The 144,179-nt window shown below is 40.6% G+C and overlaps 6 protein-coding genes across 14 annotated transcripts in view; 3 read left to right on the forward strand and 3 right to left on the reverse strand.

The window, feature by feature from the left end:
* The window catches only part of LOC311047989 (aminopeptidase N-like), a gene marked incomplete at its 5' end in the record, with an annotated part of 20,269 nt that extends 11,154 nt beyond the window's left edge, over positions 1-9,115 (forward strand). The window contains 10 exons of the mRNA XM_084060963.1: positions 1-76; positions 927-1,060; positions 2,012-2,067; positions 3,274-3,421; positions 4,120-4,211; positions 5,247-5,357; positions 6,320-6,487; positions 6,775-6,915; positions 8,118-8,199; positions 8,758-9,115. The exon at positions 1-76 is cut by the window's left edge and continues 1 nt beyond it. Of these exons, the coding sequence (XP_083917089.1) occupies positions 1-76; positions 927-1,060; positions 2,012-2,067; positions 3,274-3,421; positions 4,120-4,211; positions 5,247-5,357; positions 6,320-6,487; positions 6,775-6,915; positions 8,118-8,199; positions 8,758-8,916 (1,167 nt within the window). The 3' untranslated portion in view covers positions 8,917-9,115. The remainder of the gene's footprint in view (positions 77-926; positions 1,061-2,011; positions 2,068-3,273; positions 3,422-4,119; positions 4,212-5,246; positions 5,358-6,319; positions 6,488-6,774; positions 6,916-8,117; positions 8,200-8,757) is intronic.
* Positions 9,116-14,042: 4,927 nt separating this feature from the next.
* On the reverse strand, positions 14,043-19,271 carry LOC311047994 (C3a anaphylatoxin chemotactic receptor-like). The gene is made up of 3 exons (XM_084060970.1): positions 19,146-19,271; positions 18,110-18,298; positions 14,043-15,591 (listed from the first exon to the last, which is right to left on the reverse strand). Exons 2-3 carry the CDS (start codon positions 18,227-18,229, stop codon positions 14,704-14,706), a joined length of 1,008 nt encoding a protein of 335 aa, XP_083917096.1. The 5' UTR covers positions 18,230-18,298; positions 19,146-19,271; the 3' UTR covers positions 14,043-14,703.
* A 2,790-nt stretch (positions 19,272-22,061) lies between these two features.
* LOC311047995 (fMet-Leu-Phe receptor-like) lies at positions 22,062-26,016 on the reverse strand. The gene is made up of 3 exons (XM_084060971.1): positions 25,920-26,016; positions 24,965-25,160; positions 22,062-23,928 (listed from the first exon to the last, which is right to left on the reverse strand). Exons 2-3 carry the CDS (start codon positions 25,082-25,084, stop codon positions 23,086-23,088), a joined length of 963 nt encoding a protein of 320 aa, XP_083917097.1. The 5' UTR covers positions 25,085-25,160; positions 25,920-26,016; the 3' UTR covers positions 22,062-23,085.
* A 4,138-nt stretch (positions 26,017-30,154) lies between these two features.
* LOC311047988 (aminopeptidase N-like) lies at positions 30,155-50,658 on the forward strand. 3 transcript variants are annotated; one of them, XM_084060960.1, is made up of 24 exons: positions 30,155-30,396; positions 32,382-32,463; positions 33,939-34,036; positions 35,596-35,700; positions 36,043-36,229; positions 37,263-37,405; positions 37,835-37,971; positions 38,686-38,812; positions 40,103-40,257; positions 40,448-40,561; positions 40,837-40,980; positions 41,644-41,709; positions 41,901-41,966; positions 42,503-42,663; positions 43,429-43,505; positions 43,656-43,786; positions 44,071-44,126; positions 45,674-45,821; positions 46,082-46,173; positions 47,115-47,222; positions 47,747-47,914; positions 48,566-48,706; positions 49,250-49,331; positions 49,849-50,658. In XM_084060960.1, exons 2-24 carry the CDS (start codon positions 32,384-32,386, stop codon positions 50,017-50,019), a joined length of 2,757 nt encoding a protein of 918 aa, XP_083917086.1. In that variant the 5' UTR covers positions 30,155-30,396; positions 32,382-32,383; the 3' UTR covers positions 50,020-50,658. The 3 variants fall into 3 exon arrangements, with proteins under 3 accessions (XP_083917086.1, XP_083917088.1, XP_083917087.1); XM_084060961.1 differs by lacking the exon at positions 30,155-30,396 and adding an exon at positions 31,030-31,110; XM_084060962.1 differs by lacking the exon at positions 32,382-32,463.
* A 9,652-nt stretch (positions 50,659-60,310) lies between these two features.
* On the reverse strand, positions 60,311-95,242 carry sv2bb (synaptic vesicle glycoprotein 2Bb; the record flags this gene model as incomplete). The annotated part of the gene is made up of 14 exons (XM_084060964.1): positions 94,713-95,242; positions 91,903-92,129; positions 81,165-81,345; positions 78,707-78,858; positions 74,812-74,945; positions 73,500-73,589; positions 71,184-71,297; positions 69,259-69,347; positions 68,551-68,626; positions 67,531-67,619; positions 64,994-65,127; positions 61,930-62,130; positions 61,382-61,541; positions 60,311-60,494 (listed from the first exon to the last, which is right to left on the reverse strand). Exons 1-14 carry the CDS (start codon positions 94,952-94,954, stop codon positions 60,311-60,313), a joined length of 2,073 nt encoding a protein of 690 aa, XP_083917090.1. The 5' UTR covers positions 94,955-95,242.
* Positions 95,243-140,064: 44,822 nt separating this feature from the next.
* The window catches only part of LOC311047984 (A-kinase anchoring protein 13), a 213,746-nt gene continuing 209,631 nt past the window's right edge, over positions 140,065-144,179 (forward strand). For all 7 annotated transcript variants that reach the window (XM_084060950.1, XM_084060953.1, XM_084060951.1 and 4 more), the window contains exon 1: positions 140,065-140,377. The gene's annotated coding sequence lies outside the window, so the exon portion shown is untranslated. The remainder of the gene's footprint in view (positions 140,378-144,179) is intronic.

A 144,179-nucleotide genomic window follows, 5' to 3' on the forward strand; every position in this document is an offset into this window, starting at 1 on the left:
TACGAGTGGATTGTCCCAATCAAGTGGATGAAGACAGGAGCCACTCAAACTCCAGTGTGGCTGAATGCCACAGAGAGTAGGTTGAACACAAACTGATGTACTGATTAGAATACAAAGTTATGTTTTGTGGATCTGATGAAACATCATTTTAACATGAGTTTAATTCCACCACTGAGGATCAGCAAAAAACGCTATTGTATATCATTGCTGTTGGGGAGAAACCTTTCATCTCCATATTTCAACTTTCTATGTTTTCTTTTCCATAAATGAATGCCCTATTTTACACTTTGTATGACAGTATCGTTCAAAAATAGCCAATCTGGGGCGTCCGCTGGCCTAGCGGTCCAGGCGCATACCACATACTGTATGCTGGTAATCCAGTTTGATAGCGTGTCGTGGGTTCGACTCCCGTTCCCGACGACTTTTGCTGTATGTCCCCCCCCCCATCTCTCTCCCCGTTTCCTGTCAGCCTACTGTCCTGTCCAAATAAAGGCATAAAAGCCCCAAAAATATCTTTAAAAAAAATAAAATAATAGCCAATCTACAAGCTCACAAAATGATGCATCGCCATGTCGAAAGTCAGTGGTTACGTCTGTTTGTGGGTTTCCTATATTAATATCGCCTAGTGGGTGGACTTCCTGTATATCCGTTTGCCTTCTTCTAGCACACCAGCAGTGCACTTGCTTCCACACTGCACAGATAATAACGCATGCCATGGGAAATCCACTACATTTCCTGCTTGCAACTTTCATATTTACTGTACACTATGTATTTGTACATTATTGCGCAATAATAGCCCTATATAACTACATTATAATTGTAGTGGAGTAAAAGTACAATATGCTCCTCTGAGATGTAGTGGAGTATATGCATGTATATGTTCTTAGGTGAATAAGGAGTAATTTGTCTGGTTGTTTTCTCTACAGATTCATTTGAAGCCATGAAAGTGTCAGGAAGTGACTGGGTTCTGGCCAACCTCAACGTTGTGGGATACTACAGGGTTAACTATGACGCGGAAAACTGGAATAGACTTCTTTTAGCTCTGAACACCAGGCATACGGTATAAAGTCACTGTTTATCAACCAATGTTCCACTGACCACTAGTGGTCCGTGGCACAATTACATGGGAAAATGTTTTAAAATGTTTATAATTGTATACTGTACCTTTTTGTAAAAGAAAATATGTTTAAGTCGATCAAATTTAAGATTTTTTTTATCTAATATGAGTAGGGTGGGGGAAACAACTGTGAATGAATTACTGTTTAAGGCTTGATATACTTTGTTGCACACGGTATCGCACACCAAGGGTAACATTGCTGCGCAACTTAGCCTAAAACTGGCTTTACGATCATCCATGTTAAATATCATTTTTACACTAAAATACAGTTGAAGAAGTTATATTGTTGTGGAGTGGTGGAGAGCTGGTGGTCCGTGAGGATTGTTTGTTGAAACATGCTAGTAGTCCCCAGACCTCAAAAAAAAGTTGAGAACCAATGGTATAAAGCAGGGGTCTTCAACAGGGGGTCCGGGACCCCTAGGGGGTCCTCAGAGTTACTACAGGGGGTCCCCCAAATCTTTGTGATATGATTTTATTTTTTACATTAACCACTTGAACCCTTAACATCCATTTTCTGAGGAGAAAAAAAAATAGCAGATCTACAAGCTCACAACGCCTTGCGCTGCGAGGCGTTGTGAGCTTGTAGATCGGCTATTTTTGGCAAAGAGGTTTAGGTGTAGAGGGGAAAAAAAGAGCAGAAAAAGTTTATCTGAAACACACTTTTATACAATATAGAGGGGGTCCCTTCTTCATCTCTCTGTCAGCTAGGGGGTCCTTGGCCCGAAAAGGTTGAAGACCCCTGGTATAAAGGACAGCTGCCTGGCATTACTATGAGCAATTTTCCTGGCTGTTTGACAGGGAACGTTGATTACAGATAGTATATCATGATGCTGTTGACTTCTGCTTTGGTCTGCCACCATGATGACAATGATGTTCATTGTTGTTGTTCTTCAGGATATTCCACCGATCAACCGAGCTCAGTTAGTGGATGATGCCTTCAATCTGGCCAGGTAAGTAGGCCTACTGCTGATGCTTCAGAGTTAATAGATGATCACTACACATCTAGCAGTGGTGGAGAAAGTATTAAACCATTTTTACTTAAGTAAAAGTATCAATACCGCAATGTAGAAATACTTTGTTACTAGTAGAATCCCCACAGTGCGCTGATGCGGTTGCCAGAATTTGTGAGAGGAATAAGCAACCAGGTCTATGAAAACAAGCACAAAAGAAGCGTCTATAATAGGCTACATGAGCACTTCAAACCTATATATGTCGGCCATTAAACAATGTGCATATTTATATATGTTGGCTATTTGAAAATAGCCGATCTGCAAGCTCACAACCGTTCTATTTACAAGCAACTTTACAGAAAAACAAGCCCAATGTTGCTTATAATAAGCAGACCTGGCAACACTACAGACAGGGAGAGAGGAGAGGTAAGATTGCATAGGGGATGATGGCTAGTGCGGTCTTCTCTTAAAGGCAATGGCATCTGGCACGGTGATTGGTGTTATTATTGTAACGCCCAAACCACACCTATGCATAATGTAATGGATAGTGCAGGTGTTTTGCGGGTAAGGCAGGTGTCCCAAAATAGCTACTTTTGCAGGGAAACGCCCCTTGCACAGTCCTAAATCCCAAATTAGTGGGTTTAGCCTGTTCGGCCCTTTATAGAGCCCCAAATCTCTTCGCCACAAGCTCACAATGCATTGCAGCACATTGTGAGCTTGTAGACCTGCTACATTTGGCTAATGTTCCCCCGCAGAATATGGATGCTGGGGTTAAGTACAACTGTGAGGTTTTGTTGTTGTTGTTTTACTTTCATTTAGAATTTCCATTTATATATTTATACTTCTCCACTACATATGAGAGGCAAATATTATACTTTTGACTCTACAGTTATAATTAATCAGATTTAGTTACATTGAAGATTTAGATTATTAATACAAAACATACGTTAACTGATAAATGAGGATGTATTGTTATAGGTTAAGCTATACTATATAAAAAATATTTGTAAGTAGTGAATATAGAAAATCTGCAAGCTCACAACGTGTCTTGTAGATCTGTTATTTTCAATACTTTTGTGCGACACTCTTGTAAGATGAAGTAGGACGTTAATTTTCAAACAAAACATAGAAAAGTTGAAATATGGAGATACAAGGTTTCTGCCCGACGGCAACGATATTAATTTGCACGGTTTTAAATCCCTGCAGGGCGAAGATGATCCCCACGACCCTGGCCTTAAGCACAACCAAGTACCTCAACAAGGAGAGAGAGTACATGCCCTGGGACTCTGCTCTGGGCAACCTGGACTACTTCCAGCTCATGTTCGACCGCAGTGAGGTTTATGGTCCCATGCAGGTTTGTCATCATCTCTCAGTAAAGCACAAACATTTGGCACAATCTACAGTATAAGGGTTAAAGCCGCTGTCGGGGAGACAACTTGTATCTCGATATTTCATCTTTTAATGTTTTTTTCTTAAATCAGCGCCCTATTTTACAATATCCACAATCTCACACCACATTCCAATTTGCTTTTTATTTTTTTAAAGATTTGGAAATACTTTTAAAATACTTTAATCACATGCCCGAAATAGCAATGCTAGGTTGAAAGTGGTTGAGTTTTATACATTTTGGAACACAGTTATTTTTTTCCTGAAAAGTAATGGTTTTGGATGTACAGTACAGGGTTTACACCCGACAGCAACGATATGTACAGTTCTGTGCTATTTACTGTACATCTGTCTGTTAATCACTTCGCGCTAGTGCAGAAAATGCATGTCGGTATTATGTGTAGCAGCCTACATGTACTGTATGAGTATACAGTATGTGAACATTTTAGTTTGTTTAGAGACTCTGGAAGTTGTGTATACAGATGTTTATATACATGGCACTTGTGTTTTCTTCATTTATATATTTACCATCTTATTTAATGCTGCACAACAATTTGATATACGGTATATATTATTATTTTTTTCAAATGGAAAAAACAAAAATTAATTGAAATATAATTTCCTTTGGTCTCTCTCTGTCTTTCTCTCTTCCCCTCCCTCCTTCAGACGTATCTTAAAAAACAAGTGACTCCTCTGTTTGAACACTACAAAAACATCACTGGCAACTGGAGCCGTGTACCAGAGGGTCATATGGACCAGTGAGTACAGAAAAGCATCATCTCCATCTGCTCCGTTATCAAGAAATCTAGTGTCAGTCAAATCCTCAGTGTTCATTTAACTCTGAGAGTGTGCAAATGTAACCATGTGGACCTACATGTGTACACATTCAAATGGCTAAATTAACATTGGATTTTGCTCTGTATGTTTGAGTTAAACACCTCTTACACAGTGGTAGTTTGATACTGCTGCTATTCTCTGATTCTTGATTATTCCTTGTCTAAATGTGTCGTTTGTTGTATACAGTATGTTTATTATTATTTATTTTTGTATTATTATATTGCTGCTCTTGAGAACCATAGCATCATTTTACTCTTACTCATAAGTAACAATAAAGTAAACGTTCATCTTCTCATTTCAGTTAATACGCCAACTGCCTCTTTTTACACAGTGTGTCGTAACAATCTTCTTTAGACGTCTCATAAACATTCTATATAGCTTAATTTTAGAATATAGAATGTAGTATATCTGCAATATAACTATAGTAATCAAGCTGCTTAACTTGTCTGCTTAAGTTTGTCAATTATTTGTACGAGCTATTGTTTTATTGGATCTTGTTTACTTGATACACTTATTTGTTTTAGCTCTTGCTCATTTGATTTTGCTATTTTTCTAATCTGTTAGAAAGTAGGTAGCTGATATATTGTACTTTACCTTAGCCCTAGGTATACTCTTAGTTGCTTGTTTTAGAAGAGAATGCACTTAAGACTTCTGGTGATTAGTAGTTTTCTTGCCTACCTATGTTGAATGCACTTATTGTAAGCCGCTTTGGATAAAAGCATCTTCTAAATGACTGTAGTGTAATATAACTTTAAATGCATACTCTATTGCTGAGAGTTCTATCCTTCCAAATTGTCACAAACAACTTACTACCTAATTTTAATTGTTGTTTCTCCTCTTTCCTCTCCTCTCCTCTCCTCTCCTCTCCTCTCCTCTCCTCTCCTCTCCTCTCCTCTCCTCTCCTCTCCTCTCCTCTCCTCTCTCCTCTCCTCTCTGACATCACTACCAACTCCCAGATACAACCAGGTGAATGCTCTTGGTTTAGCCTGCAGCACGGGCATTGAGGAATGCCAGAGTCTGGTCACAGGATGGTACAAAGCATGGATGGCCAACCCTAATAACAACATGTGAGTATATTCATCCATCTACAAGTATTTGACTTCAGAATAGGGATCATGGGACGATGTGAAAGTTACATGTCACGATTATTGTGTCAAAAATCATTGCGATTAACGATATTATCGCGATAATCAAAATATGCTTAAAACTTAAAATGCCACTTTTGTTAAACCACTTGAACCCCCAGCATCCCTATTCTGGGAACGTTCACCAAAAATAGCCGATTTTTTTGCTCACAAGCTCACAATGTGTCATATTGTGGCCATTTTAAAACATTTTGAACATTTTCATTACTTTTTTTTTATGTCTGAAAATTTGAGGAAAAACATGAAATGATAACATAAACATAAAACAGTAAAAAAAAAAAGAAAAAAGGAAAAAGTGGGGGAAAAAAGGACCCCCAGTTTGACATGCATTAGGCTATGGACCCCCATGTAATGCCATTTATATCTCTGGGACCCCAATTTATATTGTAAAATAAATGTTAATTTAACTCTGAGAGTGTCCAAATGGAACCAAATGGACCCTAATGGGTCCATTTGGTTCCATTTGGACACTCTCAGAGTTACAGACCCATAAGGGTCCATTTGGTTCCTATCCATCATTTAGCTGGGAACCCCCTCAAGTACCCCTGGGGGTCCCCGGACCCCACTTTGAGAACCAATGCTGTATACTACATACAGTACTCTAAGTAATTATACTGTAATGTGTTATATATATTTTATATACATTTTCTATACATTTTATATACATTTTCAATACTGTGTGTGTGTGTGTGTGTGTGTGTGTGTGTGTGTGTGTGTGTGTGTGTGTGTGTGTGTGTGTGTGTGTGTGTGTGTGTGTGTGTGTGTGTGTGTGTGTGTGTGTGTGTGTGTGGAGAAAGTTATAGTTTTTGCTATGTCTTATATCAAATGTAACTAGTAACTACAGGTGTTTAAAGCTTATTCATTAACATAACCCTTCCTCCTAGGATCCATCCAAATCTGCGTTCAACTGTGTACTGCAACGCCATTGCTGCAGGGGGCGCTGAAGAGTGGGAGTTTGGTTGGGCACAGTTCAAGAACGCCCCCATCGCCACTGAAGCTGACAAATTCCGCGCCGCTCTGGCATGCACCAAGCAGCCATGGCTGCTCAACAGGTTAGCACACTTAAGCATAAAAAGCCTTAAGCCCTTTTTTATACATTTGAAAACTTGAAATGGGACATTCTGCACAATGAGTTTACTTTTTTTGTACTTAAATACATTTTGATGCCAATACTTTTGTACTTTTACTCAAGTGCATTTTGAATTCTGGACTTTCACTTGTAACGGAGTATTTCTATATTGCAGTATTGATACTTTTACTTATGTCAAAAATGTGAGTACTTTTTCCACCACTGCTCACAGTGAGTGTACGTCTGATATTGCGCTCGTCTCCTCTCCAGGTACCTGGAGTACACTCTGATGCCAGCCATGATCCGCAAGCAGGATGCCACCTCCACCATTGTGTACATTGCCAACAACGTGGTGGGTCAATCTCTGGCCTGGGACTTTATGAGGGCCCGCTGGTCCTACATCTTCAATGAGTGAGTATAAACATGGTGGTCTAAATGTACTGTACTAACCCCTCCTGCTCTCTCTGCTGGGCTTTTCCTGGTTGGTCCCGCATCACACAGCAAGAGGTCAGTGGGTCTGTAGATCACTGTTTCCCAAACAGTGGGTAGGGGGTCTGGACCCATGTTTGGGTCGCGGACCAATTTTTATGGGTCGTGAGTAAATATCTCCTTTTTTCATTTCCTACATTAAAGGGGTAGTTCACCCCCGAAATCACTTTTTTTTTATCGATTAGTCACCCCATAGAGACTTGAATTCATGGATATTTTTTATTTTAAGGCAATAATTTGATGACCGGCAGCGGTTCCTGTAGGAGACACGGTCTCCTTTTTTTTTTCTTTTTTTTTTTAAGTTTAAAAGTCTTTTCATCAATTAAAAATAATCCAACATTTTTCAAAAGTATTTCATAAATAAAATTGAAAAAATCTAATAATTTCCATAAATACATAAAAAAAAAAGTTTAAGAAGTAGTGAAAATAGCAGATTCACAAGCTCGTAACACGTTGCGAAGCTGAATGAACACAAATCATGCTTTTCCATCTGTACATCCACCCAGTGAATGAAACATAATGAGAAACACGCTCACTTGATTTTATGAACTTAGATACTGTAACTAAAAGATATTAGGTTGGCAGGAGAATGCGTCAAGCACCTGGAACTGCCATGCAGCGAGTAAACTGACACTGTGGGAGCAAACCCAAGTCACAGGTAGGGCGGGGGGGGGGAAGAGGCACACTTCCTCCTACGTAGACACACTGTGGTACGAGCGCGGAACTAACGACACCACAGCGCTAGACAGGAAGCGTGAGAGACTCGGTACCAACTCAGGAGGACAGGTGTATGTAAGAGATCAAACGCAAGGACCAACACAAAAGCTAGATGCATATCTGTAAAAGTTTATGGAAGAGCTTGGCTAAAGAACTGAAAATGTGCACCATCAGTCCATCCAAAACAATTACGCATCCATCCATCTTCAACCGCTTATCCGGAATCGGGTCACGGGGGTAACAGTTCCAACAGAGATTTCCTGACTTCATTCACTCACTCACTCACGAAAATGGATCGGTGACCCACACATGGGTCCCGACCCACTGTTTGGGAAACAGTGCTCTACTTTATTCTGGTCTGTAATGAATGTATTATTGATTACTCGATTGATCTATCTACCATCTAGGTATGGTGGTGGCTCGTTCTCCTTCTCCAACCTCATCAATGGCGTCACCAAGAGGTTTTCTACTGAGTTTGAGCTACAACAGGTTAGTTGATTGAAATCGTTTTGTCGACAATGTTTAGAAGTTACCTCTGCTTTTGATATCTCCCCTCTGTTCATTCATTTTTATGGGCAAATATCAAATGCATGCATTTCCTTTTGCGAAATGTAGACGATGTCTGATATGATTGACATTTATGTTTCACTGCATGTTTATAATATCACAACTATATTAACCACATTAAACCAATTACAATTGTCAAAATGTGTTAAGATTAGAATCGCATTGCAGTCGCAAGTTTGTAGATCAAATATTTTCGCTATTTGTCATGAACAAAGTATACTGTAGGTCTTCACTATGTAAAAAAATGTTTTTACAAATGGAACCCAGCTGTCAGGTGAAAAGAAGTGGGGGTTGACAGTGACAGGGCCACAGTACACATGGGGGAAATTGGCAATGACCAATTTGTGAGAAAATTAAAAACGATAGTAAAAACAAAATAAAAAGTTCAAGCTGGTGTACAGTTAGAATCGTTCATTTCAGTGAATTAGCAGTTCTAGGATAGCACTGATCACTGATTTGTGATCTGTTCTGTTGTGATAGCTGCAACAGTTCAAGGCAGACAACGAGGGCGGGGACGGTTTCGGGTCTGGGACCTTGGCGGTGCAGCAGTCCATTGAGAGAACCAGCGCCAACATTAAATGGCTCACAGAGAACAAAAAGGACGTTCTGGATTGGTTTGTGGCCGAGTCTAAACCATAAGGAGGCCTGACATCAGGTCTGGGTTACAATTTTATTTGACTTCATTGCGGAATGTTTTACACAGCAAAAGCCTGAAGGTTTAAAACTGACCGTTTACGGTTCCATTTTTACATTTTCAGAGGATTTTGCTGTGCATATTTTGTATTGAAAAATCCATGCCTGAAGAGAGGATGAAAGAGTTAATATCTTGTTATAAGGACCCCTGATGTAGATTGTTAATATATTACTCTGGATATACTGTTAAACATAGTATCCTGGGAAGAAATTGTACATAAAATCAATTTTGATACTGCATTATTATTATTATAACTGTGTTTTACATATTTATGTTTCACAGGAATTTACGTTTTGAAAAACTATTGAAAACAAAATCCATTAATAAAACATGGAGCAAATATCAAGCTGTTTATCCATTTCTGAAAGCAGACCTTTTGGAAATATAAGTTATATCTGCCACTAGCTATCCTAAAACAAGGGGTGTAAAGGGGTGTAGCTATCCTTTATTGAAGGGGTGTAAACAATCATACTTATACTTACTCGTATATTTATTATTCAGAATGCTACAAAACGCATACATCTTCTAGTTATGATGTTTGACTTTTTTTCTTAAAGTCATACTGAATCAGAAATTTTGTTCTGCCTTTACTTTCTTGAAAGCTAAATGTTTCTATCACTTAGAAGTGAAGACTATACTGTAAATATGAAGGAACCATGGAACTAGACCACCAAGAAAACAACAGTGAATGGGATATTATACATTCACACTTCTTAATATATTGATACGTTTCCTTTTATTCTTGATTTGCATAATGAACTTATTCTGATTTTTATGTGTATTATTTTTAAAACATAGGCTTAACACATGTTAATATTCTGAGCATTAACCACTTAAACCCTATTGACCGGGTTGCCTGCAGGGCTCTGCATTTGGTCCCCTGCTTTTCCCCTACAACAAAACAAATATTTTGCTGAAAATACAAGATCTACAAGCTCACAACTTGGCTTCTTGTGATGTGTTGCCAGCTTGTAGATCTGCTATTTTTTGACATGCCCAGAATATGGACGATATAGGGTTCATGCGGTTAACCGGATATACTGTATTTGTACACAAACAATCTTATTGATTGTCCAATTTGCACCTCAGTCTGTGCCCACTCCTTCATCAGGAATATTTACATGAATGTCTTGCTTGACTTTCTCTATTTTGTATCACTTTCATAGAACTTTACAACCTTTTGCATTGACACTGCCTGGTGATATCTGTAGACTTTTGAATGCAGTTCACTTTACACAGTGATGGTAATTTCAGAAATGTGGTCTTTATTCTTGTAAATGTATTAAAAAAATTATGTGGATCATTTGTCATGATCATATATGTTTATGAATGTTGCTGGACTCATTGAGCATTAATAGGCTTATTAGATTATATTATGATATAGCTAAAAACTGAAATAACAGATACTTTCCCAATTTTTATATAGATTTTAATATAAACAATTTTATTTAATTAGGGTGGTCATCCCTTGGCCTTATGACAAGGCTTGTGTCAAAGTTGTGTTGTGTTACGTGGAGTTAAGTAATAGGTTTTCTGGTTATTTTTTAAGTTATTCACCTTTTTGCATTAGGCCATGCCCCTTTTGGGCAAATTAGCATAACATTTTAATCAGTTCTTCCTTAGCCTATGTCAAACTTTTCCACAAAGTTAAAGGTGGTGTAAGTGGTGTTTGTTTTTTACTTTTATTCTGATAGTTATCATTGTTAAAGAGCAGGGGTCTCGAAACAGTCTTCAGGCCAAGGACCCCTTAGCTGACAAAGATGAAGCAGGGACACCCTAGTATTCAACAGGGGGTCCGTGACCCCTGGGGGGTCCTCAGAGTCACAAGATATTGTTTATGTCTTTATTTGGACTGAAAATATGCATGAATCTGACATATTTTTAGCGAAGAAAAAATTCTACCCAACACAACCACCCCCACTGGAGGACAGTAGCAAATTTTGAAAACGGTGAATTAAACAATGGAGACCCATTCAAGCAAAAGTGTACATAGTTTAAATTGTACTTTAAAATATGAATGATAATGATTGATAGATAATCCCTAAGAATTATGTAACCGTTTACTTTAGACTGGATTAAGAGCGTCTGCTAAATGCCTAAATTGTTTTGAAAACCATACAGTATTGTACTGCACAGGCTTATGAAACAGTTTTTTTTACTTTATGGGAGAAAACTGAAGACAAAAGATAAAAAAGAAGTATGACTAAGTTACAGAAGTGGTCAATTTTATCACCAACTTCAAGTCATGGCTGGACTGGAAACAAAAGTCAGCGTGGGAATATTAATTACCTCATATTTGTTAATTTTAAAATAACAGTTGTAGTGAAAGCTCATCTGTCAATTAAATAAATACAATAAAATAAATACAAATCAAAGGGCCCCAGCATTGTACTGCACATGGCTTATGAAGCTCTCATATTTTGATACTAGGCCTACTTGCCTTTTTTCACGTTATGGGAGGAAACTGATTACAAAAAGATAAAACAAGAGAGAAGTGACCAGTTACTGGAAGTAACAAAAATGTATCATCAACTTTATGTTGAAATTTGTGGACCAGTAGATCATATCTCACACTTAATATAAACTGTGCTAAATACCAGTAAAAGTGGTTCTCTGGCTGTGTGTGTACGTGCACGTGTCAACTATGTAGAAACAAGATGCGTAGAAGGAAGTATGGCTGGTACAGTATCAATAGTGCAGCAAATGTGTTGCAATTTTCTGACGTATTGACAAACGTGACAGACGCTTGCTCAGCTCTGTTCAGGGTTTTTTATTTATTTAAATTATTTGTGACAACACTAAAACTGCAGACTAGAAGCAAAATGTATGAGCAATGAGCTATTTTAAGCAGTGCGGGGAAGTACTCAAATGTAAAAGTATCAATACTGTAATGAAAAAGTACCGTTACAAGTAAAAGTCCGGAATTCAAAATGTACTTAATTTTTATCCCTACCAAAAGTAAAAGTAAAAGTAAAAAGAACCACCGAAGACAAACAAAGAGGCATCAGATGGACTCTCTTCTCACAATTGGAAGATCTCGACTTTGCAGACGACTTGGCTTTGTTCTCTCACACACACCAGCAGTTGCAAGAGAAAACATGTCGTTTGAACACCTTTGCAAAACAAATAGGTCTGAAGATCAACCAGAAGAAGACAGAGCTGATGATGCTGAACATCCCAAACCCCTCACCAATACAAATAGATGGAATAAACCTACCCACAACAGATCATTTCACATACCTAGGCAGCGTTGTCAGTCATGATGGAGGTGCAGACAAAGACATCACAAGCAGACTCAGCAAGGCCAGAAACACCTTACAGAGGCTTAACAACGTCTGGAAGTCGGCCCAGTACAGCACCAACACCAAGCTGAGACTGTACCAGAGCTGCGTCCTGTCTACCCTGCTATATGGTTCTGAATGTTGGAGAACGACAGAAAATGATCTCCACAAACTGTCAACCTTCCACACCAAAAGCCTACGGAAAATACAGCGATTATTCTGGCCCAAAACCATCTCCAACCAACACCTTCTTAGCCTGTGTAAACAGGACAACATGGCTACCATCCTTATAAGAAGGCGGTGGAAATGGATTGGACATGTTATACGTAGAGAGCAGGACAACATCACCCAAACTGCCCTTCACTGGACACCAGACGGGAAACGTAAGAGAGGCCGACCCAAGAACACCTGGCGTAGGACAGTAGAGGGAGAGCTGAAGAACCTGCATCACACCTGGGGTTCTATAAAGACGCTGGCCCAGAACAGACAGGAGTGGAGATCCTTTGTTGCTGCCCTACATGCCAGCCGGCATAAAGGGCAGTAAGTAAGTAAAAGTAAAAGTACAACATTTTTTGAAAATAGCAGATCTACAAGCTCACAACTCGTCGCATTGTGATGCGTTGTGAGCTCGTAGATCGGCTATTTTCAAATAGCCTAGATGTAAAATAGGGCTAAAGTGGTTAATGTATATTTTATAATGTAATCATTTATATCTGCAAAGTAAGTTTTCAAATAATTATAGTGGAGTAAAAGTACAATATTTGCCTCTGAGATGTAGTGGAGTAGAAGAAAATTGGAATACTCCATTAAAATAGAAGTACCTCAAAATTGTACTTAAGTACAGTAAATGTACTTTTACAACACTGGTTTTAAACTGGCTCGTGACAAGCATGAGCTCTGACTGACCACAGCCACCACTGTGGAGCAGTGGCTCTTACACAGATCATATCCCCTTTTTTCGCCTTTCATTACTCTGGCAGTTGGTACCTCTACAGTCTACATCTCAATGTGTGTATGTTTCTAGATGGAAAAACGACTGTATGTTGCAGTAGCTTCTTGTTCACATTATTTACAAACATTGGCATTGTAACGCATAATCTGCCAACGTCTTTGACTTTATTACCCAAGAATCTCTGCAAGCATGTCCGGCGAGGACGCGCTGTGATTGGCCAGTCTTCGCTTTGACTGGCAGTTCTGCCTTGATGCCTTGGCAAATGCCAGGATGAAACTCATTGTCTCCTCTATACATAGTAATACAGTTATGCCCCTAGTAGGGACCCCCCTGAGTCTACACATTTATGGAAGGATGATTGTTATTGCTCAATGTAACTTTATCATTTTGTGGGACATAATATGCTATATAAATGAATTACATACAAGTTACATAGTGCTGTTTTAACATTGTAATTGGTTGAAGGAGTGGAACAGTGGTAGTAGCCATCTTATCATGGCTATCGACATTAATGCATTTACAGTATCCTGCATCCATTCGGCAGCTGCACTCTATATACAATGATAACCTATTCAATGCTCCGCTTTTGCACCCCGCCATTAATCCCTCATTTGTATTTCTGACATCATTCATTCCAGTTGAATGTACTGTAATCTGGTAGGTGAACGAAACTCCCTTCCCCGGGCATAAGATTAGCATTATTAGTTCCATAAGCACAGTTTCTCATACTATCTCCCTCAGCAGGGTCCATGGAAGACTATAGGGAGGCCGCCTCCAACCTCTGCAGATTTGTACTAGTCATATTGTGTTAACAAATGCTCTACTATACAGATAGTTTGAAATATAATTTTATTGATTCAAATAATTTGTAGCTTTAACTCCCGAAGAGGAAATTCACAGCACAGAAAGATGCACACAGAGATATTAAAATTACAGACAAACAAAGTGGCTGTGCTATGTAAAAACAATAAGTGATGATAACACCCTTGGTTGTCACTGCATGCTCTGTAGCATTGCTTGTATATGGGCTTTCTGGAATCTTCAAATGCAAAAAGCTTTTCCAAGCAGCACTGTTTTCTGGAAATCAAGGCACGGTACGCCCGAGCGAAGCAATAGCTATACTTTTTAAAGTGTCCAGATATTTTGAACAAGCAGCACTTTGAGAAGAAGTGTTGCAAACCTTTAGTTCTCAAACTTTTTCGTGCCAAGGACCCCCAAATTGATATGTATATGGCCATGGACCCCCATCTGAAAGCGTTTTGTGCCAGGGACCCCCAGAATAGAAGATTTGTGTAAAAGAAAAATCAAACACTTTCAAGATTTTCCAAAAATGTTTAAACATAGCAGATGTACAAGCTCACTGTGATCTTGTATATCTGCTATTTTTGAGGACCACTCTTTAAAAGAAAATGACTTTGGGTGGGGCCAGAACTCTTTACAACATAAAAAGAAACTGGGCCACAAATGCAATGAATGGCCAAACTGTGACTGCCTATCCTTCACATTGTTGTTAGACAGTGGGCCTCAATCCTGCTACAGCTGTCATCCCCTGAGAGCGCGTGAGATTGGGTGTATGAGCCCCCATCCACCCCAGCTGTTCTCCCATCCTCATCCTCAGCCAGCGCCCTGCGGAACACCGTAGCTAGGCTATGTCTGCACATCGCCTTCACGTCCACCCCCATGCTGAAGTAGAGCAGTGGGTTCACACAGCTATTGAAGTATGCCAACGCCTTTGCCACCGGTAGCCCGATCTTTACCACAGGACTTTTTTTGTTCCTCATACTGGCCAGCTGTAAGAAGTGGTAGGGAGCCCAGCACAGAAAGAAAGCGATGACCAGCAACGCCAAAATGCGAAGTGGTCGAGATGTGTTTGGGAGGCCTGTGCCTCTGATGCCAATAGCCGTCAGGGTGTAGCAGACAAGGATGACGATGAAAGGCAGCAGGAAGCCACACGAGAAGCGAATGACGCTTAATGCTACCACGACAGCTTTGTCATCGGTGTTGTTTGTCCCTTTCACCACCACGCTACATTTGGTCAAGTTGTCGTTCCCCAGGTACACTTCCCGGTAATGGAAGTATGGAGCACTCAAAATGGATGCCAACAGCCAGATGCAGGCGCTTATCACCCTCGCAGCTATCAAGTTTCGCCGATTCCTGATGAAGATGGGACACCGGACGCACAGCACACGGTCGATGCTGATGACAGCCAGCAGGAAGACAGAGCAGAACATGTTGGTGTACTTGAAGAATCCATTGAACTTGCAGCTGAACACATCGATGGACCAGTGGTGGAAGAAGAGCCACTTGATGAGGGAATTGACACGCGTGAAGCAGAAGATCAGGTCAGCCACAGCCAGGTTCACCAGCCACACGTTGTTCACGGCGGGCTGGAGATGAATGAGAAAGGAGATTAGAATTATAGAGGTGACAACAGGGAGGGAGATGCCGAGATGAGATGAGGAGAGAGAAGATAAGAGGAAGTAGATTTATTCATTAAGCACTTACTTTATTAGCACCACACTTTAAAACCAAACAATGGTAAGAGATCGCAATTGTGTCCAAATGTAGAATGTCTGAATTGTGTTCAAAAATATATTTTTGAAGAAGAAATAAAAACTGCTCTTAAAAAATAATTGTATAGTTAACAATTAACACAAATCATGGTAGCCTACTTTTAAAAACATGTTTAATACTACTACTAGTAACCTGGAATCAAGACTGACTCGCTACGTGTTTTGGAGGCTTCCATTTGAGCCTGATATCCGAACGTCACCTGTTACATAGGCACGTTATTATTGATTATAGTGCTCAATGAATCACAGCAACAAGGGAATTGAGCCAGCGCCGTTCTCTGAATGCGCAGGATAAAGTGTCCACTAAGGGCAGTGAAATAATTATTTCAGCCAAAAGATGGCGATGCACTCTAGGGCAGGGGTTCTCAAACTTTTTTGGCCCAGGTACCCCTTGGAGGGGAGATTTTGTTCCAGGTACCCCCTCATCCTCGCAGCAGCGATAAGCATATACTTACAACCACATGTGTACATTTAGATGCCATTGGAACTATTTGTATTAAACAACGTTTCAATCAAAATCTTTCAGACCCATTTCATAGTCATAAACAGAAACCACTACTACTATATGAATCATGTGCCAATAGTAATTTTATTAAAATAGCTTTTGTGTAAAACCTGACAGAACACTTTTCAAGTAACTGATCTTAATGGTTCAGACTTCAGAAAATGAACACTTCTATAGTCCTAATAAAAACAGACATGTAAAATTACCAGTCTAAAGGTGACTTTTAGTAGGTGCTTCAATTTAAAAATAATAAACTTATTGTTAGGGATATTCGATATTGACTTTTTTGCCAATATCCGATATTCCGATATTGTCCAACTCTTAATTTCCGATTCCGATATCCAGTGGTGGACAGTAACGGAGTAAATGTACTTGAGTACTGTGCTTGAGTACAGATTCTGAGGATCTGTACTTTACTTGAATATTAGATTTTTTTGATACGTATTACTCTTACTTACAGTACATTTTCAAGACAAATATTTTACTTTTACTCAAGTATATTTCTAGGAAGGCTATAAAGTACTGAGTACTTTTAAGCCCACTCCACATCCACAACAATGTTTCGCCATGCATGTTGCAAGGAGTTGCAACATGCAACTACTTGAAACTATTAACCCCAATGGCAGTTGCAAGGAGTTGCATCGATGCATCGGTGTGTGGTTGACCTTAAAACAGTTTTGTTGCAAGGAGTTGCGACTAGTTGCATTGGTGCGGTTTGGCCTTTAGGTTGGCTGTTTTTTTTCTTCCCTAAAATGCAATTGGCTTAACTTCTGCTCTCACACTAGCCGTGTTTCTGGCTTGTTTCTAAAGTATATTTAAAAACAATTACTTTTTTACTCTTACTTGAGTAACATTTTGACTGAGCTACTTTTACTTATAGTGGAGTGAATTTGACCAAGGAGTATCTGTACTCTTACTCAAGTACTGGGTTCGAGTACTTCGTCCACCTCTGCCGATATCAACCGATACCGACATATGCGGTACCATATCTTTTCACCAAAAGTCAACTAATTGTCAGGTAACAACATCACATATCTAATCAAATAAAATAGCTTTAATATCAATGTAATATCTAATAAATATCTAATACATCTAATATGTATACAGTGATGTTGTTAGGTTTTCAATGAAGTGAGTCCCGGGACTCACTGGTGGTCATTTGAATTAGTCCCACTAATCTTAGATTAGATGTTGGCCTATTTGACAGTGCAAAAGCATAATTGCCTCTGATGCCTATAGGGTATAGCGTGGCTCCAGCCCCTGAAATCGCTAGCCTCGCATTCAGGGTCTGGTGATGCTGTAAAAGGCGGAGTTTTCTCGGTTGAAAATCTAACCGGTGGCCCGGCCCGATTGGGTTAATCCAGTAAGAACCAATCGCTAAAGAGTCCCACTTTGGCCACGCACCCATCCCAGAAAGCGGCTGCACTGAGAGGATTTTCAGACTGAATAATGGAGTGAAACGAAATGAAAATTCAGGCTGAGTGTCAGGCTAGAGTATAGCATGACACATTGATGTGTCACAAATTTGACACAAATGATGACGTGCACTCTAGTCTAGGGTATAGCATCAGAAGACTGCACCTTGGTAGAAGACTGGTGTAGTTCATCAGTGACTCGGATGACGTCACTGAAACTCACCTGAGCGTGTCATCAGCTGAGGTGTTTAGCCCCGCCCAGAAAAAATGAAGTTAATTATTAAAGAGCCTGTAAACAGGAAATGCTTTAGGGCTTTTCCTGTTTACAGGCTCTTTAATGATTAACTTCAGTTCATTTCCTTTCCCCAAAAATTCATGAATAGCATTTTTAAAGTGAAGATTTCATATCCACCTTGAGTTTGAAGCTGGCAACCCAGATCACCAAAGAGTTGCCTGTGATTCCCAGAATAACAGTGAGGGTATAAATGACAAAAGTGATGTTGTCTACGATGGCATTGTTGTCCGTCATCATGTCCTGACCCTTCTTACTTGACAGGAGTTTTAAGAGAGGGATGGACGAGTTGGATGATATTCTTTACCCCTGAAGGGAAGAACACCAGTGCGTGATAAGTCAATTAACTCTTACAGTATTTGGCTTACTTCATTCATTTCATTTATACTAAAATATGTCATCCTGTCTACTATGTGCAAGCGTAACAATGTCATTCTAATGCCTTTTTCAGAACACTCCTGACTGAGACACAGCAAGGCAGTATTTGTCTAGCCTGGTAACCCACGCCGGTCGCGGAAATCACATTTCCGCGACCGGGGTGGTTTACCAGGCTAGTGTTCGGCAACTCTAGCCCTTGATCCACAGAATACTGCTGGTTTTCTCTTCAGCTGTTTAATCAGGGTCAAATTCAAACCTAGATTACCATGTGAATGCAGTTAACTACTGTACAGTACTTGGTGGCATAGACAATTAGTAGCAGTCTGGGTGACTGGGGTTAAGGAATTCTACTGAAAGAGACCCATAATGGTTTTAAAGCATTTTTTTTTTCATTGCATCTATATTATTCATTACCATTTAGAAATTACACACCATATATGTATGGACTAATTATGAATTGAACCAGGCACCAGCCACTGTTCACAATAGTTTCCTGTCCCGAACACTATTAGACTTCTCCTTACGGTTAGCACGGTAGAGAGTAGACTGCTTGAAACAAGCTACTTAAGATTTTAAAAGTATTTTTAAGGTATTTTTTAAAAATCTCGCAGTGCAGTGGTGCACATTACAGCTAACAAACACAGATGAAGATGAAGTGTTATTAAAATGCTTACAAAACTGGTTTAGCAATTATAACTTATGTAATATCCAATCTGTTGTACTAATTGGAATTTGCAACAAACACGCTTTCTGCTGATTACACTTACACAGGACTTACCTAGATAGCAATGAACAGAATGCTTGCCTGAAGCTGCAGTTGAGGCAAATGTCATCACCTCAGCTGTGCCGTGGTTATGCAGAAGTACTCCTCGTTTCACTATTTTAATGTTGGACGAATTTCGCAAACGAATGTAGAGACCAAAAGTAAAAAATGCATCTTGCTGACAGAACAGTATGCTGGACGATTCATTTCACTTTGCTGTACTGTGGCATCAGGGGTTGTGCCAAATCATCTGGGCAGGACTTCCCAGCTCGCCTCGGGGCACATACAGTGGTGTAAAGTAACTAAGTAAATGTATTCAAGTAGTATAGTTTTTTACTTTTTACTTTTACTAATAGTCCACTACATCTCAGAGGCAAATGTTGTACTTTTACTCCACTACAATTATTTAAAAACTTTAGTTTCTAGTTACTTTGTAGATTTTGATTCTTATTACAAAACATGCATTAACCACTTCATCCCTATTTTATACATAGGCTATTTTCAAACATTTTAGTACTTTTACTTTTGGTACTTAAAGTATATTTTGAATACTTTTGTACTTTTACTCATGTATATTTGTATTACCAGACTTTTACTTGTATGATAGTGTTTCTAAAAAGAAAAAGAAAAAAGACCATTACTGCATCAAAAGTAATCAACAAACTATACTATAAAAACTGGTCAAACATTGGCCAAATTGTCAAATAATATAAGAAAAAGGCAAACATTTCGAGCCGATCTACAAGCTTGTAGATAGGCTATTTTCACAATATTTATCTGTGGAACCGAGTCAAACTGAATGTAATGCCTCAACTCCTACAATTCCAAGTGCTTGTGTGTGTGTGTGTGTGTGTGTGTGTGTGTGTGTGTGTGTGTGTGTGTGTGTGTGTGTGTGTGTGTGTGTGTGTGTGTGTGTGTGTGTGTGTGTGTGTGTGTGTGTGTGTGTGTGTGTGTGTGTATATATATAGCTGGTGATATGACACAATACATCCTTAGATTACATTTCAGCAGCAGTTGAGCATGCATCATAGAAAACTGATCATTCTCCCTGTTCAGTTTAGTTTTTTTGTTTTTTTTACACCTACAGAGATGTTGGGTTCTTTGCAAGTCATAAGGTTGTGGTTAGTCTGAATGTTGCACATCCGCCATTTCTCTGTGTCAAACATGGCCTACTTAGGCTACTTGACCACATACATGAGATACTTAGGCTACTTGACCACATAGCCTACATACTGTCTGTCCTCCATGTAGTAAGCATGCTCTACAGGCTATGACCACATCCTCTCCTCTCATGCTGTACCCCTCAGACAGAACTGCTAGCTCGAACTAGAACTACGAGGGCAGCAACAATCGATTATCTGTCGATTACTTTGCCGATTCATGGACTAATTTAGAAGTGTTTTTGGAAAACTGTATTTTTATTTCTTCTTTTCATATTTTTATTAACGAATAGACACAAAATTGTAATGTTTTTATAATCAACAAAATCAAGCCTGATTAGCCATAAGTCTTATTTCATGTCTTTGTACAATGGTGTCGTGAAAAGAAATAGCCAAAATAGCTGGTCTACAAGCTCACAAGCAGTTGTGTCACATTGTCAGGGGGCAGTCCATGCCTCTGCTTTAGATCCATCTTGGTGAGTCAATAGGCTCTATGCACAGCAGCCATATTGGGAATGAATTGGGCCCCTTCCTTACTTCCTTCACAGGTGTTACCAATGATACTAATTAAGGCTCTGTTCCATTTAGTGTGGCATAATGGTTTTCTTATTTTCAAGGACCCCCATAACTCTGGGAGTGTACAAATGGAACCAAATGGACCCGTAAGGGTCCATTTGGTTCCATTTGTACACTCTCAGAGTTACACACCCACCATAAGGGGCCATTTGGGAAACAAAATGGAGTGTTTCTAGTGACCAGAACAGAGCCTTCATTAGTATCATTGGTAACACCTGTGAAGGAAGTAAGAAGAGGCCCAATTTCTTTCCAATATGGCTGCTGTGCATAGAGTCTATTGTTTGTTGTTTATTTTAAAAAAGGGAACCGAAAGAAAACATGAAATGACACTTCCAAACCCACATCCAGCACCCCCAACATACACAAGCACAATTTGTCTGCACAAACACATCGAAACATGCAGAATCATGACGCAAAGAGAAACCAACACGCAGAATCATGACGCAAAGAGAAACCAACATGATCAGCGCATGTGGTCGGAACTCTCTTACAGAATTAACACAAAAGCAGAGTCAGGAGCATTAAAGGGATATTTCAATTTTTAAGGCCTTCTAATGCGTGAGGGGGCCGTGATTTTTTCATAACTTTTTTCATTTAATTTGTATACTTGTATTATCTTAAGGTTTATTTTATTTGAAATTGAAATATGCCTTTAACCAATAAAAAACATATATATACATGTAACTGGATATCAAGCCCTGCAGTATATTCTATCATTTTTTTTAAGAGAAGAGGTGCCAGAAACCTTAATACATAAAACAAAACTGGGCCACAAATCGAATGAATGACCAGACTGAGGATTGTCTGGAATATTTATTGATGGCGTCTCTTATTCTGCACAGATTGTATAGGGTGTATATGTTACAGGGAAATTGGCATTCCAGGGAAATTGAAAAAGGAGCGCTCGTTTTCACCCTCCCCCAGGCAATTCTTTAGAACCAACACTAGAAGGCAATGCAAGCCACACTAGACTAGAGCCCCCCTTTTAACTCTATGCCCCCACCACACACACACGCGCACGCACGCATGCACACACACGCGCACACACACACATTCACGCGCCATGCCCTCAATTTGGTTTATTGAAAGCATGACTGAAGATAATCCTATTGTGTTCTGGCTATTAACATTTGTTTTAGTTTATCTACGACACACGTGGATAGTAACCCATGAAAATATCTATTCTCCCCCTATTGGTTTACAACTCGGACGGCGCTGATTCGACTAGCAGACCATCGGCCGGTCGGCGCGGGCACTCGTGCCTGGAGGCGCTCGGGCGCTCCTTCTCGGCCTCAAGCTCTGCTGAGTCGGCGCGCCTCCGTCATGGACAATAACTATTAACACGTGTGCGTGTGAACGCGTGTTCAGCGTTCCCCTAGCGTAGCTTCCTCCTCCTCCTTGCGAGGAGGAGCGTCTCGCGTAAAAAACCCTGTCTCGAAAAGCCCCGCCTCGCGCCGAAGCCCCGCGCCTAAAAACGAACGCTCCTTTTTCAATTTCCCTGGAATGCCAATTTCCCTGTGACATATACATCCGTATACCTTATCCATATTTGTCTTTATTGTGATGTTCTGTTGTGCCGTTTCTGGCGCCTCAATTTCCCCAGCGGTATCAATGAAGATATCTACAGTAACTATCTGTCTGTCTATCTATGAGACTCTTTTTCCTGTTATTAGACACTAGCTTCCGTCCTACCACAACTGTCATCCCTTGTGAGTGCGTGAGATTGGGTATATGATCCCCCATCTACCCCAGCTCCAACTAAAATGACAGATGCTTTCCCAATTTTGAATGGGTTAATACATTGGAACTAGCGTTGAAATATGAGACAATTTGTGTACAGTGTGCAATACTGTATGGTTTGCAAAACAGTAGGGGTCTGGTCCCATATAGGCTATCATGCTGGGCCCTTTTAGTTTGTATTTATTTGATAGACTGATCAGCTGATCTATGTGGTTTTAGAACTTTATTTTTTATAAAAATAAGATTACATGGTAAACCTGTAATTTACATTCCCAGGTTGATTTTTGTTTCCAGTCTGTCCCTGTGTATTGGATACATTGGTAAATAGATATAAAGCCCTATATTCCCCATTGTAAAATACATTTTTGGCAACCCTCTTTAAAAGAAAATGACTCGGGGTGGGGCTGAGAACTCTTTACAACATAAAAAGAAACTGGGCCACAAATGCAATGGATGGCCAAACTGAGACTGCCTATCCTTCACATTGTTGTTAGACAGTGGGCCTCAATCCTGCTACAGCTGTCATCCCCTGAGAGCGCGTGAGATTGGGTGTATGATCTCCCATCCTCATCCTCAGCCAGCGCCCTGCGGAACACCATAGCTAGGCTATGTCTGCACATCGCCCTCACGTCCACCCCCATACAGAAGTAGAGCAGTGGGTTCACACAGCTATTGAAGTATGCCAACGCCTTTGCCACTTGTAGCCCGATCTTTACCGCAACACTTTTTCTGTCCACCATATTAGCCAGCTGTAAGCAGTGGTATGGCGCCCAACACAGGAAGAAAGCGATGACCAGGAATGCCAAAATGCGAAGCGGTCGAGACTTCTTTGGGAGGACTGCGCGTCTGATCCCAATACCCGTCAGGATGTAGCAGACAACGATGACGATGAAAGGCAGCAGGAAGCCACACGAGAAGCGAATTATGTTCAACGCTAGAACGATGGCTTCATCTGTGTTGTTTGACCCTTTCACAACCGCTCTACATTTGGTCACGTTGTTGTTCCCCAGGTACACTTCCCGGTAATGGAAGTATGGAGCACTCATAACGGATGCCAACAGCCAGATGCAGGCGCCTATCACCCTCGCAGCTCGCAAGGTTCTCCGATTCCTGATGAAGATGGGACACCAGACGCACAGCGCACGGTCGATGCTGATGACAGCCAGCAGGAAGACGGAGCAGAACATGTTGGCGTACTTGAAGAATCCATTGAACTTGCAGCTGAGGAGAGAACTTCCCTCGACGAGAGAAAGGGCACGCGTGAAGCAGAAGATCAGGTCAGCCACGGATAGGTTCACCAGCCACACGTTGTTCACTGTGGGCTGGAGATGAATGACAAAGGAGATAGAGAGAATTGTAGAGGAGACAACAGGGAGGGACACTTTAAAACAAACCAGTAGTCAAGGATCACATTGTTTTTCCAATCCATGTAGAATGTTATACATTTGTATCATTCATTTGAAAAAACTATTTTTAGAAAATAATGTAGTTCAGAATAGAGCGAATAGATTGAGACCATTAGCTTGAGAACATTTTATTTATAAAATGTAAATGCAAGTGTGAATATTAATTTTGATCTTGGCGTTCATTAATACATCTATAACAAATCCCCCAGGGGGAAATGGGTGGTGGTGGTGGAAGCAAACAAAGCACCTACAACATCAGTGGCAGGAAGCAATAGAAGAAAGAAACAAACGTTAAGTTCTGCTTGTGGTGAGACGGAGTGCCTCATAGCCTACTTTTCTCCCTACTGTCTGACTCATCACAAGCAGAACTTCGTTTTTATTTTGCTTCCTTGTCTATTGTATTGTCACTGGGACTGAATTATTAACCTATTATTACCACTCCCCCCAAAACAATCATTAAATAGCACTATAAAAGCAGTGGTGGAAGAAGTAGGCCTACTTTTTACTGAAGTAATAGTATCAATACCACAATGTAATAAATACTCTGTTACAAGTTAGAGTCTCATGTGCAGAATGTCCCGTTTCGCAAGTTTCCAAATGTATAAAATCCTTAGAAAATATCAGCTACATGTAGCAACGCGTGGCTTTGCGACACGTTGTGAGGTTGTAGATCAGCTATTTTCAAATAGCCAAAATATATAGGGCTGAAGTGGGTAATGTATGTTTTGTAATAATATTCTAAATCTACAAAGTAACTAGTAATTAACATGTTCAAATAATTGTCGTGGAGTAAAAGTACAATATTTGTCTCTGAGATGTAGTGGAGTAGAAGTAAAAGTATTGAAAATTGAAAATACTCCAGTAAAGTAAAAACACATCAAAATGGTACTTGAGTACAGTACTTGAGTAAATGTACTTTCCACCACTGTTTAAAAGTTAGGATTTCATATACCTTGAGTTTGAAGCTGGCAACCCAGATCACCAAAGAGTTGCCTGTGATTCCCAGAATAACAGTGAGGGTATAAATGACAAAAGTGATTTTGTATACGATGGCATCGATATCCATCATCATGTCCTGACTCCTGACCCTTCTTACTTGACAGGAGTTTTAAGAGAGGGATGGACGAGTCGGATGATATTCTTTACCCCTGAAGGGAAGAACACCAGTGCGTGACAAGTCAATTAACTCTTACAGTATTTGGCTTACTTCATTAATTTCATATATATTAAAATATGTCATCCTGTCTACTATGTGCAAGCGTAACAATGTCATTCTAATGCCTTTTTCAGAACACTCCTGACTGAGACACAGCAAGGCAGTATTTGTCTAGCCTGGTAACCCACGCCGGTCACGGAAATCACATTTCCGCGACCGGGGTGGTTTACCAGGCTAGTGTTCGACAACTCTAGTCCTTGAGCCACAGAATACTGCTGGTTTTCTCTTCAGTTGTTTAATCAGGGTCTAATTCAAACCTAGAATACCATGTGAATGCAGTTAACTACTGTACAGTACTTGGTGGCATAGACAATTAGTAGCAGCCAGTCTGGGTGACTGGGGTTAAGGAATTCTACTGAAAGAGAGACTCTTACCCCATATGGTTTTAAAGCATTTTTTTTTCATTGCATCTATATTATTCATTACCATTTAGAAATTACACATCATATACATGGATGCATTATGGATTGAATCAGGCACCAGCCACTGTTCACTGGCGGACAATAGTTTCCTGTCCTGAACACTATTAGACTCCTTACGGTTAGCACGGTAGAGAGTAGACTGCTTGAAACATGGTGAATAATTGACACGCTACTTAAGATTTTTAAGGTATTTTTTTAAATCTCGCAGTGCAGTGGTGCAAATTACAGCTAACAAACACACCTGCTGATTACACTTACACAGGACTTACCTAGATAGCAATGAACGGAATGCTTGCATGAAGTTGCAGTTGAGGGAAATGTCATCACCTCAGCTGTTCCGCCGTGGTTATGCAGAGGTACTCCTCGTTTCACTGAAGAGAAGAACACCAGTGCATGACATGTTATTTTCTTAATTATTTGGCCTACTATTGGCCACCCTTCTTCAGTGCATGCAAGCTAATTTATAAAAATATGTATATCTCTGCTGTCGGGCAGAAACCAGCTATGTCCAAAATATTAGCTTTTCAGGAAATGAAAAAAACAACACATGCTTTTAGAACAACACAATACTGTCTCATCAAAGTTGGTATGGTGACTTTATACATTGACAGATACTTGAATGTGTCCTAATATTATCGTCACTGACACCAAATACAGCTCAAGTGGAGTTATGAGGTTTTTGACCATTAATGTGGAGATTTGTCATTCTAATCAATGATGGAAAAAACAACTATCTCCAAGGTTGGAGTTGGAGGGAGTTTTTGACAGTTTTGAGGATCCAATGGAGTTAGAAGGCTTAGTCAGAAGCGCTCTTTAATACTTTTCATTGGTTACATTTTTGTAAAATCCACACACAGAGGTAAAGGGTGTTCAATAGCACTGATTTATTAAAATAAATAAATAAAGCTGAAAAATTGAGAGAAAAAAAGCTGGTTTCTACCAGACAGCGAAGATATCTTAGATATGCAAACCTAACAAACCTAACTAAGGCCTTTTTCAGTACATTACTTACTCAGACACAATAGGGCAGTATATTATAATCACTGTAATGCAGTGACCACTTACTACATAGTGACATATAATCACACAAAATGTTATTGTAAAATAATTTATTTCATAATGTATTATGATTTATTATTGTTATAACGCATTGAGTACTTGAGTGTTTATACAGTAACTGTAATTCTACAATGTTATAAGCAGATTATAATATAAATTTAAACTACCTTACAAGTCATACAATGCTTTATAATGTGCTACGATTATTATCAAGCATTATGATTGCTTGTAAATATGCAGTGTCATGAACAGATTATAATCTGCAGGCATACAGTGACTTCATAGAAAGTCTTCATTTTCTTTAATATGTCTATATCATTAGTATTACTAATTAGTAACTGCACACAATATACGTAAAAAATAATGATGAATTGTACCAGACACTGGTCACTGGTGGACAATAGCTTACTGTGCTGAACAAATACCAGACTTTGGTGAAGTTTGATTATAAAATGTTTACAAAGCATGTTTAGCTGTTATAGCTGTTATGCTAAACCCAGTGGTGTAAAGTAACTAAGTACATTTACTCAAGTACTGTACTTAAGTAAAATTTTGAGATATTTTTACTTTACTGGAGTATTTCCAATTTTCAGTACTTTTAATTCTACTCCACTACATCTCAGAGGCAAATATTGTACTTTTACTCCACTACATTTATTTGAAAACTTTAGTTACTAGTTACTTTGCAGATATAAATTATTACATTATAAAACATACATTAACCACTTTAGCCCTATTTTATACCTAGGCTATTTGAAAATAGCCGATCTACAAGCTCACAACGCGTCGCAGCGCGACGCGTTGTGAGCTTGTAGATCTGCTATTTACAAATATTTAGTACTTTTACTTTTGATACTTTAAGTACATTTTGACACCAATACTTTTGAACTTTTACTCAAGTCAATTTTGAATTCTGGACTTTTACTTGTAACAGAGTATTTTTATATTGCAGTATTGGTACTTTTACTTAAGTAAAGAATTTGATTACTTTTTCCACCACTGCTGAACTGCTATACAGATTGAACTGAAGGACTTACCTGAATTAGCCTGACTAATACAGAAATACATAAACTTTGTTTGTGCTGGCAGGTTCGTCAGGTTTCCAGGCTATACTTGAATAGCAATGAATATAGAATGCTTGTATGAAGTTGCCTTTGCAGGAACAATAACGTCACTGTTCTGCATGCAGAATACAGAAGTAATCCTCATTTGACTATTCATGCTGGATTTACTGTAAGCAAACCAATGTAGAAACCAAAAGTAAGTGCTCCTCCTAATGATGATATTCACTGATGACATGACAGTTATTTTCCTGTTCACTAATGACATTATGAATTAACCACTATAAGCCCCTTTCAAATATAGGGAAAATATAAGCTCACAACGCGTCACAGCTTTTTTTACATTGAGCTTCTATTTTCACTATTGTTGATATTTCTTGAAAATGTCTTGACAATCTTTTAAATGTTTGCAAAATGTCTACATTTTAATACAGCAATGCATTGATATTAAAAAGAAGAGAAAATAATGTGCTTTTGAATTATTCTTTAAGTAAAGTAACAGACATCTTTCACTTGTTGAGTAATATTGAGTATCTACTTTGACTTAAGTATCCTACTGGGGTTGAGTATCTGTCAATGTATAAAGTCACCATACCAACTTTGATGAGACAGTATTGTGTTGTTCTAAAAGCAAGTAGTAACTTGAGTCCTTCTAATCTACACTGTAGAAGGTCTCAAGTAGAATCTAGGTTCATGAAAATGACTACATATGTCAACTCCAAACAGCCCCAAAGGCACGATGCCAGCACTATTTGACCCCACTGATTTCCGAAAACAATAGTACAGGTCAGTGTTACAATAGTGATGGTACAGTACATGTCCAATGGGCGTTTGGAGTTTTTCATAAATGTACCACTCACCTGGTCTGTGAAAAGGGGGGCGGACAGTTTCTGGCAAGCAAATGTGTATTGCCGAATACAGTCCGCCTCCTTTAATTTCTGTTTTCAGAATCAATGGGGTCAAATAGTGCTGGCATTGTGTCTTTGGGGCTGTTTGGAGTTGGCATAGCCATTTTCATGAATGTTGAAAGGTCTAAATATACAATTGCCAAATATGTGCATTAAGCCTGCATATAGCCTAGGTCAAGGCCCAATACCAATTCACTCAAGATGAACATATAAAACAATCTGACTATTAGAGGCATAATACTACACGCACGCTCTGTCTGTCATTATATCTATCTATAAATCTATCTTAATCGTTGAATAAAACAATGAGTCTAAACGTCCACTTTCCATAGACGTCAGATTATATTTCATCACTGAGGAAGAGGATTATTTACATCGTATTTAAAACGGATATAAGAAGAGTGGGCACTATAAGGAAGAGTGGGCACTGTAAGCAAAAGTGGGCACTATGAGGAAGAGTGGGCACTATAAGGAAAAGTGGGCACTATGAGGAAGAGTGGTCACTATGAGGAAGAGTGGGCACTATAAGGCAAAGTGGGCACTGTGAGGAAGAGTGGGCACTGTAAGGAAGAGTGGGCACTATAAGGCAAAGTGGGCACTGTGAGGAAGAGTGGGCACTGTAAGGAAGAGTGGGCACTATAAGGAAGATTGGCACCTGGATGTAAAATTTGCTATTTTGTTAAAAATGTTAAAAGTAATAAAGGCTACATGATGTGAACATGCATGGTACATCATTATCAGACTTACATTTACCTCAACTTCTTGTTTATGCCAAAATGATTGGTTACACAGGTTTTGTATCAATTGTAGAAATATTAGACCTTAAATGTCAAAATTAATGTTCAATCATGTTCTAATTATGTATTACGTAACCTTACTTGAGACCGTTTTCCAAATATTAAATCGTTTAACATTTTGGACCAAATAGACAATTTTACATCGAGGTGCCCACTTTTCCTTATAGTGCCCACTTTTTCTGAATGCGAGCCCCCGCGGTGGTCCGGACATTTCTCGGCAGTGGAGTGGATAGATTTCGGTATAACCGGACCCCATGGAACCAGTGCTTTATGTACACCCCACTGTATCGGCAAGCAGCGACCCATGTGTGCGTCGCGGACCCATTTTTATGGGTCGCGAGTAATTATTATTATTTTTTTCCCCCCTACATTTAAAAACAATATTAAAGATTTTTAAAAAGTGTAAAAAACAACAACAACAAAAAATACCTTTTTCCAACCTTCAATTCCAACATTTTTCTAAAGTATTTCATTACAAAATAATAATAGGCTATAATGATTTCCATAAATACATTAAAACAAAAAAGGTTAAGAAGTAGTGAAAATAGCAGAAGCTCACAAGGCCATGCGTGAGCTTGTAGATCGGCTCTTTGGGGTTTTAAGCTCAAAACTAAAGGTTTGGGAACCACATGCTGTGGGCGGGTCTAACGTAGGCTACAGAACAGAAGTCGAGCGGGTCCTGACTTTATTTGTATTGGAAAGAATCGAAAGATCCATCCAGCCGAAGCCGACAAAAAAGTAACTTAATTTGGGTAAAGCTGCCATAAGTAAGGGAGAGCCATGTTTTGCAGCAGCAGCCCCTGAAACAGAAAGTGTGCATGACACTGATCGGGCTGTTATTCGCTCGCCAAAGTTTAGTAAACAAACAACAGTGAGCGTCTAAGGCAAAGCTCTTTGACGTCATTACGCCTGTTACGGACGGTGAGTGTTTATTATTAACATGATGAATAACCCATGCAGTGGTGGAAAGTAACTAAGTACATTTACTCAAGTACTGTTATAAGTACAATTTTGAGGCTATATATATCTTTACTTTACTGGAGTATTTCAAATTCTGTACTTTTACTTCTACTCCACTACATCTCAGAGGCAAATAGCCTATTGTACTTTTTACTCCAATTTGAAAACTTAAGTTACTAGTTACTTTGTAGATTTAGATCAGTGACCACTTCAGCCTTAGCCTGGCTTAGATCAAGACTATCGTAGTATTTTATCGAGTCTGACTTTTACTTTCGTATCTACGAGTCTTAGCGACCACCACCCCAGTTTGTCCTGTCACCAGTAAAGCCCGTATTTCTCCAAACATGTACAAATGCAAAATGTAAGGTGCTTACCCGCTTGCCCCAAATATTAATTAGGTGTCCGGAGTATTCATGCAATGTATTATACCATATATTTCAATAAATAAGTGTTTTAATCCCCTCTGTGGACGATTCTGTCGGAATTCCCAATGGGCGGTAGTGACGGGGCGCATCTGGTGAAAGCCGGAATTACACTCAATGTAAACAGGACGTAAACGAGGGGAGGAAATGGCGTTCGGCCACAGACGGGATTAAAACACTTCTTTATTGAAAAATATGGACTAATACATTGCACAAATACTCCGGAAACCTAGTTAACATACGGGGCAAGCGGGTAAGCACCTTATATTTTGCATGTGAATAATGTGACCTTAACAGCCCAATAAAATGCTGTAGTTAATTCATTACTATCTTTATCTCTTAAAACCTGACCGTCATCAATCTTTTTTTCACCACCCCACAAATACATTGGACTATTACATTGCACAAATACTCCGGACACCTAATTAACATATGGGGCACGCGGGTAAGCAACTTTGTACATTTTTGGAGAAATACGGGCTTTACTTGATTGATTGATTGATGTACTTTATTTAGTAAGACATGAGTAGTACATGACAGTACATAACAGTACAGTACATGGAAGTACAGTGACATTCTAAGGCAAACTGCCACTATTGTAGATCTGCTATTTTCAAAAATATTTACACATTTTACACATTTTATACATTTGAAATTGTGAAATGGGACATTCTGCATAATGAGTACTTTCTACTTTTGGCACTTTAGTACATTTTGAAACCAATACTTTTGTACTTATACTCAAGTCCATGTTTAATTCTGGACTTTTACTTGTAACAGAGTATTTCTACATCGCAGTATTGATACTTTTACTTAAGTAAAAAAATAAAAGAGTAATTTTTCCACCTCTGTGAATAACCCATGTGACCTTCTTAACAGCCCAATAAAATGCTGCCATCGTTAATTCATTACTATCTTTATCTCTTAAAGCCTGACTGTCATCAATCTTTTTTTCACCACCCCAACCCATGGGAGCTATTCTGGCCCAGTAATACATCATCCATTTACATAGCCTACTTTCAATAGTAGTGATGCATGTGGTTGTATAGCCTAGTGTAGAGAGGAGAACATAATAGAGGCACCAGTCAGATTTAGCAGCAATAGTTGAACTTGGCATTTTAGTACAGTTGTCAGTTGACAGACACTTGTAGGCACTTTAGTACAGTTGACAGCAGTTATAGGCATTTTAGGACAGTTGACAGATAGTTATAGACATTTTAGTACAGTTGACAGCAGTTATAGGCATTTTAGTACAGTTGACACAGACACTTATAGACATTTCAGTACAGTTGACAGTTATATTAGGCTATATGAGGTATAGGGTACTACCTAGAGTGAGGCTGTGCTTTCAGTGATGGAAGTTTAGCAAGTGTTTTTTTAGAATATAACTTTTAGTTGGTTTATATTTCATGTTTTAGCTATTTAAACCAAGTGTTTCTTCAGGTGATTGTTTGTGTGCCAGTGAAACGATGGGAAAACGTTGCTGCAATGTTAACAAATGGTCTGTTATCGCTGCCTTTTTAGCCATGGGATCTGTGGCAGTCATTGTTGGCTTGTGGACCGTTGCCCTCACAGGTAGTTTTGTCGTCAAACCTCCATGGCAAAGGTAGGACCTGGCTATTTTTTTTATCAGTACTGCAATGTAGAAATACTCTGTTACAAGTAAAAGTCTGGTAATCAAAACTTGAGTAAAAGGCTACAAAAGTTACAAGTATTGGCATCAAAAATATTCTTCAGTTTATTTATTTCATTAATGGTTGTACATGATTACATTAATTTACTTTTCTTTGTTTTTTCTTTTACTTTTTACGTATTCCATAAATGAAAAGGAGCCCCTATCTACAATTAAAAGTCAACAAATAATAGATGCTCTTTCCAATGGCTACCAACCAGTACGGCATGATTCATCAAAATAAAAAGGAAAAAATGAGAGAACAAAGAATGAGAGAACAAGGAAATAAAACAAAAACAAACGAAAAATGAAAATTAACCATCCAATTCATACTTTATAATTTTCCCCCTTTTAAACACTTTCTTAAATTGAAACATTGTTGTACAACTCCTTGCCTTGAGAATTCCATAACTTTATACATGTAACAGAAATACACATTTGTTTTAATGTTGTCCGAGCAAACAGATGTTTAAAATCATCATCTTCTGTGGTCTTTATCCTCTGAACTAAACTCAAATAACTTCTGCAACTGTTTTGGTAACCCTCTGTTTTTCGCTTTGTACACAACTAATAATGTTCTTAATTCAACTAAATCCATAATTTTCAACAAACCTGATAACATAAAAAGTCTGTAAGTGCTCTGACATCCTCTTTATAATTATAGATAATTCTTAAAGCTCTTTTTTATAACATAACCAAGGGAATGATATTACTCTTATACGTGTTGCCCCACACTTCCAAACAGTAAATAATATATGGTAAAACCAGTGTACAATACAACATCCTCAATATACTCATGTCTAAATCATATTTTAACTTGGTCAAAATAAAAAGACTTGTTATGCTATATGATTTTTCCATATCAATTTGTCGTCTAATATAACCTAAAAAACCTAAATTCGTACACTCTTTCAATATTCACGCCATAGAGATTAACATTTCAACCTTTTTCAGATTAGAGAAAATTATAAACTTCAAATTTAACAATAACTTATTTTTTTTTAAAGTTTAACCATTTCATTTGTAATACCTTCTGCTAAAATTATTAAGTTATCCCCTGAACAAAAAATGTTTGTGTCGTCTGCAAACAAAACAAATGCATTATCTTTGATACGTCACAAAAGCCACTAATATATGTAAAATAAAGAGTTTTTGTTTGAAAACAGAGCCTTGTGGGACCCCCCATTCAAGCTTCATACGTTCAGATTTATAACCCTCCAACTGTGCATATTGTTGCCTGATGTGAAGTTAACCGATTAACTGGTCTACACTAATACTAATACTAATACTAATACTACACCTCTCACACCATATTTATTCAATTTAGAGATTAGTATAGTGTGGTCAATTGTGTCGAAAGCCTTCTTTAAATCAATAAATCCCTGAACACTGTTTGTTTTTTCTTGCAGTCATCGTCTCCCAACTGAATTGGTCCCACATCACTACAATGTGACCTTGTGGCCTCGCCTGACCCCTCACCCCACCAGAGGTGTCAATTATTTCACCGGTGAGGAATCAAAGTCATTTGTTCACTTGTACATTTTAAGAATCACTGGGTTTTCCAGGGGAGAGCGTCATTGATGCCAGTGTCACTAACGCATCATGCGAGTCCACCTGTTCACATCGCCTGTTAAATTAAAAATGGTCTTGTGTTCCTACAATGGTCAAACAAGTGACAACAAACATTCTGTACACTGCAATACAAGTTTGAAATTAAGAGAGGTTACTTTTCTACATTGTTCCAACTCATTTTCCATGGTCTGTTCCGTGGTACAATGCTCCAAAATAGAGAGGTGCTCTGAACAGGTTTTGAAGCACGAACTTGACGCCTCCAGTATGGCTACAGCCAGTGCCGCTTTAGACTCCACAGGGGCTCTACGCAGGATACGGGACACATGCACGCGCGCAATTTCTTTTCGGGTTTCCCGCGGATAAAGTTACTTTTTTTGTTACTTTATTTCGGTTTTAGGGTGACAAGCCAAGCAGTGCTGCGCTGCGCAGCCTGCGCTGATGTGAACGCAGTAATGCACGTTATTTTCTGCTGAAGGGAGGGGGCGGAGAGGGGGCCTCTTTGATCGGCGGGTAGGCGGGGCCCCACGCAACCTGCGTAGTGTGCGTGTAGGGAGAAGCGGCCCTGGCTACAGCCATTGTAAACAAGAGTTTGATGACGCAAGTGTCTGACGCGTTCAGTGTGTCAGGGCCTTAACACAATATTCCTCTATCTTGTCATAACATACTGTATCACAACCATTATGTACGACACGACTGAGAATTTACCCCAGTCACTGTTAGACCAGTGCGTAAGTAAAAGCAGACCAAAGGTTTCTGTTTTAACCACTTTTTCAACACGGGATCCCTACTTTGGGCATGTCATTATAGGCGGAAAAGAAATCAAACATAAAAAAGAATTGCACATACTGTAGCAGATCTACATGTTCACAACACATCGCAATGCAACACGTTGTGAGCTTGTAGATCGTCTAATTTCGCAGAGCGACATCATTGTTCAACAAAGTATAAAGTCGGGATTAAGTGGTTCAAGTAGGAATCAGACCTCTATTGGCTGGGGGATCATCATTGGCTTACTTTTTGTTGGTCCACACATGAATGAAGTATTAATGCTTTTTTAACAGCCCTCTGTGTAAAGACAGCAGTTTTCTCAAAAAACGTATGTCGCTATATCAGTGGTTCTCAAACGTTTTCACGCCAAGAACCCCCAAAATGATATGTATTTGGCTGTAGACCCCCCCATCTCAAAATATTTTGTTCCAAGGACCCCCAGAAGCAAAGATTTGAGTTAAAAGTGTTTGCTTTAAAAATATATATACAGTATGCACACATTTTCACGATTTAAAAAAATATCAGATCTACAAGCTCATAGTGGTGCATGAAGTGACGCGCTGTGAGCTTGTATATCTGCTATTTTTGAATAGCCAACCAATGTGCTATATATATATATATATATATATATATATATATATATATATATATATATATACTGTAGCTAAAATCTAAAACCACACAGTTGCTTTCCCGGTTTTAAAATAACACTTCCATGCTTCACAGGTCATTCTATGGTGGAGTTTGAGTGTGTGGAACCGACCAATCTGATTGTGATCCATTCTAACCGGCTGGACTACAACTACAACACAGTCAGACTCACCGCTAAAGGTACAATACATACAATATACACAACATAATACTGCCTCATCAAAGTTGGTATGGTGACTTTATACATTGTCAGATACTTGAATGTGTCCTTACATTATCATCACTTTACCCAAATACAGCTCAGTGGAGGTTTCTGACCAGTAATGTGGAGATTTTTCCTTCTGACTTCATGATTCTAATCAGTGATGGAAAAACAGCTACTGTATCTCAATTAAAATTTTATATTTTATTTACTGTACATGTGATATTTGTACAATTTGTGTACTACTACTACTACTAATGATAATAATTATAATGATGATTAGTAATGTTGCCGTAGCTCAAATCTTTCTTTCCCTTCAGGTGAAACGTCTGCTCCTGGTATTAGGTCTGAGTCGCTGGAGCCTGCCACTCAGTATCTAGTCCTAGAGTTGAATGGTAAACTGACTAGAGGACAGAAGTACCAACTGTACACTGAGTTCACCGGAGAGCTGGCAGATGACTTGGCTGGTTTGTACCTCAGTGAATATGAAGAAGATGGGGTCAAAAGGTGACGTTATGTTTCTTGAGCGTTAAGGGCCGTCCACACTAATTAGACTGGCTGTCGTTCATCAGATCGCTCTGAAAGCTATATTGTTCACAACTATCGTCGTTATAGCTGTGGTTTGGACTCTTGCTATCCACTTACGCTAGAAAGATTTTTCAAACAATATATTTATAGTTATTGTAATATAGTTAGTTATCGTTCTCGGCGTTGACAGCCCTTTACAGTCACAAGTGTAACTGTTTACCAGGAGCAAAACATTGAAAAGGTTTAGCTAAAGATAGTTTCTAATTAGCTGTTCTCATTTACATAATACAAGAGCTGTAAAAAAAAAATATATATATATATATTTCGCTGTCCCAATATTCATAGAATCGTAGATTCCTATGTGATACTTTAGACTCTGGGCTTAAAATAGAGCTTCGACTATTACAATGTCAAATAATCAAACAAACTGAAATCATTGGCTGAACCCCATGAAACCCATTGGCTGAAAGTAACCCATGAGTAAAATGGTGATGGAAACTCCCAATACATAGTGTAACTGTATACTGTTTGCAAATGTCACAAATGGTGACATTTATTCCTTGTACTAAATGCAGTACAGTAAACATACGCAACTCCGTTCTCAATAAACGTCAACTTGTTTTTCTTCTCACCAGTAAAAATCTAGAAGTAGTTTAAGTGGAAACTGTCTTTACGTCATAAATATGAGAAATATACCTCATAAATATCCTAAATGGAGTTGGCGAATGTGTCTGTACAATTTTTATGGCTGATCGAGACCGTCATTATGGAAATGTGTTGCGTAACAGTCCTTTACAGTATGCAACTTGTTTCTGTACTTTTTATGTTTACAAGTTTAAACATTTAAACTTAAGCTACACTTATTTGGCATTCTGGCTTTTTGGCCTGCAGTTCCTGTCAGTATGCAGATGTTTAGCTGAGAATAGAATTGTCAGTGTACTGTACAGTACATTGATTTCATTTTTATTTGTTGTTAATGTTGTGATATTCATTATGTTTTGATCATTCTCAGGGTTGTTATCACCTCTCAGATGCATCCAACTAATGCAAGAAAGACTTTTCCCTGTTTTGATGAGCCAGCTTTGAAAGCCATTTTCCATATCACTCTCATTCACTCCCCTGGAACTATAGCTCTGTCCAATGGCATGGAGGAAGGTGAGTGGAATGTGCAAAAAACATGCAATGGATGTGTGAAAGAACTTAACCAGCTTTGATATACCGTAATCCAAACGTTAAAAATTCACAGGCACAGTAAGTAACTGTAAGCATATTAGAAGCTACTGCATCTCTGGTATGCAATGCTATTTTAGCCAAACTAATAAGAGAGAAATCCTGTCACTCTCATGCCTGCTTGCAATATGATTTGTTGTTGTGCAACTTCATGCATTTCTGTGAAAGCTATGTAGATTACATATTTGACAATAGAATGCACAAAATATCCCATAGAATGGGATATTTTGTGCATTCAGTCAAATAAGCAGTATATGATCAACAACTGAAAATGCTTGAATAAACAAATTCAAATGATACAATGTATAATTGTTGACAATCGCTAATCTAATTATGTGTTTGCCTTCTATCCAGAGATTGTTAACACAACCATAGAGGGAGTGGCAGTGACACGGACAAGATTTGAGCCTACTGAGAGAATGTCCACTTATTTACTGGCCATCATCGTCTCTGATTATGCCCGCCTCAGCTCTAAAGAAGGAGACATATTGGTAACTCTTCATATATTATGTCCATCTCAGCTCTAGAGAAGGATACATATTGGTAACTCTCATATATTATGCCCACCTCAGCTCTAAAGAAGGAGACATATTGGTAACTCTTTGTTTATTTGGGCACTAATTACCCTGTAGTGCAGTGGTTCTCAACCTTTTCAGGCTGTGACCCCCCAAAATTATAATATTTGAACTGGGGACCCACCACCCTGACAAGCACTTGGAATTGTAGGAGTTGAGGGATTACAATTTGTTTGACTCGGTTCTACAGATAAATAATGTGAAAATAGCAATAACATCTACAAGCTCAAAACACCTCTTTCTTAATATTATTTGACAATGTTTGTCCAGTTCTTATGTATAGTCGGTTGATTACTTTTCATGCAGTAATGGTCTTTTTTATTTTCTTTCTTTCTTTTTTTTCATTAATTAAATTGTCACTTCACTGTCATCCCACACCCAAAAAATCATGTACCAAACCCACAGGTTGAGAACCAATGCTGTAGTGGGCATGATGTCATACCCACATAATAGAGTGAACATAGACGAAGAACATGTATCCAATATGACTAAAAACATGCAAATTTGTGGTATACTCTATAACAGCATGGCTGCGATTATCTTCCAAGACTGAGTTACAGCTGTGCTGATATCAAGTACTGTATAATAGCATGAACTTTGCTTCAATAATACACATGTAACTGTTTACAGATCCGTATCTGGGCTCGGAGGAAGGCCATAGAGGACGGGCAGGGAGACTATGCCCTCAATCTGACTGGACCCATACTGGACTTCTTCCAACAGTATTACAACACCTCCTACCCGCTGTCCAAGTCTGGTGAGGCCTGTTTACCACTTACAACCTGCGCCGTTCCTATTTTGGGCATGTGTGCACGTCATTATACTGTAGATATTGTAGATCTACTATTTTCGCGGCATGACACCATAATTCGAGGACGTTTAAAATAGGTCTTAAAGGACGACTTCACCCATTTTCAACCTATCTTCTTATAATTGTTCCTCACCAATACTCATTATAATATGGTACGATTTTGTCTACTCGGTCTGTGTCTCATATACGGTAGGAGGGCTGTGGACAGTTTGGAAACCCGCCTACCAGTGACATCATCGATGGGGAATCCGAGCTAATATAAACTGCATAAACTACTTTCTATTCCTGGAAAGTTATATGCTATAATAGAAGCCATTGTTCTCACGTTAATACATTTTTTTTTTAAAAACCTGCTTCACGATGATGTCACTGGTAGGCGGGTTTCTGAAGTTTACACAGCCATCCTATGAGACGCAGACAGAGCAGATTATATATTTTTTTTACCATTTTATCATAACCATTAGTGAGGACCAATTATATGAAGATAGGTTGAGAATGGGTGACGTCGTCCTTTACGTAGTTAACCAATTAAACTCCAGCATCCATATGATATTGTGAGCTTGTAGATCGGCTATTTTCAGCAAAGACATTAATGTAGAGCGAAAACAGAAACAACACTAGTATAGAGCCCTGAGGGACTCGGGTCAGCCAAGTATAGGGTTTAATAAGTGGTTAATAGTCCTGCTCATGTGAGGACATCCAGCACCTCTCTGTGTCCTGTTTGACGTGCATCCATTTGATTTATTTTTTACTTCTCCTTCCACCAATGAACACCTGATGATTGATGATTTCACATCAAGCATTTCTATCTACTGTACAGAGGCCATTCAACTGTCAACTATAGGCTCATCCTATTGTAAACTACCATCATTTTGCCCCCCACCCCACCCCAGTGTTTGATTTTGCCAAATGTTTCTCCATCTTTACCTTCTGTTCAAAACAATCATAATAACCTGCTATTACAGCCATATATGCTCAGTTCAACTTGCCCTAGCCCATTAAAACCGGTAAAGCATCTGTGTCATTTTAGATATATATATACACACATTGGTTGGCTATTCAAAAATAGCAGAGATACAAGCTCATATTTAATATAAAATATTTTGAGATGGGGGTCCCTCAAATGTTTTTGAAGGGGGGGGGGGGGGGTCCTTGACGTGAAAAACTGTTAGGATTCAGAAGACATTTGTCGGCCTCAGGTCTTAATGGGCTAGACTATGATTTTATGCCTTACAGATCAGATAGCTCTTCCAGACTTCTATTACGGGGCAATGGAGAACTGGGGTTTGGTCACATACAGGGAAACCAATCTACTCTATGACCCCCTGACCTCCTCCAATCGAAACAAAGAGATCGCTGCCACCATTATTGCTCATGAACTGGCACACATGGTAAGATGATTTCTGATTTGATTTAATAATTATACCTTTCTTATTGTAGTATACATCTCTGTCTGTCTGTCTGTCTGTCTGTCTGTCTATCTGTCTGTCTGTCTGTCTGTCTGTCTGTCTGTCTGTCTGTCTGTCTGTCTGTGTTTTAATTGATTATTTGGCTGGCTGTCGTTACTGTTTCCCTGACCAGTGGTTTGGTAACCTGGTGACTCTGAGGTGGTGGAATGAGGTGTGGCTCAACGAAGGCTTTGCTTCCTATGTTTCCTATCTGGGAGCCGACCATGCTGAACCACAATGGAACGTGGTATGAATTATAGAGGTTTAAACTAAATGTGTGTGTGTGTGTGTGTGTGTGTGTGTGTGTGTGTGTGTGTGTGTGTGTGTGTGTGTGTGTGTGTGTGTGTGTGTGTGTGTGTGTGTGTGTGTGTGTGTGTGTGTGTGTGTGTCTTAGTTTTTCTTCAGTGAAAATCGGCCTCTGTAAAACACTTTAGCTTAGCTAAGTCAAAACACACATACAGTAAAATATCATTGATATAATTTATTTAAATAGACACTGACTAATGCATCTGTTCCATCCAGAAAGACTTGATAGTATTGAATGATGTCCAGAAAGTGTTTGCTGTAGATGCCCTGGCCTCCTCTCACCCCCTATCCTCCAGGGAAGAAGACATTGTCCTGCCACATCAGATCAGTGCGCAGTTTGATACCATCTCATATAGCAAGGTACGAGTAGAACGGAATGTAAATGACAAACAGTTTGATACCATCTCATACAGCAAGGTACGAGTAGAACAGATTATAAATGACATACAGTTTGATACCATCTCATTCATACAGCAAGGTAGAGAACTGATAATAAACTAAGATGATCACCCGAGCATTCCTCACTGCTCATTACCCATAGCCTTATTTATTCATGAAGACAATGAGGAAATAGATACTGTAGATAGACAGATAGATACAGTAGATAGATACCTTTATTGATCCCGCAGGGAAAAACAGTCGCCCAGAGGCAGCATAGCAGTTAAGAGTTACAGAGTTACAGGTAAAGAGTAAGGAAAGAAAGTACTGTCGTATACAGCAATACAAGGCAAGAAAAAGAAAACAAGCAGCGCCATCAAAACAGAACAATATACAATATACAATAGTATATAAGGAAAAACAAACACTGCACTATGCAGAAAAAACCCCCAAGGTTACAGTGTCTCACCGCATCCCGTCCTGCACTATGCACTACTGTGTCATTAAAGTTGTACTATGCATCGACCATTAAGATGATAACCAAATACATTTGGTTACATTTGCAGGCTCAGAATATATATATTTTTATAACTTAACACAAGGGTTTTACTGTGTAACTTTCAGTTCCTTTCTCTTTCTCTTCAGGGTGCAGCAGTGCTGAGGATGTTGTCAGATTTCCTATCAGAACAAGTCTTTGTCCAGGGTCTCAGCGTATGTATTTATGTTAAGTTACTGTATATTATACTGTACTCTACAGTAGTATGTATATTTAGATTTACTGTATATAACAGGAATATGAATGAGGACTTATCACTTCCTGGAAATGAATGATGGTATTATTTCTGCCTCAGTCACCAGTGATCTCATAATAGCATACTGAGATGTGATGCATTCTTCCCCAGAGCTACCTAAATCATTTTGCCTTTGGAAACACAGCAGGCACAGACTTGTGGGACCATCTGCAAATGGTAAGAACATTTGACTTCTCTTGCAAACTAATCCCTACTACTATATTACATTTTCATTTGATTTAATAACCGTTTAAAAAAATAAAAATGACCCAGGGGGCGTGGGTTCAACATCAGGACTTTGGTGCTCTTCAGCTGCGGTTCTCAAACTTTTTCATGTGAAGGACCAGCAAATGAATATGTATTTGGCCATGGACCCCCATCTGAAAATATTGTGTGCTAGGGACACCCTTGAGAGAAGATTTGAGTTGTTACATATTCAAAAGATTTTTTCAATTTGTGTGATTTTTTTCACATGCGTTTTGAGCTTGTAGTTTGGCTATTTTCAAATAGCTGAAGTTTAAAATAGGTTTAAAGTGTTTCAATTATTGCTCAATTTGCTGGGGACCCCCTGGGTTCCCCTCAAAGACCCCTGGGGGTCCCTGAACCCCACTTTGAGAACCACTGCGCTACAGAAGTTGAACACCGAACTTCCCAAATAAGCGGATGAAGCAGCTCTTTTTCAATGGCTATCTGCTGTCATTTGTTCTCCATAGGCGGTAGATGCCAATGGTATGGACCTTCCTGTTGGGGTCAATGATATTATGCAAGGCTGGGTCTCTCAGATGGGCTTCCCTGTGGTCACCATAGATACCTCTAATGGAGCATTATCCCAGAGGCATTTTCTACTGGACCCAAAACCTGATGTCCCATATAAGTACGTTGCATGACTACTTCACAGCAAAAATACAAATCTTGTGTTCACACCGGACGTGAAGTGAATCTTTGCTCTTGCTTGACTCATGCATGCTTAATCGCGTCAATGTTAGCACTTAATGTGCGTCACGCCATGTCATTCTCAGCCAATGCAAATTTGCATCTATCTTTGTCTGGCTATGTCTCGCGTAGCCAGACAACTATTCCACAATCTCCGAATGCTATATAGAGTCTGGAACTACATCTCCCGAAATCCGAGGCAGGAAGCTATCATCTGTTCCTCATTTCCGTTTAGATTTTAAAATATCTTAAAAAAAAAAAAAAAAAAAAATTCTGCTAAGCAGCAAGCTATATATGCTTCGATGATTTTGATTTATATTAGAATACATTTGCGCAACTGTAAAGACGTCACATCCGCTTTATCACTTGATCATTTTCAGAGCTTCCATGCTCCAGACTCTGTGACGAAAGCATTTGAAAATTGTAGGAGGCAACAGTCCGGCTTGCGAGACTTTGCATTTTGATAAAATATCTTTGAGTCTGCTTTTAATGTACACATATTTTGACCAGATCCACATAGACATTCATTTATTCTTCCCTTTACTTATTCCTTTCCTAGCTCCCTCCTTTTTTCTCTTTAGTTACTTTATTCCTACCACTCCTCCATTCACACTTTCCTAATGTACATCATGATAATGAACCCATTGAATCGCACTCTCTCTCAGTCAGTAATCACTCAGACTCACTGACCTTTGTTTGTTTTCAGCAATATGTGGCTGATTCCTATCAGGTGGATGAAGTCAGGAAAGGTTCAGAAAGACATTTGGCTGATGGAGAAGTCAGGTATGAACACACAACCTGTACTGTTGTGGTTCCATAATGTGAGATACATAATGTGTGTGCACATGGAACATAATGCATAATGCATTATCTTTCTATGTTTACAGTACATTGCTCTCTTCACAGTTCACACCATCTTTATCTCTCTTTCAGGGGTAAACAGCGAGATGAGGACTGGTGGTGATTGGGTTCTGGCCAATATCAATGTGACTGGTTATTATAGAGTGAATTATGATCTTGGCAACTGGGAAAGACTCCTCACACAACTCAACACTGACCACCAGGTGCACAATCGTTTCATTTCAAACCATACAGATCAAGAACTATTTGAGATCATCTCCAGACATCAGCTACCCTGTAATGCCATTACGTTTTATTGCATACAATGGGTAATTTCAGACAAGATTAAAAGCAAGTTTAATTGATTCCCATAATTAGTTTCTTCTCCCATGATTTGTTTTCCTGTTGTTCTACACCTACACCCACTGTAAATGATAGGATTATAAGACATGTCTGTTGTCACTAGTGTCCCCACTTCCTGTTTGATCAACAAGATAATGTTTTGCAGGTGATACCAGTGATCAACAGGGCACAACTGGTGGATGATGCTTTCAATCTTGCCAGGTAAATTTCAGTGTCGCTGTCTAACATAATCTGGCCGTGGCGGATGACCACTGTGTTTGCAGTTTAACCCAATTCTACAAATGCCTTCTAAATCAGTAGTTCTCAAACGTTTTCGTAATAAAAAAGGATTCAAGATTTTTCAAAAATAGCAGGTGTACAAGCTTTGTGCCGCACTGAGAGCTTGTATATCTGCTATTTTTGAAAAGCCAATGCTAAAATCTAAAATGACACAGGTGTTTTCCCGGTTTGAATAGGATATATACGCTGGAATTCTCGCCCCCCTCTCAAGTCCAATGTTCAGTTAGAGAGCTGCATTTGACCACTCAAACCCTTATATACTTAGTTGACTGGGGTCCTTCAGGGCTCCATACTTGGTCCGCTCCTCTTTTCCCTGTACACCAAATCTCTTTCTGCCGAATATTCACCCCAGAATGGGGACGGCTAGCGAGGGCTCATGTGGTTTACCACGTGCTAGTAAGAAACAGTAGACAGTATATTAATGCAGTTGTTCTCAGCCTGTGGTTCGGGACCGCCAGGGGGGTCCCCACATGATTTTGGGGGGGTCCCCAGATGACAGTGAAGTGACAATTTAAGGACTTTAAATAAAGGACCTTTTTAATACAATTTAAAAAAGCAAAACAAATACCATCACTGCATCAAAAGTAATCAACAAACTAACTGGTCAAACATTGGCCAAATTGTCGAATAATATAAGATAGAGACAAAGAATATGAAAATAGCCAATCTACAAGCTCACAACGCCTCGCAACGCAACGTGTTGTGAGCTTGTAGATCTGCTATTTTCATTATTTTGGTGGGTCGCAGCTTGAAAAGGTTGAGAACCACTATATTAATGGGCCTGCATGACCAGCATTGACAGCATATAGAACACGAACAGACAAGGTGAATTCCAATTGTACTGCTTGGGGGGCAATCAACTGCACCATGTTAGCTTTATGGACCACTATGCAATGAAAATACTATCAACATTCAACAGGGGTTCTTGGACATATTCGACCCATGATTCAAACTTAAGTCAAATTGTCCAAGGACAGCCTATGGCCCGTTATGGTTACTTAAAACCGGAAAGTAAAAACCATATAAATATACTCCCGCAGACACTTACAGTACTTGACAACTCTGCTTTTTAATCAATGTTTCTGTACGCTATCCTTTGTCAAGACATTCAAACTAACGTCATTGTGAGTCACTTTTATAGCCTTCACCATTGATGAGCAAACCAAACACAATTGGTGTGCTCATAAAGCCCTTCTTTATGAGACATTGATTGATCTCGGCTATTACAGAGCCACGCTGTAAAACAAAAAGACGAAAAAAGAAAAAAAAGGGTCTGTCTGTGTGTCTGTCTATGTGTCTGTCTATTTGCCTGGAGTTAATCTCGCAAACCGCTGGACTGATAAGCGCCACATTTGTTGTGCACGCTGCCAGCTGCCTTAGTCGCCCTCATCACTCAAGTTTCTTCATTGATGATCATGAAAGTAATATGAATTGACATCTCCATCAAAATAATGTGACTGTTCCTCCAGGGCCTCTGTGCTTCACACTACTCTAGCGCTGAGGACTACCCTCTATCTAGATGGAGAAACACAATACATGCCCTGGCAGTCTGCGCTGAACAATATGCACTATTACTACCGAATGTTGGACCGCACTGAAGTCTTCAGGCCTATGCAGGTATAATATCTGTCCTCTCTCTTTCTTAATGTCTCGCTCACTCTGTTTGTGTGTGGGTGTAAGTGCCTGCCTGCATGTCTGCGTGTGTGCGTGCGTGTGTGTGTGTGTGTGTGTGTGTGTGTGTGTGTGTGTGTGTGTGTGTGTGTGTGTGTGTGTGCGTGCGTGTGCGTGCGTGCGTGCGTGTGTGTGTGTATTCGGACATATCTAACCTAATGAAAAGTTCATTGAAGAATAACTAGAACAACATCAAATGTTTCCAGGACTACATGAAGAAGCTGGTCACTCCTCTCTTCCTGCACGTCAAGAACGTGACATCAGAATGGACACAGGTTCCAAGTGGACACACTGACCAGTAGGTGGTCTGGATATACATATTTAACCCAGTGGTTTTCAAACGTTTTCATGTCAAGGGGACCCAGGGACCCCCAGAAGAGAAGATTTGTGTTAAACAATTTCAGTATCGTTAACATTTTTCCAATACTTTTTTTTTTAAATGGCAGGTGTACATGCTCTGTGATGCGCTGTGAGCTTGTATATCTGCATTTTTTTAATAGCCAACGTAAAAAATATGGATAAAGTGGTTAAAATGATTGTGATGCTATATTAACTAATTTAGCTGGGGACCCCCCGATAACCCACCCGACAACCCCTGTGGGTCCCTGGACCCCACTTTGAGAACCACCGCTTTATGGAATGAATAATAAAGAATTAAATAATGAATCAAAGACAGAGATTCACCTACTAAACCTATAACCTCACGTTTGTTTGTTGAAAATATGTCATTCGTCGTCTGATATGTTATTGCTGAGGTCGTTTATGATATTGTTTATGAGGGTAGGGTATTTGAGATTGGAACACAGTCTTACCACTTGGTAATGCTAGCATTTTCTCCCTGACCATTTGAGCCCCACAATCCACCGATGCTTTTAAAAATGACTCAAAACATACCTGTTTAACAAAGCTTTTGCTTAGTCTTTTTTTCCTAGGTCTTTTACACTATGCCTTAATTAGTTTTTAATCAACTTTTTACCCCAAGAAGGGTCTAATGTTGTTGCAGAATGTTTTTTTATTTCTGTCTTGCCCTTGTTTTTAATTGCCATTTTTAAAAACCCTGTAGCACTTTGTGATTTGCAAAAATGTGAAGTGCGTTATAAATAAAACGCATTATTATTAATGTATTATTTTCTCTACTCTACCTCTATGTTTACTGATTAACGAAGGATATACAGTAGGCACCAGTTACATCTTTTGGGAGTCAGTGTGTTGATCATTAATGTCTCTCCCCTACTACAGATACAACCAGGTGAATGCTATTGACATGGCCTGCAAAACAGGAGTGGCAGAATGCCAGAATTTGACCACCACATGGTTCAGACAATGGATGGACACTCATCACAATCCGTTAGTACACCACTCGTATCCTTTCATATCTCTGTCCACACAATACAGTACAGTATGTCTATCTGCCTCGCTGTATGGTGTAAAGTAACTAAGTATATTTACTCAAGTGCTGTACTTACAGTAAGTACAATTTTGAGGTGTTTTTTACTTACATACTACTAGAGTATGTATTTCCAATTTGCAATACTTTTACTTCTACTCCACTACATCTCAAAGGCAAATATTGTACTTTTTACTCCACTACAATTATTTGAAAATTTAAGTTACTAGTTACTTTGTAGATTTGGATTATGAATACAAAACGAACAACCACTTCAGCCCTATATGCTGTACATTGGCTATTTAAAAATAGCCGATCTACATGCTCACAACACACTGTGAGCTTGTAAATCTGCTATTTCAAAAGATTTTTATACATTTGACAACTTGTGAAATGGGACTTTCTACAATAATGAGTAGCCTACTTTTACTTTTGGTACTTTTGAAAATATCTGAGTACTTCTTCCACCACTGTGTGTTGCCAGGATTCATCCCAACCTGCGCTCATCGGTGTACTGCAGTGCCATGGCAGCAGGGGGCGATGCAGAGTGGCAGTTTGGCTGGGCCCAATTTAAGAATGCCACAGTTGCTAGTGAAGCTAGCAAACTGATGCACGCTCTGGCATGTACCAACGACAAGGAACTGTTGAAAAGGTGTGTGTGTGTGTGTGTGTGTGTGTGTGTGTGTGTGTGTGTGTGTGTGTGTGTGTGTGTGTGTGTGTGTGTGTGTGTGTGTGTGTGTGTGTGTGTGTGTGTGTGTGTGTGTGTGTGTGTGTGTGTGTGTGTGTGCTGCTCAGTCTCCGCCATTATAGGCAGTCGATCTATTTGACGGAGAAGGAGTTTCCTGTACCATAATTCTTTCCGGTGTTGGTAACATAGCGAACGGAAGCGTATGTTGACTGTGAATACATTCATGTGTGTTGTTTCACACATCAGAAGCAACTGAACAGTATTTGGGCCCTTGTAATGTATTTTATAAATGTGGACTCAAATGCATGTGTGTGTGCGTGTGTGTTTTTAAAGGGTTAGTTCACCCCCAAAATGACATTTTTTCACCCCATGGAGACTTGAATTCATGGATTGTTTTTTTGTCGCATTCCTAAGCCAATAATTTGATGACCGGCTTCGGTAGGAGACACAAATAGTCGCCTTTGTGTCTCCTACCGGAACGGCTGCCTTCCGGTCCGCTGGTCACCAAATTATTGGCTTAAAGTTTTGACAAAAAAAGTCTCCATGAGGTGACTGATCGATAGATTAGGTGAACTATCCCTTTAATTCGTCACTCTGTCTCTTCTGTCCTTCCAGCTATCTCTCCTTCACCTTAAAGCCAGATATGATCCGGAAGCAGGACGCCACTTCAGTCATCGTCTCCATTGCCGGTAACAGAGAGGGGCAAGATCTGGCCTGGAACTTTGTCAGGGAAAACTGGGAACACATGTTTACAGAGTGAGTATTATACTAACACTGTCAATAGATCAGACAGAATAAAGAGGTGTGTGAGAGAGAAAGAGAGGTGAAGAAATGAGGCTGAGCAAATTGAAAGGAACTGGTTATAGTATTGAATAATAAAGAATTCAATAATTAATTAAAGACAGAGATTTACCTAATAAACATAACCTCACTTGTTTGTTTATTGGGTATTATTCCATGATGAAGGCCAGTAGGCAACTACAGTATGCACAAAAACATATGTTTTCGAAGTTAATAACTCGACTTCTAGGTGTTGTTTCAGATAGTGTACAATAATAGTGGACCTCAAAGTGCTGTTCTGTTGAACTGCGAATATTTCAGGAGCTAAGTCACAATAAATCCCCCCCCCCCAGAGGTTAGGTTAATCACATTGGATGATAAGTGGTGGTGTAAGTAATTTAGTAAGACTGAGACTCTGTGATTCAGTGTCCATTTCATTGCATTTTTACTAGTGGGGTGGTGGACACAGAGGAAATTAAACTGGGGATTTCACCCATGAACCATTTAATTTTGTTTCAGCTATGGAGCGGACTCCTTCAACTTTGCCAACTTGATCAGTGGAGTTACTGAGAGATTCTCTACTGAAGCCGAACTGCAGCAGGTTTGTAGTGGAATAATCAACCTCAGTAACTAACTTAGTATTATGTAGGGTTCCCAAACCTTTCAGGCCCTGACCCCCCAAAATAATCATATTTGAACTGGGGACCCCCCACCTTGACAGGCTCTTGGAATTGTAGGAATTGAGGCGTTACATTTTGTTTGTCTCGGTTCCACAGATAGATATTGTGAAAATAGCTACAAGCTCACAACGCCTCGCAAGAACTTGTAGATCTTTATAATATTTGGCCAATGTTTGAATTTTTTTATAGAATAGTTTGTTGGTTACTTTTGACGTAGTAATGGTCTTATTATTCGTTTATCTTTTTCATTTTAGAGGTATTATAAAGTCCTTAAATTGTCACTTCAGAAATGTGCAGATACCCTGTATACACTTATACTGTCGGTTTGTTTACTGGTGAGTGGGAAAAGAGAACTGGAGGTCAAAATAATTTGGAACAACTGATGTACAAGAATTATCAATTTTCTATTAACTGTACGTCCATGTCTGTGTCCCTTAGCTTAAGGCCTTTGAACAGGAGAACAGTGACTTTGGCTCAGCCACGCTGGCTCTGAAACAGGCCTTTGAGAGGACCTCCGCCAACATCAACTGGCTACAAGAGAACAAACAAGACATCTTGAACTGGTTCAACCAACGCAATATTCACACCCATAGAGAGAGAGAGTTATGACACGCTTTGATCTCGTCGCAAAGCGGGCCGCTAGGGGCTATAGTTCCAAACATTGGAACTTCCTCATTGAGATAGATCGAGCATTTCCACATTCCATTCTTACTATGGGAGTCAACGGTAGTGTCGTCACTCTCATATTAGATCACGCTGACAATATTGTGAGAGAGAGATGAGAACCAAGGTGAGCTCTTGGTAATAGTATAGTACAAAAAAGTAATAGGTTAGTATGATACATTTGATTGATTGAATACTTTATTAATGAGTCCATTGAGTTCCATGGAACAGGTGACGCCGTCTTCAGAGGTTTTCAGCTATTACTTTCAATGGTGTGACGTCACGTTCTCTTTCTATATATATATAAATATAGTTGTCTATGACTATACAGTTTAGGTGCATATAGTTAGTGGTTGTGCACACACAGTACTTGTTGTTTGTCGTGTCTTATGTTTGATTACTGTCTATGTTTAACTTACTACTTGTTTATTATTTTAGGTGAGAACCTCGTATAATGTAAGTACTATACAGGTTTTCTTTTCCTGCTCACCTGCACTTATGTCTGTGTCTTTTAATAATTGTTACCTTACCTTACTGTATGTACTGTTTTTATTGTGCGAATAAATAAAACAAAAACAAAACAAAGGGTGTCTGTCTTTGATGTAGGGTTGCAACATCAGTCCTGTAAAAGTCCTGGACACCTGATCGTTGAGCGATGACTAGTAACTACAAACAAACATACATAAATAGTAGTCATTATAAAGATTGAACATTACCTTCTGATCGATTGATATTGCACTGCATTTATTTTTGTGTCGTTATTCTCTACTGTGCAACATATTATTTTTTAACTTATAGTAGTTAGTTCATTTTTTTGACCTCCCTTTTTCTAACCAATCTAGTCATTATGCCAATTAATTCCTCCCCGCACACATTTCTGTGTTGTCACTGCCGTTGTATCCTACTGGCTCACCTGCCAGTGAGGAGCCCCCACCGGGAGGCCGTAGAGCCTTCGTCCTATTCCTCCCGCCCAACACTCCTTGCTGACAGGTGCCGCCCCAGCCTGTAGGAGTATGTGAAGTGACCAGTAACACCCTCCCCCTGCCCGGCTTCCTTCCCCTGAACACGGGCCAATTGTGTTCGTATAGAGTAGACGCTCGACATAGCCGGATGCACCACTGTGGATATTACTCCTTCAGATTTTATTCAAATTTCACGCACATCGGTACACATGATCTCTATAGTCATGTGATCAAGACGAATCTGTTAGATTTTTTATATTCGATCCTGATTGGCTAAGATTGACATCTAAAGTTTGCAGGAGTGGCCCGTTTTCAACAAAATGCCGCAAATCATGAACGCAGCGTCCGATTGCGGTGAAACTTTGCACACACATGTTATATGTTATAGCGCCACCAGGAGACCGATTTTTGCAAAAAATATATATATACATTACTTCTACAAATGTTTTCCAAACATCACGCAAATCGGTACATATTATCTCTTTAGTCAAGTCATCAAGAGAGATTCGTCCGATCTGTCCACTTTTTCACATTCCAGCCTGATTGGCGAATTTTGAACATTGCTGGCCCACACTAACCTACCTGACCTGGTGGAGACCTGCGCTCCGAGGAGCACTTTTTCTAGTTCACTTCTCGCTTCTGTCAGTGCAACCCACGCATTGTGGTTCATATTTACAGTATGATAAACCAGAGGAATTTCAACAGATAAGAGAAGGTGTTACAACACAGAGCCTAGCAGAGAAGTGATGTGTCACTTCTGCTCTTGAGAAGTGAAAAATCACCCAAAGACATAAAGGTGGAAATGGCTGCATATGGACATTATGATACATTGAATTCCTAGAGGTAGTTTCTGCCCGACAGCAACGATATATAAACATATAAACTAGTAAATAATGTGGACTTCTGGATCCATGGGAACGCTGTGGCTCCAATGTGGATCTGACTTCATGTGACCAGACTGAGACATCAGTCATGATGTCAGTCATCTATGCCAGAGGTTCTCAAACTTTTCAGGCCGCGACCCCTCCCAAAATAATAATAATAATTTTAATAATGTGATCTGATAAATACGTTTGGACGATACGTTTTTTTGGACAAAATGCCTCAAATCATGAACGCAGCATGCGATTTCCGTGAAATTTATTTTAATCTAAATGGACAAAATGCCTCAAATCATGAACGCAGCATGCGATTTCCGTGAAATTTAATTTAATCTAAATGGACAAAATGCCTCAAATCATGAACGCAGCATGCGATTTCCGTGAAATTTAATTTAATCTAAAAAAAAAAAATGTAATTTAATCTAATTTAGCAAGACACATTTTTGAAACAAAATCCCTCAAATCATGAATGCAAGGTCCGGTTGCCTTTAAAGGCCTAAGAAGAAAAGGCACCCTTTTGGCCTATTATAGCGCCACCAGGAGGCCACAATAACCCACCTGACCTGGCGGAGACCTGTGCTCCGTGGAGCACTTTTTCTAGTTTTCTCCTGTGTTATTATTTTTGCATTAAAAATACAATAAAACAATTATTGGCAAAATATATGACTTTATGGGACATATTTGACAAATGTTATGTATACACAGTAGCATTTATATATATATATATATATATATATATATATATATATATATATATATATATATATATATATATATATATATATATATATATAGGTAGCAAGCATTGGCCCTGGTGCTGCAAGATGTTGCTGGACCACGGACCCCCATCTAAAGATATTTTTTGCCAGGGACCCCCGTACCAGATTTGTGTCGTTAAAATATTTCAAAAAATATTCAAAATGAGTCACTTTAAAAAAAAAAAAATACAAGCTCACAACGTGTCGCATAGATCGGTTATTTAAAGTGCTCATGTGGCCTATTAGTTGCTTATTCTTTTGGGTTTGTTTTCATATATGTGGTTGCTTATTTCTCGCAATATCTGGCAACACTGCCTGTGACAACACCATGGACAGCACCTGTGTGAACATTATGCCATCTTGAGACTCCTGGAGGAAACAAACATCACAGTCATCGTTTTTCTCCTGTGTTTTATTTGTTAGCTATAGTTAACTTCAGGAACATAGCAAAAATGCATCTTATAAAACAATTACCATTTTGATTTTTTGTCATTCCGACCATTAAACTGACTTGACTACAGAGGCGTTAACATAGCCTACTGTAGGCACTTCCCTGTTCTGCTTTCCATGCCTTTTTGTGAAAACGGTTTTAAGATGTTGCAAGCCTACTTTCACACCCTGAGCCCCCCAACTCACTTCTAAAATACACGTTTTGATCAAAATGTAAAATAATCCATCGGAGTTTAAAAAATGTTTTAATTATTCCACTGCGCCCTCTGCAGATCTTGTTAATAGAAACATTCCATTGACCGGATCTGTAGAGGGCGCAGTGGAGTAACTAAAATGTTTTCCATCCGGTGGATTGTTTTACATTTTGGTCAAAAAGTATATTTTAGACGTGAGATGGGGGGCTTCGAGTGTTCCCTCTAAGGAAAGTAGGCTTTCAACATCTTAAAACAGTCTTTGTTTTGGTGAGCAGCGAAAGTGGGTGTGCGGGCAACGGCTCGAAAGTACCATAGCGTTAAGGACTCCTTCTAACGCTGTGGACCAGTCAGAGCTAATCTGACTCCATGGGACCCCAAACATCTGTCATCATAACAGAAGAAGAAAAACATCTCTGGTAAGAATAGGCATTTATTTTTATTTTTATTGATTATCATGGGATGTAATCACTGTCAGGCTACAGCCTTGTAGACTATTATCTGCAGGTAGCTGTAGAACACAACTCTCGTAGACGTATTTATGATTCTGACGTTTTCAATCTACGAGAGTTGTAGGGTTCACCCCCCCATGGACACAGGGACTTTCAGCACTATACCCCGTAGACACTCCAGTCCAAACATGTACAAATTGAAAAAAATGGTGCTTACCGCCATGCCACAAATGTTAACTCTTTCTACGGGGTAATAGTTTAATGTAATAATCCATATCTTTCAATAAAGAAGTGTTTTAATGCCGTCTGTGGCCGATTCTGTCGGAAGTTCCCAATGGGCAGTAGTTTCGCGCCCATCTGATGAAAGGTAAACAGGAAGTAAACGAGGGTGAAAAAAATGGCGTTATGTTATGTTATGTTATGTTTTATTTATTTGATATGGACATCACAGTTACATTGGACAAAACCAGATGCATTGTTTACAGTGTATATAGCACGAGTGCTAATTTTCAACACCTGTCCACAGGAAGCTTTTCTAAAATACAGTAATACCAATCTAAAACCCAATCAAGTACAAAAAGGAATAATATATTCGGCCTCAGACGGCATTAAACACTTCTTTATTGAAAGATATCGATTATTACATTAAACTACTACCCCGTAGAAAGACCCCGTTTTCAATGTGTACATGTTTGGAGTGTCTACGGGGTATAGTGCTGAAAGTCCTGGGGGGTGAATAGTGTTCTCAAGTCCAGTACTTGAGTAAATGTACTTAGTTACTTTCCACCACTGGTTTTGTGGATGTCTCTTTCTTTGCTTATTTTAGCAGCCATATGTCATAAACGTTTTCGTTTTTTTTTATGGACAAACAAACAAACAAAGGAAACTCACTGCACTGATGGATTCAGTTTATTTGTTTAATTTGTCACAGCCACAGAAACATACATACAGTAACCAAAACAGAAAAAAGAAAATAAATCAAACCATAAAACATTGTACACAAAATAACCTTCAGCTTTTCCACAAACCGACAGACAAATATAAAAACTAAGGACAAATTATGGCTTTTTATTTATTTGTTTTACATTAATGCCAGACACAGAATACAAAACAAAAAAATAAATAAATAGTTACATGAATTTAAAAAGACACATTGTATTCATAATAAGCCATTTCACTGTTATACAAATGGAGCGGTGTGGTACCAGAATATCAACAAACACACAAACTTTAAGGACATGCTTTGCACTAATAGATCTTGACCTTGATATTCAGCTTCACTTTGGCAATCCAACTCAAATTCAGTTTTAGTGAATACATACAAGCCAAAAAAATGACTACAAATATTTTACGCCTCTGAAATTCTTGCGTGTGGATGACAATCTGGCAGAGAAACACGATTTTCCTCAGACACTCTCTGAGCATCTGAACACAAACGAAAAGAAGTGAACTGTAACCTCTAAACTTTAACACAGTTCAGAGGTCATTTGAGCCTAGCCTGGTAAACCCCTCCCGGACCTGACGACAGGACTCTAAGGATCAAATGAAGTAGGACGAATGTTTAAAGACATAATAATAATAACAATAATAATAATAATAATAATAATAATACAACGTATTGAAAATAATGTGGTGGCTTATGGCAGTGGTTCTCAACCTTTTCAGGCTGTGACCCCCTAAAATAATCATAATTTGAACTAGAGACCCCCCACCCTTACAAGCTCTTGGAATGTAGGGGTTGAGGCATTACATTTTCGGTTCCACAGATCAATATTGTGAAAATAGCAGATCTAGATCAGCTGTAGTTTTTGCCTCTTTCTTATATTATTTGACAATTTAGCCAATGTTTCACCAGTTTTTATAGTATAGTTTGTTGATTACCTTTGATGCAGTAATGGTCTTTTTCTTTTCTTTCTTTTTGAAAGGTCTTAAAAGTCCTTAAATTGTCACTTGACTGTCATCTGGGGACCCCCCAAAATCATGTGGGGACCCCGCTGGGGGTCCTGACCCACAGGTCGAGAACCACTGCCTTATGGTACAGTATAAAAGTAAAGATAAACTAAATTTAAATAATCAACATTGCTTCCACATCGAAGCCATGTCATGAAAATAATGACTGGACGAGAACTGTAAAACGTTGTTATTTTCATGAGTGAGTGCATTTAGCATGTTAGGTATCCAGTCTGCTAAAGAAGCTTGACTTTATTGAGCAGCTGTTTGAATGTTCATTTCAATGGCCACAGATAAATATTATGTGGTAACATCTTGCTCCACGCATTGGTGAAATACTAGACATGGGCAACACATCCAATCAATGAAGATGAGAAAAGCTAGAGCCTGACCGATTTTTCGGATATCGGCCATTATTTGACTTTTTTGACACCATCATTGAATTATTTAGGTTTCCCCCCCAAAATAGTCGTTCTACAAACTTATAATGCGTTGAAGGTGACCTTTTTAGAAATCTTTTGACTAGGGCATAAGTGGTTAAATACAAAATAAAGTTTAGTTGCGTTTAGTTTTTTTTCTACCTATCAAAGTTATTTGTGTTTATTTTTATTTATTTGTTATCTTTTCAAAACATTGATTGGACAAACATACATTGATTATCAGTGCTTGGCATCGGCATCGGACCCAAAAATCTGGCATCAGTAGGGCTCTAGAAAAGCAATATTCCCGTTCTCCATTACCTGAAATAAATTGCCCTTGTGATTGCCATTGCCATTGTACCCTATTAGTACACATTACAAGACATGAAACAGCTTATGACGAATGTGTATCCAACTAAAGTGGTGGTGGTGGTGGTAGCAGTTACTTGAAAGCCAGAGAAGGCTACAATATAGCATCATTTTTCTATATACATATTTTTCGCTCTTACAGTGAGACACAGTGAACATTATCCAGGGACCGGTTTCATATAGAGTAGTAGACCATTGAACTCTACCGATCATAGGTCAGATTTTACCCAAGGCAAAGCAAACTACAGCTGATTATGGTTAAAAGATATGTTATTGAGGTGTCTGTCTCTTCATCTGAACTGTAACAGCAGTGTACAGTAGGTGATACAGATTTAACCCTTTTGTCTTTCTGGGACAGTAAAATATCTTGGTCACTGAGAAATAATTGTCATCATCAAGTGCTTTACCAAGGCTAGTCATTGAACCATGTCTAGTCCTCTCTAAAATGGGATGGGCCTAACTCAGATTCCATGTGTTTTCTTACCAACCATAGGACAAATCTATGTATGCCACAAAGAGTTGGAAACAAATGTTTTTGCTACCTGTGTGAATCCAGCTGTTGATGCATTTGGGAAACGGGTAATGGCTTATTTATACTTTGTCACAAGACAGTGTTGCATGACGAGGAATGCATCATGGAACGTGTCGTAGGCCAAAGTGTAAATCGGGCTTATAAAAGGGGCTATGGTTTTGAAGGAAACCGGTCCAAGATATATTTCAAAACGACACACCATGTTAAAGACACATTGAAACATTAACCCCATAACAGAAAAAAGAACACACAAACATGCAGTCAGTCAGTCAAACCATTTACCGTAAATAAACAGTCACAGCACACACAGACAGGAATGTGCGCATCAGTGATTCTCCAAATGCAGCTGGAGAATTTCCCCATACCTTTATTACTTTATATATATATATTTGTTCTCATAGACGTTCTCATATTTATACAATATAAGGTTTCTTGAACGGAAAACTAAATGTGAAGCCTTTTTGAGGGGATAAAATGGCACATCACAGACACAAGCGTGTGTGAAGTTTTGTTCGAAAGCATACTGTGGAAAGCGTCCTGTGCGCCGTGTAAAAATTATCACCATCCATTAATACACTCAAAGTTGAATTAATCCTCTCAAATCTTAGTGTGTATGTATGGTAAAGTTAAATGTAATAAAAGAGAGAAGGATCACAGACAGTCAGCCTGTGTGTGTGTGTGTGTGTGTGTGTGTGTGTGTGTGTGTGTGTGTGTGTGTGTGTGTGTGTGTGTGTGTGTGTGTGTGTGTGTGTGTGTGTGTGTGTGTGTGTGTGTGTGTGTGTGTGTGTGTGTGTGTGTGTGTGAGACAGAAGGGACAGAACAGCAACAATACATACACAAGCACACTAAGATGACCCAACTGGCAGTGGTGGAAAGTATATTTACTCAAGTACTGTACTTAAGTACAGTTTTGAGGTATTTTTTTACTTTACTGCAGTATTTCCAATTTTCTGTACTTTTACTTACTACTAGTCCACTACATCTCAAATCATTGTATAATCCTATACAATTATTTCAAAACTTTAGTTACTACAGTAGTTACTTTGTAGATTTTGATTATTATCACAAAATATACAGTAACCTTCAGCCATATATACATTTCGGCAATTTGAAAATAGCCGATCTACAAGCTCACAACGCGTTGCAAAAGATTTTTTATACATTTTAGACCTTATGATAACTTGTGAAACAGGACATTCTGCATAATGAGTACTTTTACTTTTGGTACTTTTAAGTATATTGTGATGCCAATACTTTTGTACTTTTGCTCAAGTACATTTTGATTACCGGACTTTAACTTGTAACAGGGCGTTTCTACATCGCAGTATTGATACTTTTACTTAAGTAAAAAGTTTGAGGACTTTTTCCACCACTGCCAACCGGCCGTGATTGTCAGTCTCTTCCACAAGGTGGCACAATTGTGGCATTTTCGATTTCAGGACTGGTTGAGAGGATGAACTGAATGAAACTCACTACAAGTTGATAAAGAGAAAAGGAAAAAGAATAGATGAGATAAATAAAACCAATACATTGAGGATCGAAGGCAATGTATTAGGGCGATAAGATAAAATGATGGAGCTAAACTTGATGTAGAGTTTATGTATAGGATTCTGACTGGAGGACATTTAGATGATACAAATCTTACAACATTGTAGAAAGATTTCTTGGGGTATAATACCCCATTGTCCCCCACAAGTGCAGCATAGGAGGACAGTGTAAACTATTAATCTATTCTAAATGGCAACCTATTGACACAAGCTGCAGATATTACCATTCATGGAAAGATGTTGGTCTCTATTTGCGCAGTATACGCAAATGCACGCAAATTTAACCATTTGAGTGCCTTGTGAGAGGGATTTTACAACTTCAGATCAATTCATATTTCTTGGAACAGATGCATTTAAATGACTTTCTGTTGATTGTCTACACGTTGTGGTAACGGTACGTGTATGTAGTGTATTGTCCTCTGTGACAAACCCATTTTCAATCTGTTCATAATTATTTACAAATGGGCTACTATAACCCAAGGGGTGGTTTGTGGATGCATCCGCATTCTGTGAAAACCTTCGCTGAAAATAGCTGATCGACAAGCTTGTCAATCGGTTATTTTCAGCGAAGCTATTTAATGTAGCGCGAATCCAGTGAAGGAAGACAATAACCATAGAGAGTACAGTGGAAGAGAGAGAGAGAGAGATGCATTATGGGTACAGAGTAGCCTACACTTAAACCGTATTAAGACAATAGCCAAATGACACTGGAGAAAAAAAAGTGAACTCTGGCAAGATACTTAAAACTGTCGAATAAAGTTGACTTGAAACGGAAATACATAACATAAAATGAAATAAGTCGCTGGAGATATATTTGGCGCTTAGTAAATGTGTCAAATGGGGCCCTCTGTACCATAACTGTTTGCAACTTGCAAGGTAGTTGATAAGACTATAGCAAGGGAATGTTATCTGGTCAGGTCTCCATGATGTACAGCAAGTGATTCATTAAAAACGCAGCAGAACCAACTTCAAACAACCAGAAGCAGACATTTGCTATTTATATACACATAATGGTTACGAGACAATTGAACCATTTTTTTGGTCACATCATTTCATGGCCATAGATTTGGACGTGGAAGTCCAACAACAAAGCGTCTGGTATCAAGAGAAAACGAATGATATCTGCTGGCTAAAGTTTACCTGCCTCTTTGACTATTATTTCCATTTAAATTAATGTTCAGAATAAAAGAAAAGTCTGCCAAAGTTTGTTCCCCTGCCACAGTGGTGGGAGAATTGAAAACGGTACCAGGCAGCTTGTTTCACACTGGATTCACACAAGAAAATGAACAACCTATTGGCACAAGCTGCAGATATTACCATTTATGGAAAGATGTTGGTCTCTATTTGTGTACCGTATGTATGTAATACATACATGTATTACATTTACACAGTCTACACACACAAAAAAATAAACGCCATTATGACATCCTTTACGTAAACATTATCCCTTCCCCCCTCTCTTGACACCCGCACAAAAATGCTTCAAATACTTGAAATAAAACAAACCAGCTGAATTCTATAATAATAATAATGCTAAGCTAAGCTGCCCATTTTGTACCGTCTGGTCGAGTGCTGGGTGAAGTCAGTTATATGGCATCGTTAATAAGCAGTATTCAAATGTTTGAAACACTTTGCAAGATTGGGGTGTTACTTTCACTGTAGGTCTTAACTGTCTGATCCCACCCGTCCTCCCAACATCCCCCACATGACCTTTATACCATTGACCTCACTGCAGGATTTTCTCTCGGGTGTCGGGCAGCTTGAGCGCCACCAGCCCGCCACAGACCAGGGCGGTGAACGAGAGCAGGATGGGGACGGCTTTGGTGACGCCGACGAAGCTGGCAAAGATGGAGCTGCCCAGCACGGCCGCCAGTTTACATAGAGCATTCAGAACTCCGAATGCAGTGGCCCTGAGAGGGAGAGAGCGGGAAGAGATTCACAAAGGAAGAACATGAGAGAGAGAGGTAACTCTTGTTCAGGAATGTTAAAAGGAGAACTTCTACTGTACTTTATCTGTCGATGTGCAATCATTACTGATGGTCAGTGTAGTCCACTGAACTAAAATACTTATTGCACACTACTGTATATTGATGGAGGAATTTAGAGTTATACTGCCTACAGAGTGCATGTCCCAGAATACATTCTCATTTTCAGAGGCATTATGTTTACGGTCAATAGTATACGGTAGCTGTAGACCGCAGAATGAATGCACAGGAAGCTGAACATCCAAATGTGACTAGGGCTGTCACAATTACAAAATTTACGTTGATGACTAATTGTCAAACTAATAATTGCGATTAACGATTTAATTGTGTTTTTGGCATTGAATCGCAACATTATATGAATACAAATACAATTTCTGTTTGGCCTTTTAGGCGTCGTCATCAAAAATTGCACAGGTTAGATAAAAGAAATAAAAATAGCAGAAATAGCTTTCTCTTTTTTAAGTATAAAAAAAAGACTATGTTGCTATATCAGTGGTGCTCAAACTTTTTCATATCAAGGACCCTCAAAATTATATGCATTTTGCCGCGGATCCCCATCTGAAAATATTTTGTTCCAGGGACCCCCAGAAGCAAAGATTTAAAAATGTTCACTTTAAAAATACAGTATATATATATTCAATGATTTGCACAAATCTTCACGATTTTTGAAGCCAAAGTATAAAATGACACAGGTGCTTTTAATGGGTTAAAGACAAAAGACATGCTTGCCACCGTTCTGACTAATACATGGAAAATACCTTTGAAATTCAGAAACCACAGGACTTTCACAACAAAATCATTGCGTACTGTACCTTTTGGAACATGGGTACAGCTCCACGGTGACCACCTGTATGCCGTTCCAGGCAGCTACGCTCACACCACAGAACAGACACTGCAGGGCAATGATCGCTGACTGACTGAAACCCAGGAATAGGAAGAAGCAGCAGCCTGCTGAAATCAACATGGAGCCACCTGTCGCGTAGGCGGAGAGAGGTAGACAAAGGGAGAGACAGGAAAGTGACTCGACTGTATTACTTGTTTCCCCAGCAAACGACAATGAATAGTTATTTTCATACTGGCTGCACCACATGGCTAATATGCTATATTGTGTGTGATTTTATATAATCATGAACAAAGCATATACTGTAAACATTATAATGAAGCATCAATGAATGCAAACAAACTTGAGTGAGAAAAATGGGAACTCATAACTTAACATGCAGAATCCTTTCACAACCAATCAAAACTAAAACGTCATCTCCCCTGTGCCGATCTCTAAAATAAAGACGGGTGAACTGTTCGTGCGAGACCCACTCAAAGAAACTTTTAACAAACTGAAAATGTTAAAAAAAAGAATCACCTATGATCTTAATCCTGCCGATTTTCTCCATGAAGAGGGCGGAAATGATGTTGCCAGGCAACACCGCCAGGCTCCCCAGGAAACTGACCAAATAAATGAGAACGTCGTTGTCCTCTAGAGTGTCCAGGTGGCAGCCGTGTTTGTTGTGGGTGAAGGAGGAGTTCTCCATCCTACAGTCGATGAATTTCTCCTTCCACAGATCTGCAGAAAAACAATGCAATTAAACGGCACACTCTCTGTGTGAGCGTGCTTTGCTGTGAGTGTACAAATGCATTCGTACACTCAAGAGTTACGGACCTGTAAAGGTCCATGTGGAACTAGGGATGGGACCATATGAAAATTACACTGCGATAATCAAAATATGCTTAAAAATTGAAAATGGCACTTTTGTTAACCACTTGAACCTCCAGCATCCCTATTCCGGGCGGAACGTTCGCCAAAAATATAAGATCTACAAGCGTAGATCTGCTATTTTTGGCAAATCGATTTGTGTAGAGTGAAATAAGAGCGTACCAAATGCGCTTCTCGCAGGTCAGTTTTATCAAGTGTAGAGGGTTTGAGCGGTACTGAATGTGAAGCTCAACAAAAGCTAATTCATCCTAGTGTATGACGGAGAACAATTTTACAATACATTAAAGTCCCTATGATACGATTATTGTGAGCGTTTTTGTCTCCGCCAGGAGACTATGTTTTCGTTCTCGTCCTTCCGTGTGTCCACCAAGCTAACATTGGTCAAGCTTCACGTGACACGTGACAATATGTTGAAAGGGTGTGCTTTGATTGGCTAGCGAGACACATGATGAAATACAGTCCTATAAATAGGTGTATCACTTCAAAAGATCATTTATATCTTTTGAAGTGAGGTAAGACAGGATTAATCAGGAACAGTACTGGCGGAGACCTGTGCTCCGAGGAGCAAATGTTCTAGTATTTATTTATTATTGTCCCATCCCTATTTGGATCCCCATCAAGGACCCTTGAGGGTCTCTGGACCACACTTTAAGAACATATCGGCCTGTGTTGTCATGGCTACTGTACTGAGCGTCCCATAGCCTTTGCGAAACTTCCTGTTTGTAACAGTTGCCCTGGAAAACAAATTATAAAACAATCAGGGAAACGGCTTTTGTTTACGTAAAATAGCTTAGCCTACAAAAACAATTCTTTATTAAATATTATACATTTTGCGAGGGGTGTAAATAGCTTACAGGATTTTCATATGCTTCTGTCTGGTAAACCCTTTTGTTTTGTCTTAGCTTTTATTCAAAGCCCTCATACATTATGCATTGAATAAATGTTATCCACTGTGTAGCATTGTGTTCCCCACATTTATTTTGTCCCCAAATACATCTCTTTTACATAGACATTTTTAGAGGCCACCCATTTCAATTTAAGAAAGTTTGTGTAATCAACAACTTAATAATAATAACCACATAGGGGTGTCACAATAAAGGAAGACAAAAAAAACAATCATTAATAGGGCTGTCGTGATTATGACATTTTACGTGATCAAATAATTGTGATTAACGATTTAATTGTGTTTCTGTCGTTGAACATTGAAACATCCTGAGTAAAAATTACATTTCTGCTTTTAGGCTTCATAAACAAAAAGCTTTACAGGGCAGATATACGAATAACTTACATAATTAATTGAATAACTTTATACTTAAAAATAAAGACATGAATAGTGGAAGTAGCCAATCTACAAGCTTAAAACGTGTCGCACTGTCGAAATGACAGAAAATCTAATTGAATCTGTGACACCCCTAAAACCACAGCAAATTGCTGTTTAGTTATTTTATTTACATGTTTTCACACATGCAAAGAAAGCCACATGCAGATAGTGGAAAGCATAGCACCCTACTGTATGGCCACAGTAGAGCCTACTGTGTATTAGTTGTTACAGTAGAACCAGTACTATTGTATACGCTTACAGTAGGGCCGGTACTACTGTGTATAGTTTACAGCCAGTAGCTGAGCTGCAGGACAATGTACTGTATACAGGGTCCCCACGGTCATGAAATTCCTGGAAATATTTTGAAATAAAAAAAAAAAAAATCCAGTACTGGAAAAGGTTTGAAATTGATCAAACATCATCAAAGGTCCTGGAATTTATCAAGGGTCCTGGAAAAATATTTGGCTATGCATTGTTTTTGGCTATTGATTTTGTTAAAACAAAACATTTTCATAAACATGAATAATATTACACGAAATATGTAACATAAGTAGTTTTTCTCCGAACGGGCTGTGTGACGGCAGCCTAATGTATGTCTCAAACTTTATTTTTGCTACACTGCCTATCTTTGGGCATTCTACATAGGAGTAAGAGACACATTATTGCGCCGAATGATTGTTATATAGGCCTGGAAATTGGGCTAAATATTCTGGAAAAGTTTTGGAAAAGTTTTGGAAATTCATTGCTAAAAATGTGTGGGGACCCTGTGTATATCAAGTATTGTGGCTTTGCAGTCCAGGTTCAATATGCTTTATCAGTGAAACATATGTAGTCAATGACATGTGTGATAAATGTTCTCCAAATGTACATCATGTTTCAGTCATATTGAGCAGGACTTGATAATTGCAAATGCCTGTTTGACCTACCTGATTTGATTTGTGTCCAGATGGTTTAATAAATGAAAAATGAAATGTTTGGCTGTTACTCCTGCGATACAGTCATGGTGCCAAACATGAATCTTAATTCTAAATTCTGTCCTCTTAGCTAATCTAATATTTATCCCTCGATGCCTGGCTTATAACCCCTTGCTCTTAGAAGTGTTGCAGGAGACAGTAGATATAGGTATTTGGTCTGTTCTCAAACAACAAATGTTTGGCTATTATTAACCCACTGACCTGTATGGGTTGATTTTCCACTCTGAATTAACTAACACTCTGGATTTTACTGCTTGCTAGATCTAGCCTCTTAAATACTTGATCTACAAGTACAGATATACAAGCTTGCAGCGTGTCATAATGTGACGTTCATGCAAGCTTGTAGATCAGCTGTTTTCGCTATCCAAGATCGGGACGCCAGGTTGAAGTGGATAAACTTCCTGTACATGACACCTACCTGTGTTGTAGAACTCAGTGGACCGGATGGTGCAGTTCACAAATACTGTGTCTGTTGACCTGATATCCTCAAAATAACAATCTTCAAACAGTGAGTCCTCAAACTTCACTGACCTCATCTCTAGCTTGATGAACCTACAGGGGTGGAATGGCACACACACACACACACACACACACACACACACACACACACACACACACACACACACACACACACACACACACACACACACACACACACACACACACACACACACACACACACACACACACACACACACACACACACACACACACACACACACACACACACACACACCAACACACAAAGATAACATGGAGACTCACTTCTATGGCTTTGACAACCACAGAACCAAAATGGACACGAGGTACTGTACTGTAGCAGCTCTTCCTGATGTATTATGACAACCACCTCGGTTAATTGTAAGATGGCCACAATAGTGTGTTGCTATTGCTAGTGCTGTCATGGAAAGGAGCTTTGTTTTTGTCTGCAGACAGCATTGACGTTGAAGAGCGGGGCAGCCATAGCTGAGTGGGTAGAGGGGCCATATGGTGATCAGAAGGTCACCGATGTCACCCAGCCTGGTGAGCCCTTCCATGTCTACGTTTCGAAGTGTCCTTTATTTACGACACTTAAAAGATGACCTCACCCATTTTCAACCTATCCTCATATAATTGGTCCTCACTAATGCTCATGATAAAATGGTGCAATATTTTCCTACTCAGTCTGTGTCTCATATGGGCTGTGGACACTTCAGAAATCTGCCTACCAGTGACATCGTCAATCCTCCTCTGAGACACAGACCGAGTAGACAAAAATGGTGCCATCTTATAATAAGCATGAGTGAGGACCAATTATATGAAGATAGGTTGAAAATAGGTGAAGTGGTCCTTTAACAGCTCCTTTGCCTGGCCACATTAGCCTGGTCTGGCTTGGGCATACCATATTGTTAAACACGCTGTGGTTGACCATTTTTTAGATATACCGCCAAACAGGTTGCATTCTACAGGAAGGCCCATTACATCCATTTTGAATCTGTGTATTCGGCATAGAAGTTTAATAGTATACAGTGTTGTATACTGTATAGGCTGAGAGTACTGACAGTTGTTGTATTCCAAAGGGGAAGCATTCTTAAACCCACTCAAGGGTTTACCGACTTCACCCACTTGAGAAGTGAATTTAAAAGGATTGTACAGCAAGTGATAATATTTTTGTTAAAATATAATGGCTATATTCTGATAATAACCATTGCTATAAAGTGTTTGTTCAGTAATAGGGGTCCCCACCTCTCCAGCTCTTTAGTAAACTGTAAAATAAATAAAAAAATGAGGAGAGATGGCTCAAAATGTTTGAGATGTTGTCAAAAGTTTAGAACTGGAACACTATAACATTTTAGAAGATACTGTAAATGATGTTTGTGTGGTTCTTTCTCCTGACTGGATACAATTGGTATCTGCAAATGGTACTGTAGCTGAAAATATGTTTTCTGTTAAATGAAGAGCTGGTGTGATGGGAAGACCCCTGTTACTGAACAAACACTCATAGCAATGTTTACTATCAGAATATAGAGCTTTAACTTTTCAACACAAACCTATCACTTACTGTACACTCCCTTTAAGCATTGTATGACTGCATACAATATACTGTAATAGCACCGTATATATAGCATCAGAATGAAGTGATAACATTAAAAACATGAAGCATAAACCACTTTTAAAGGTTTATTTCCTTCAATGTATAGTGAATATAAGTTAATCTGATGCTTATTTTTCTGATAATTACCATATCAGTGAATGATTGCCTATACCACTCAGCTACTTGTAAATGTTTGAGACACAGAGTAGCATGCTGCTGTATGACAACAGAAATGAGAATGCATGATTGATAGGCTTTCAAACTAACACCTGTCTTCACTGTAACACGGTGCTGCTGAGCCTAATAATAAACAGAACGCATACTTGATGATACTTGTTACTGTTAAAGTTAACACTATAAAAACAGGACTGCTTTATGATAATATCTGACTATATCCTAGTTTTTGCAGGTGCAGACAGTCTGTGTGCCCAATACACCTGTCTTTTTGTGGGCTTGTTTTTTTTTTCTCTCCACGATGCTAATAATAGAGAGGACACACGGTTGTGTGTCCCAGAGAATACTGAGAGGTGTGCATGTTTTAAGCACTACAGCACTGCCAGGCACTAAATCATAACTCAGTTCAACTTTAGCCAAACGTCAACTCACAGTATCTGAGATCTTCATTGCAGTGTACAGATCCACGGCTATAAGCCATTCTCAGCCAGAAAGTGAAAACCAGTGCTGCTGCTGTTTTTTTCCACACTCAGTGTTAGATAGATGATAGTATAAGGTAGAAAATCAATAGGCGCAATTCATTTTTCATTCAATCCATAGTGGGGAATGAATGAATTGCGGTTTCTATTTACGTTTAAATTGGAGTGATTGAATTAAAGGCCCTGCAGTGAATCTATATCACATGGCGGTGCTGAGGAGGGGCATACTTGTCTCTGATGTACTCTCCTTCTCTATGGATCTGGTTCTCCAAGGAGAAGTTGAAATGGAAGCCCTCCACTCGCTCTCTGTGGAATATCTGGATAAAGATGTTCAGACAAGACAGAGGGACATGGACAAGCATTAGTAGAACCAACTGTGAGCTTATAGATCGACTATGTTTGGCACACGCCAAACACACACGTTCATGTCATACCACAACGTATAAATCAGGCGTGGTTATCGGCTTTAGTTGCTTTGAATTTAGATGCATGAACTAGTTCACCTTGTTTGGTTGAACTGGTGGCTGGACCTGCGTTATATGGTTAGTTACTGTAGTGTAGGTACAGTAGATGCTGGCAGGTAAGTTAATTTACAGAAGATGATGGAGGGTGTGTACCCAGTACGTCAAGAGAATAGGTCCAGTGGGCACCTAAATCTTGTGGGCACCTCAACGTCAAAGGAGTAGTTCACCCTTATTTTCAGTAAAAGATTTTTTAGTTTTTGACGCAGTCCTAAGCCAATCATTTAATGACCGGCGGAGTCTCAAATTGACTCCGCCGGTCAAATTATTGGCTTAGGAATTATATTAGTGGTTTGAAATAATGTAAAGTATATATGATTTGATTATGTATATCATACTTAAATTGACCCTTCAATTTCTTGTTTATCCCCAAAATGACTGGATATCACAGGTTTTGTAGCGATTTGTAGCATTTATAGAAATATTGGGCCTTAAATGCAATTAAGAAATATATGTACAGTATGTGGCCCCTCATTTGTAAAATAAATGTCAATATAAAATCACATATAATACAAAAGTAATACATATATTTTTAAAAGGTGCCCAGAAATACCAGGTGCCCACTGTTCCAGTTGCCCTTCAGGAAGATGAAGAGCCTTGCTAACTCGGAAGTAGAAATGAAGCAAGCTAATTACAGTAACTTGGTGGCTTGCTGTTTATCTTCCTTGTGAACAGTTGGTGTTTTTCTTTGCTCCATGGCACGGAATGTATTTACCTTTGTATTTACCTTGACTTTGGCCTCATACTCTTCATACTGGAGGTGCCTGACCATGTCAGGGAACCACACAGACAGGCCATAGTAACTGGAACACAGAGGCAGGACGGTTATAATGGAGACAATAAACTGAGCAACTTCACATGTTATACTATGGCCCTCAATTATACTATATATATTGGAGTTGTAAAGTCAACCGAACAACAAAAAATTGCCAGTGAGTGAATATGATGCAAAGCCTTTTCCAACGCATGGTGTTGACAGTAAATCAGGTCTTCTCTTGAGTGCATTTAAAATGTTTTTTTTTTTATGATGCAGGATGATCACAGCATAAACAAAAGCCGGGCGTTTGACGGATAATTAACTAGTGACAAGAAAACAAACCAAAAACACTCAAAACAAACTGAAAACACAGAAACGGTTGAAAAACTGTATGGCTTCCCGTGGCGTTCCCAATCCTTACAGCTGTGCACCTGTGACACCCCCAAATAAGCTGTGACCCGATTCCCCGCCTATGCCCTGGTCAAGCAGTAATATCACAGCACCTTCACAATATCACATAATAAACCACAATCGAATTGGCTACAACAGGAGTCCTTTTGTACCTACTGTCTGAATTTTCATTAATGTATTTGGTTTAATGCACAGTGTTATTGAAAGTACAGACAGTATAGTTACAAAAGAAAAAAAGTACTTTGATAACCCATTGCATAAACTAACCTGAAAGCCATGCAGAACCAGATGATGGCCATGAAGAGAGTAGCAAATCGTAGCTCGGCAGACAGAAGTGACGCAACATTCTTTAATACCTGGGGAAAGATAGGCAGACAAAATAGTTAGATATTGTAACCTATCCTAGTCTCAACTAGCTACTGTAGACAATCAGAATCTGCAAATTTAAGTTGACGATTAATTGTCACACAAATAATTGTGATTAATCGTGTTTTTGGCATTGAACATTGGGAACATACATACAGTATGATAGCCTACAACTTAAAATTTGTGTTTGATTCTTAGGCTTCATAATCACAAATTGCACAGGGCAGATGGGCAAATGTCTTAAATATACAAAGATTAAAACATTGAATTATATACTTTTAATAAATTGTAAAAATAGCGGAAATAGCTGATCTGGGCGTAGATCTGCTATTTCTGCTATTTTTGGAAAACTTGAAAATGTATGAAAATGTTTCAACATGGAAACGATTGACGATTATGCAAAATAATTGCGATCATCTCAAATAATTGCGATTTGGTGATTATGTAATAATTGTGACAGACCTAAATGATCTAAATTCAATGAATGGGATAAAACTGTGTTGAAACAATTTGGTAATTAAAAATAAACTAGAGTAACTAGAATAGTGCAGCATAGCTAAAACATGTTTTCCAAATTCAGTTCTCCCATTTGGGAACATGATATGAAATATAATTCTTTGATCTCAGATTGTAATGTCCACCTCGTTGAATGAGTAATGTGCTTAGTATCTAAATATCACCATAATCCAATATAGGCAAAGGAAAGGAGCAGCCACAAACCACCTTTGTGCTCGAAAGCTGAAACAAAACAAGCTTGTTTCTAAAGACAAAACTCAATTTAATTTTAAGGGTTCTCAGCTACGTGTGCTCTGACATTCATTTTCATTTTCACACATTCATCTCACAAAGCCCCAGCTTTTTAATGTTTTTTGGGGGGTTTTATGACCTCAATTACACCCCAAAAATCTGAACTTTGAACATTGAGTGGATTTTCTGTGGTCTGGGGTTTTCTGAATAATTAGGCTGAAAAGTAATCTGAGCTTGGCCCTTGGGCAGTGAAGTCACAGGCCATTAATCCCGCCCACTCTCCTCCTCGCCCCTCCCCTCCCCTATCCTTTCCTTTGGGGGGGGGGGGGGGGGGGGGGAGAGCAGAGGCGATGATTGACAGGCAAAATCCCTCAACAGCGACACCCGCAGGCAAAGATTTATTCTGTCATTGCAGTTGAAAAGGCTTTAGAAATGTGAGAGAAAAACACCTGCCATGGATCAATGGAGTGGATTTTTTAGTTAAAACTTTTTATACATGTTTGAAGGACCATGACAAAGACTTTTAATGTGTGGTAAAACTGAACGTCATGAAACCTTTAAAAACACATCTCTAAACTCCTCAATGTCTTCAATCAGCACTGTTGAGCTAACCTGGTAAACTCCCATCCCTCCGGAAATCTCAGATTTCCTGTTGTGTTTGCAGTATGACACCCCCTTTAGACCAGTGGTTCTCAACCTTTTCAGTGCCACGACCTCACAAAATAATCATTTTGAACTGGGAACCCTCCCAAATAATCCTTATTTGAACTGGGGACCCCCCAAAATAATCATATTTGAACTGGGGACCCCGCACCCTGACAAGCACTTGGAATGTAGGAGTTGAGACATTACATTTAGTTTGACTCGATAAACATTGTGAAAATAGCTGATCTACAAGCTCACAACGCCTCACAACGGGAGACGTTGTGAGCTTGTAGATCTTGTAGGTCTCTTTTCATTTAATTTTAAAAATATATTTTTAAGGTATTAAAAAGCTCTTAAAAGTCCTTAAATTGTCACTTTACTGTCATCTGGACACCCCCCCCCCCCCAAAAAAAAAACACTGCTATAGTACATACCAGTTTGCAGAGCGTCAGTGAGCGGACAGCCCATCGCTGGACAGCTGTTCCTGTAGCAGTTTGAATCTCTATGAACTCATCCTCTGCTGTCTTAGGAGCCTTAATGTGGGTGACCTGAAATAACACAACATCAACATCACTACTGATAACATGTGGACTTCAAGTGTACATACACGGAGTATAATTATTCACTGACCTGAAATAGTCAAATCAGTTAGATAGTGGACATTAAAAGAATGCTGAAACTAAAGGCCATAAGTAATGTATGTCCATAGACCACAGCACAATCTTTTGGCTCATTTGTAGTGGGTTTATTAGGTGGCACATAAACTACCCTGCATAATAATATCTGCTAATATTGCGGACATTCTCAGGCAGTCGTGTGATGGTGTGGTTATTCACTACTTGGCCTCCTCTAAACACTAAGTGTGTTAGTTTAAGTGATATTTCTTTGTTGAAACAAAACGTTTTTGGTTAAAAAGATATTCTATTATCTATCTGCATTCTGGTATAAACATTGCTATGGAGTGTTTCTTCAGTGACAGGGGTCTCTCCAACTCTCCAGCTCTTTATAGAGTAAATAGAAAATGCATTTTCAGGCGCAGCTAGACACCAATTTCATCCAGGAGAGAACCAATTTATCAGCTTCAATTGTATCGTGCTACACTGCTACAATTTTGTAGTATGTCCCCCTCCCCCCACTTCCAATTTCACTTTTTTTAATCTTTTATCTTGTATGAGGGCTCTCTCCTGATTGGATCAAATTGGTATCCTGCCCAGAAAATGTATTTTTAGCGGCGCTAGTTAGCGGCGCTAGCCGCTCTATACCTTTAGGTATAGAGCGGATATTAGCGGCGCTAGCCGCTCTATACCTTTAGGTATAGAGCGGATATTAGCCCTCTATGCCTGGCTTTTGCGTCAACGTTCTGATTGGTCAGGTGCGCCAACGTTCTGATTGGTCAGGTGCGTCAACGTTCTGATTGGTCAGGTGCGTCAACGTTCTGATTGGTCAGGTGCGCCAAAGTTGTGATTGGTCACTATTCATGACATCACTATGATGTCATGAATATAGAATTCGATGTCTATATAAACGATGACAATGACTTCATCTTATTATTCATTTGGCTAAAGTCTCCGTCTAGGTAAGTTATTTAAAGTTAATATGACGAATAGAAAGAGAAAGATACAAGAACAGATGAAGGGTGAATGTATAGAAAGTCTGAGTTCGGGACCCAGTCATCCGTTATGACAGAATGGTTTGATAGAGACGATCGAGAATCCAAGAGTCCGTTAAGGTTCTGATTGGTCAGGCCCGTCAAGGTTGTGATTTGTCAGGCAAGGGGACTATTCATGACATCACTATGATGTCAAGGTTTATTTTTTATTTCCTCATGTTTTTTTTTGTATATATTTTTATTTGGCTAAAGTCTCCTTCTAGGTAAGTTATTTAAAGTTAGATCCTCAATTTAACTTTATCTGTCGTCGACGCTCTGATTGGTCAGACCCGTCAACAAAGTGATTGGTCAAGCTTCACATGACACATGGCTATAAACACATTATAAACACATATCGATGACATAATGTATTCAAAGGCGCCGCTACCTTCACACAGGGTGTGATTTTTTATTTACTAAAGAGCTGGAGAGACGGTGAGACCTCTGTTACTGAACAAACACTGTAGAAATGGTTACTGTTTGAATAAAGAGCTATTTAACACTTATTTTAGCAAAGATATATCACTTTTAGCACCTTTTAGTATTCATATACAGAGTGAGCCCACAAAGTATGTACATGCATTGGTGTGTGTGGTACACTGCTCAGGCTACTGCCCTGTTATTTTATTTTCTGCCACCAGGAGGCACGAGAACTAATATTCACCAAGCAGCACACACTGATCACGACTCTATTTAATGAAGTGTGATTTGGTACCGACACCATATTCATATTAAACCGATGCAAGAACAATGGTTTCTATGTCAGCGACAGCGTGCTAACTTTCCAGGAAGAGAAAGACAGTAGTTTCTATTAGCTTTGAATCCCCATCAATGATGTCATCGGTAGGTAGGTTACTGAACTGTCCCACAGCCCTCACCTGAGACGCAGAGCGAGTAGACGGAAAAGGTGCCATCTTATAATGAGCATTGGTGAAGACCAATTACTATATCAAGATAAGGTTGAAAATGTGTGACATGCTCCTTTAATGCATGCATATGTTAATATACTTTATATTGAAAAAACGTGTTTCGAGCTTGTAGATCTGCTACTTTAGAATTTGAATCCTGAAATGTAACAGTTTTGGACTGTACATGTACTCACAGTGAAGACTTTCTCCGGCTGTCCTTTGGCCCTCCAGTTGGTGTCGTGCACATTTTTCAGAATCATCCAAGCCTCGTCATGCTTGGCATTCTGCTCCACACACACACGCACACACACACACAAAAGTGAAAAATGTTAATGAACATTTTTTTATGCAGCAATTTTGGCTAAGATTCATGTAATGCTGAGACAGACAAAATGCTGGGAAGACGGTAATAGTATTCCAGATTTGCATGGCACCTAATACATTATCCACCGGTCAGATCATTTTTCAATCTTAAAATGTGTAAAATGTATTAAATATAAAGTAAATTAACAGTAAAGATTGAAATAAATAAAAGTAGTCCACACTAAGTCTGATTCAATATATATATATCGTTGCTGTTGGGCAGAAACCTCATATGTCCAAAACTGTTACTTTTTGGACATAATGCTCTACACACATTGCCTGGTAAACCCTCCCTCCGGAAATCTCATTTCCATTTGATTCCACGAGTGAGTCTGGCATGAAGGCTTGTATGGGCGTATCTAGCGCATTACCAAAAAAACGAGCCTATCAGCGTCAAAGCAAATGTAGAGCGGTTGGCACCGCTAAAATTCAGAGAACCGGCAGGGGCGCGCAGTGATACGCATGTATCCGAATAAGGCAACCTATTTTGGGCATGGCCATCTCAAAAGTCCCTTTGCGTCACATTAGCTCTGGAGGTGGTAAAATGCACTGCAATTGGCTGAAGGGGAACAACGATCATTGGCTGAAGGGGTTGTCAGTCAACGGTATTACTCCCGCCCACATCCACATTGCCACAATGGGCGTTCATGCCAGACTCACTCCTGGAATCAAATGGAAATGAGATTTCCGGAGGGAGGGTTTACCAGGCTACTACACACAGGCATGCACGCCTATATGTGAACGCGGCGCTCTGAGCTTGCAGATCTGCTACTTTTGATGCATTTGTGTGACGCTGTAGTATGATCACAGGATTTACAGGAAAACACTAAAAGTTAGAATGTGGAGACAGCAACGACATATATATATATCTTTTTTCTTATTGATGTAATTTTTTTTTAATCAATCGATGCACCGAAGGCACAGCAGGCATCAATCAGAACACAGTTTTTGCACGAGGAGGAATCAATATGTGTTCCAGGCCACAACAACAGTTTCCTGCCTAACATAGACTGGTGGCAGTGTGAACATGCCTGGTCTTTCACCTCCATGAGGAGGCGAGGGCTCTCAGGCATGAACATGAGGAGTCCCACCATGGGGAGGTGGGACACACTGGCAGTGTAAACACGCGTGGTCGTCTCTCACCTCCAGGAGGAAGCGAGGGCTCTCAGGCATGAACATGAGTCCCACCAGGGAGGCGATGGCGGGGAGCGCTGCTACCAGGACGAACACACGCCAGCTATGGAACTGGAACTCTGTACCCATACTGAAGCCCCAGCCTGGAACAGAAACACACACGCACACACACATGCAGTCAATGCAATCAGTGGTGGAGACAATCAATGGTAGAAAGTAACTAAGTACATTTACTCAAGTACTGTACTTATGTACCATTGTTATGTATTTTTTAGTCTGGGAGTCTTCGGCTTGGATCCTGGACAACAGGGGCGCGGCCACTGAGTTCTGATTCAAATCAGTGAGGTTTGGACATCGATCCAAATTGCACCCCCCCAACCCTGCGCTGTGATTGGCCACCAGTGTACCCCCCTAACCCTGCACCGTGATTGGCCACCATGACTCTATTCAGGACTGTGATTGGCTAGAAACACATGACACATGTGCATAGCCCTATAAATACGCGCGCACACTTAAAAAAAACACATTTATGTTTTTTTTAAGTGAATCACTTCCATCACTGTGATGACCACTGTTAAATAACAACAGTGACATAGTGCTCCAATTCTATATGCTGTGATTGGCTAGTGAGACACATGATGAAATTAATCTAAAACCACTTTGATGTGACACTATTTAACTTAGATGCTGTCCATTTCGTGAGAACAGTAAGAAAGAACTCAAATGACTTTCATAAAGAGTGTTTAAATAAATGTATTTATTTTTTGTGAACCATGATTGGTTGACTGCATTCACACCCTTAGCCCAGTATTGTGATTAGCTAGCAAGACACCGCCCACTTCACACTAGGTGTGATTTTTTTTTACTTTACTGGAGTATTTCCAGTTTTCAATAGGCCTACTTTTTACTTCTATACTCCACTACATCTCAGAGGTAATTATTGTACTTTTTACTCCACTACAAATATTAGATAATGTTAATTAGTTACTGTGAAGATTTTGATTATTATTGCAAAACATACACTAACCACTTCAGCCCTAAAGGCTATTTGTAAATAGCCGATCTACAAGCTCACAATGCGTTGCGAGTGTCACTCAGTTTGGAGAAGTAGTTAGACGGGTATGAGAGCACTGTCCCTTTGAATATCTTAAATACCAATCCCATTGACACGTTTTCAGCGCAATAACCCCGCTGGTATACCCAGCCAGTGGTATACTGTACAGTTATCAGCTGGACAAGCTGATAACTGTGTTGGTCCAACCACCACCTTGGTCCCAAGAAGCGTATCTCATGCATTCATTAGGCCAAAATGTCCACTTGCACACATTTGACTCCCAAACAAGATTATGTAGAAATCTACTGGCTGGATTTCCATGGCATTTGCCGTGCACCTTCATGCTTCCCAACGGATGGTTCCTATTGATCCTGGTGACTCAGTGGCCTTTGCTCAGCGGTCGGCACACAATTTATCAGAAACTCTAATGGTCACATTGCCATGAAACTTAATGCGTGCAGCAAGGATGAACCATAGTTACCCTACTGATATTAGTGACCCCCAGGCCAATGCGTCGCCCTTAGGCTAAACGTTCCGCTTACACACAAGTGATCTCAAAACGTGATGGGCAGATTGTTGTGAAACTTGTTGAGTTCATAGATGCTCCCTGCAGGAGTGCCCTCATGTCCTTTCCTTTAGCGCCATCCTCAGGTCAAAGTGTCAAATTTGCGCGCACAAGATGTCATAATCTAAGTTTGAAGGATGAACCCTACTGATTTTGGTGACCCCATAACCTTTTCTCAAGCACAGGCTTTAGACTCAGAGGGCACTATTTTTGGGAGATGGATTGGTGTGAGGCATGCAGCTGACAAGTCATATTAAAGTAATACAATGCAGGTCCACAAATAACGATTTTTAGCAGCCTCTGCTGGTCATTACCGTCACTGCAGGCCGTTCGTTTATTCCTCTGTTACCCAGAATTCCATTTGTTTTCACCGGAAGACGGAAGCGTTTCAAAAAGCGTTCTTTTAATTGTTTTATACTATCTGTTGATCGTTTCTTTTAGCCAGTGGAGCTTTAGTTACCGTGAGCTGTGTTTTCTTTTTCTGTTGTTTTTCGATCTTCAAATCCTACAATCTCTTAAAAACAGCGTGAGATTCCTTTTTGTTATTAGCGCGGTAGTTCCTGGCCAAACAGGAAACCGGTGCGGTAGTTCCTGGCCAAACAGGAAACCGGTGCATTTCCGTTTCTGTTTTCCGGACGGATGACGTCATTTTCGAGGGAAAGGCTCACCGAGCCACCTTTTCAATAGAAATTATAATAGAAAAGGCTTTCGAGGGTGAAATTCATGGAGTGGGTGTTGTGAAACATTTGCCACTCACAAAAGATATACAATTTAACTTTAGTTTTGTTGAAAAAGTTACCTAGTATAACTTTAAGTAAGTAATTAACATACTAAACCAGCGGACTTGCAAATTGACAATTTCCAGTGGCATGTTTTTCCTGCCTACATGTTTTGGGCATTTTTGGGGACTCACCGTGCGCTATTATGTAGGAGAAGTTCAGTGGGAACTTCAGGGAAGGGGTGGGGGGGTGAGAGAAATGAGCAACCAGGTCTAGGAAAACAAGCCCAAAAGAGGCGACTAGGCCACATGAGCACTTTAAACATACGTATGTATACTAGAGGTGCCGGTCGCTACGAGACCCTTCCGTCTAGACGCTGGCGCGAGGCTCTCGTGTAGCATGGTGTGTGTATATGTTGCAACCTTTATTGTGAAGGAACCACCGGAAGTGCTAAGCTATTCGTTCCGTTCCGTGTTACATAACACTCTGAGATGCTACATCGTGACATAGTGTCACAGAAACCCACAAAAGTCACGAAAATAACACTGTTCAACGGGCTAATTAGTTAGCATTGATGACATTGACCACACTAACGTTCATACAGGTTGTTGATAAGATGTTTAACGTAGCCGTTTGAGTGACGACAGCAGCGTTGGTTAACATTAGCGTTAGAGTTAGGCGCATGCTAACGCTATCGCCGGGCGATGTCACTACCAGCCGAGGCTTATTCTTGCGCATTAGGCCGCGATTTCCGCAGGGCCACTGCCTCGTGTCCTGCGTGTCTATTGACATTTGTAATGGTCAGAAATCTAAGTTGGGCTTGTTTGTGTGAGAATATTTCCACATTGGTTCGAAATGTGTGCTTATTTGAGCATTGAGGAATTAACTGTGCAGGAGCTGTGTGGAGCGAGCGAGCTGGTGTTTTCAATGGCCGTCGCTTCGTTGTGTTTCGGCTGGGGCCGTAGCCGTTCGGTGATGGGCGGGGTTTTCGGGGTTGCCATGTCCAGGAGTTGTCAGCGTGAAGTGGCATGTAATTGGTTAGGGAAAGTGCGCCCACGCATGCGCAGTGCGCAGGTCGGTGTTTTTGCATGAAGCTGGTTGCTTGTTGCTGGCGCGCAATCTGGCAACACTGATGCAACTGACCCACGTACAAACGTTCTGGCGCATGACTGTAGATTCCAATTGTAAGGTAGATATACATTGGCTAATTGATCTACAGTACAAGTTGATCTTGTAGTTCTTAAAGTAGTTTTTAAACATTCTAACAACACAAATCTGATACGGGCACCCGGGCACAAACATCAGATGGGGGTTAGGGACAAATGCATATTCATTTGGGGGTCCATGACATGAAAATATTCGATAACCACTGGATTAAATAAAAGGTTTGGAAGCAAGCCCAAATAAGCAACTACACTTTAGAAACGAGCCCAAAAAAAAAACGGGACTTCACAGTAAAATAAGCCCAAAGTCGCTTATAATAAGCAGACATGGCAACACTGCTACAAAGCCAACATAGAGGCATCCTGTCATCCTATTATCATATAACTTGTAGAGGGGCCTTACCGTATCGTGGTATGATTCCCCAGGCTGTGAACGAGGCGTATATTCCTCCAATCATCCAAAACATACAGAGCCAGGAAAGATGCTCTCCTCTCTTTTCCATCGAAAGGAACTCTGAGAAGTATGAGTAGACGATAGGTATGGTGCCTCCAACACTGAGAGAGAGAGAGAGAGAGAGAGAGATTGATGGACCGCAGTGGTGGAATAATGTACTCACATTTCTTACTAAAGTAAAAGTATCAATACTGCAATGTAGAAATACTACAAGTAAAAGTCCGGAATTCAAAATGTATTTGACTAAAAGTAGAAAGTACTCATTATGCAAAAAGTCCCATTTCACAAGTTTTCAAATGTATAACATGTACAAAAATCTTTTGAAAAAATAGCAGATCTACAAGCTCACAATACGTTGCCATGCGACGCATTGTGAGCGTAGATCGGCTTTTTTTTCAAATGGCCGAAATGCATATAGGGCTGAAGTGGGTAATGTATGTTTTCTAATGGGCCAATAATCAAAATCTATAAAGTTACTAGCAGCTAAAGTTTTAAAAAATAATTGTTGTGGAGTAAAAGTATAATATTTGCCTCTGAGATGTAGTGAAGCAGAAGTAAAAGTACTGAAAATTGGAAGTACTTTTTGTCCTTGAATGTCTTGATCCCTCGCAGTGTTTTAAACAAAGATATTGAGCTATCTGTGTGTGTTGTTGCTGCCGGCTATAGACTGTCTGTAGCTAAAACGTTTTGAGAATCAATTACGGTGTCAACTGGGACAGAATGTAGTTTAGATAGTGCCCAGGATTACTTAGATAATTGGCAAAAATTTAGAAAAAAAAAAGAAGCTCTACAGTCTGTGCAGTGGTGGAAAAAGTGTTTTACTTAAAGTAAAAGTGTCAATACTGCAATGTAGAAGTACTCTGTTACAGACCTTATCACTGATAATATACGACACAAGTAAAAGTACAAAAGTATTGGTATCAAAATGTACTTAAAGTACCAAAAGTAAAAGTAATAAAATGTTTGAAATAGTCTATGAAATAGGGCTAAAGTGGTTAATGTATGTTTTATAATGTAATAATTTATATCTGCAAAAAGTAACCGGTAACTAAAGTTTTCAAATAATTGTAGTGGAGTAAAAGTACAATATTTGCCTCTGAGATGTTGTGGTGTTGAAGTAAAGTAAAGTACAAATACCTCAAAATGATACTTCTTAAGTACGGTACTTGAGTACATGTACTTAGTTACTTTCCACCACTGAGTTTAAGAAAGAAAGCTTTACCAGTCCAGTGGTCACAACATCACATACAATATCCAGGAGGATTACACTCCCAGGTCTCAGGTGAGTTGGTGGTACAGACTCTTCCTGAGGCCACAGTCTTACACAAAACCACTGCACAGACAACAAGCTACGCATACGCAATTCACACATCCGCGGAAAGAGATTCAGCCAATAAAAATGTAATAGAACTTCCTGAGGGTCTTTCCATTTCTCTGATGCCGAGGACAGAAACATAATTGGTTTTGTTTGCTTGATTTTGTTACTCAGGGAACATCAAACTGAAGTGTTGCGTTGCAGTGTTTTTAGAGTTGTTGGATTCCAAATTCACCGCAGTCTGTCTGCAGTATATGACCTGATTTCTCCATAAGTACCGTGTGTGTGGATCCCTGTGGACCGGTTTATTCTAGGGTGTAACACTGCAGTATATACTGTCTGCATGTTTCTCTCCCTCTTTTTTCCTCCTCTACAGCAGGGGGTCTTAAACGTTTTTTTTCAGCCCAAGGACCCCTTAGCACAGAGAGAGATGAAGCAGGGACCCCCCACAACGTATTGTTTAAAACTTAAAACTTGCAGATTACACTTTTTCATGGATTTCATAGATGGCTTCATAGACTTGTTTGACATAGTGTACATTATCTTTTCTATTAATATGTCGGATTCACGTTAATGTGTATTTTCAGAAATTTTTTTTGTCAACTCGACCGTTGGCTCTGTACTTGGTCTGCTCTTTTTCCCTCTACACCAACTCTCTGAAAATAGCCGATCTACAAGCTCACAACGCCTCGCATGCAGCGTGAGGCGTTGTGAGCTTGTAGATCTGCTATTTTAGGCTAATGTTCCCCATCACACAAAGATTTGGCGGATCCCCTGTAGTTACTCTAAAGGACCCCCTAGGGGTCTCGGACCCCCTGGTGAAGACCCCTGCTCTACAGTATATATATACTGTAGGCATATATCTGTCTATCTCTTCTGCTCTTTGACTATCTGTCTCTCTCACTCTTTACTCTTATCTCTTATCTCACTCCCTCTCTTATCTCCTTTCTGCCTTTTTATGTTTGCGTCTGTGTATGTCTGTGCAACTGTGTATATCTGTGCGAGTGTATTTGTGAGAGAGAGTGTGTCTCTGTGTGTTTTGTGTATTTTCAATCCAATCGAACTCAAATGACCGATATCTGTCCTTCTTACCCAATGCCAGAGAAGAGTCTGAAGAAGAGGAAGAAGCCATAGCCCTGCGCGAACGAGGAGAGGAAGGTGAAGACGCAGTTTATAGCCAATGCCACGATCAGACAGCGTCTACGACCGACCTTGTCTGCCAGACCGCCCCATACGAACGCTCCAACCATCATCCCGAGAAAGACTATTAGGCCTGGATGGAGAGAGAGAAACGGTAAGGAAGCGTGTGAGAAGAGAAAAAAAGGTGTGTCTCTGTTAATTTTAAGTTTCACACCAAACGTTTGATTCTGCCAATGCTTTTCAATGGGAATGGAGCGGTTTGTTGCCATTCGATGACCACACCCTTCAGCCCCTTCCATAACATTCCATCCACAACATTGCTGGTTGAAAAATATCCAGCAACGGCAGTGGATTGTCATTCACACTAGGCCTGCAAACTATTCATTATTTTCGTAGCTATTATTCTATCGTCCTTTTTCAATTAATCAAATAATCAAATACCGAGAAGCGCATAAAAAAAAAACACTTTGGCCCTATTTTATAGTTTGTCATACAACAGTGTCACGCTAGAATATATCAAATTGTCCCACCAAAATCTATTACATCGATTAGAGTATCTGTTGCACCCCTAATTCACATATTAATTGGCCTCCTTAATGGAGATATTATATCTGTATGTACAGCAGTGGTTCTCAACCCTTTCAGACCACGACCCCCCAAAATAATCATATGGAGACCCCCCACCTTGACAAGCACTTGGAATTGGAAGTGCATTATATTTTGTTTGACTCGGTTCCACATGTAAATATTGTGAAAATAGCTTATCTATTAGTTGTGAGCTTCTAGATCAGCTATTTAGAAAAATGTTTCCTCTTTCTGATATTATTTGATAATTTGACCAATTAAAAACATTTTTTGTATTAAAAAGGTCTAAAAAATCCTTAAATTGTCACTTTATAGTCCCCCCCCCAAAAGATCCTGTGGGGGTCCCAACCCACAGGTTGAGAACCACTGATGTACAGTATACAGTACATATGTAATGCAGAAGCTGTCTAAAGCATGCAAGACCAGACAATGCACACTATTCCTCCATCCTGGGGATGGTATAGAATATGTATTTCAAGGGATAAACATAAATCCTCCCCAGTATGCAGTCAGGATGAAGAGGATTTTATTTTTTTCCCCTCTTGGAAAATGTCAACTGAGATGACTATCAGTGCACATAATGTCACTGGCAAACAGCGTGCATCTGCTGCTCACTGAGTGCTCACTGTGCTGGTGTCTTGTCTGTGTGACACCAGGAAATGCCAACTTGTGAAAGATGCATTGTAGTTGATAATATATTTATTTATTCAGTGAATCTTTTTTTCTTTTGAAGTGAAGATTTTTAACAAGACGTGGCGTTGCTTCCGTGTGGATCTCGGATGGCATGTATCCAGTGTATGACTTCCAGTTTAAAATAATTGGACATTTTTTAAATGGTAAATATTTGAAAAACGTATGTGATAAATATTCAGGGACTTGCTTCCTTGGCCTACTGGCAGCGTGCATGGTGAAATATGGTGCTGATTGTTCCAGTGGTTTGTGAGATTAGTCAGAGAGAGACAGACAGACAGACACACAGACAGACAGACAGACAGACAGACAGACAGACAGACAGACTCTGAAGAAAATACACTGAACCGCTAAAATGCCTGGCCAGCGTGTGAAAGGGAGAATGTAATGAAGCTCTTTGGATAAAGGCACTACACTAGTAGAAATGCAGACCAAGTTTGCCAAGGACTCACACATCCACAGCCTGGCATCCCTGCAGTACAAACAATGACAGAGCAGATGGTAGTATCACAGGGGGTGAGTGAGGAGTTAACGTGGGAGTTTGGCACACCACACCACACCGCGCAGGCTGCCTCCCACTCCTCAATCTTCATCCTTTTTTGACTAATCCTTCGTGACCTATCTGAGGCATGTGATAGTCTTACCACGAGCAGGAGGCGATTTGGTGTAGAGGGACAAAAGGATGGGGCCGAGTACAGCCCCCCGGGGCACACCAGTTAATGAAGTGTATAGGGTTTACGTAGTTAATTGAGTCACAAAAAGAGAGTGGAAGAGGGAAAGAGGAGAGATAATCTAAAGAGGATTACTGGAAAGAGAGAGAAAGTTATGTGGGCAATGATAAAGAGTTAGTGTAAACCATTATGTGCACCATTGCTCCACCCCCTCTGTGTTCCTATTGGCTGGGGTTTGAACAGCCATAACTCCAGTTCCCAGCATACTAAACTTTCCAAACTTGCTAGATGCTCTTAGACGGCCAATAGGGACAGGGTGTCATTGCTTAAGCCCCACCCCCTCTGTTTTCTTATTGTCTGGGCTTTAAACAGACATAATTCCAGTTCCCAGCAATGCTAAAGGCCCCAAACTTAGTGGGTGCTTTTACACGGTGACCATTGCTCTTATCAGCGCAACATAGGACTAGGTTTGAAGGCTACGTAGCGGGCTGAAAATCGAGTAGTTTTATATTCCCACAGTAATCGCTAATTGCTATAGAGTGTTTGTTCAGTAACAGGGGTCTCCCTGTATCTCCCACAGTAATCGCTAATTGCTACAGAGCGTTTGTTCAGTAACAGGGTCTCCCCGTACCTCCTGCTCTTTAGTGTACAGAAAATGCATTTTCAGTTTGGGGTGCCAATTTCATCCAATTGAGAGAGAGAGAACTCATACAGGATACAGAATAAACAAGTGAAATTGGAAGTGATGAAAGACAACAAATATAAGCAGAGAAAACTGGAACTGGAACACTATAAAATTGAATAGATAATGATAAATAGGTTCTCTCTCCTGATTGGATGAAAATTGGTGTTCCACCTGAAAGTGTAATTTATCTTTACTAATGAGCTGGAGAGATGGGAAGACCCCTGTTACTGAGCAAACACTATAGCAGGGGTTGTCAAGCCGGCGACCCTACTTGCGGCCTGCGAAAGTGTCCAATCCGGCCCTGGGAGATGATTTATGGAAGAAGGAAATTATTCGCCATGTACAGTATCTATTCTGTACGACAGCTGATCTCCGGCTTCCTTCTCTCACTTCCGTCTCTCACTATACAGCTGCAGTCTAGCATGCAGCTTTGTTGGGGGTAGGCTACTTAACCACTTAGACCCTAGCAATGGCATCTGTATTCTGGGAAAAATTTGAAGAATAGTCCCCACTCCTTTGGGTGTGTTTTTGTCACTGTGTATTTGCACATACGTGAAATCTGTCCGCTGCATTTATTTACCCATTTATAACTACTAGGAGCAGTGAGCGCCATTCTACGGCGCTTGGGGAGCAGAGCGATTAGGGGTTAAAGGACGACTTCACAAATATTTTCCTCATATAATTGGTCCTCACTAATGCTCAATATGGCACCATGTTTGTCTACCCCGTCTGTGTCTCAGAGGAGGGCTGTGGACAGCTCAGAAACTCTCATCTCATAAAGAAATCTCATAATCGTGACAGCCCTAGACGGCACTGCAGTTAATGCCACTCCACGCCCCGAACCCACCAGATGCGCATCAACCCCCTAAAGTCTGTCCCACTAAGAGGGAGAATGTGTTGTTCCCAGAGGGATGCAGATAATTCATCTTCTTTGCAGTCTGTGTGTATCCTCATGGGAACAATTACATATGAACACAGACAGGTAGCCTACAACCACGGAATACGGATGAAAAATGAGTTCCAGAATACATTTTGAAAATTAGAGTGAAAAATCGAATGCATTTTCAGAAGCCATAATCAGCGTCATGCTGACACACACGCACGCAAGAAAGCACGCACGCACGTTGTTTCGTTTACGGGAAGAGTGAAGCTGCAGTTGAAACAGCCTATTTTATTCTACTATCAAAACCTATTTTATTCTCTCATCACAACTTTCTTGTATAGCCTATGAGTGACTCTGAAAATAAATAAAGGTCATGGCACCCCCCCTGCCCGTGGGATATGATCCAGCCTTACACATCGATCAGAAAACACTCCCTTCCCTACGGCACCCTGTCCAAGCGACCTAGACTCTCCTCCCTCCTGGCTCCCAAGTTGCGAAACACCCCCCCCCCCCCCCTCCCCTCCAGTCAGGACTGCACACTCAGCAGCTCAGTTTGAAAACTCACCTCTTCAGAACTCATCCCCCAGCACAGTGGTTCTCAACCTGTGGGTCGGGACCCCCAGATGATTAGCTTAATAATAATAAGTGTATCTAAAGTGACAATTTAAAGACCTTTTTTTAAAAAGAAGGGAAAAAAAGACTATTACTAATTCAAAAATCAACTATACTATAAAGAAAAATCAAACATCGGCCAAATTGTGAAATATTACCTGAGAAAGAGCCAAACATTGTGCAAATAGCAGGTCTACAAGCTCACAATGCCTCGCAATATTTTCACAATATTTATCTGTGGAACCGAGTCAACTCCTACAATTCCAAGTGCTTGTCAGGGTGGGGGGCTCCCCAGTTCAAATATGATTATTTTGGGGGGCGGGTCGCAGCCTGAAAAGGTTGAAAACTACTTCCCTAGCACTCCTTATGTCTTTGTTTACTTCTTAAATGGATGCTAGGTTTGATGACAACCTGCTTTCTTGGTTAGTTTGTAGCACATACTTTCTCCCTAGTACTCAGCCACATGCTGCTCTGGTCTTGCACTTTGTAAGTCCCTCTGGATTAGGGATGGGATGATAATATCATTTATCGTGACAATAATCGTATCGCAGAGATTTAAATTTATCGTGAAATTGTCCTCAGTCATACACAAGGCTGAATTAGCTTTTGTTGAGCTGCAAATTCAGTACAACGTAAACGCTCTATACTTGATAAAACAGACCTGTAAAGAGGGTATTTGGTACGCATTATTTGGTCTACAAGCTCACAACGCGTTGCAACGCGTTGTGAGCTTGTAGATCGGATATTTTTGCCAAACGTTCCCCCAGAATAGGGATGCTGGGGGTCCAAGTGGTTTAACAAAAGTGCCATTTTAAATTTTAAGTATATTTTGATTATCGCGATAATATAGTTCATCGCAATTATAACCACAATAATCGTATCATGTATTCTAAATGCCCAAATTGTAAACTATAGGCTCTTAGTTCTCCTGACACTTGGAAATATTGACTATTACAGTTAGGACCGTCCCTTGAAATACAGGATTATTATTTCCCTTATTTGGAAACTAAAAGACGCGTTTTTGGGTATCAATCAATGTCACACATCAAAAACACGTCAAACACGTTAATGGCACCCAGCGCCATAGCGGTAAAAACACGTGAAACGCGTTAATGGCACTCAGTGAGTTAAACTGGCCCTGAGTGGTCTCTGTACTTGGACCGTTTTTTTCTGTCGAGGCTAAATCTCTTTGCCAAATAGCTGATCTACAAGCTTACAACACGCTTTGCGAGCTTGGCTCTTTTTGGCTAATGTTCCCCCAGAATATGGATGCTGGGGTTCAAATGGTTCATATAATATACACGCACGCACGCGCGTGTGTGTGTGAGTGCGTGTGTGTGAACTGTACTGAGGTGTGGCTGCTGTTCTCAAGGTCAGGACACAAAAAATTGATCGCTCTGACAAACTGGCCACCTGCTGGTCTGCCTCTCTCTCTCGCTCTCTCTCTGTGTGCTGACTCAGAAAACACACACACACACACACACGCACACGCACACGCACACGCACACGCACACACACATACTCACATACACGCTAATGCACCTACACACAGACTCAGTGAGAGATGGAGGGGGGTGGGGGGAGAGAGTGCGATGGAGAAAAAGTGCTACATCATTGGACTAATGCTTAAATTCATGTATACACTGCTAAAAATAGCAGATCTTCAAGCTCCCAGTGTGTGGCATCTGCTATTTCCGGTGTCCGACTCTGTTGTACAACCAAGTTTAAATCAGCTTTACCTCAGTGGCTGGCTTTACCCCAGGTGTCCTTGGTGGGGGGGGGGGTTACCAGGGGGTCCCCAGCTAAAGTAGGTAATGCAGCATCACAATCATTTTAGCCACTTTAACCATATTTTATACTTTGGCTATTCAAAGATAGCAGATCTACAAGCTTCGTGTTGCAGCTATGAGCTTGTATCAGCGATTTTTGAAAGTTTTTGAAAAATATTGAAAATGTTTGGATTCTTTTTTTTTTTTTACATAATTCTTATCTTCTGGGGGTCCCTGGCACAACATATTTTCAGATGAGGGTCCGAGACCGTATACATATAATTTTGGGGGTCCTTGACATTAAAAGGTTTGAGAACCATTGCTTTACATGGTATAGTACGAGGTTTAGCCTCTGGCTCAATTTTATATTACTAGACCATACCCGGTGAAGGGCGCCCTTCACAATACCCGGTGAAGGGCGCGCGTCCCCTCGTATATATATAAAAATTTGCTATATAAAAGAGCAAAATAGGCTTGCTATTTTCTGTTGCCCTGCAGCAGGCTTGAGTATATTTTTGATGGCATTTTACACCACTAACAACATTAATCAGAGAATCACACGTCTTTGTCACAACTCGTGTTTTGTCTTTTTTAACCAACACAGTACAAAGTACTGGACACACAGATGACACAGGTCATAAACCTGGAAATACAGGAAAATAAACATTGTATTACCATATATTCATAGCATATATGATTCACAATTAAACAGCAGGTAATGTAGCACAGTCTATCACAGTAGAACCGAAATAGCAGAAAATGACTACAATACCCATGAGGCATTCTGAACCATGGGCCAACAACGCGTCGCCCCAGCTACCATTAAGTTACAGTGTCCAAGTTACAATACACAAAATACACCAAAATAATACTTTTCAATGGACTACTTGGGTAGCACTGATAATATTAACCACAGTAAGGTTCATAAAGTGTGTTGATGAAACGTTTACATTGTTGATTAAGTCACGATGACGACGTTAGCATTAGCGTTAGCCGCATGCTAGCGCCAAACGTCCGTTAGCTTAGCATCACGCTAACGGTTCATAGTAACTTGGTTTGGCTAATAAACATTAATCCCAACTAACGCCAACACAGTAATGGATGTAAACATACACAGACATGCTTTGGACATTATTATCAGGTTGCATGTTGGTGGTATGGGGTTCGTTTGGTTTGGCCTCGTTTTCATAGACCTCGTTGCTTGTTTCTCTCGCGAAACCTGTGGCCATGTTTCCCATTGAACCCGGAAAAAAACCCTACGTCCGCTGCCACTACTGCTCCCGGTTTGGCTACAATGGGAAACATGGCCACAGGCTGACTAAATAAGCGATTTAAACGGGTAGTTTCGCTGGCGACCTAAAATATTATGCAGCCGACCAAACCTTAAACATCCGTGCGGTTTAGAATCTACCATTAGTTTTGGGATACGATGTATACAAAAGGGTAAACAGCTAAACAACAGATAAATCAAAGGCTGTGTGTGTGTGTGTGTGTGTGTGTGTGTGTGTGTGTGTGTGTGTGTGTGTGTCTTTGTTGATGTTTTTGCCAGACTTTCTAAGAAAAATATGTGATTACTACAGTACATGGTTACTATGAAGTTATGCGTTTTGTTTGATTGTCGAACACAACAGTCATGACTATTTCTATTAGTGATGACCATATATGGTCATCACTAATAGAGATAGTCATGACTGTTGCATATGGTCATCGCTAATAGAGATAGTCATGACTGTTCATATGCAACAGTCATGACTATCTCTATTAGTGATGACTATCTGCAACAGTTACGACTTTTTGCATTCCTATGCTATTTCAGACGCACCTTGCTGAATTCATCTACAGTGTGCAAACTGAGTGCTTTTCATTAGATGATGTTTATATTATTTGTTGTTTTTTAATGATGATGCAATATGACCACTTGACATCACAGTCCCTCCCTGGTAAAGTGACATTTGAAACGGTGCAACTTTAGTAATGATGAGTCCTACACCCAAACTCTCAGACAAGAAGGTCAGAGCCATCACACGCCTATAGCACTCACAATAGCAAAGGACACCAGTGCTAAGTACATGTACTCAAAGTACTGTACTTATGTAACATTTTTAGGTAGTTTACTTTACTGGAGTATTTCCAATTTTCTATACTTTTACCTACTTTTACAACTCAGAGACAAATAGTGTACTTTTATTCCACTACAATTATTTGAAACTTAGTTACTAGTTACTTTGTGGATTCACAAAACATACATACATACATCACCACTTCAGCCCTATTTAAACTTTGGCTATTTGAAAATAGCCGATCTACAAGCTCACGATGTGTCGCGATGCGACGCCTTGTGAGCTTGTAGATCGGCTATTTTCAAAAGATTTTTATTCATTTTATACATAATGATAACTTGTGAAACGGGACATTCTGCATAATGAGTACTTTTACTTTTACTTTTGGTACTTTAAGTATATTGTGATGCCAATATTTGTGTACTTTTTATTACCTGACTTTTATTTGTAACAGAGTGTTTCTGTATTGCTTGATACTTTTAAGTAAAAAATGCGAGTACTTTTTCCACTGCCTGGATGCAGATACAGGAACTGAACATGGAGGAGAGCTCACTTCAGCACAAACTAACAAACCTTGCCAACATTGTTGTGTGTTGCCTGGGATGTTGTGTCATTAATGTGTCATTATCTGTGTTGAACTGACTGTGTGAACAAATCTCCCTTTGGGAAAATACAGTCTAAATCAAAAATCTAATATGTTGTGTTAAAAATGTGTGGCTGTACATTTTTACATTACCCATATTGGATAATGGATCCACACAAGCACAGGTCAGCTATTTTACTTGGTATATTTTCTGTATGTCACTTAGCAGGAATTTTCATTATATAGGGCTGGCATGATCAACCGAGAGAGAGCGAGAGAGAGAGGTACAGTAAGTACGTTGCCAAGCTGTATCCATTAGTGTGATCATTGCAGTATTACAGATCCATGGGTTCTGTTCTGTCAACAGGCTCCTCTTCTCCCTCCGATACTGAGACTTTTCTTTTCCCCTCTCTCTCTCCATCCTTTCTTCCTCAGGCCATTTTCTCTCCTCTCTTATCTCCCTCATGCTGCGACATTCATCTTCTCATCTGTCTTGTCTGAAAATGACACGTCTAAATTCTTGTGTTATCTGTCTGCGCCTCTCCTTTCATCGTGCCTCTCCTTTCCTCCACTCATTTCTTCTCTCCCCGCCTCTCTCCTCTCTTCTCACTCGTCTTTACTCTCTCATCTACTCTCCTCCTCCTCATTATCTCATATTCTCGCCCCCTCCTTCCCTCCCTCCCTGTCTACCTGTTGTCTCTCCGTCTCCCGTTCCTCTCCTATTTTCTCATCTCTGCTCCTCTTTCCACCTTCTGCTCATTTCCTCTTCGGTCATCTCTAGTCTGTCCATCATTCTTTATGAAGGAAGAGACCCTCCCATCAATCTGCTGTCTGCTTTAGTAACCAGCCATCTGACATCAAACAGTATATTATAGCACAGTACCATACAGTATAATGTAGTATAGTACAAGTACAGTACAGTACTACAGCACACCAATACACATGTCCGAAATGCACACACATTTATGGATGTACACATACTCAATCAATTCGCCATTCACATTCAATATGCAAACACCACTTACTGTAGGCACATTAATCTCAGCCCCCCCCTCTCTCTCTGTCTCTCTCTCTCTCACACACACACACACACACACACACACACACACACACACACACACACACACACACACACACACACACACACACACACACACACACACACACACACACACACACACACACACACACACACACACACAGAGAGAGAGAGAAGCTGATTCATTTCTGCTTCCATAGTTCCCATTAGCTAATTAGGCAGCAGGTCTAATTTGGTGATTTACTGAACACTCTTAAGAAGCTTCGGGAACTTATTGACCGGCGTGTGCGTGCGTGGGTGGGTGTGGGTTTGGGTGCAGTGCTGGTTCGGCGTTCCACCCCCTTGTTGTCCTGGGATGGGTTCCCTCAGCGTGATATAACTATGAGAGTGACGACACTAGCGTTGACTACCATTGTAAGAATGGAATGCGGAAGTTCTCTTTCTCTCTTTCTCTTTCATCTGAATGAGGAAGTTCCAATGTTTGGAACTACAGGAGGCAACATCCCGCTTTGCGGCGAGATCAAAGTGTGACGCAACTCTCTCTCTAACGCTGGGTTCCCTGTGAGCCCTATACTGTCCGTGTATCCTTCTTTTATCTTGAACGATGCTACTCAGATTAAGTGAATTGTCTTGTTACTATAAAACAACAAAAAAAACTGCCAAAAGTGGTTAGATGACAGTACAGTGGCGGACTGTCGACGTGGTGCTCACAATTGACCGACTGCGGGCTACGGGGAGGGTCCTGAAAGTGAGTGACAGGTCGTTAATGGGACAGAAGGCGCTGCAAGCGACTCCGTTTTTTAGAATGCTGCTGGCTGCAACAAACAGTCGGCCACGCACAACCTGAGTTTATCAGCCGGCAGCCATAGTTTGGTGTGACCGTGCCGTAACGGTGTGGTCTCATCAAACTTTAATTCTGCCTATGCAGCGGATTCTGCATAGGCAGAATTAAAGTTCATTGTGACCGCACCCTTAAGAGATTTCTGCCCGACAGCAACGAAATGAGCGTGTTCAGGTTTTAGTACCCAACAGCATTGGCTGGGTCTTCTTAATGGGTGAATTGGGCTCCGTCCCTCCCTCCCTCCCTCCCTCCCTCCCTCAGACGAGGCTTACCCAGCATTCCCTTCTCAGCGTTGGACAGACATAAATCCTTCTCTGCGGAGGGGAGAACAAACGCCACCACGAAGCACTCCACGCCGTCGGCCATCAGTGCCAGTCCCAGCACGATGTACAGGGTCCACTGGAACCTCCCGTGACCACAGTCCTCCATGATGTCCTCGTACTGTTCAGATAACTCCTCCAGTTCAGAGATGGCACTGCCTGCCGCTCTGGATTTTGCCCTAGAAGAGATGGGGGATGCGCAAGAGATTAAGACCAGGGGTCGTCAACGTTTTTCAGGCCAAGGACCCCCTTAGCTGAGAGAGAGAGATGAAGCAGGGACCCCCACTAAATATCCTATATTAAAATTGGCTTAAGGGAGGACCGGCCGGCGGACCTCTGAAATATTGTGAAGATAGCTGATCTACAAGCTTGTAGATTATTAGAGGGTCGGGGCGCTGCGCGCCCCTCCCCCCTAGCCGCTGCGCGGTGCTTTGTGTTTGTTGGTCTCTATAATATATAAAGCCATAATAGGAGATGTTCCCAATGGAGCTATGCCCAAATATGGAGTGTGTTGTCTGACCTCACTTGGGTCTCGTTGGGCGGTTATATAAAGCCATAATAGGAGATGTTCCCAATGGAGCTATGCCCAAATATGGAGTGTGTTGTCTGACCTCACTTGGGTCTCGTTGGGCGGTGGTCGGCGATGACGCTAAGGAACAACATGGCCGACTGTAATGTTGTGAGTTTGTGTTAGCCGCAATTAATTATGCTGCGAGGGGGCAGATGTGTGCTGAGCAGTATGAAGTGGCCTACAGACTGCGCGTAGTAATTCTGCACGTTGTGGCGTGTCTTGTTAGTGACATTGATATGTTGTTTTTGTGTTTAGTCCCACACAGTGGCAGGGTTTATTTTGGGTTTAGAAATGTATATATATAGATAACTCAGCCATAACCATATAAGGAGTTCCTGTCTAACCTCAATATGTCGTCATGGCATCAGCAAACAAATCAGCCAGCTCCATATATCGGCACCAAAGGGAGCATATGGGCATATACTGATGGCATCAGGGATCTCCATATATGGGCATAAAAGGGACAAGGACTGACAGATACAGAGATCACCATATATGGGCTTATCGGCATGATCATACTGTATGGGCATATACTGATGATTTCAGGGATCTCCATATATGGGCATAAAATGGACTTGACAGATATAGAGATCTCCATATATGGTCATATCAGTCAGATCGGCGGTGCGACGTAGATGTGGGGGCCGTGTAGCGCCCTGAACCTCTATTTGTATAAAATTGTGTTGCAGATTAAACTTTTTCATAGATTTCATAGATGGCTTCATAGACTTGTTTGACAGCACAGTGTTGTGTAAATTAATGCTTTTGTTAATGTGTATTTTCTGATACTTAACCAAAATCACACCCTGTGTGAAGGAAGCGGTGCCTTTGGGGCGGGGCTTAACTCATTTCAGCCAAGTAAAAATAGCTGATCTATAAGCTCACAATGCTGAGTCATGTAAGTCTCAAGAAAAACAAAGGCTTCAGACTGGTTGGAACATGTCATGGCCACATGTGTTGTGTAATGCTGTCACTGAGTCCAGAAATGTTTGTCCAAGCTTTATACTGTACTGTTACTGTAGGTCTGGCAAAAAAGGTTTAAGCATATTTTATGCTATACCCGGTGCAAAAAAAAAGGGTTAGGGTTAGGGTTAGGGTTAGGGTTAGCATAGCATAATCTACAAGCTCAACGCGTCACCTTGCGACACGCTGCGAGCTTGTAGATCGGCTATTTATCTAAGTATTTGTGCCTTTTGACAATAATGACATGCCCAAAATAGGGATGGACCAAGATGAATGTTTTTCAAACAAATCTGACCAACTATGACCTGGCTATAACAGTGGTTGCCAAACTTTTTAGCTCAAGACCCAAAAGAGAAATCGGATGTTTGCTCGGGACCCAAACTAGTTAAAAAATAGCAGATCTACAAGATCTCGCGTCGCGTTTTTTTTTAACTCATGACTTTTTGTGGAAATCTTTTAAAAATAATAATAATTAATGACAACATTTTGGAAACGAAAAATCCAGGGATATTCACTCGAGACCCACAAAAATGGTTTCTGCGACCCAAAAATGGGTCCCAACCCACTATTTGGGAAACAGTGGGCTATATCAGTGCTTCTCAAACTTTTTCATGTCAAGGACCCCCAAATTGACACTTATTAGCCCGCGGACCCCCATTTGAACAGATATGCCAGGGACCCCCATAAGAGAAGATTTTTACAGCTCTAGCAGTGATTCTCAACCATTTTAATTTCAAGGACCCCCAGTTTGACATGCATTAGGGCTACGGACCCCCATTTAATGGCATTTCTCTGGGACCCCAATTTATATTGTAAAATCAATGTTAATTTAACTCTGAGAGTGTACAAATGGAACCGTTAGGGTCCATTTGGTTCCATTTGTACACTCTCTGAGTTACAGACCCATAAGGGTCCATTTGGTTCTTATATCTATCATTTAGCTGGGGACCCCCTGTAACTACCTCAAGGACCCCTGGGGGTCTCCGGACCCCACTTTGAGAACCACTGGGCTATATAATACCACAGAGCGAGAAAGAGATAGAGAGACGGAGACAGACAGAGAGATTAACAGTGTCCTTAGACACACAGAGCAAACGGGCGTACAGTACCCTTTGCCACCTGCTCCATTGGCTCAGAGAGCGATGACAAAAACAAAAGCAGATGGTAAAGTGACAGGACAGGTTGGTCGGGAGCGTAATAGAGCCGTAACACATTTCCTGACACCCACCTCGCTGCTCTCTGTGCGGCCTTGACTTCGTCAGGATGTGGGATGCCCTGATATTCCCCTTCATACATCTGCTCCTCCTCGTCGTGGCCTTCCGTGGCGTCGCTAGCGGCATCCTCCTCCTGGGGCGGGTATTCCGCCTGGTAGCCGTATCCGTCTTGGCCGCCGCCGCCCCCTTCTCCATAAGTTCCGTACGCATCGCCACCACCCTGGTGGTAGACGTTGTTCTGGTACGGGTCGGCCATTTAAGCCTAATTAAGCTGAATTGCACTTATCGTCCTTATTTAACAATGCTAGGATGGTGTTCTTTTTTTCCGTCAGCTAAGTGTAGCTATACGTGGCCTAGGCTGTCATTTGATTTGAGTCACTTAATAGATGAGATAAATGAGTACTTTGTAATATTGGATACGCATGGCCAGCTAACAAGGAGAATGACGCTGACAAGTTCAGTTTGCTGACAGACTCGCTATGCTACAGTAATTATGTCTCCGTATGTTAACAACTAACACGGTTCCTTGTTTTTTCTTGTTGTATATTTTTTTGACAGAGAATTATAGTGATGAGTTCGATGTAAGTCCTTGATCAAAGTTGTCAATTCTAATATGTACAAGCTTTGTATACAATGGGGGGGAGGGCGGGGGGGATTTGTTCCCCACACGCAGGCCTCTTCTGTTGAAGACTGTGCTGGTATACGTAGCCTGTGACTGGAGATGATGCCTGGATTTTAGCTCTTCACCATGATTCTCTCCTCGCCTAAAACAGGAATGAGACAAGAATTAGTAACAGTTATGCTTTTCAGAGAGCAGTATGAGGTCTTGTTTTTTTGTGATGATCTCAAATGTCGTGCCTTCCTGTTGACAAAACAACCATTTGCTCTAGGGTAGAGCATGGATTTATCATGAATTTAATCTGCATAGATTTTCTCTGTTGGCGTGTAGTTGTTTTTGTTGCACTGCTGTTTGTTTTTCAGTTGTATGAGTGTTGAATGTTTAATGGACAGCAATGGAGACAAGCCTCTGGCTTTTTATGTCATCTATTTGGCATGATTTTAACTGGTTGTACTGTCTGTACCTTAACAAATAGTGTGTGTGTGTGTGTGTGTGTGTGTGTGTGTGTGTGTGTGTGTGTGTGTGTGTGTGTGTGTGTGTGTGTGTGTGTGTGTGTGTGTGTGTGTGTGTGTGTGTGTGTGTGTGTGTGTGTGTGTGTGTGTGTGTGTGTGTGTGTGTGTGTGCGCACGCATGCACGTGTGTCTGTGTGTAAGGTTGTGCTTAAAGATGTCTATTACAGTGAGCTTGCGGTGAGAAAAGCAAAGATGGAGCAGTTTTTGCTTTATAAGAGTACATTGTGGAGAGACAGGAAACCTAAACCAAAGACAAGGGAGACGTGCAAGACATGATGGCACTCGTATTCCAACTCAGGTCCTCCCCACTCACAAGGATGCACTAACTGTCTGTCTTCCAGTCAATCCAGACACCTTTAATATTGGCTTTTATATTATGATGGAAGACAGACACGTAGTGAGGAACACACACACACACACACACACACACACACACACACACACACACACACACACACACACACACACACACACACACACACACAGCAACGGCCCCAGCATCTGCTTGTAATGCTGTAAATGAGATTTGCCTCGCCTTCCGAGGTGACACTGCAGTCTATTAACACTCTCTTATTCCCCTCCCTTGTCAACTTTCCTCTTCTCTCAGGTCTCCTCTCCTCTCCTCTCCTCTTCTTTCCTCTCCTCGTATGATTTCCTCACCTCTTCCCTGTCTTCACACCCATCTCTCTCACCTAGTTTTCTATCATTTCTCGACTCAAACTGATACCTCTGCTCTCGCTCTCTTCCTTTTCACAGCCATGCCTTTTCTGCTCAGCTACCATTCCTTTGATCTTGTCGCTCATCTCTCGTCTTTCCTGTCAAGCCAAAATTACAAAACAGCTTCAAGGAGGTATAAATGCAGTAGGTTTTCTCCTCAAAGGCGACTTTTGACCTGAATCCATGTCATTATATTGTGAGGAGGACATACAAATCTGACATGACACTTCCCAATGTGGTGTGTGTTTCAAGAGCTTGCTCTCTAGATGCTCTGCCAGCCTATGTGGGGAGTGTGTTGAATTGTTGTGAAACAGGCTTGTTGACGTCAGCATGATGCGTCCGACGAGTGAGAAAAATATTAAAGAAAATATACAGTAAAGCCTAGGTTTAAAAAGAACACGAAACTAGCTTACGGGAATAATTAGCGAGAAGGTGAGTGGAAACAGTTCAACAACACTTGTTTTGCAGTTGAAGCCAGCTCTACTTGGATTGTAGCTTTGCAGTGTTTTGTAGCAGCTACAAACGTCAGCTGTCGCTTTGTATGTTCATGTCGCTGTCTTACATTGACTAAAGGTGGCGAGGAGTAAAGGTGGCGAAGGTGAAGGAGTTTAAATACCTAGGGTCAACTATCCAAAGTAATGGGGAGTGTGGAAGAGAGTGCAGGCAGGGTGGAATGGATGGAGGAAAGTGTCAGGAGTGATTTGTGACAGAATGGTACCAGCAAGAGTGAGAGGGAAGATGTGTAAGACAGTAGTGAGACCAGCCATGCTGTATGGCTTGGAAACGGTGGCACTGGCAAAGACACATGGAGTTTCCCCATTCTGAATGTTCAATACTTTTACTTCTACTCCACTATATCCCAGAGGCAAATATTGTACTTTTACTCCACTACAATTATTTGAAAACTTTAGTTACTTTGGAGATTTTGATTATTATTACAAAGCATACGTTAACCACTTACTGCCCTGTATATAAACTTTAGCCGATTTAGCCGGCTATTTTCAAAGGATTTGTATACATTTGAAAACTTGTGTAATGGAACCTTCTGCATAATTAGTACTTTTACTATTGGTACTTTAAGTACCAATAGTAAATGCTTTACTTTAACTTTTTTACGTGTGAGTACTTCTTCCATCACCGGTTGGGAGCTACCTGTAGATCTCCACTCAAGTACATAGACAACTTATTGTGCTTACTGACAGTGGTGTAACGTAATATTTACGCAAGGTCGTACTTAAGTACAATTTTGAGGTATTTTTACTATACTGGAATATTTCAAATTTTCAATCATTTTACTTCTACTCCACTGCATCTCAAAGGAAAATATTGTACTTTTACTCGACCGACTCGAAAAAACGTATCAAATATGGAGATTATTCTGCCTGAGCAGGCCCCTCTCTCTCTCTCTCTCTGTCTCTCTCTCTCTCTCTCTGTCTCTCTCTCTCTCTCATATATTATCTTCCAACCACTGCATTTCTGTCTGTTTTCTGTCCATCCCCCTCTACTCTTCTGTTCTTTTCCCCCATTGGCCAATTGTCTGAGTGAAATAAATAAATAAATCTGGATCAATAGTTAGTACCAGCCAGCCAGTCTGATACTCTGGAGAAATCTCTACAACACACACACTCTCACACACGGCACACACACACACACACACACACACACACACACACACACACACACACACACACACACACACACACACACACACACACACACACACGCACGCGCACACAGTACCTGTAAGTTAATGTGGACAGACCAGAGGGGATCATTAAGCGCTGCATTTCAGTTTTGCCATTACACATACAAACAGTGGCCTTGATTGAAAGAGTTTTAAAGTACCAAATGTTCATTACAGTCAACAAAAAAAGAAAGGAAAAGGGAGAGAGGAGCGTGCTGGCTGGATACAAAGTAAACCATTCAGTTTAACCACTTAGTTTAAACCACTTTGGCCAGTATGATTGACCGGAGTCCCTCAGGGCTCTAGACTTGTGTGTTTTCTGTTTTTGTGGGGAAGGCTTTTGCTGAAAATAGCCAATTGACAAGCTCACAGCGCGTCGCATTGCGGCGTGCTGTGAGCTTGTCGATCTGTTATGCAATCTGCACAACAACAAAAAACAAGACACTTTTCCAGAGCTACAGATGCCTTGATTGAAATTGGCATTTTCAAGGTCGCTGTTGAAAGATGTTGAAAAGAGGCTTGTGTTGTCCTTATAATCCTTGATTCTTTCTACCAATATATCAGCCATTATTTGTTACAAAAGAAAACTGCCTGTGTAGAATGAACAAAAAAGGTAAGATTTTGAGAAGAGAACAAATCATGCTTTTTAGTTTACTGAAAATCATGAACATGCTGCTCCTCCACCTCCCAACATACTGTAACAAAGACAAATCTACATTCAATCAAGTATGATAACTAAATGCACAGGTTCTGCCAAAAGAGCTATATGCGTCGAGTCTCTGCTCCTTCCTCTTTTTCCATCTCATTTACACATAATTCATCTTTCTCGCTTTCAAACTCCTTGTTTTCTTTTTCGATCACGCAATTTATTCTTTTTCCTGGCTTCACTTCATTGTTTCTCTTGAGAGAGAGAGAGAGGGGGGGGAGAGAGAGAGAGATAGAGGTGGCTGCAGGGTCACGTCTGTTATGTAACTGCTTTCTCAGCCAGAAAGTAAATCTGCCAAGGTAGTAAGTATACACCTTACTCCCAGCTCGAAAAACAGGGACTGTAGACTAGAGCAGTGGTTCTCAAACTTTTTCATGTATAATTTTGTATTCATGCCAAATACAAAATTATATGTATTTGGCCACGGACCCCCATCTGAAAATATTTTGTTCCAGGGACCCCCCCAGAAGCAAAGATTTGAGTTACAAATGTTAGCTTTAAAAAAAATATATATATTCAAAGATTTGCGCTCATTTTCACGATAAAAAAAATAAGCAGATATACAAGCTCATAATTATGAGCTTGTATATCTGCTCATTTTCAATCGCCAAAGTATAAAATATGGATAAAGGGGTTAAAATGATAGTGACGCTTTATTAACACATTTTGCTGGGGACCCCCCACTTTGAGAACCAACGCTGTAGAACATCCTCAATCTGCAGCCCAAATAACATTGACATTAGCTCCTTCATACTCCCCAGAGCAGTGGTTCTCGAACTTTTTCATGTCATGGACCCCTAAAATTGCTATGTATTTGGCCACGGACCCCCATCTGAAATGATTATGTGCCAGGGACCACCAACATTTTATCAAAAGTAGGCAAACATACAAGCTCACAACGTATCGCAACATGCCTTATTTCAGCTTTTTTGGGAAAGAGATTTGGTGTAGAGAGAAAAAAGGAGGGGTTCAAAGATAGTCCCCCGGGGACACTGGCCAATCAAGTATGGTTTAAGTGGTTATTCAACCATGGTGATTTTTCAACATGCACTAATGTCAGACACAACAGAAACCATGTCAAATGCACATATATGGAGATTTTCAACATGCACTGATTGATGTCAGACAGAAACCATGTATTATTAGATGTGCCGTTTTTTGATTCATCCCAAAAGAAAGATGATGAACCAGGGGCGTCATGGCCATTCACTGTGTGTACGACGCGACACCCTCACTCACATAGATCCGTGATTTCATACCCCCCACTTTTTGAAAAAAATAAAAATAAAAAAAGAATAATACTTTTTTTTTTTTTTTTGATAATAAATCGGTAAAATCAGGAAAAAATAAGAATTAAATAACCTAACCCTAACCCTAACCCTAAAACCAAAATAAAGTAACCAATACACGAAAAAAACAAAAAAAAATCCACCCAAAAACGCACAATTTTGAAAATACAAAATGTGTTTACATTTGACAGTTACAAATGTTTTCACGATTTTTCAAAAATAGCAGATCTACAAGCTCATAGCGCGGCACTCGTGCCGCGCTATGAGCTTGTATATCTGCTATTTTTGAATAGCCAAAGTGTAAAATAAGGGGTATCGTCCACCGAAAGTCCATCCCCCCCACCTTCTGAGAGCCTGTGACGTCCCTGTGATGAACAACAACACCGATTTGCGGATGTGTCCCCTGGGTGCTTCTGATACACCGTACCATATTTATGGCCATATCGGTCGGATCGGCGGTGCGACGTAGGTGCGAGGGCCGCTTAGCCGAAATAGCCACAAATAGTGACTGTACAAACTCCCACCACGTCATGATGTGACAGGTTGTGAAGTTGTAGATCGGCTACTTTCGTTGTTCTCTGAAATGTTGAAAACTTCTGAATTTATTATGTATTTATTTTAAAGAAGGATGTCGGTATGTCGGGTTGAAAGATTCATGGCTGAAATTCACATCTACAGATACAGAGTTCAAGTTGAAAAATGGCGGATTTGTCTTTTAAGTAGAGTTTAGCTGTTTGGATCCCTGCGAGGGAATACCCACTGAGGTGTATGGCTATTGAAGAATAAAGCTATCTGCAGGGGATTGACTGCGCGCTCTCTCTCTCTCTCTCTCTCTCTCTCTCTCTCTCTCGCTCTCTCATCTCTCACACACACAAACTGCCCATAAAACAGTCCATTTCCACTCAGTGGCTCTCCTGCTATTTGACAGATCTTTCATGATGACAAGTTCTATCTCTCTCTTGTGTGTCACATACACATAAACAAGGGGGAAGTGGAATAGAATAGAATAGATAACATAATGTTGATATACTGTACTTGCTTCTGTCTGTCTGTCTTTCTTTCTTTCTTTCTTTCTCTCTAGTGGAATAATTGTCTTCAATCGTGTAAACAAAGAGAGTAGAAGTCTCAGAAGGTGGTGCCATACAGTTGAGGGTTTTATGGCAGTCAGTCGAACAAGCTTTAAAAAGCTTGTTTCGCAAACATTTTGGTTTGCAATATTGTTTATTTCTATGTATTGTTTATTTCTATGCACTGTTTTTGCTGCTGTGTTTGTAACGTATCTTTATCGTTGCTCTATGTGAAGTTCTTGTAACATTTGTTCTGAAAGGTGTTTCATAAATACATTTCCCGTACCTTACTATATCACATTTAGTAGCCTGCTGCCTCCTGCCTCCCACACCTTAAAGTTTAGTGTATCTTTGACCAAGAAATTCATTAATTTAAATCCACAGCTGTGCAAACTGACATGATGCTGTATGTATAACACACACACACACACACACACACACACACACACACACACACACACACACACACACACACACACACACACACACACACACACACACACACACACACACACACACACACACACACACACACACACACACACACACACACTAATCCAGTGGTACAGATTCACCTCATGTATGGATGTGATAAGGTCATTATGTCAAGATTCTCTTCCGTAATCAGCTATTACAGTCAGAAGTGTGTCTGGATCAAGTCAACCCTGCGACAGTACCAGACTGCTAATGCTTCTCTCCAGAGTAACCATTTCTCACCAAAGAGCCTTTTAGGAAATGGAACACGTTCTATAATTAGGTCTAGCCTGCTACATCGACTAACAGCCTTTTTCAAATGAGAATTTTGTTTAATTATGCCCTGTGTTACTTACTGAAGCTCAGACTTTTAAGCTAACGCTACATGGAGAAGCATTACTTTTGGCACCATTGGTTTAAGACAGTCAAGAAATGGGGGGACGCATTTATACAGCCTTTTCCCCCAGTCTACACCAAATCTCTGCGCCAAAAATGGCCGATCTACAAGCTCACAACGCGTCGCAGCACGATGCGTTGTGAGCTTGTAGATCGACTGTTTTTGGCTAATGTTCCCCCAAGACTATGGATGCTGGGGTTCGAGTGGTTAATCAATTGACCAAAACCAAATCCTATCTAGATGTGGGAACACTCCCCTGCGCCAGACACAATCTGGATTGTGTCTGGATGTGAGCCCACCGCTAGTCTGTCCTTTTGGCCTATTCTTGTAAAGTTTTAAATAGAATATATTTTTAAATAGTTATAAATGAATACCAAGGTTTACATTTCCCTCACAGTCCCCTGGGGTCCTTGACGGAGTTACAGGGGGCCGCCAGCTAAACCATTGATTAGTTACTGTAGAAAAAATCTATTTGTATGAGACAAACACTAAGGATTTTACAGTGTGGATTTGGGTCCCTGAGATAACAAAGAGAATGTATTAAAAGGGGGTCCATGGCCTAACCTAACGAGTAAAGAGTGTACAAATGGAAGCAAATGGACCCCATTCCATTTGTCGCACTTAAATTAACCCATTCAATCCGGGAACGCATCTGTGTTATTTTAGATTTCCTTGGGCTATTCGAAAAGTAGAGGTTGCTTTCACTCAAGCATAAAGAGTAAAATCCTGTATTAATCCATAAAGACCGGGAACGCATCTCTGTCATTTAGAAATGTCTTTGGCTATTCAAAAATAGCGGATATGCAAGCTCATAGCACTCTGTGCCGCGCTATGAGCTTGTATATCTGCTATTTTTTAATAACCAAACCATGACCAGGATTTTACTCTTTATGCTTGAGTGAAAGCAACCTCTACTTAAACTGCACTGTTCAATACTTTAGTATCACTCCAGTCTCCTTTTTGCACTGTGGCTTGTTCTGCTTTGCTCGTTGTGAATCTTAAACAGGTCTGACCACAGAAACAGTTTTCCATTTCGAGTAAGGATTTGTGTTGAACCCTTTTAAGGCCTCCAATTCTACAAAATGTCTTCTAAAACAGTTTTCTGAAAAACATATGTTGTTATATCAGTGGTTCTCAAACTTTTTCATGTCAACGACCTCCAAAATTATGTATTTGGCTGCGGACCCCCATCTGAAAATATATTTTTTACAAAACAATCTTTACAAAAACAATCTACTATATATTTACTCACGACCCATAAAAATTAGTCCACAGCCCACAAATGGGCTGTGGACCCACACATTTAGATTTGGCCAGATATATCAGTATAGGCATGCAGATCTTGTGGTCGTCTGTCTACGCGAAACTACCTCTCGATTATTTATTTACCCTTTGCCAGCAAACTGTGTACAAATACACTGAAATATTTCTATTATTATTTTTCCGGTACAGACAGTGTGTGCATGTATGTCATTTGTTGTTGTGTTCAAAACCTCACTCTGTGCCACTAATCCCAGATCTCTCGGATTAAAACTCCAACCACTCTGACTGACAACACACGTACGTACGCGTGTGTGTGTGTGTGTGTGTGTGTGTGTGTGTGTGTGTGTGTGTGTGTGTGTGTGTGTGTGTGTGTGTGTGTGTGTGTGTGTGTGTGTGTGTGTGTGTGTGTGTGTGTGTGTGTGTGTGTGTGTGTGTGTGTGTGTGTGTGTGTGTGTGTGTGTGTGTGTGTGTGTGTGAGAGATCAGTGTTTCCCCTGATGCTCTATATTTTCAAAACTAATAGACAAAATGGCCATGCCCTTAACCAATGCAGAGAGGAATCGAAAGAAAGAATGAAGGTGAAGAAAAGAATGTTGTGAAATGGGGAACAAAAAAAGTGTAGAAAGAGAGACATACTGTGGTCATGACCAATTAAAACATATGTGGAACCATTAACAATGTCACTTTAAAATACATAAATGAATACCTTTTCTAGACATTTCCGATGCCTACGTCATTGTGGCACGAGTGTCGGGGGCAGGACTATATAAAAATAATGACTTTTGCTTAATTGAAAAGTTACATAGTATGACTTTAAGATGTAGGCTAACATCACAATCATTTTAACCACTTTATCAAATTTGTTGGCTGTTCAAAAATAGCAGATGTACAAGCTCACAGCACATTACTGTGAGCTTGCACATCTGCTATTTTTGAAAATATCGAAAATGTTTCACGCCACATTGGTTCTCAAACTTTTTCGTGTCAAGGACCCCCGAATTGATGTGTATTTGATATGTATATACAGGCATGCAATGCTCATTTGGTATGTTCTTGCACTCTATTTCAATGACGTGACGCGCACGTCGCTTAACACCTACACTGCAAGTCTCACAATGGACAATTGATGTGCATCTAGGCTTATTCCTATGTTAATTCGCTAGGTGTGAGTCGGGAGCCTTTGAAAACTTTGTTGAGGTGCGAATTTAAAGTAGTTTTAAATCTATGCGTGTGCCTGCGTCTGCTTCTGGTCAAATAGCTTCCGGCACGGTGTGCAAGGCCGTCCAGTGAGCATTGCACCCCTGTGTATATATGCCAGGGACCCCCAGAAGTCCAAACATTTTCGATATTTTCAAAAATAGCAGATGTGCAAGCTCACAGTAATGTGCTGTGAGCTTGTACATCTGCTATTTTTGAACAGCCAACACATTGATAAAGGGGTTAAAATGATTGTGATGCTAATGATTGTGTGATATATTAACTACTTTTGCTGGGGACCCCCTGGAAACATCCCCAAGGACCCCTGGGGGGTCCCCTGACCCCACTTATGTAACATACAGGTGAAGCTTGACTTTGTTTATAAGATGTGAACGGACAAAGTGTTTCTCTGTACACTTAACCCATTAAGACCTGGAACGCATCTGTGTCACTCGAGATGTCTTTGGCTATTCAAAAATAGCAGATATACAAGCTCATATCGCGGCACCGAGTGCCGCGCTACGAGCTTGTAGATCCGCTATTTTTGAAAAATCTTGAAAAAACATGTTTTTAGATTCTTTTCAAAAAACTCTTAGGATTTTGATTTTTTTTAAAGAATCGCCTCAGGTCTTTCATGTGCACCATTGCTCCATTACCATTATGCTAAGAGCAATGTGCCATTCTGTGGTTTTACAATGCACTGTCCCACTGTAGTTCATTCTACATCATTATATGATGTTTTCCTACTATACTCTATTCTCTTCACTGTTTCTACACTATACCAGTTTGTAGTACCATTCTACTTAATTCTAATTGATTATATTGTTGACAATATCATCTTAATTCAGTAGCATACATAAAACGGATTACAAATAACAACGTCTACCTACATTACAACACTAAAATAGACAATTGTTCCTTTAGTCCGGTACCAATATACATCTTATTATTGAATTGATAGCCCTCAAGTCCCACCTAATAATGAGACAAGTGAATACTGAATTCCAAAACCCATGGCATATAATAAATAATGAATGAGGGTGAAAATAATATTGTAGAAATAGAAATGGCACTGAACAATCTGGCTCCCCGGTACCTCTTTGACCTCCTCAAACGTCATGTGCCCTCCCACTCCCTCAGGTCTGGTGACGCAAACGTCCTTGAGGTCCCCAGGACCAAGTACTGTACCTGGGGCGACTTTGCTTTTGCTGCCCCAACCCTGTGGAATGCACTCCCCCAATACTCTCAGAGAAGCCCCCGCCCTCCAAACCTTCCAAACCGCCCTCAAAACCCACCTCTTCAATATGGCTTTCCCCAGCTAACTCCACCCCCCTTCTCATCATTCCAATGTTTCTATTGATTTTATTCCTTAGTCTTAGCCCTTTCTTAGTGTTTTTTCTTTGTTGTTTTCTCATGCCCCCCCATGTAAAGCGTCTTTGGGTACTTAGAAAAGCATGATATGGCCTGGGCCACAGCGTGGCGTTCCAGGCACCCTAGGCTGCAATGCCAGCCTGACAGCGTGTCGCGGGTTCGAGTCCCGATCCCGACGTCCTTTGCTACGTGTCACTCCCCATCTCTCACCCCATTTAGACCTGTCAGTCTACTGTCCTATAAATAAAGGCATAAAAAGCCAACAAAAAAATCTAAAAAGAAAAGCGCTATATCAATTTCAGATATTATTATTATTAGGAGAATCCTCTCATTGTTATCCTTGTCTTCCTAATGAGCTTTGGCAATGTACACTGTCTAATATCTGACTGCCAATGAAGTGTTTCGGATCGTAAACATAAAGCTATAAAGAACCAAAGAAAGAAAGAACACATTCTGCGATGTGACTCAGCATTTCCCTTTGACTGATAGCTGACTGCTGATTGGTAGCCTGCAAGCTTTCTTATCGATGCTGATAGGCTCGCTTGTTATTGATAAATGGCCAACAGGAAATTAAAACCAGTGATCTGCACCCAGCTACTCTGTGTCTTGTTGGCTCAGATTCGGCACACGACCATGCTGTGAATATTGGCCAGTATTCATTCTCTCTCTCCCTGTCTCTCTCCCTGTCTCTCTCCCTGTCTGTCTGTCTGTCTGTCTGTCTGTCTGTCTGTCCGTCCCTAAGTCTCCCTCTCTCCTTCTGTCTGTCTCTCCCTCTTTGTGTGTGTGTGTGTGTGTGTGTGTGTGTGTGTGTGTGTGTGTGTGTGTGTGTGTGTGTGTGTGTGTGTGTGTGTGTGTGTGTGTGTGTGTGTGTGTGTGTGTGTGTGTGTGTGTGTGTGTGTGTGTGTGCGCGCGCGCGTGTGTCTATCTCTCTATCTCTTTCTCAATAAATCATGTCATTAAAGTGATGGCAGAGCTAGCATTGTGCCTGCAAGTTTCAGCAAGGTGAATCTAATCCTTGTTTTGTAAGCCTTGAAGTAGACTAGTGTGACGGAAAACATCAATATTCCTCCTCCAGGTTGCTTTGTTAACGTTTGGAGGGACATGGCAAGACAGTTGTGGAAATGTTCCATTCAAAATGAAAACTGAATTCACCACTTGGCCCAGCATTATTGCTGAAAGATGATATGCCATTTATAATTGGTTGCAGCGTGATGCGTTGTGATCTTATAGATATTTTATTATCAATGCATGACACTGGCACGCAACTCAGTATAAAGCCTGAGCACACACTTTCTGTTAGATAAAGGTGAATCCAAATCCAAATATAATGTAATCAAACTATTTCTTCTGTCAGTACTTTGTTCCTAATGACACAGTGATGTTCTGATTATAGACAAGACAGTGTTTTTAGTAACATGATAGATGAAAGACACTGCCTGACAAGAAAATGTCAAGACCATTCATTCTGCTCCTTTCTCCTCTTCCTTTCCTTTCTCCTTTAATCTATTCTCCACCGCTTCCTCATTTATCTCTCCTCCCCTCCCCTCCCCTCTCTCAAACTGCTCCTTTCTTGCACCCACCATCTATTTGATCCTTAATTAAGTCTGTCATCCTGCATACCTGGCAGGCGTGTGTGTGCGTGTGTGTGTGTGTGTGCGTGTGTGTGTGTGTGTGTGTGTGTGTGTGTGTGTGTGTGTGTGTGTGTGCGCGTTTGCGTGTGTGTGTGTGTGTGTACACATGCATGCATGCACGTTTTTATTGTGTGGGTGTATACACGTGAGTGTGTTAATTAGAAGCGGGATGGTCTAAGACAGATGCTTTTTCAGATCGGGATGTGATGGTTGAGTAGTTTAATACTGAGCTATTGGGACACAGTGTAGTAGAGGAATGTTGGCACCTTCTCTGGTGCCAAGATTTGCTGATAATAATAGCAGATCTACAAGCTCACGACACGACACAAGCTCACACACGGCGAAGGGATTTTGTGTAGAGTGGAAAAATTAAGTGTAGACCAAGCCCTGGGGGGACAACTAATGGGTTTAAGTGGTTAAGTCTGAGAGTGCACAAACTTAACGGGTCCATTTGGTTAAGTTTGTACACTCTCAGACTTACAATGAACACTGAGTATTTTACTGTGTGCATTGCAGGCTAGCCCAGCGAGCACACACACACAAAATGTGCCGGCCTATTAAGTGCTGCAGGTGTTTCATGAATATTCGATAAAACTTTAATTTCCTGATGGCAGTAATTCACAGTCTGTACCGCAACCATGGGTGAAACAAGCCACTTGCACAGCAAACATTAGCGTAGGATGTACGTTTTCTCTCCATTTCCAACGCTGATATTGTAAGTAAGAAAGAAAAACAGGTGCGCTTCCTCTGGATGCCTTCTTAGTTTAGGCAGTGGGTGCTCAGCTATGTATACAAGTCAAATCAAAAACCACTGAAGTGGAAAAAGCGGCACTCCAAAATAAATACTGCAAGACTGGCTCCGATGTAGTTTCTCATTTTTATTGAGAGAACGCTAAGGCGGTTCGGCCTTATAGCTTTCCTCAGAGCAGATTAAAAAGAGATTGAAATATTGTAAGTAATTGAGAACGAATGTCTTACAAGCAGGTTCATTTCAGGGTCTGTTTATTGTTCTCTAAGGAAAGGCATGACATTTTTTGTGTGCTTTCGTTCTCCTCTGAGAATGAACCCTAAACCATTTGAGTGACCCCATGACCTTTTCTTTAGGGCAGGGGTCTTCAACAGGGGGTCCGGGACCCCTAGGGGGTCCTCAGAGTTGCTACAGGGGGTCCGCCAAATCTCTGTGTGATAGGATCATTGTTTTTTACATTAACCACTTGAACCCTAGCATCCCTATTCTAAGGACAACTTTAGCCGAAAAGAGCTTGTAGATCTGCTATTTTCGGCAAAGAGGGGAAAAAAGAGCAGACCAAGTACAGAGTGAAAGTTCACTAAGTATTGATGGTTTAAGTCGTTAAATGTCTGAAAATACACATTAATATGAATCCAACATCTATGAAAAGCTTTAATCTGCAACACAATTTTATGTAATATATAGTGGGGGTCCCTGCTTCATCTCTCTCTCAGTTAGGGGGTCCTTGGCCTGACAATGTTGAAGACCCCTGCTTTAGGACCATCCTCAGGCCACAAAAAACACGGCGTTCTTTTTAAAAATGTGTTTGACATTCTTTTGAAACTATAATGACATGCCCCAAAATAGGAATTGATTACTAAGTGACAATTCTATCTGCTGGCAGATGCAAACTTGGGGACTTGGTTACAAGTACAGACAAGCACAGATATTCAGAAACACATTCTTGCTGCTCTAGCAATGATCATGAGTCATGCTGCTTTACATCAAGGGTCTTCAATGTTTTTCAGGCCAAGGTCCCCCTAGCTGAGAGAGAGATGAAGCAGGGACCCCCACTACGTATTGCATAAAATTGTGTTGCAGATAAAACCTTTTCATAGATAGCTTCATAGACTTGTTTGACAGCAGGGTATGTTGGATTCATGTTCATTGACATTTAACCACTTAAACCTTCAATACTTAGTAAACTTGACCTATGGCTCTTTACATGGTCTACTTTTCCCTCTACACCAAACCTCTTTGCCAAAAACAGCAGATCTACAAGCTCACAACGCCTCGCAGCGCGAGGCGTTGTGAGCTTGTAGATCTGCTGTTTTTGGCTAATGTTCCCGTCAGAATAGTAATGCTAGGGTTCAAGTGGTTGATATAAAACAAATATTCTATCACACAAGGATTACCCCCCCCCCCCCCCCCACACCTGTAGTACCTCTGAGGACCCCCAGGGGTCCCAGATCCCCTGTTGAAGACCCCTGCTTTACATACTATTCCCATGCATTAGTCTAGTGTGACATAGGTAATAGAGATGCTGCTGCTGCTGCTGCAGCCGACAGTGAAAAGAACTACAGGTGCTGCGGGCCATCAAGCTTGTCCCTGGGCCTGAAGGATGGAGTGCACCATGGGAGCTGTAGTTAAAAGCCCTGGCTGCCGTCGTAAGTCACAAGTCGTTAAATATTAAAGAACTCACAGTCTGGAGGCACCTCATCCATCTAACCAAGCATTCAGATTTTCCGTGCAGTCAGCTGTGTGGTGACAAGATGGAGAATTCAATATCGCATATGGCATTACCAGGGCCTGTAAATACCGAAGAACATTGTAAATCAGCATAGCCTCCGAGAGAGCCACTGATAAGGTTTTTATTTCCCCTTCTTTCTAAAGTAATCATCGATATCTGAACATGTGTAACAATGTATGTTAGTTCAGGCCTTTAGCCTCACGGCCAATGTTTGTACGGCCTGCAAAAGTACAAATGAACAGAGTAAGAAAGCGTTCTTGAATCTCATAGCTGCAGGTAAGCTGATACAAGCATGAATAACAACAGTATGAGGAGCAAACAGACAGATTATGCTGTCTATACAGGGCCTCTTTCACAGAAATGACTTGACTTAACTACTTAGGCCATATATACTTCATCGCACGACAAATAGGGGGAAATAGCCGATATACAAGCTCACAGAACAGCTTTTTCTTTTTTTCTTGAAAGTTATCGGGTCATGCTGACTCATGCTTGAGTGTTAGTGATCATAATGACAGAACTATAGGAGAAACTGAGTGCCTCACTGTTTATACCCTCTCATTCTGCATTCTGAAACCAGGGCCATCTCTGTTCAAAACACAATGACCTGAACCATCAAAGCAATGAACACATTGCATGATGCATACATGTATACTGTAGACACAAATGTCAAGCTAGCAAGAGTTTCAGGAATGGTCGGACAAACCACCTTCTGCTGCATCGCCGTTGGTAGCCTATCTAATGCCAAAAAAGAGGATAAAACTGCAGGGCAATAAAGAGGAGCACGATTCAGAAGGTGTATGTGGGTTGAAAACAGACATAAGCAGAGCTCAAATTATTTTTTACTGGATAAACCAGGTGTGTGGGGAACTACAGTACACATTGTGTACTACCACACAAAGTTGTGAAATACCTTTAACCACATGAACTCTAGCTTCCCTATTCTGGGGAAAACATTCAGCGGAAATAGCATGTCTACAACGCCATGGGTTTTGAGCTCACCCCCCCCCCCCCCGAGGACCCCTGGGGGACCCCACTTAAATTTGAGAACCGGAGAGAGAGAGAGAGAGAGAGAGAGAGAGAATCTGTAGAGAGGTGTATTAAAGATTCATAGTATGGGATGTGCTCTTTACCCTGTGTCTATCTCCCTGTATCTCCTTTACTGTATGTTGTTCTTTCTCTCTCGATTGTTTTCTTTAGTTTTCCATCTCTCTCTTCCTTTCGCTCTCTCTCTCTCCCTTTCTCTTTCTCCGTGTGCCCCACCCACCAGTGAACACACCCACACACACTCTCCATCGTACAGAAAGCTATTCACAATGGACTCTTAGTGTAATCAGCATTTGGAAGAAGGCTTGACGTGGAGTGATAGTTGGATCGCTCTCAACAAACCTCTTTAAGATGTCAGGCCCTCTCATCCACACACACACACACACACACACACACACACACACACACACACACACACCACTCTGCTGCCTCAGACTGGCCCGCCTTCAGTCTCACAAAACATTTGTTTAATGAATTGATGTAGATTCAGCATCTCTCAGACTTTTACACAGTCAGTGCTTCTGGAACCAGCTCGACGGCTCTCTCTCTCTCTCTCTCTCTTTGCCTATAAAGTGCATGTTGATGTTGATACAACGTCTGTCATTCATGAAGCTACTTATGGACAGGAAGCACTATTAATAGAACCATACTCTGCACACCTGCTGGTGGTCACATGATGGCCTCTCGGATGTATTCTATTTCCACCCCAGAATAAATACTATATTTTATGTATTTCCACAGGAAACGAGCGTATCGTTGCTGTCGGGTAGTAACCTTGTGTATGTCTCCATGTTTCAACTTTGTATGTTATTTTTTCTTTCTAAATTAATGCCCTACTTCGTTCTTCTCAGATGATGATGAATGTTCCTTATTGATACGAGATGCATCTGTTAGATTCCGAATATCATGTTCCTTATATTCTTATCCTATTACGTTCTAGTTCTTTTCATGTCTCATATCTTCTGCTCACGTCGTGTGTCCAACTCTATATATCGTCTCTGTCGGATGTCCAAAGCTGTTACTTTTCAGGATTCAAACAAAAAAATAGCAAAAATAACAGATCAACAAGCTCAAAACACGTCGCTTCGTGTCGTGTTTCGAGCTTGGCGATCTGCTATTTTGGATACTTTTTGTGTGACACTGTAGTATGATCAAGTAGGGCATTAATTTACAGAGAAAAGAAAAACACAGATAAGAGGTTTCTACCCGACAGCGACGATGTGTGTGTAATAAACTTTGTGAACTGTGTGGCATGATACTGCCTTCGTGTCATCTTGTTCTCCCGGGCCTGCAGCTTTACCACAGAGGACTTCTTCAACCGAATTGTCACTAACCACCCATTATTCTTAGGACCACACCGACGGTCTTACTGAATTCACAACACTCGTACAAGGGTGTCGGGCGCAAAACTAGCAAAGTACTGTATTACTAATTAACTATTTGTTTTTTTCATTAACTGAAAAGTATAGCAATTTCGGACATACAAGTTTTTCACCTGACAGCGACGATATACAGTAACAACATTAAAAAGGGCTTTATAAATACAGTTTAGGCCCTACTCAGTTAAAATACAGTTTAGGCCCTACTCAGTTAAAACACAGTTTAGGCCCTACTCAGTTAAAATACAGTTTAGGCCCTACTTAGTTAAAATACAGTTTAGGCCCTACTCAGTTAAAATACAGTTTAGGCCCTACTCAGTTAAAATACAGTTTAGGCCCTACTCAGTTAAAATACAGTTTAGGCCGCCTACTCAGTCAAAATACTGTTTAGTCCCTCCTCAGCCAAAAGGTTGGTTTTCAGAGTGTTTCTACTGTCTGCAGTGAAACACAGAACAGATTAAACCCTCCAGTCTTAGTGAAACGGACCTGAATTACAACTGTACTGATTTTTCTGTCTAAACCAAAGCTCTTCGCCAAAAAGCCAATCTACAAGCTTGAAGATCAGCTATTTTTGCCAAATGTTGCCCCCCCAGAATAGAGATGCTGGCGGTTCTAGTGGTTACAGGGATAATAGATGCTTAGAAGAGGGAAATGGAACATCTTGAGGATAGAGGAGACGTCAGGGAAAACAAAGACATTAAATTAGTTCTGTGAGATGAAGATGTAGATGCTAGCTCACCAGGAAAGCATTGGAAATGCCTCTAAAGTCAACCAAATGTTTGATCTTTTAGATTAGAATATATTGTATATATAGTACGTGAAGAGGGGAATACTGGAGAGACTGCTAGCATCAGCAGTCATTTAGACCAGATTAATAATGCATCACATTTCTATCTATGGCAGTACTGTAAGAGCGTTCAAACGCGCACACGCACGTGCAAGCGCATTTGGTACAGGGTTCTTCTACAGTATCAAAGTGGAGCAGATGAAACATGCACCACCGTTGGTCTATGGCAGCATCATCATGATCTGTTCTGTGCTTATTTTGCACTCCATCTCATCTTCAAGAGCATAAAAATGCTAATGATTCTGGAAATGTTATGCAATGCCCGTCATTATTTCAAAGATATATATATTTTTTGTGTGCAGCTTCATGAATTGTAAACAGGGATTCTTCAGATGAAACAAACGGTAATATATTGCACTGGTCTGTCTGTTACTGAATTGACAATGATCTCTCACAACCAGGAATGAGACAGACAGACCAGGGACGTGCACAGATAGGCTCTAGGTGGTGCTAGAGCACCTGCCCTTTGCCCTCTTGACCAGAAGTGCCCTTTTGAAAAAAAGAAAAAAAAAGTAACTCTGAGGACCCTAGAGGGTCCTCAGATTTACTACAGGGGGTCCGCCAAATCTTTATGTGATATGTTTTTTCTTTTTATCATAACCACTCGAAACCTAGCATCCCTTTTCTGAGGAGAACTTTAGCCAAAAATAGCAGATCTACAAGCGTTGTGACGCATTGTGAGCTTGTAGATCGTCTATTTTTGGTGAAGAGATTTGGTGTAGATGGAAAAAAGTTATCAAAGGTACGGTTGTAACTCAAGTCTAGCTCTCTAAGACTACAGGGCTTTAAGTTTTTTGTTCACTGCCCTAATAATACATATGACTGCCAGTATACCGTATATGAACAGGAAGATCGATGTGTAGTTCCCTTCAGGTCATGGCTATTTCATTATATCATATCAAATGTCCTTTTTACAGGCAATGACCCCGTAATGCATCATAATGCATTCAGCACATTCACCATGTCAATAGAATTAGTAATGCTACACCAGCCCATTCAACAACACAAAGGAGATGTGTGCATGTTTTAAAAGGAATTGCTCTATGCATTATGTGTAATGTGCTTTTTTATGTAGTTTGTTTACTCATTGCTAAACCCTATATACTTAGTTGGCTGGGGTCCCCCAGGGGTCTAGACATGGTCCTTTCCTTTTTTGTCCTCTAGTCTACACCATCTCCTCGAGGAAAAAAGCCGAACCACAAGCTCACAACGCATCGCTTTCAGCTATTTATAGCGAAAGCTCACCTCGGAATAGGGACCTTTATAGGGTTCATGTGGTTAATCCACTGACTCTATGCAGTACTGTGTCAACTTCCAACATGAATCAAAAGCAAAACAGCTGCAAGATGTTATTCAGCTAGATGCGTGTTCAATTTGTGTGTGTGTGTGTGTGTGTGTGTGTGTGTGTGTGTGTGTGTGTGTGTGTGTGTGTGTGTGTGTGTGTGTGTGTGTGTGTGTGTGTGTGTGTGTGTGTGTGTGTGTGTGTGTGTGTGTGTGTGTGTGTGTGTGTGTGTGTGCGCGCAGCGCGTGTGCGTATTGATTACATAATCTCGCCGGTAGACCATCCCCTCTGCTCTGAGTAGGAGCTTTTGCTCTTTGAGTGTTCAAAATCCACGATCATGCACGCACTCACATTTTCTGCCTTATAATTTACACAAACACTCATTGCACCTTCTGCTTTTCAATCATAAGTTCAAACAAATTCTCAAAACAATTCCCGGCATCACTTCCGTTACAATGAAGAAAGTTTGCAAGCCAAACCTCTGCATGTAATAATCATTTCTGTAGTAGCTACATGATGATACAAAGCAGGTGAAGCACATTTGTAGCAAACGTGTGAAGACTAAGTACCATAGACCTCTTGGATATACACAGAATACATAAGTAATACAGTAATACATTATTTTCTCAGATTAAATTGTCCAGTGTTAAAGGGTAATCTCCATTTTTGATTCTATACGATATGTGCAGTCTCCCTATTGTGAATTATAAATGTTAATGCTGAATTCAATGCGACAGATTTAATCCAGAGAAACGCAGCTTTTACTCTTAAGATTATTGGACGTGCCTACTCAAATCTTCATGCCATGTGATGTGGCTTTCTAATGTGCACATAAAATGTTAAACCACTCATCCAAGTGGATGCACAGTAGTACAGAGTTGTGTCTAAACACCTTAAATATTACATCTCCGTCTAGTGTCTACAATGCGCCCAAAAACAACTAAAATTGAGTGTGTGACTGCTTACAACCAAAAAGTCAAACAAAAGCAACATACAGTACAATGAGGCATTTTGTGATCCAAAGAAACCCAACAAAACACCTGAAATTAGTTTTTTAGAACCAGTGCCCTTACCAGATATAAGAATCAAAGTTAAAATCCAGTCCACAGCGTCCTGTTTTAACACGAAAATATCTTTTGAAGTGAAGTGAGCCTGGAAATTGAAATTAAATTGTGGTCCAGGGTCTATGACCTAGAACGAGAGAGTACACAGCATCACTTTGACTTAGCATTCTCCAAACACACACAGAGGAAGGATTAGGAGAGGAATAGATGGTACCAGCCCCTTTCTCTCTCACTCTCTCAGCAGAATGGCACGGTCCGACATGTATTAACTGTACATTACAAGAACATACCATTCGATCAGCCGGCAGGGGTGAGTGAGCGGAGAGCCGGAGAGGTAGAGTAGAGAGGCAAATGACTCAGACTGCATATGCACAAAGTGAGAGAGTGATGGAGATAGAGAGACAACAAGAGAGATGGAGAGAGAGATAGGGAAAGAGGCTGTGTGAGAAGAGCAAGAATGCAGGGGGGGGGTGAGAGTGGCAGATGGGTGGCTCGTGGGAGGGATGGGATGTACTGTAGGGGGAGGGGTGGGTGAGGTCCCACCGTGGCAGATGTGTTGACTTAGTGTGTGAGGGCAGAATGCCTGCTGGTTTCTGCACTGTGGACGCAATGGTAAAAAACACCACCGACGCACTCTCTGGCTTTATCTGTTTGTTACCTTGACCAGACGTCCCGGATTGGCCCGGGGATTGGCCCGGTTTCATGCTGGGCTTTCCCCAAGTCCTAATACTGTAGCTGTAAAAACACTGTGACACAAATGTCCCGGTTTTCAACATGAATTCATTACCATATTGTCTCTGCTTTCACGTCGATTGAAATAAGAAATACTTGTTTTGAGCACTAACTGTACGTACAGTAGGTGTTGGGTGACCCCATCCTGATGAAAAAAACAGGCAGAAAAAGAAATCACGCTAGTATTTTTTGAATAGGCCAGTATGGCAGTTTGTATGTTTGAAAATATGGTCATCTATCTGTTTGGGACCTCTCTCTCTCTCTCTCTCCCCCCCCCCACACACACCCCCAGATCCAAGTACTGCATGTGATGGGTAAATGAATATCATTGCTATCAATTTCTCTTTCAGGCCCGCTAGCAGCACTACCTTATCAACACTTAGACATTTGACAGATAGACATACCGGTACATACATTATGTAAAGACACTTTTGTTATTATTATTATTTCACTTTAAACGGAAAACACGATGATTGTTTAGATTTTGATCCAAGACTATGTGCGTGGTGTGCATCCTGGTTGTTTCCCCCACTGAAGGCTGTCAACACTTTATTCAGAAATGACTTCATTTTAGTCAAGCGATTGTTTAAACGGCACAAATGATCCTTTACTTCTCCATTTGTTCACGGTTCCTCCTTCTCTCTTTTATTCACATCTCATTCTCATGTCTTTAATGGTCTCCAAGCTGCAATGTGGGACTTAGTTTAATGAATAAAGCATTATTTTAACCAGGACGTATGGCAGAGTATGTTAATTCAATACAACTAGCGCATCTGCAGAGGTTGGAGGTGGTCTGCCTACTCCCCACGAAACGTAGCCCCTAGTGTTGGGTAGGACAGTGGTTCTCAACCTGTGGGTCAGGACCCCCAGCGGGGTCCCCACATGATTTTTGGGGGTGGGGGGGGTTCCCCCAGAGATGACAGTGAAGTGACAATTTAAGGACTTTGATAAGAAAGAAAAGAAAAAGACCATTACTGCATCAAAAGTAATCAACAAACTATACTATAAAAACACTGGTCAAACATTGGCCAAATTGTCAAATAGTATAAGAAACATTTTGAAAATAGCCGATGTACAGGCGTTGTGAGCGTGTAGATCTGCTATTTTCTCAATATTTATCTGTGGAACCGAGTCAAACTAAATGTTTTTGGGGGGTCCCCAGTTCAAATATTGTTCTTTTGGGGGGTCGTGGTCTGAAAAGGTTAAGAACCACCGTGGTAGGACACCTACTGGTTGACAAGTTGTACTACCTGAAGCTCATAAGCACAATTATCTCCCTTGACCCAGCAGGGAGTGAGTGGTAGACGTTTGGTTTCCCACGCAGGGCGACCCAGGTTTGAATCCCACGTGTTACAGATGTAAATACCTCCATCAGTCGGGAGAGGACATGACACTTATGTAATGTAGCTTCTATCTGTCTCTCTTTATCTTTATGTTACTGATCTTTGTATTCTCTCTCTCTCGCTGTCTTCCTCTCTTTCTCTCTCCACTCTATTCTGTCTATCACCCTTATTCTATCTTTTAAACACTCCACTGTGTCCATAAGGACTTCTTTCATCCACTAATAGTGTGTGTGTGTGTGTGTGTGTGTGTGTGTGTGTGTGTGTGTGTGTGTGTGTGTGTGTGTGTGTGTGTGTGTGTGTGTGTGTGTGTGTGTGTGTGTGTGTGTGTGTGTGTGTGTGTGTGTGTGTGTGTGTGTGTGGCAGGTGCGCGCGCGCACCTGCCTGCATGCATGGGTGTGTGCGTGCGTGGGTGGCACCCAAGGCAGACCATATGGAGCTGCACCTATTGTGTACTCATTAGTACAAGCTCAAAGGGAGAGACAGGTCTCACACAGACTTGTGCACACACACACACACACACACACACACACACACACACACACACACACACACACACACACACACACACACACACACACACACACACAGAGCTGGGGTGGGATGTTGGGAGGAGAAAGGTCAATGATAAAACATTGACAGTCATTTGACAAGAGAGGGAATAGCATAGCATCCCTCGGTTACTGTAAGCTGAGCTAAAGCTTTATGATAATCATGTATTTTCTATGAGCGTAGATCCCTGTCTCCATAACATCATCTTTTAGTTGTTATTTGTAGTTATATATGCAAGCTTCTGGGAGGCACTAGTACATTGTTCTCTCTGCACTTGATGTGACTGTTTACCTTGTTTATTGACTAGAGTTCATGCACTCTGCTTAATCCAATTTTGCACTTGTAAATCTCTCTGGATAAGAGTGTCCGCTATAAATGCCTCAATGGTAAATTGTAAATTTAAGATGATGGAGCAAAAATCTATTTCGGTGACAAGAGTGCCTGTATAGCTACTTATAATCAAGGATAATATGGTCATTGGTCATAATTGTGAACATGTGTATAGTATTGTGTGTATGTATTGTGTGTGTGTGTGTGTTTGTGTGTATTTTTGTGAACTGAACCATGATACTGATGAGTCTATATACTTGACACTACTTCCTAATATGGACAATACTGTCTGAAACAACAGAAACAACAGCAAACAGCAGTCCATTGTGGTCAGAAACCACCCCCACACATATTCACAGATGGCTTGCTCCATTTAGCCCTTAATCACATACCACACACACACACACACACACACACACACACACACACACACACACACACACACACACACACACCTCAGAAAGACACCAGATGGTATGATCTGTGTGCGTAGTATCATTTTGACCATAGACACACACACACGCATCATAAGAACTTCTTAATCCTGGTAGCATACACACAGTGTCATTTGGCTAAGCTATTTTTTTTTTTTAAAGATTTTTTTTTGGGCATTTTTTGCTTTATTGGAGAGGGATAGTGAAAGTGTTGCGACAGGAAGAACGGGAGAGAGATGGGGGAAGACATGCAGGAAAGGCCGACGGGAACGGGACGCGAACCCGCGGCACACTGCTATTAAGGATTTTCAACCAGGGTGCCTAGACCGCGACGCCACGGCCTAGGCTGGCTAAGCTATTTTGACCAATATTTGCTGCCAAATGTTTGCCGATTTCTGCTAAATGTTCCCATATTAAGTCACATGTGATGCCCAGCATAGGGACCAGTCATTCATTCATTCAGCCAGTATGTCAGCCAAACATTAAAAAAAATCTTATATCATGATTTATTTAACTTGATATGGACTTTGTCTTCTAGTTTTTAATCAGGTCTTTCTATAGCTTCCTCTGTCTGTCCACCCACCATCCATCCATCCATCCATCCATCCATCCATCCATCCAAAAAGGAAGTACAGTATATCGTTGCTGTCGGGCAGAAACCTCTTATCTCCATATTCTAACTTTTGTGTTTTTTGAGTGGTGCCAACCACTCCTATATCTGACTTTGTCCGTGTGTCCGTCCGTATGTATGTATGTATGAATGTATGTATGTATGTCCAATAAACAAACATTGATGACAACATCAATACAGGGCTCATCAAAGGCACCGCTCTCTTCACACAGGGTGTGTTTTTTTGTAAATTAATGCCCAACTTCATCATACTACAGCGTCACACAACAGCATCAAAAGTAGCAGATCCACAAGCTCGAAACGCGGCGCGAACTGACTAATGTCAGGCTAGTTTCAACAGAAAAACTCGTGCGTAGAGGGCTGTAAGAGTCACTATTTGAGGTTGATCCAAATGGATTGCATTTCGGAGATTGGCTTGTCTTCTCTGGCACCATACAGCAAATTGGATTGCTTCAAAACTGCAATGCCTGCCCATTCAGCCTAACCAGACTTTAATTCTAATTTGTGAAAAAGGATTTTTGATTAAAACAACGCAGGACTGACTGCTGGCGAGGTACTTCTTCTTGCATTTGGAGAGAGTCTACACAAAGAAGTGACTTTCACATTCTTTGGTTGAAACCCCAAATCACTCACTGCCATGGTTCTGGTTGGTTTGCACATGACAAAAGAATACAACTACAGTATATTTACTGTCATATAGACTATTGTGAGACTTATCAGTATGTAATACTGTAGGCCAGGGGTCTTCAACAGGGGGTCCGGGACCCCTAGGGGGTCCTCAGAGTTACTACAGGGGGTCCGCCAAATCTTTTTATGATATGATTTTCTTTTTTACATTAACCACTTGAACCCTAGCATCGCTTTTCTGAGGAGAACCTTAGCCAAAAATAGCAGATCTACAAGCTCACAACGCCTCGCGCTGTGGGCTTGTAGATCGGCTATTTTTGGCAACGAGTTATAGGTGTAGAGGGAAAAAAGAGCAGCAAAAGTTTATCTGAAACCCAATTTTATACAATATAGAGGTGGTCCCTGATTCATCTCTCTCTCAGCTAGGGGGTCCTTGGCCTGAAAACGTTGAAGACCCCTGCTGACAGAGTAAGTTATAAAATAGTGTCCAACCGGTGCAGCCATATTCTTTTAGCGACACACAAAAGTGGGGCCCGATCCACTGTTTGGGAAACATAGAGGGCCTGTCTGTCACATAGCTGTATATATGCACAGCCAGGGACACAACATGTGGATCTAAATATACTGTGGGCTGACCTGAGAACAGACGTTGTAATCGATAGGAGCAGAAAGCAGTCGCATGCTTGGCCTGCAGAAGCCAGCAGCCAGCAGTGTTTGATATGCAGAGCAGAAACACTGCAATCCCTGATTGATGGTCCGTGCACGTATGTGTGCGCACGCGTGTCTGTGTGTGTGTGTGTGTGTGTGTGTGTGTGTGTGTGTGTGTGTGTGTGTGTGTGTGTGTGTGTGTGTGTGTGTGTGTGTGTGTGTGTGTGTGTGTGTGTGTGTGTGTGTGTGTGTGTGTGTGTGTGTGTGCGTGCGTGCGTGCGTGCGTGCGTATGCGCGCGCGCGCGTGCGTGTGTGTGTGTGTGTGTGTGCGTGTGCGTGTGCGTGTCTTCTGTGCCAGAGCATGGGTAATGGGTATTCCTCTGTGTCTGGTGGCCCCGCCCACCAGCAGCCTCCCTGTTCAGTCACTGATGAGGAGAGACAGAGAGACAGAGAGAGAGAGAGAGAGAGAGACTACACAGGAGGCCTGCTGAGATAATAGAAAATAGGAAATAATAGCAAATAATAAACACATGGAATAAAAGAAGTCCCCAGTGAATAGATAAACAGATAGATAGATGACTTGGGCCTGCTTTAATGAGATCACATCTGTGTGTGTGTGTGCGCAGGAGACAATGAAGTAGGCATTCCCAGTTCAGTTTTAAGACCCCATGCACCAGCATCATCACGTCTCTTCTAGCCAAGCCATCATCAATCACCACACCCCCCCCCCCCCCCCCCCCCCCCGCCCCACACACACACGGCAGTAAACGAAGCCTGTCACAAAAACCACAAACCACGGGAAGGATTCCCCCTTTTCTTGCCATCTTTCTCTTCATATCTCCATCCCTCTTTCTCTCATTCTCTCTCTCTTTCTATTTGTCTCTCTATCTAGCTCTGCCCCCCCCTCTCTCTCCCCCTTATCCTCTGGTCCATCTATGTTCATATTTTCCACCACACTCTTTTCTCCCCTGCTCTTTCCTTCTTCTTTCCTTTCACTCTGCTTTTTTCCCATGATCCTCTCCTGCTCCCCCTCTCACTTCATTATTTCTATATCTCCCCCCTCCCCTACCCAACCCACCCCACCCTTATTTTGGGAGTCCTCCGCCCAACTCTGTTAGTCTCTCTCACACACACACACACACACACACACACACACACACACACACACACACACACACACACACACACACACACACACACACACACACACACACACACACACACACACGTATTTGTATTATGTTTGTGTATTGCGTTGTGGATCGGCACACACACACTCTCTCTATTCAATTCAATTGTATTTGTCATGTGTCAAATCACAACAAGTTGTCTCAAGACACTTTACATCTATAGAGCAGAGACCCGACAGTCCCACCCTGAGCAAGCAATTTTGCGACGGTGGCAACGAAAACCTTCCCCTTAACTGGAAGAAACGTCAGGCAGACCCTAGGCTCTAGGGTGGGCGGCCATCTGCCTCGACCGTGTTGGGGGGGGGGGAAGAAGAGAGAGCGGGAGAGACAGAGGAGAGACTCTCCACCTCTATATCATAAACTACTTAAGGACCTAAATAGCTCTCTCTCTCTGCCCCTATGTCTCTCTCTCTCTCCTCTCCCTCTCTGCTGCAGCATGTGTCATCCAGTTGTTTGGTAAGAGTGATATAGTGAATGAATGCACAACAAAAACAAGAACTCCGATCCATTCTGTCTCATGATGACCTTTGTCCCTTCTCTCCTTTCTTCCATCTCCTCTGTCTCCCTCCAGCTTGTTTTTATTGTGAACTCAGCAGAAACGGCCCAAAATGCCATTTATAATGATGGAAAACGGTTCAACTAAAGGGCATCGTAGTGAAAGGTCATTTCTCTAAATGGTCTCATGACAAAGAGGTTATTAGTAAATAACTGCTGTACCAGGCAGGGGCAGGGCTGTAGTTATGGTAATGTATTATAAATACATATTTCTTCCTGTGGCCTGGTTGCTTTCTGACGGTAAATCATAAATACTGCATGGTAGAAGAATAGGACACTAGACTTGGCTTGGCAACGGCCTTATTTCAGTGTATTAACCTGTCATAACACATTAAAACCGGAAAAGCATCTGTGTCATTTTAGATTTTAGCGTTGGCTATTAAAAAATAGCAGATCTACAAGTTCACAGCGCATCACTTCGTGCTGCGCTGCAAACTTGTACATCTGCTATTTTTATCTTGAAAGTGTTTGATAATCTTCTTGAATAATTTTGAATTACGAAAAACTATGAGAACTACTGATTTAGAAGTCATCAATGTCGAATCGGCCTCAAGTCTCAATGCCTTTTTCAAAGTAATCTCCATGTATCTGTCCACTCCACGCTTCTGTATGCTCACTATAGGTCGCATGTAGGCGATTCCCCAAGCCTATATTGAGCTCAAAACCCTGCCCCATCTCTGTGACTGGCTGAGATGCACGGAGGGAGCGCTTGTTTTGGTTCAAGTGATAACCTATTCCACTGGTTCTCAACCTGTGGGCCGGGGCCAGGGTAATGCTGCTGGGACCCCGAATAATTGGCGAAACAGTATGATTTGAATGATAATAGAGCATACTACCATGTAGGCTCGATTGATCCAAGGTGGAACACAATCGATTGATTTATAATTAAAATGAACATGCTCTGAAAATGCACCCAGCACACCCATCTGACCACTTAAGTTAAGTGATCAGATGGGTGGGCCGTGGTAGCCTGGGATCCAGCCTGCTTCGCTACGTTCGGCGGACTTTTTTTTCTCTCTTCGCTTCTCAGTCTGGAATGCCTCCTATTGACTCGTTTTGCAGAACTACACTGGAACTACATATGTTACGTTAGGCAACATCGTTGCTGATTGGATGTTGTTCACACGAATGACGAATCACAACGATCACATCGTTTTTTTTGTCCCGCCCCGCACCACAGACCAATCAGAATCCACGGCACGATTCCAGCCGTATGCCATGTCCCGCCTCCCTTGGAGATAGGTGGCATTCCAGACTGCGAAGAGAGAAAAAAAAGTCCGCCGAACGTAGCGAAGCAGGCTGGATCCCAGGCTAGGGCCGTGGATGATCTCAAGATTTTCAAAGTGGTCCTTGATCCAGAAAAGGTTGAGAAAAGTGATGTCAGACTTCAGTTCTCTATGGTGGACGGAATAGGACCTATTCCGTCCACCATAGAGAACTGAAGTCTGACATCACTGCCGCTAGAGGCCGTTGTCCCCCCTGACGTCACTACCACTAAGTCTGTGCCAAACAAATAGAAAGACCATCCATCTCCGGTTTACTTCCCGTATCTGCGTGAAGTAGGCGGACGCCTTTTTAGGAGACCGGAAAGCAGCTTGGAGTCTATTCATTCCAATGGAAGAGTGAACGAGAACACAGCTTCTGAACCATTCTTTAGCTCCATGGTCATTGAACTAAATATTGGACCCGATCGTCACAAAGCCACACAATATTCCCAACATTTTCATACTATGTTGTTTTTCAAGAGAGATAATTCAGGAGAAAATCTACTTTATTATCGACCTTTCTCTGTCCCAGCAACACACTCTCGCGGGATCTAGCACCAGTAAGCATAGGACGTTCATGCGTTCAAGTATTTTTTCGATTGAAAATCCAATAGGGTCATCTTAAATCGCGTCATATAATAACTGTGTTCCAAAAATAAACAAAATGAGCAAGGCTATTTTAGTCATATGGATATGAAGCATCAGCTGATGGTGAAAAAGTACTAATTGCGTTCAACAAGTGTGTCCTCTTACCTTGAGCCCTAGTTAAACATTCAAGCAGAACACCCATATTAAAAAAAAAACCTATTGAGAGGGAGCGCACTTGTACCTCTGCATACATAAACAACATACAACTGTGAGGGAGCACAAATCCACCTCTGTCGGGTGGAAACCTCATATGTCCAAAACAGTTCTTTTTCAGGATTTAAATTAAAAAATCACACCCAGTGTGAAGAGAGTGGTGCCTTTGAAAGTGTAACTGGTTGCATCCTTGTGTTGCAATCAGAAACAATATGTTGACACGTGACAACATATTGTCACGTGTCACGTGAAGCTTGACCAATCAGCCGTGCTCAAACATACGGACGGACATACGGACGGACGGACATACGGACACACGGACAAAGTCAAATGTAGGAGTGGTTGGCACCACTCAAAAATAGCAGGTCGACAAGTAGACCTGCTATTTTTTATGTGTTTGAATGACGCTGTAGTATGATCAAGTATTATGGCATTAATTTATGAAAGAACACAAAAAGTTAAAATATGGAGATGGGAGGTTTCTGTCCGACAGCATCGATACGTATGTCCTTACAAGGTCATACCAGCAGCCCATTTCTGACACATTTACATTCTCTGGCGGTGCTGTAACAGTAGGCTACACTGTATGGTTGTTGTAAATGTAGCTCATGCTGAGGTTCCCATGCAACGTCCATCTGCTAGCGACTAATGATCAGCTGCTAGCAAGATACACACACATACATACATATACAATACATCATGTACCCTGCCTTTCACGCAAAACAAACATGTGCAGGACACATATGTGTATGCATAGTGTGCACACTGCAGTGAAATTAAGTCTTCACACTATCACAGCACATAATGGCACTGCATAGATTAGACAGATATGTCACGTTGCCTCCGAATTGGACGTTGTCCCAGATTATTGAAACACTTAAACCCTTTATACTTTGACCGAGGTCCTCCAGGGGTCTATCCCCTTGTTCCCCCCTAGTTAAAATAGGCGATCTACAAGCTCAAAATGTGTAGTTTTTGCCAGACCCAGAGGGTCGGCCTACATGAGGCTTTGTCTGTCCCTCTTTCGTCCCTCTTTTGTCCCTCTTTTCTCCATATATGGCATAAATGGGAAGACAGATACAGAGACAGATACACACGTCATGCGAAGTCCGGCCATTCAGATTTCAACCACTAGGGGTCTGGCAGTACCAGGTCTCCTGGTTCTAGTTTTAAGCCTTTTAAAATTCAGCAAAAAACAGCAAATCTACAAGATTTGCTGTTTTTTGCTGAATGTTAGCTTATATTCCAGCTGTGACGTGCCCAGAATTGGGACGCTAGAGTTTTTAGGGGTTAACTGAATGCCACCTGTGTTTTTTCAAAATGCACGCAGACAGCTAATGTCATGATGGGACGCATTCTATTCTATTCTATCCTAATTTTATTCTACTTCATTCTCTTATTTTCGTGTATTGACACCTCATTAAAAATCACATATCCTCGAAGTGAAATGCAGAGGTTAAAGACATTCATTTCTAAATCCACAGCCGCAACCGGAAAAAAGGGGAAAAAAAGAAAGAAGGAAAGAAAGCTCAGAAGTCTCAACCAACCTGTCAAAGTGTCTAAGATGTTTGTTTTGCACTTTGCACACACAGGCTGTGCTCCTATGCTGTGAATTTCAAGTAAAGGCAGAGGTCCCCAGTCAAGGAAGATGAGAAGACTGTGTGTGTGTGTGTGTGTGTGTGTGTGTGTGTGTGTGTGTGTGTGTGTGTGTGTGTGTGTGTGTGTGTGTGTGTGTGTGTGTGTGTGTGTGTGTGTGTGTGTGTGTGTGTGTGTGTGTGTGTGTGTGTGTGTACATGTGCAGTGGTGGAAAAAGTACTCAAGTTGTTTACTTAAGTAAAAGTATCAATACTGCAATGTAGAAGTACTCCGTTACAAGTAAAAGTCCGTAATTAAAAATTTACTTGAGTAAAAGTACAAAAGTATTGGCATCAAAATGTACTTAAAGTACCAAAAGTAAAAGTACTAAAAATTAGTACCTATGTATAAAATAAGGCTAAAGTGGTTAATGTATGTTTTATAATGTAAACATTTATATCTGAATAGTAACTAGTAACTAAAGTGTTCAAATAATTGTAGTGGAGTAAATGTACAATATTTGCCTCTGAGATGTAGTGGAGTAGAAGTAAAAGTATTGGAAATTGGAAATACGAAAGTAAAGTACAAATACCTCAAAATTGTACTTAAGTAAATGTACTTAGTTGCTTTCCACCACTGTACGTGTGTGTGTGTGCGCGTGTGCGTGTGCGTGCGTGCGTGCACGCTTTGATTCTAGGCCAGCAGCAGCGGTGCACGTGGTTGCTGAGGGAGGGCATTTATTTAACAGTGCTTTGCAGACCCGTGGAGGGAGTGGTGCTCATATATCACTGCAACGCTCACAGTCTAGACTTACTGTACTGTACAGCACAATGACACAAGTCACGGGGGGGAGCAGTCCCCAACATTTGCTTGTCATGTCACTTCGACCCTATATACTTAGTTGACTGGGGTCCCCCAGGGGTATACTACTTAGTACCCATCTTTTTTTCTCTGCACACCAAAATCTCTTTGCCGAAAATAGCAGATTTAAAAGCCCATCATGCGTCACAGCGTGACGCGGTGTGATCTTGTTGATCTGCTTGTCACCTATTATGACATGCTCAGAATAGGGGTACTATACGCTTAACAAATAAATGGCAACAGAAATAAACAAATAATAATAACAACATGTACTGTATAACCCATTGAGACCTGAAGCCGATTTGTACTGTATAACCCATTGAGACCTGAAGCCGATTCTACATGTCTCCTAAATCTCAACAGTTTTCTGAAAAACGTATGTTTCTATATCAGTGGTGCTCAATCTTTTTCATGTCATGGACCCCCAAAATGTATATGTATTTGGTCGCGGACCCCCATCAAAATATTTTGTTCCAGGGACCCCCAGAAGTAAAGATTTGAGTTAAAAATGTTTGCTTTAAAAGTATTTATATTCAAAGATTTGCACACATTTTCACGATTTTCAAAAATAGCAGATCTACAAGCTCGTAGCGCGGCACTCGGTGCCGCGCTATGAGCTTGTAGATCTGCTATTTCTGAATAGCCCAAAGTGTAAAATAATGCTTTTTAGCTCAAATCTAATGGGTTAAGAAACATAAGTGCTTCAATACTGTCATTGACCTCTAACTGCATAGAAATATTAGTAGCTAAACCGCATTCAGAAGAAGAAAAACAACGTGTTCCAGCTGGCATCATGTTCTGACACATGCATCAGGGGAGTAACTGAGGAATTCATTGAGCCCCCCCCCCCTCCCCATACAATGATAAAAACAAAGCAGTGATATTGATTCCAGAGGCATTTTATTTGCATCTGTGAATTTGGGTCTGGTGGTGCCAGACTGACTGAGACTAATGTATCACAAAACTATAAACAGTATTGTGTACAATCTCATCTCCATTTGAACATCAATACGTTTTAGATTGACCTCAGCCAGGACAACTGATGTTGATGAATTGACTCCATCCAAGTAAATATACCTCCACTAATGGTCTCTGGAGTAGGATTATTAATAAATTATTATTTATTCAACGGGCGTGTCGGAGAAGAAAAACACATTGCCAAGGTACTTTGATTCCACGTGCCTTTCTCACAGGAGAACATAAACAACATGATTTTTCTTCCAAACCATTTCTCTCAGGGAGCAATCAGACACCGTAGTTCTTCATAACAATCGCAAAACAAACTCCAGAATAACATTATATAACAACTTGGACAGGGTCTCTCTTCCCACACAGACACATTGGCTTAATTCTCATTCTCTCTCTCTCTCTCTCTCTCTCTCTCTCTCTCTCTCTCTCACTCTCTCTCTCTCTCTCTCTCTCACTCACTCACTCACTCACTCACTCACTCACTCACTCACTCACTCACTCACTCACTCACTCTAGTCTAGCTAGACATGATAGCAACATGTTTAATTATATTTTAGGGGGTAAAGCCATCCCATGGCTGCTTAGTATTCACCACATGGTCCTCGGGCAGGTGAGTTATGTAAGAGCTGGGAAACAGAGGAAGGAAAACTCCTTGTCCTCTTTATGTATTCATGATTATAAATCATATGAATTAATTATCTTGACCCCCCCCGCCCCACACACACACACACACACACACACACACACACACACAAACTTGTGATTCGTGTAAATATATGCTTTCCAATATGGAATGAATTCACTCTATAATTTAGATTGTAGCACAACATCTTCACCTCATAAATTATTAACTCAAGACCAACAACCAAGACAGGTACTGAACACACACTCCGTTGACACTTGCCTTGTTAAATACAATAAAACATGTTACATTGTTTGTACATTATACCAATTGATCCTGAGCCAAGTTTTAGGGAGTGATGTTCATATGATATATGAAGACAAGTTAAAAAGGTTAGCATGAAAAGAAAGAAAAGATCTTTACCTGCTTATCTCTCGGATCGGAGGAAAGAGGGAGTCCCCTGCTCTGTTCGCTCTCTCTCTCTTTCTGTAGAGCGGAGGACCTCAAATAGTGATGCAGAGAGAGAAAGAGCGCAAGAGACAGAGGGAGGGAGTGGGGGGGAGGGAGAGAGATAGGGAGGGAGGCGGGGGAGAAAGAGAGAGGGAGGCGGGGGAGAAAGAGAGGGATGGAGAGAGGATGTGAAGTTTCTTGATGCAGTCTGAGCAAGGTCTGAATACTTATCAGCTTGTTGGGTATAGGCTGTGTGTGTGTGTGTGTGTGTGTGTGTGGGTGTGTGGGTGGGTGCGTGCGTGCGTGCTTGTGCATGTGCGTGTGTTCATCCATGTGTTGGAGTCTGTGCTAGGCTTTTCCTTGGTGGACCCGTTCCCCCCACTTACAGTTGGACACCCATCCATCTCTAGACAGCCCTGCGGCAGAATCACACACACACACACACAGGCTCACTCTATTGTTTGTTATCTTTGCTGCAAGTCAGCAATATGTTCGATCCAAAGGCAGACAGGAGGGTATAAGTAAGACATGCAGGTAAACAAGCAGCATGATATGTAGAGAGAGATGTTGAGATAAACACAGTCTGGCAGAGACTCAAGAGAGTCAGAAGGGCAGGCAGACAGTCCAGACAGACAGAGAGACAGACAGACAGACTGGCAGACTGGCAGGCAGACAGACTGGCAGGCAGACAGACAGACAGATAGACAGACAGGCAGGCAGGCAGGCAGACAGACAGACAGGTGGGCAAAGCTGAAGAGAGCAAAGCAGAACCACAATTGTTGACCTACACCCCAAACATCATGGTGTTTGTTGAATTTCAATCAGAATACAGAATCTAGAAATGTTCTTTTGTTAAAGGGGAGCTTCCCTGATTCGATATTTAACATGGATCTATTGTTCTATTGTGAGAATGTGAATATCAGACATAAACGACACTTCCCAATGCATTCTGCGCCGCTGGGCCTATAAAGGACTCTTTGAAACGCGTGCTTGGCTGCGATTTCCCCTGCTCTCGAAATGCATTCGAAAGTGTCATGATTTCATACTGTATGTCCTCATCTCTATAGAATGATTAGAGTAGAATTCAGCAGAAGATATGGATGGACCTGGTGGCCTTGTGGTCATAGAGACTGTATTAGAAGGTTGTCCTTGTGATGGCCATCCATCAACACTGATCCTGCCTATACTCTCTTTTAGATAGATGGATAAGAAAGAATCTGATATGTAGTAAAACCCCTTCATGTGCTAAAGCGCCCTACCCAGCCCCTCCGCCAGCATCCATAGTACAGTAGTAACAGTACTGCAGTGGTTCTCAAGCCTTTCATGTCAAGGACCCCCAAATTGACACATATTAGCCCATGGACCCCCATTTGAAAAGGTTTTGTGCCTGGGACCCCCAGAAGAGAAAATGTATGTAAATAATAATTCAAAATTATTAAACATTTTTCAAAGATTTTCAAAGATTTTCAAAGATTTTCAAAGATTTTCGAACGGCACGCAGTGACGCACTTTGAGCTTTGTAGATCTGCTATTTTTTAATAGCCAACGTGTAAATGGATAAAGTGGTTAAAATGATTGTGATGCTACATTTACTACTTTTGTTGGGGATTGCCTGGAACCCCCCCTCCCCCCCAAGGACCCCTGGGGGGGGACAAATGTCTTTCTGCATTAAATAGATAGATAGATCTTATGTAGTAAAAATGTACTAAAGCAGTGCCTTTCCCAGCCCCTCTAGCAGCATCCATAGTACAGTACTGTACTGTATGTGATGTCTCGACTGCCATCGCTCACTGTTACTTCAATAATTCACCAGCAGGGTCCTGGAGCTCTTTGGCTGTCTGTCTGCCTGTCTGCCTGTCTGTCTGTCTGTCTGTCTGTCTGTCTGTCTGTCTGTCTGTCTGTCTGGAGCTCTGTGGCAGTCTGCCTGCTAGCCCAGCAAGAACACACACTCCCTCAACTCCAGAGATACATGAACACACACACACACACACACACACACACACACACACACACACACACACACACACACACACACACACACACACACACACACACACACACACACACACACACACACACACACACACACACACACACACACACACACACACACACACACACACACACACACACACACACACACACACTATTGTCAGGATATCATGATTTTAAAAGGATCCCTGGCTAATAAGCCAAATATGCCTTAATACATTATAAGTGTCCTCTAAAACTAAAATGTAAAATTAAAAAACACCTTAAATATTTGATTTATTTTAGAAATTGTTAATTTTTCACTCAATAGGGGCAATGCCAGTCGCAAGTTTATGATGTCATTGTCCATGTGTGGTCTAGTCCTATGGAATTTATGGAATGCATGTGCAAAAAAACATGAAAACATTTAAAAATATTGATTTGATGCTCATATTCACCTGTTTTTTATTTTCACATGCATTCCATAAATTCCATAGGACCAGAACACACATGGACAAAATACATCATCAACTTGCGACTGGAATTGCCCCTACTGAGTGAAAGATTAACCATTTCTAAAATAAATGAAATATTTAAGGTGTTTTTTTTTCTCAAATTCTACCATACTTGTGGGGACATTTGGTCCTCACAAGGATAGTAATACACACACACACGCGCACACGCACACGCACACGCATGCACACGCACACACACACACACACACACACACACACACACACACACACACACACACACACACACACACACACACACACACACACACACACACACACACACACACACACACACACACACACAGAGAGAGAGAGTTTGTGTGCCATTCACATTATTGCTCAGTGGTGCTGCTGCAGTCTTTCATATTTTATGCTATCTGAGGCGCATGCGCATGGAAGCACACGTGCGCATGCACACACAGACACACACACACACACACACACACACACACACACACACACACACACACACACACACACACACACACACACACACACACACACACACACACACACACACACACACACACACACACACACACAGACACACACACACACACACACATGCATGTACATACACATGTGGCTCTCTTTAAATCGTAATGGGTTTTCATTCATTTCTCCAATATCTCTTGCTCTTGTTCTGCTTACTAGGCTAAATATTAATAATCAATATAGTGCTAAATAATTCAGAGAGAAACACGTTTCTGCACAAATCTAGTTTGAAAGGATATTAAAAATGATGTTTGAATTATGCTTTCATTACGGAATTACAACTGAATGCGAGCACGTTCTAGAATAGTTTGTTTCACATCACTGTTTCTCAACGTCGGGGTCTAGGCCCCACCAGGGGTTCCAAATGGACCCTTAGGGGTCTGTAACTCTGAGAGTTTCCAAATGGAAACAAATGGACCCGTAGTTTGTCCATTTGGTTCCATTTGGACACTCAGAGTTAAATTAACACTGAGAATTGTACAGTAGATTGGGGTCCCAAAGATTAAAGAATAAATAATGGTTCCATTTCTACACTCTCAGAGTTACAGACCCATAAAGGGTCCATTTTGACCCCTGGTGGGCTATTTTTGAATAGCCAAAGTATAAAATATGGATAAAGGGGTTAAAATGATTGAGACGCTTTATTAACTAATTTTGCTGGGGATGCCCTGGTACCAGATCTACAAGCTCACAATGTGCCGCGCGTGTAGATCAGCTATTGTTTGGTGATGAGATTTGAGAGGGGACAAAGTACAGACCCCTGGAGGACCCCAGTCAGCAAAGTATATGCATGTAGGGTTTACATTACATTACAGTCATTTAGCAGACGCTTTTATCCAAAGCCACTTACAATAAGTGTATTCATCATAGGTAGGCAAGAAAACTACTAATCACCAGAAGTCTTAAAGGTAGGGTAAGTGATATTTTCGGTTAAAACAAAAAGTATTTTGTTAAAACGTTAAAGCACTATATTCTGATAGTAATCATTGCTATAAAGTGTTTGTTCAGTAACAGGAGTCTCCCCGTCTCTCCAGCTCTGAGAGAACATACATTTTCCGGTAGGTGTCAAAATCTCAGCCAATCAGGAGAAAGTACCCATTTTTAAGCTTCATTTTTATAGTGTTCCAGTTCCAATTTTGCCTGCTCATTTGTTAGTGTCATCACTTCCAATTTCACTTGTTTAATCTTTATCCTGATTGAGTTCTCTATCCTGATTGGATAAAATCTGAAATGAAACTGAAACGAAAATGCATTTTCTATTTTATAAAGAGCTGGAGAGACAAGGAGACTCCTTATACTGAACAAACACTCTATAGCAATGAGTACTAATAGAATATAGAGCTATTTAACACTTATTTTAACCAAAGAAAATCACTTACCCTACCTTTAAGTGCATTCTCTTCTAAAACAAGCAACTAAGAGCATATCTAGCGCTAAGGTAAAAAGTGTAATATATAATTTACATGGGTAAATGCAGAGGACTGAGGACAAATTACAGGTTTGTGCAAATGTACTTAGCAAATAAATGTAACAATTTATTTAAAAAATGCCATAACACAACACAACCAAAGTCGTGCAGGGTTATTGTTGACAATACTCAATTACACTGTGTGAAATAAAATGCCATCAATAATAAGCACTCTCATTATTAATATTAATAGCTAATCTATATCTAAAACATGGCTGGAAGCTGATTACTTCATGAAATGTACAGGATATTTAATTTTAAAGTATCATTATTTTTGTATTTATATATTTATCAATTGTGTTTAAGAAATAACAGTCATGAATAGTTCAATACATCTCAATAATGGGAAAAGTTAAATGTCAAAGAATGCTTTTGAGGAATGAAATCCAATCACAGTATAGAGTGACAACAAGGAACCCACATAATGAAGCAGCAGCAGTAGTAGTAGCTAATGGAGGAATATGCACTGTGAAACGTTGCCCTCTCATGGAACATTTCAGCATATACACCAAGCATTTACTTAGCCTTTGGAGAAGTTTAATGTACGTGTTTCGGTTGTCATCAAGCAGTTGTCAGCATAATGGGTTTTAAATGTGTTGCCGGAGGGGATGAATGATCACAAACATACTACCTTTTTTTTTACTTAAATAAAAGTATTAATACTGCAATGTAGAAATATTCTCTTTCAAGTACAAGTCCAGAATTCAAAATATACTTGAGTAAAAGTACAAAAGTATTGGCATTAAAATATACTAAAAGTACTCATTATGCAGAATGAAGTTGTCATGTCTAAAATGTTCTATTTTTTTTAAATTGAAAATAGCACATCTACAAGCTCACACGTTGTGAGTTTGTAGTAACAATGTAACTTTTATGAATACATTTTAATTTTGCCCAATCTGTATGGTAGAGTGTGTTAATACACTTATACAACTGGGTGGTTCTATTTTGTCTCCCTGCTCTTCTATTGAGACATTTATATCGTGTCAAAGGTCATGTCTCACCTAGACACAGGATCTGACACAACGTTTGACCTGATGGTCAAGATTCAATTTATCCCCCGAGCAAGCAGGCAGGCTCTATTAGCTCAATGGTAAAAATGTACAGCACTTGCGCAGGACACCGAGTTCAAATCCGGTGTAGAAGACGAAGGTTAGTTAGTGCAGCATTAAGGTTTTCTAGACCATTGGTTCTCAAAGTGGGGTCCGGGGACCCCCAGGGGTACTTGAGGGGGTTCCAGGGGGTCCCCAGCTAAATGATGGACAGGAACCAAATGGACCCTTATGGGTCTGTAACTCTGAGAGTGTACAAATGGAACCAAATGGACTCTAACGGGTCCATTTGGTTCCATTTGTACACTCTCAGAGTTAAATTAACATTGATTTTACAATATGAATTGGGGTCCCAGAGACATACATGCCATTAAATGGGGGTCCGTAGCCTAATGCATGTCAAACTGGGGGTCCTTGAAATTAAAATGGTTAAATCACTGCTAGAGAGCCGTAAAAAAATCTTCTCTTATGGGGGTCCCTGGCTTATCTTTTCAAATGGGGGTCCGCGGTCTAATAAATGTCTATTTGGGGGTCCCTGGCACGAAAAAGTTTGAGAACCACTGTTCTAGACTGGTTGAGCAGTCGGATAAAACGGTTCCCTGTTCCATTTGTATCCGTAAGATGTTTAGGCACGTATACTGCATATCTCTGGCCTCAGGGTATAGGGATTGGAGACACATCCGTTTAGGATTGTGGGGAGTGTCACCTATAACCAGTATAATTTCCCTGGCTTCCCTCTGTTCTCTTATGTCACTCAGAGAGAGCTCTTTGCAGACCTGAGCGTTTCTTGCTGCAGGGCCTTGGAGCTCTCCTCAGTCAGCACTTACTCTTCTCTGACATGACAGCCCCCCCCCCTGTACCACACCAAGAAGTTCACACACAATCAAGTTAACTCGGCTTGACGGCTTCCAGAGCGGATTTGTCTGCTGCTCTGAGTGTAGTCCATACGGCTGTCACATCTGAAATTTTACTTGCCATACAAATACTTGTGTACTTGTTTAATTGTGTGGCTTTTAGGGGCAGATATGACAAAAAACGTACATAGCCTACACAAAGAAATGACTGACAATGACCGACACCGACAATCAAATAACTTTTTTAATTATGGCTAAAATACGCCATTTTTTTATATTTTATTCTCAAAGGTTGATACAAAATAGTGGAAATAGCAGATCTACAAGCTCACAACGCGTCGCCATGCGTTGTGAGCTTGTAGATCTGCTATTTACATTTTTTTTTTTTTATGTTTCAAAATGTATGAACCTTTCTCAACATGTAAACGATTATGACGATTCTCTCAAATAATTGCGATTAGGCGATTATGTAATTTGCGACAGGCCTTGTCCATGTGTTCACACGTCCCAGACTCTTCTCCCTCCTGGCTCCCAAACTGTGGAACAAACTCCCCATTGCAGGTAGAACTGCAGACTCACTCCAAATCTCCCGCCGTAATCTGAAGACTCACCTCTTCAGACTCCACCTTAGCCCGTAGCACTTGCCCTATAGCACTTATACTGTTTAGACATTTGATGATAGGTCCTTGGTTTACCTATGATTCTAGATGACTATTTCTATGCATTTGATGTATTACCTTGTGTTTACCTTGCTTACTGTAAATCGCTCTGGATTAAGAGCGTCTGCTAAATTGTCCTATGAAGTCGTTTTAACCCCTATGTGGAGGTGAGTCACATGTGACCCATGGAGGCTACGTGGTGGAGCAGTTGAAGTAGTGGACTATACTAACTAAACCAGGCAGGGATACTCAAAGCTAACCGGAACAGTTGGCCCCTGAGAACACTGGGCACCTTTTGGTGGCCAGAACAGAAATAGGTTAAACCGGAGGGCCACGTTTGGCAAATGGCAAGGGTTCCAGGGGCCAGTTGATAACATTTCTGTCATATTTTGACAACTCAAACACAATGCTAAATGATTGGAATGAGATGATGATAAAAAGCTAAATCATCTGTCCATTTGAGGTTTAAAGTGATGGTTTTTGGCATCATCCTTTCAGACAGTGCTTGCTGCTGCTGATTGCTGCACATGTAAATTGTAATTTGGCTCAGGAGAGTCTGGTGACTTCGGGTTCGGCTGAGTGATAATATTAATGTAATACTGGATATTATCAATGTAATAGTAATGTTATTACATGTAATTAAAGTAATTTCAAGCCATGTAATTAAGTATATTGATAATAATTTATTAACTTTATATTATCTTATATCAAAATAAAGATCAAATTTCCTTTGCAGGCTGGAAGTGACCCCCAGGTCTGAGTTTGAACCAAACTATTCTCCAAAACCAATGAGAATGGAATAGTGTTTCTGTTCAAATCCTGTCCTCATTCATTTCCAGAGAAGGCGGTGTGAATGCGATAAGTCATATTATGATCATGATCAGATCATAAGGTAGCTCTCCACCAAACAGACTACTACAGATTACTTACAAATGAAGTCAGGAGATCAGTCGGTTGGAAGGCGTGAAAAAAAAGTTGCTGAATGAATGCATCTGAGAGCCGACAACGACAGACGGCTACTATGGTGCTACAAATTAAATACCCTATGGCTTGATGTCTTTTTCAACAACAAACACATGTATGGACAAGCTTAAAATCAATCAAATTATAAAGATAACTAAGCCTACTGCACTGCAGGGTGCTTAGGGGGCACAAGATTATCTGTATTTAGACACTTTTGGTGCATCATATCTATTATAATCTATTAAATGGAATTCCCACCACAGTTAAGGCCTACCTTATGGTTAAAGTGAAATAAATGTATAGATCCATGATAATCTCGTGGTTATGAAAATAGCCGATCTACAGCTATTTTCAAAAGATTTGTATACATTTGTTTTAAACTTTAAATAGGACATTCTGCATAATGAGTACTTTTACTTTTGGTACTTTAAGTATATTTTGATACCAATACTTTTGTACTGGGAAAAGTTTTGGTGTATCATCTTTTAATATCTATTAAATGGAATTCACCCCACAGGATTATGGCCTACCTTATATAGTCCAATGACATAAATGTATAATTCCCTGATAATCTCGTGGTTATTATGATTTGATGATTCCTCAGAGCGTCACATTTTTTCCTGCTGAAAATGTTTACCTTCTTCTCCTTTGCCACTAGAGGGCCCCCTTTTACACGTTAGCCACTGATGAACAGAACAATAGAGCAGTAGAATGGGAGTATGGAATAGAACTGGTGGGAAAGGTACTCACATGTTTTACTTAAGTAAAAGTATCAAGTATCAATCACTTGCGTAGATTGGCTATTTTCAAATGGTCAAAATGTGTATAGGGCTGAGGTGGTTAATGTATTTTGTAATAATAATCCAAATCTACAAAGTTACTTGTAACTAAAGCTTTCTAATAATTGTTGTGGAGTAAAAAGTACAATATTTGACTCTGAGATGTTGTGGAGTAAAAGCATATAACAAATTGTATCGTATAACAAATTGGAAATACTCCAGTAAAGTAAAAGTACCTCAAAACTCTACTGTAGCCTACAGTACTTAAGTAGCCTAAATGTACTTACTTTCCACCACTGCAATAGAATAGATCGGATTGCCTTCCTCATTCTCAGTTTTTTTTTTGTTTATTCTTGGCATGGGAGGTTCTAATTTTCATACAAACATAAAGCTTAAAAAGCAGTGATGGATTTGTTATAAAAGGCCTATTAAGGTTGACATTTAGGTGAAAGCTTTTGGTCTAATATCCAACAGAAGATGACAGCATAAGGCAGATAATACAGTACCATTTATGCTTGCTTCTCAAACCTAAACCAAATTAAAGAAATCTACAAGCCAATCTACAAGCCAATCTACAACCTCACAGGCTGTGAGCTTGTAGATCGGCTATTTTCAAAAGATGTTTATGCATTGCATTTTGAAAAATGTAAATGGGACATTCTCCATAATGACTACTTTACTTATGGTACTTTAAGTAGCCTATATTTTGATGCAAATACTTTTGTACTTTTACTAAAGTAAATTCTGAATACCAGACTTTTACTTATAACGGAGTATTTTTTACATTGTGGTATTGCTACTTTTAATCAAGTAAAAAGTGTGAGTACTTCTTCCACCACTGCTAGTATTTAGGTGACTGAGTGACAAGTCAACAGAATTTCCCATGGTGGTGGAGTTTTGCGGAGGCAGTGATTGACACCTCGTAGACCCGCCCCTAGGCTGGAACAACCCAGAGTCTTCTATTGGATGGCTCTGGAACAACCGTCCACTCACAGCGGGCCTGTTCCAGCGTTGCCATGTCCGCTTATTATAAGCGACTTTCTGCTTTGCTGTTTTTTCTGCAAGTTACTTGATAATATTGGTAGTTGCGTTTTTCTTTGTTGGGGTGGGGGGTGTTTCCAAAGTGCAGTTGCTTATTTGGGCTTGTTTCCTAATGTTGTTTAATGTTTAAACCAGTGGTTCTTAAACATTTTCATGGCACGGACTCCCAGATTAATATGTATATTTGTCCACATCCTATGTTGATGAATTGAATACATAGGTCCCACAATGGAAACAAGTACTTTTTTTGTGATATCCTTTAGCCTAATGTCTTGTACCTCGTGCTGTTTACATTTCTGTCTAATAAAGTGTCCAGTGATCAGTCAATCAAATCCCCCATCTGAAAATATTTTGTGCCAAAATTACTAGATTCTATTACTAGACTTTTTTCAAACTTTTCAGGCTGCGACCCCCAAAATAACAAGCACTTGGAATTGTAGGAGTTGAGGCATTACATTTATTTGACTCGGTTCCACAGATAAATATTGTGAAAATAGCTGATCTACAAGCTCACAACGCGTGTAGATCGGCTATTTTCACATGCCTCTTTCTTGCATAATATTTGACAACATGGCCAATGTGGTATTAAAAAGGTTTCAAATGCATTACATTATAACTTTAGAAATGTGCAGATACCCTGTATACACTTACACTCTATGTTGGTTTGTTTACTGTTGAGTGAGAAAACAAAGTTGCTGCATATTAAATAATCATCTGGGGACCCCCCCAAAAATAATTTGGGTCCCGACCCCCAGTTTGGGAACCACTCGTTAAGCGAGAGCTGGCGAAAACTTCTGGGAACTCAGATTAGGGAACCACTGGCTTCTGTTGGGCTTGTTTTCATAGACCACCTGATTGCTTATTTCTCTCGCAAAATCTGGCAACACTGCTTGAGGCCCGCCTCCTCGTGGCATGCATACCTACAGGACACGGATTGACTTTTACACTTTTATCACGTAAAAAGAACTGGAGATAGAAGAGAACACAACACGTCTTCTAACTATTATTATAACGAACTGCGACTGGAAACCTGTTCCACAAAAGAGGATTTTTCTGCGTGAAGAAAAAACGTGATCATGGATGTTAAATAGAAATATGGCTCCCCCTACATTTTTCTCTTTTTTTCTTTTTAAATCGCCGTTAAGTTAAAGTAGCGTGAAGTGAAGCGGAGGTCGAGAACATGTAGAAGAGAAAAGTCCCTTAAAAAAGGCTCTATTTGATCTGAGAAAGGAGAGGAATGCATCCACAACAGATCTACACACACTAGAACCCGAGGTAAGAACGAATATAACATCAAATAAACTACTTGGACATCTTTAGAGGTTAGGTTTTTGGGGTTTAGAGATAGAGTTATGCCCGATTTACCCAGCAGTTGCTCAGCTCTGGTGTCATGCACCGAAAAATAGCCGATCTACAAGCTCACTTGTAGAGCTTGTAGATTATCTATTTTTAGGCCTTTTTTAGGCTTATGGTTAAAACATGGCAATTAAAAAAATGGCATTCAGAAAATGACTTGTCTTACAAAATCTTGATGTCCTCACAAGTATTGTGTGTGTGTGTGTGTGTGTGTGTGTGTGTGTGTGTGTGTGTGTGTGTGTGTGTAGATATGCAGTATCTAAATTGGTGACACTTGATATTTTGTTTCATTTTTGCACGTTTGTTACAATGTTACAACAACCCGGCAACAAGTTACAATGACTTTTAGTTTGATGTTAGTTTGTCAGGATACTACAGCAGTGGCTCACAATTTGTTTTAGCTCGACAACCAAAATAGAAATTTGATTTCTTCTCGGGACCCAAACTAGTGAAAATAGCAGACATTTCTTTTTTATTTCTGAACATTTTTGATAGCTTTTTTGTTTGTTTTTGAAAATATGTTTTGAAATAATTAGAAACTTGTAGGGAAATGGTTTCGTGACCCAAAGATGGGTCCCGACCCATTGATTGGGAAACAGTAGTCTACTACAGTACAACACAGACAGTCTGGTGAATAGTTTCACGTTTGCATGTCTGCCTGGGTCTGTGATTTATGTGTAACTACTGCTTCAACACAGCAATGGTGGGCAGCTGTAGTCAGAGAGCATTGTCTTCTCACTAAATGACTCCAAAAACATCTATTGGAACTGTGGAAGAAGGGGACATGTTTCATTGTGGTTAAAAATGAGGCGGACATTCCCCCTTCCCTTCCCCTACTAGTCCTCTGTTATGTTATGGACGTTTGTATACGTTATGTATATATTTATAACCCCCTCCTCGACGCATATAGCCTAGAGAAGCCTACTACTGCAGGCTACTTTACTAAAGCATAGCAGACCAGACCCCCATCCAGTGTTGCCAGATGGTGCGAGAGAAATAAGCAACCATGGGTCTATGAAAACAAGCCCAAAAGAAGCGACTGTGCTACATTTTAACAACACAAATCTTGTATGTGTCCCTGGCACTAAATATTTTCAGATTGGGGGGTCTGTGGACAAATACATATTAATATGGGGGTTGCCATGAAAATGTTTGAGAACCACTGGTTTAAACAGCATTGGGAAACAAGCCTAAATAAGCAATCACACTTTAGAAAAAAGCCAAAATAAGCAACTGCACTTTAGAAACAAGCCCCAAAAAAACGCAACCTGCAACTACCAATATTTACAAGCAACTTTACAGAAAAACAAGGCCGAAGTGGCTTGTAATAAGCGGACATGGCAATACTTACCGACCCCCATCGCAGATAAGCTAACTGGCACTGCAGTGTCGACCACCACTAGTGGAGGAGGAGGTCTAAAAACAAACGAAAAGTAACCTTTAATAGCCTTGTCAGAGTTAACAGCTGGCTCCACTGAAAACTGTGACAACAACATCTAGTTGTGGGTTCATTTTATTCCATTTTAGCGCAGATAACTTTGAACCAAAGCCCCTACTGTCCCCAGATAAACCAACCACCATGACACAGGTTGTGTTTGTTACATACTCATTGTCAATGGAGGAGCTCCAGCTAATGCTGGGTTAACACCACCCAAAAGACTCATAGCCATGATTCATGCTTCTACTGTAGTTGGTTTCATAGTATGGGTGAGGCTTGCCTTACTAGATATACACTGGAGCTCATGGCTGCTTATGGCTTATGTGCTCCTAGGGAGGGGACGATGATTGTTATCATAGTTTATCGTGATAAAAAAAAAACACTCACAATAATCGTATCGCAGAGATTTTAATTTATCGTGAAATTGTCCTCAGTCATACACTAGGATGAATTAGCTTTTGTTGAGCTGCAAATTCAGTACCACTTATAGAGGGTTTAACTTGATAAAACTGACCTGTAAAGAGCGCATTTGATTTATACTCTTACTTAACTTTACACAAATTGATGGCAACGATTGCAAACTCACGCGTTGTGACCTTGTTGATCGTCAATTTTTGGCAAACATTCCCCCAGAATAGGGAATCTGGGGATTCAAGTGGTTAACAAAAGTGCCAATTTAAGTTTCATTTCGATTATTACGATAATATCGTTAATCGCAATTATCTTTGCTACAATAATCGTGACTTTTTCATTTTCATATCGTTCCATCCCTAGTCAATACGTTAAATGAATGCATTCAACACATGTCATGTGTGTTGTTGATTCTGTTGTACTTCTCTCTTGTTCTCTCTCTTTCTCTCTGTGAAGAAGAGATTGTTTACAATTTTTTGATTGGTGTTGTACAGCTGTAGCAGGCGTCTGTCTTGGAAAGCTTTTTGGACTCAGAACCAACCTGGCTGCCTGCCACTCTTCATTTATAGGAGGCTCTCAATTACAGGGGTGATACAGGGGCGCAGGCATCAGGGCCCATGATGGCCCGGGGGCCCACACATTGAGGCCACCTATGTGAAGTGGCAACAGATTTAACGTTTTGATTTGTAGCCATCATCTGGTGACAAAGGAATGCTGATGATTATTGTTGTCAACGCAGTCTGTTTAAAGCAGTACATATGGCCCCTGGAAGAATAAAAAATCTTCCATCTGGAACCTTTGAAATCTTGAGAGAATATTATATAATGCGCTATATTGCTTATCTCCTGTGGGTCAATCATATGGCACAACTGAGGACCCCCTCGAAAACGAGATGCTGCATCTCAGAGGGCTTTTCCTCTAGTTACATTTTAAAACAAATACAAAAAAAAACGTATGTGCATTGCTGCCATCAGAACAATATAGCCTATAAGGATTAATGCACAACTTATTGAATGGTAACTGGTGCATTTATATAGCGCCTTTATCCAAGGCGCTTTACAATGATTGTGCATTACATTCACCCATTCACACACCGATAGTAGAGAAAACCATGCAAGGCACCGACCTGCTCATCCGGAGCAATAAGGGGTTCAGCGTCTTGCTCAAGGACACTTCGACACTAACTCTGGGGGAGCCCGGGATCGAACTGGGAACCTTACGGACGATTCCTCCGCTACTGCCGTTGTATATATTACACAACTTATATTCAGTTTTGATGGGGCCAATCAAGTCATTCTGTGGTGTCTTTCCATAGAAGTGTGTAGATCAGAACATACATTTACATTCATAGAAGCTCTGTTTTGCTGTCAAACATGGAAAAGACCATGGGGACCAGCGTTATGCTTTTGTTCAATATGAAGTTATGTTGGTATTGGGCAGTGGTTTTCAACCCTTTTCATATCAAGCTCCATTGTTTATTCGGCATTTGAGGCACGGACCACCATTTGAGGAGATTTAGACTCTCAGACCCAAGACTTAGTATATTTTGCTATCGTTGGATATGATTTTGTCCACAATTCCATGCTGTATTGATGTTGGTACCATAGGAGAGATAACAGGCAAACGTTGATCAAAATAACTATTCTTTAATTACGTAATGCAGATGTTTAACAATATGTTTAACTCCTGAGAGCGTAAAATGAAACCAAATGTACCCGTAATGGTCTCTCAAGAGTTGAAGATCTATAAGGGTCCACTTGGTTGCCAACTCTCCATCGTTTAGCTGGGGACCACCTGGAACCCCCTGAAGGACCACTGGTGGTCGCCGGAGCACTGGTTGAGAACCACTGGTATAGTGCATCCATAGCAATA

Source organism: Gymnoscopelus microlampas (genome assembly GCF_963454915.1).
Source record: "Gymnoscopelus microlampas genome assembly, chromosome: 6".
NCBI lineage: Eukaryota > Metazoa > Chordata > Actinopteri > Myctophiformes > Myctophidae > Gymnoscopelus > Gymnoscopelus microlampas.

Excerpts from the sequence above, each read along its gene's own strand:
- LOC311047994 (XM_084060970.1), bottom strand. The coding sequence starts at position 18,229 with ATGATGACGGACAACAATGCCATCGTAGACAACATCACTTTTGTCATT. Across the intron at positions 15,592-18,109 it reads TTGCCAGCTTCAAACTCAAG|CCCGCCGTGAACAACGTGTG; the intron begins GTGGATATGAAA and ends ATTCATCTCCAG.
- LOC311047995 (XM_084060971.1), bottom strand. The coding sequence starts at position 25,084 with ATGATGATGGATATCGATGCCATCGTATACAAAATCACTTTTGTCATT. Across the intron at positions 23,929-24,964 it reads TTGCCAGCTTCAAACTCAAG|CCCACAGTGAACAACGTGTG; the intron begins GTATATGAAATC and ends ATTCATCTCCAG.
- LOC311047988 (XM_084060960.1), top strand. The coding sequence starts at position 32,384 with ATGGGATCTGTGGCAGTCATTGTTGGCTTGTGGACCGTTGCCCTCACA. Across the intron at positions 37,406-37,834 it reads GTCCAATGGCATGGAGGAAG|AGATTGTTAACACAACCATA; the intron begins GTGAGTGGAATG and ends CCTTCTATCCAG. Across the intron at positions 42,664-43,428 it reads AAACCTGATGTCCCATATAA|CAATATGTGGCTGATTCCTA; the intron begins GTACGTTGCATG and ends GTTTGTTTTCAG.